The sequence below is a fragment of the Peromyscus eremicus genome, chromosome X (genome assembly GCF_949786415.1).
Source record: "Peromyscus eremicus chromosome X, PerEre_H2_v1, whole genome shotgun sequence".
Classification (NCBI taxonomy): domain Eukaryota; kingdom Metazoa; phylum Chordata; class Mammalia; order Rodentia; family Cricetidae; genus Peromyscus; species Peromyscus eremicus.
In genome coordinates, this window is record NC_081439.1 from 11,377,593 (window position 1) to 11,516,716 (window position 139,124).

At 47.9% G+C, this 139,124-nt stretch overlaps 7 protein-coding genes and 1 non-coding gene across 15 annotated transcripts in view; 2 read left to right on the forward strand and 6 right to left on the reverse strand.

Annotated features, from left to right (window-relative positions):
- Positions 1-1,053: 1,053 nt before the first annotated feature.
- Kcnd1 (potassium voltage-gated channel subfamily D member 1) lies at positions 1,054-14,412 on the reverse strand. The gene is made up of 6 exons (XM_059250510.1): positions 12,044-14,412; positions 6,745-6,907; positions 6,565-6,648; positions 6,382-6,480; positions 5,378-5,628; positions 1,054-2,611 (listed from the first exon to the last, which is right to left on the reverse strand). The coding sequence occupies exons 1-6, from the start codon at positions 13,162-13,164 to the stop codon at positions 2,356-2,358; spliced, it is 1,974 nt and encodes a 657-aa protein (XP_059106493.1). The 5' UTR covers positions 13,165-14,412; the 3' UTR covers positions 1,054-2,355.
- Positions 14,413-16,428: 2,016 nt separating this feature from the next.
- On the reverse strand, positions 16,429-44,743 carry Gripap1 (GRIP1 associated protein 1). Of its 4 annotated transcripts, XM_059250639.1 has the most exons (26): positions 44,683-44,743; positions 42,453-42,519; positions 42,253-42,314; positions 40,254-40,280; positions 39,406-39,513; positions 35,642-35,792; positions 34,550-34,734; positions 34,308-34,355; positions 33,662-33,693; positions 33,522-33,569; positions 33,289-33,388; positions 31,242-31,319; positions 30,940-31,032; positions 30,116-30,250; positions 26,196-26,291; positions 25,730-25,942; positions 25,486-25,599; positions 24,577-24,654; positions 24,379-24,474; positions 24,212-24,268; positions 24,026-24,125; positions 22,009-22,139; positions 19,172-19,294; positions 18,937-19,030; positions 17,848-18,002; positions 16,429-16,995 (listed from the first exon to the last, which is right to left on the reverse strand). In XM_059250639.1, exons 1-26 carry the CDS (start codon positions 44,722-44,724, stop codon positions 16,903-16,905), a joined length of 2,526 nt encoding a protein of 841 aa, XP_059106622.1. In that variant the 5' UTR covers positions 44,725-44,743; the 3' UTR covers positions 16,429-16,902. The 4 variants fall into 4 exon arrangements, with proteins under 4 accessions (XP_059106622.1, XP_059106623.1, XP_059106625.1 ...); XM_059250640.1 differs by lacking the exon at positions 30,940-31,032; XM_059250642.1 differs by lacking the exons at positions 39,406-39,513; positions 40,254-40,280.
- An 11,925-nt stretch (positions 44,744-56,668) lies between these two features.
- Tfe3 (transcription factor binding to IGHM enhancer 3) lies at positions 56,669-70,374 on the reverse strand. Of its 2 annotated transcripts, XM_059250944.1 has the most exons (10): positions 70,000-70,374; positions 67,465-67,578; positions 66,225-66,528; positions 65,478-65,723; positions 65,142-65,246; positions 63,559-63,676; positions 62,227-62,283; positions 61,980-62,055; positions 60,491-60,638; positions 56,669-58,431 (listed from the first exon to the last, which is right to left on the reverse strand). In XM_059250944.1, the coding sequence occupies exons 1-10, from the start codon at positions 70,113-70,115 to the stop codon at positions 57,991-57,993; spliced, it is 1,725 nt and encodes a 574-aa protein (XP_059106927.1). In that variant the 5' UTR covers positions 70,116-70,374; the 3' UTR covers positions 56,669-57,990. The 2 variants fall into 2 exon arrangements, with proteins under 2 accessions (XP_059106927.1, XP_059106928.1); XM_059250945.1 differs by lacking the exon at positions 70,000-70,374 and having other exon boundaries at positions 66,225-66,463; positions 67,465-67,577.
- A 3,280-nt stretch (positions 70,375-73,654) lies between these two features.
- On the forward strand, positions 73,655-73,794 carry LOC131900283 (small nucleolar RNA SNORA70). Its single transcript, XR_009376190.1, has one exon. It is a non-coding gene; the product is annotated as a small nucleolar RNA SNORA70 (small nucleolar RNA).
- Positions 73,795-94,118: 20,324 nt separating this feature from the next.
- On the forward strand, positions 94,119-101,402 carry Ccdc120 (coiled-coil domain containing 120). Its single transcript, XM_059250124.1, has 8 exons — positions 94,119-94,220; positions 94,358-94,491; positions 95,178-95,318; positions 95,656-95,932; positions 97,188-97,250; positions 97,522-97,696; positions 97,827-97,925; positions 98,956-101,402. The coding sequence occupies exons 1-8, from the start codon at positions 94,172-94,174 to the stop codon at positions 99,896-99,898; spliced, it is 1,881 nt and encodes a 626-aa protein (XP_059106107.1). The 5' UTR covers positions 94,119-94,171; the 3' UTR covers positions 99,899-101,402.
- Positions 101,403-102,029: 627 nt separating this feature from the next.
- Praf2 (PRA1 domain family member 2) lies at positions 102,030-105,011 on the reverse strand. The gene is made up of 3 exons (XM_059251156.1): positions 104,505-105,011; positions 103,182-103,399; positions 102,030-102,843 (listed from the first exon to the last, which is right to left on the reverse strand). The coding sequence occupies exons 1-3, from the start codon at positions 104,759-104,761 to the stop codon at positions 102,704-102,706; spliced, it is 615 nt and encodes a 204-aa protein (XP_059107139.1). The 5' UTR covers positions 104,762-105,011; the 3' UTR covers positions 102,030-102,703.
- Positions 105,012-105,103: 92 nt separating this feature from the next.
- Positions 105,104-111,323, reverse strand: Wdr45 (WD repeat domain 45). Of its 4 annotated transcripts, none has more exons than XM_059251155.1 (11): positions 111,217-111,323; positions 109,287-109,358; positions 109,110-109,184; positions 108,919-109,023; positions 107,228-107,333; positions 107,016-107,110; positions 106,500-106,579; positions 106,178-106,386; positions 105,994-106,095; positions 105,773-105,918; positions 105,104-105,531 (listed from the first exon to the last, which is right to left on the reverse strand). In XM_059251155.1, the coding sequence occupies exons 2-11, from the start codon at positions 109,339-109,341 to the stop codon at positions 105,422-105,424; spliced, it is 1,083 nt and encodes a 360-aa protein (XP_059107138.1). In that variant the 5' UTR covers positions 109,342-109,358; positions 111,217-111,323; the 3' UTR covers positions 105,104-105,421. The 4 variants fall into 4 exon arrangements, with proteins under 4 accessions (XP_059107138.1, XP_059107135.1, XP_059107136.1 ...); XM_059251152.1 differs by lacking the exon at positions 111,217-111,323 and adding an exon at positions 110,872-111,127; XM_059251153.1 differs by lacking the exon at positions 111,217-111,323 and adding an exon at positions 110,721-110,865.
- A 17,779-nt stretch (positions 111,324-129,102) lies between these two features.
- The window catches only part of Gpkow (G-patch domain and KOW motifs), a 12,277-nt gene continuing 2,255 nt past the window's right edge, over positions 129,103-139,124 (reverse strand). Inside the window, exons 4-11 of the mRNA XM_059250103.1 lie at positions 137,488-137,597; positions 136,251-136,464; positions 132,611-132,743; positions 131,846-131,981; positions 131,499-131,622; positions 131,154-131,223; positions 129,814-129,899; positions 129,103-129,730 (exon numbers count right to left, since the gene is read on the reverse strand). Coding sequence (XP_059106086.1) covers positions 129,596-129,730; positions 129,814-129,899; positions 131,154-131,223; positions 131,499-131,622; positions 131,846-131,981; positions 132,611-132,743; positions 136,251-136,464; positions 137,488-137,597 — 1,008 coding nt within the window. The 3' untranslated portion in view covers positions 129,103-129,595. The remainder of the gene's footprint in view (positions 129,731-129,813; positions 129,900-131,153; positions 131,224-131,498; positions 131,623-131,845; positions 131,982-132,610; positions 132,744-136,250; positions 136,465-137,487; positions 137,598-139,124) is intronic.

Consider the following 139,124-nt stretch of genomic DNA (forward strand, 5'->3'; position numbering starts at 1 on the left):
CTTGTCTGTACATTAGATATAATAATGCCACATTGCCCACCATCGTACCGTAATGCTAGTGCATGATGGGCACTTAATAAATATTTGATGAATAAAAATTATTGGCTGGACAGTGATGGTGCACGCCTTTAATCCCAGCACTTGGGAGGCAGAGCCAGGCGGATCTCTGTGAGTTCAAGGCCAGCCTGGTCTGCAGAGTGAGTTCCAGGACAGGCTCCAAAGCTACACAGAGAAACCCTGTCTTGATAAACAAAAACAAAAAACAAAAAAATTGTCCATTTCAAATTAGCAACCTGACACAAAAGAAGGTGATTCTCTCACCCAAGGACTGAAGTGTGTTAGTCTGAATCCAAGATTTGTCTTCTCAGTGCTCTACAGTGCTCAGTTACATACTAGCCTGGTGGAGCCAGTATCCAGAAGTAAACGCAGGGGATATCCATGACCAAAGGGGATATACCAAACTCAGAAATAATTTTATTAGGCTTAAATTTATAGGGTTTTGCTATCGGGAAGCTTAAGTTACCCCTCTAAGTAACTACGTGTTGCTCTTGATCTTGGCTTCTCCATCTGTGAATGAAGGACCTGGAACAGATTAATATCCATGATACACTACTGGGCAGTGGTGGCTCACACCTTTAATCCTAGTAAGCACTTGGGAGGTAGAGGCAGGCAGAGCTCTGTGAGTTCAAGGTGAGCCTGGTCTACAGAGTGAGTTCCAGGACAGCCAGAGCTACACAAAGAAACTCTGTCTTGGAAAAAATTCCCAAGATACATCAGTCTTGGTACCCTCTGGCCTTCTTCACTGCCTACAGAGACCAACTCTTCAAACCGCCGTCTTTATTTCTCCATGATCCTCATCTTCAAGAGTATATCACGCCGGGCGGTGGTGGCACACGCCTTTAATCCCAGCACTCGGGAGGCAGAGGCAGGCGGATCTCTGTGAGTTCGAGGCCAGCCTGGTCTCCAAAGCGAGTTCCAGGAAAGGCGCAAAGCTACACAGAGAAACCCTGTCTCGAAAAAACCAAAAAAAAAAAAAAAAAAAGAGTATATCACTAGCCATCGACCTCCCACATCAGCCCCTTCACTGTTGAAAGAAACTGAGACCAGAGTGTCCTTAACCCCAAGCCCAAGCCCAGCCCTCAAAGTCAATCCAGAGTCAGTAGATGCTCGGTCCACATCTCTCCTCTTAAGTTTTATTGACTGATGAGAACTTCATCTTTGTCGGCTGCCAGCTTCAGAGGGACAGAGCTGGGAGACAGGAAACCTGAGATGATATGAGATTTCAGTCTGAGAGCACAGATCCAGAAGGTGACCCGAGAGAAAAGACTATGTGGAAATTACAGGGGAGAGGGAGGCAATCAAGAAGTCTCTTCTGTCCCTCTCAGGGTTCAGGAACAACCCCCGCCTCTGCCTATAACACTTCTGGACTCCTGCCCAAGACTACAGAATCAGCCCATGACCTCAACACCCAGCCCAGCTCTAGCTGGGTGCCAGTCTCTTATCTCAGCAGGTCCAGACTCCAGACAAACCCACGAAGAAAAAAACACCACAAAAGAGCGTAGTTAGATGTGGCCCATCTGATCAGGGCAGATGTATATGCTGCAGCAAATTGGTCTGAGGCTTTGCATATTGGTACAGCAGCAGCTGCTATTGCTAGAATTCGCTGGAGGCCCAGCAGAGGACAGGTGGCAGGAACTAATTTCCAGCAGCCAGGGAAGAGGGTGGTAGTGTTTGTGCTATCTCTGTTAGGAGAAGCAGCCTGACCCCCTCAGCCAAAGCATGGGGGTAGTGGGTCACTACAGAGGCCACAGCCCATTAAGCCAGCCCACGGTTGCATTCCAAGCTTCCAAATCTGGGAATTGCTGCGTCTGGTGAAGGGCAGAGACCTTGCCCCCTAGAGGCTAAAATTAGAGTTGAGGGTTCTCTTCTCCGAACCCTCAAACTTGCACAGCACAACCGAAGAGCAGAGGAACTCTCAACTCTTCTTGTCAGGCCAGACCTCAAATGTCAGACCACAGAAAGCTTTAACCTGCCTCTGAGGGCCCAAGGGAGAAGCATGCAAGAGGCCAGCTAGGAGAGAGAGGCCAGTCCCAGCATGCTGGGGCAAGGAGGCCAGGGGCCTGGGGAGTCTCAGCACTTCAGCTCCCATTAGGAAAATCGTCTGGACTGAGGGACGTTTCCCATTCCCTAGCTACTTCCCCACCAGATGAGCCATTCCATGAAACTCCATTGCATAGTTCTCGGCAGGGAGCAGAAGGGGTCCCCAGGTCTGCCCCTCTTTGCCTCTCCCAAATATGGCTTTGGAAAGGAGTTCCCAAGAATAAAGGCGGCCCTCTGAATGGGCAGACCCATCCCTCACAGAGAAGAGATCTTCACAGTCTCAGGAAGGAGGCATGGGGTACCCAAGCTGGAGTTCCTGAGGGTGCTGGTGCTCCTACCGCCGCCGCCGCCGCCGCCGCCGCCGCCGCCGCCGCCGCCAGGGGAGGAAGGTTGACTCTCATCTGGCGTGTTGGCAGGAGGGGTGGGGATGCTGATGATGGCAGCCACGAAGTCCCGGCTATCACAGTTCAGGTCAAGGCTGTCATGGGGCTTGGCATTGAGGCTTGAGCGGCTGTGAACAGGGGTGGGGAAGATGGAATACTTTTAAAAAGTCATCTCGATAATTGCCATACCAATTGTCACATTCATTAAGCACCTACTGGGTTCCTTGCATTGTGCTACGAATTCTCCCTGCATCCTCAATTATGGTAAAGGAGGTGCATTGTGGAGTCAACTGGTCTTAGGTTCAAATCGTGATCACATTTTACCACACTGAAAACTTCTTTTATTTGTAGCATGGGAATAAAAATATTCCTTACCTCATCAGGTTCTTATAGAGACCAAATGAAATAATAAATGATATAAAGTGCCTGAACAGAGTGTACACACACACACACACACACACACACACACACACACACACACACACACACTTTTCGTGTGATGCTGGGGAGTAAATCCAGGGCCTTGCCATGTTTTTCTGTGTACCACATCCATGTCTGGTGCCCAAGGAGACCAGAACAGTGCATCAAATCACCTGAAACTGGAGTTATGGGTAGTTATGAGCCACCATGTAAACCCAGATTCTCTGCAAGAGCAGTACGTACTCTTAATCAGAGCCATCTCCCTAGTCCCTCTATTGTTACCCTTAACAATGCCAAAACTATTGCACGAGTCTATAATAGGAATAGGGAATGGTGGCACACACCAGTAGTTCTGGCACTCAAGAGGCTAAGGCAGGCAGACCCTGAGTTTGAGGCTAGCTTAGGCTATATACATAGTGAGCCCCCACTTCAAAACCAAATGAAGCAAACAAAAAGTTTCAAAGTCTACACTAGGATCTCTAAACCTGAGTCCTCATTCCTTTCTGATTCCGTCCTTCTTGTCTGTCCCCCACTTCCTACCCTACCCAGAGCAGTTTCCTTGCCAGACCTCTGATGTACAGAGGTTTCACGGCGTTTGCACATCTGCACACTGCCTGGAAAGCGTTTCCTCTAGTTACATGTATGGTTTTACTCCCTTGCCTCCTTTAGGCCTGGACTCAGACACTATCTCAGAAAAGCTTTTCTTTTCTTTAAAAAAAGATTTTTCTAGATTATTTTCTTTTACTTTATGTGCATAAGTGTTTTGTCTGCATGTATATATATGCACCACATGCGTGCCTGGTGCCCATGGAGGACAGAAGAGGGAGTCAGATCCCCTGGAACTGGAGGTAGAGGTGCTTGTGAACCACCATATGTGGGTTCTGGGAACCAAACTCAGGTCCTCTTCAAGAACAAGTGCTCTTGGGCTGGAGAGATGGCTCAGTGGGTAAGAGTGCTGACTGCCCTTCTAGAGGAACCGGGTTCAACTCCCAGCACCCACATGGCAGCTAGCAACTGTCTCTGACTCCAAAATCTGACATCCTCACACAGACACACATGCAGGCAAAATATCAATGCAAATAAAAAATAAATAAATTAAAAAAGAACAAGTGCTCTTAACCGTTGAGCCATCTTTCCAGCCCCAGAAAAGTATTTTGTGACCACATTACTAAAACTGCACATGGCTCAGTGACAGAGGTTTTTTTTTTTTTCTTTTTTTTTGGGTTTTTTGAGACAGACTTTCCTGGAACTCACTCTGTAGACCAGGCTGGGCTGGAACTCACAGAGATCCGCCTGGCTCTGCCTCCCAGTGCTGGGATTAAAGGTGTGTGCCACCACCGCCCGGTTTTGTTTTGTTTTTGCGAGACAGGGTTTCTCCTTGTAGCTTTGGAGCCTGTTCTGAAACGCGACAGAGTATTTAACTAACATTTGTGAGACCCTAGGTTCCATTCACAGTACTAAAAAAGATAATGTTTTATCTATTTTTTGAGACAGGTCTCACTATGTAGCCCTGGTTAGCCTGGAACTCACTATGTAGACTAGGCTGGCCTTGAACTCACAGAGACTGGGTAAGTTCTCTGGGACTAAAGGCATGTGCCACCATGCCGAATCTGAAAAAAAAAAATTAAAGAAAAAAACGAGGCTAGCGAGATGGCTCAGTGGTTGAGCACTGCTCTTCCAGAGGTCCTGAGTTTGGTTCCTAGCACCCACATCAGGCAGCTCACAACCTTCTGTAAGTCTTGCCCCTGGGGATCTAAAGCCTAGGGCTTCCAAGGGCACCTACAGTCACATGTGCATACCCCCACACAGATACATAATTAAAAATAATCTAAAAATAACCCCTGTATCATTCTCTGCTCTGAAGTCTCTGGCCACTGTTCCTGATTTCTTTTTCATCTTGCTACTTCCAAATGTTGGACCCAATATGAAGTCTTGTACTTGTTAAGTGTCTTTTCCTATTAGAATGTAAGTTTCAGGACATGAGGATCCACCCCTCAAGCCTGTGTGTGTGTGTGTGTGTGTGTGTGTGTGTGTGTGTGTGTGTGTGTGTGTGTGTGTTGGATGGAATGTAAGGCTTCCCTCATACTAGGCAAATGTTTCTCGTTGAGCGACATCCCCAGCTCAAGTGATCCTCCTGCCTTAGCTTCCTGAATGACTAGGGCCACAGGAATATATGCCACTACTGCTACTCAGCAAATATTTGAAAGAATGAATGAAGAGCACAGTGCAGTAATGTAGGAGTTCTAGCACTTGATGGCTGAGGCAGAATTATCGTTGAGTTTCAGGTCAACTTGGTCTATAAACAAAGCAAGACCCTGTCTCAAAATTTTGAAAGAATGAGGAGTTTCCAAAACAAACTAAAGGTCCTTGCACAGAGGACTTTGAGTCTGGGCTTGACAGTCATGAAATCTCAAACCCGTGGCCCAGATTCTGCACTTTCTAACGGTGGTCAAACCGGTGAGCCAGGTACTCACCTCTGAGGGGCAGGGCTCCTCCGAAGCCCTGCTAGCGTGTCTAGCTCCTGCATGCTGCCACGGCTGACAGAGGCAGTGGAGTTGGCAAGGCGGATGGCTCGGCGCTTGGCCCTTCTAGGGCAGCAAGCTGACAGCAGGCTGCCAGATCCCATTGGCTGGGAAGACAAGGAGGTACTACGGCTGGTGCGACCACCCAGTGAGACGGCTCCAAGGGCCTCACTGAAGGTGAGCTCATCTGTGAACTCATGACACTGCGGGCAGAAGGGAAGCAGGATCACAAGGTACCCCACGCCATGGAAACTGATACAACTCCCAGACCTTGGCTTAAACAAAGTCGCTCTCCCTTCTCTTTCCTTGCCCATCCTAGAAGACTCTCTCTCTCTCTCTCTCTCTCTCTCTCTCTCTCTCTCTCTCTCTCTCTCTCTCTCTCTCTCTTTGAGACAAGGTGCAGCCTATGCAGCCTTGGCTGGCCTCAAATTCACTATGTAGATCAGGCTGGCCTGAAACTCATTGAGATCATCTGTCTCTGCCACAGACTCAGCCTCATTAAAGGAAGCACCATGTTGTGGTGATATTTTGAACAAATAAAATCGGCCTGAAGATCAGAGGACAAAACTAGCCACAGAGTGAGCCATAGAGGCCAGGCAGTGGTGGCACACACCTTTAATCCCAGCACAAGGAAGGTTGAGACAGGAAGTGATATGGCTGGGCAGAGAAAGGAATATAAGGCGGGAGGAGATAGGAATTCAAGCTCTTCCAGGCTGAGGAGTCGGTGAGGTAAGAGGTGGTGGCTGTGGCTTGCTCTGCCTCTCTAATCTTTCAGCTTTCACCCTGATATCTGGCTCCGGATTTTTGTTATAAGACCATTTAGGATTCGTGCAACACCACGTGATAATTGTAGAGATCACATGGTAAGTGGTAAGGCTTCCATCTCAGTGAGGGAACCGGCTGGGTGTTCAGAAAGACCTCCTCCCCCTGCCATGTGGCCGCGTGTTTGGCCTCACCGTAGTCTTCTCTAGACAGTGCAGTAAATGGTGGTGCTGCTGTTCGAAAGCAGAACGGCTCCTCACACACAGCGCCTGGCCCTCCCCACTGCCGCTGTCCTGGAACAGATGAGCAGAAAAGGCAGTGAGCACCTTCCCCTCCTAACCCTGTTCCCCCTAACCCCAATAAAGGCACCTCCCCACCTCAAGGCCCCCATTTTGCTTATACTGCAGGAAGGCGTTGGTGGTACCGCTCTTTGCCAATCGGATTCTTGCCAGGCGCACCTTCTACAGAGAGGAGACGAAAGGTTACACGGGTGAGGCCAGGAGCAGACGGGTTTAGGGCGTAAGGAATGCCAGTGCTCAGAAGGGAGACGGAGTTACCTGCTGCGCTCGGCGCTTGTCAGCACGCTGGTTCTGGTGGTAGATGCGGCTGAAGTTGGACACAATGACTGGTACAGGCAAGGCAATGACCAAGACACCACTAAGTGAGCAGATGGAGCCAAAAATTTTGCCAGCAATGGTGCTAGGCACCATGTCTCCATACCTGGGAGAGACAGAAGCAGGCCAAGGTTGAGGGGTGTTCAGTACCCCGCATTCCACCCACCCACTCCTAATGTACTCTGCAAACTTGGCCAAGCACACAGACGCTGAGCTTCCGTTTCTGCCTTCTTTTTAAGTTTGTTGTTGTTGTTGTTGTTTGGTTTTGGTTTTCGAGACAGGGTTTCCCTGTGTAGCCCTGGCTGTCCTGGAACTTGCTTTGTGGACCAGGCTGACCTCGAACTCACAGAGACCTGCCTGCCTCTGCCTCCCGCCCGAGTGCTGGGACTAAAGGGTGTGCCATCACCGCCCGGCTTTTTTAAGTTTTATTTTGTGTGCATGAGTGTTTGCCTACATGGAAGTATGTGTACCCCATACATCTAGAAGAGACTGTCAGAGCCACTGGAACTGCCGTTAAAGACGGTTGTGAGCAGCAAGTGCTCTTAACCACTAAGCCATCTTTCCACCCTAACTTCAGGTTCTTTTTCTTTTAAGATTTATTTGTTTTTATGTGTATGAGTGTTTTCCATGTATCTATTAAGTATACCTTGCCTGGTGCCCATGGAGGCCAGAAGAGGGTGTCAGATCCCCTGGAACTAGAGTTACAGAGAGTTGTGATGCACCGTGTGGGTGCTGGGAATTGAACCCAGGTCCTCTGGAAGAGCAGCCGGTGCTTTTAACCACTGAGCCGTTTCTCTAGCCTCAGCTTCAGTTCCTTACACTGAAACATTTAGAGAGTGGGGGCTCGAGAAATAGCTTACTGGTTAGGAATTCCAGAGGACCAGAGTTCAGCACCCATGTCATTCAGCTCACAGCTATCAGCAACTCTAGCACCAGAAGATCCAACACCTTCTTCTGGAGTCCGGGGAAACCTGCATTCACATGTACATATGTACATACCCACATACGGACACATACCATACACATAATTTAAAAATAGTAAAAATAAATCTTCAAAATGTGAAGAATGGCCAGGCATGGTAGCCCGTGCCTTTAATCCCAGCACTTGTGGAGCAGAGGCAAGTGATCTCTGAGTTTGAGCTACATCTCCGGACCTGTTCATTTGTTCTAAGCATTAAGGACTCTGCTCCAGAGCCTCTGTAACTTGGCCATTTCTAGCTATGTGATAGTCATCTCAGACCACGTCTCACTTATGTATGAGGCATGAGCACCTAACGTCATGGTTGTTCTGAGGACCGTATATGGCAAAAGACATCAAGATACCTACTGCTGACTCACCGTTAGGACTCAGTATTTATTGATTTGATCCAATCATGGACTTCCAAGCAGAATTCATCTCTACTTTTTAGAAACTTCTGTACCTCTACTAAGGCACTGAACAAGTTCAGTCATCCCTTCGACAGACACTGAATAGCAACAGTCTACCTAACCCTGAGGAGGATCACAGAATCTACCCCGCACAGTGTAAGGAGTCAGGGCAGATGGCTCAGTCGGTAAAATACCTGTGGCACATGCAAGCCTGGGGCCCTGAGTTCAGATCTCCAGAGCCCGTGTGAAAAGCTGTATCAGTGGCATGTGCCTAGAATCCAGCCCTGGAGGGCAGAGATAAGCGTAGCCCTGGAGCTCACTGGTCAGCTAATCTAGCTGAATGGATGAGCTGCTGGTTCAATGAGAGAACTGTCTCAAAAAATAAAGGTGGCAGCCAGATGGATCTCTGTGAGTTCAAGGCCAGCCTGGTCTACAGAGTGAGTTCCAGGACACCTAGGGCTACATGGAGAAACCTTGTCTTGAGAAGCAAACAAACAAACAAACAAAAACAAACAAATGCCTGGACTCCAGGTAAAGGTGAGAGGAGAGGACCAACTCTACAAATTTGTCCTCTACTGTCCATATGCATTTTGTTGCATGTACATGCAGACACACATACAATAATAATTTTCAAAATATAAAGTGTGTGCGGCCCCCCCCACACACACTGAAAAACAGACAGAGAGGAAGCTATGAATGGTGGCACAAGCCTATAATCCCAGTATTTGGGAGATCGAGGCAGAAAAAGGATCACTGTAAATTTGAGGGCAGCCTGGGTGTACAAATTGAGATTCTGCCACAAAACAAAACAGTATGAGAGCTGGGGCCGATCTGTGGCTACTGTGGTGAGGCCGTGTGTTCAATCCCCAATAATGCCCCTCCCCAAACAAGGAAAGAACATCATGAGTTTGGCGATTCCATTTGTTGTATCTATCTCAACTGTTTCCTCTCAGGGATTGGCAGTAAGAAAATAACACTCATCCCAGCACTCCGGAGGCAGAGGCAGGCAGATCTCTGAATTTGAGGCCAGCCTGGTCTACAAAGAGAGTTCCGGGACAGCCAAGACTACACAGAGAAACTGTGTCTCGAAAAATAAAATAATACCGACATAGCCAGGTGGGTGCCATAGGCTTGGAGTCCAGACACTCAGGAAGCAAAGGCAAATCCATTGGAAGTTCAAGGCCAGCTCAGCCTACTTCGTAAGACTCTATCTAAATAAAAAAGTAATGCTGAAAATATCTCCTGGAAAACATCAAGGAATCACAACGTCCCAGAGGCTGTGCCCACACAGCAGACAATTCTAGAAGGTTGAGAGACATAACATGAATGCTCAAAATGGAAAAAATGGTGATTGGAAGCCATATCCCTATATATCCTGTGCCAGAAGCATTCAGAGAACTCACATGGTATCCCTGAATCCTCTTAAAGTGTTCATTCCCCACTTTACAAAGGGGGAAACTGAAAGACCTATATCCCAGTAGCTAGGAGGCTGAGGTGGGACGACTGCTTTGAGTCTGAGGCCAACTTGGACGATACAGCGAATCCAGGCAAGCCTGGCCTACATAGCATAACCAATCTCAAAGAAAAGAGAAGGAAACCGGGACCCTGAGAAAGTGTGAAGAGAAAGAGAGCAACATAGACAATTTTTTTAAACCTGACCTGGAAAAATCAAGGTATGTTCAGAGCTGGGAGGGATTAGAAAATTTAAGTAGCCGGGCGGTGGTGGCACACGCCTTTAATCCCAGCACTCGGGAGGCAGAGCCAGGCGGATCTCTGTGAGTTCGAGGCCAGCCTGGGCTACCAAGAGAGTTCCAGGAAAAGGCGCAAAGCTACACAGAGAAACCCTGTCTCGAAAAACCAAAAAAAAAAAAAAAAAAAAAAGAAAATTTAAGTATAACTCTATGATTTTTAAGGTAGGTCCATGCTATGTAGCCTCACCGGCCTGGAACTTACTATGTAATCCAGGCTGGTCTCAGACTCACCAAGATCTGCCTGCCTCTGCCTCCTAAATGCTAGGATTAAAGGCAGGTCTTACCACACCTGGCTTCTCTAAATTTTTTTAGACAGGGTCTCTCTGTGTAGCCTTGGCTGTCCTGGAACTGATATGTAGACCAGGCTGCCCTCGAACTTACAGAGATCCGCCTGGCTCTGCCTCCTGAGTGCTGGTGGGATTAAAGGTGTGATCTACCAACTAAATTTTACTTTTTAAAATATTGATGTATTTTACTTTACATGTGTAAGTGTTTTGCCTGCGTGTATATTTGCGCACTGTTGTGGAACATTTAACTAGGCAAAGTTGTTACATTTGTTCCTGCTGCATTTGTTAACTATGTAAAGATGTGTTTCATTTGCGTTAATTGACAGGAAGTAGCAGGGAGGAACTTGGTGTGGGTTCTTTTTAGTTGGGGCTGTGTGGAAGGGAGTGGCCTCCTGGAAAAGAAAGTTAGCCAGTTGCTCTGGGCTCGCAGGTTTTCACCCTGGCTTTGGAATCTCGAGCTTTATTAGACTGATAGAGATGTAGTTAGAACTACCTTTAGCAGCAGCAACAGAGCCACTGTCTGGGGGAAGAGAATTCCCCCTTAGCGGCTGGGCTGCTAGAAGTGTAAAGCGCAGCCCCTGTAACGAAGGTAAAACAGTAGTGCACCACATGGATTCAGTGCCCAAGGAGGCCGAAAGAGGGCACTGGATCCTCTGGAACTGGAATTGCAGGTGCTTGTGAGCTGCCATGGGGGTGCTAGGAACCAAACTCGGGTCCTCTGCAAGAGCAGCGAGTGCTCTTAACCAGTGAGCCATCTCTGCGGTCCCCTAAACTTTTTTAAGAGATTTATTTTGCCAGGCATAGTGGCACATACCTTTAATCCCAGCACTTGGGAGGCAGAGGTGGGTAGATTTCTGAGTTCAAAGCCAGCCTGGTCTGCATAGCAAGTCCCAGACCAGCCAAAGTTGCATAGGGAAATTCTGTCTCACAAAACTAAAAAACAGATGATTTTTTAAATTATTTTTAATTATGTATATATGTGTATCTGTGTGCATGTATGGGCACAATTGTGCAGATGCCTCGATGGTCAGAGGCATCAGATACCCTGTATCTCGAATAACAGGTAGTTGTGAGCTATCCAACCTGGGTGCTGGGAACTAAACTTGGGCCCTCTGCAAAAGAAGTATGTACTCTTTTTAAAAAAAAAAAATTATTTATTATGCATACAGTGTTCTGCCTGCATGTCAGAAGAGGGCACCAGATCTCATTTTAGATGGTTGTGAGCCACCATGTGGTTGCTGGGAATTGAACTCAGGACCTTTTGAAGAGCAGCCAGTGCTTTTAACCTCTGAGCCATCTCTCCAGCCCAAAGTATGTACTCTTAACTGGTCAGCCATTTCTCCAGTCCCAGCTTTCTGAAATTTTTTGTTTTGTTTTGTTTTTGAGACAGGGTTTCTCTGTGTAGCTTTGGAGCCTTTCCTGGAACTTGCTCTGTAGACCAGGCTGGCCTCGAACTCACAGAGATCCATCTACCTCTGCCTTCCAAGTGCTGGGATTAAAGGCGTGCGCCACCACCGCCCGGCAGCTTTCTGAATTTTTATAGATTAGGAAACTGGAGCTCAAAAGGAGATAAAGGGGCCAAGCATGCTGGTAATACCTGTATATACCAGCACTGGGGAAGTGGAGGCAGGAAGATAATGTATTTGAACCTAGCCTGGGCTATACATAGCACAACAGCCTTGTCTCAAAAGTGGGGTGGCAGGCAGAGGCAAGCACGTATTCCGCATGTGTGAAGTCCCCATGTGAGGCTCTGGTTTCGATATCCATTACCATAGAGGTATGTTCTAACCTTCCTAATGTTACAGAAAGAGCGCCCAGCTCAAGGTCTATACTTACCCAAGTGTGGTCATGGTGACAATGGTATACCAGAAGGCAGCAGGGATGCTTGTAAAGTTGGTCTTGCTGGTGCCCTTCTCGGCATAGAACATGACAGTGGCAAAGATGATGATGGCCATGGTGAGGGAAAAGAGGAGAAAACCCAGCTCAGAGGCACAGCTCTTGAGCGTGTAGCCCAGAATCCGCAAGCCCTGGGAGTGTCTGGAGAACTTGAAGATTCTGAAGACCCGGAACACACGTAGGGTGACAAAGGCACCAGAGACATCATCATTCTTGGGCACAAAAAGCCCAATGTAGTAGGGCAGGATGGCCACCACATCGATGAGGCTCATCACGCTGCGCAGGAAGCGGCAACGGCTGGGAGCGGCGAAGAGCCGCAGAAGGTATTCCCCGGTGAATATAAGTACACAGGCTGTGTCCATACAGAAAAAGGCCATTGGGAAGCGGTCACCACAGGGCTGCTCTCTCGTGGGTCGCCGTGCAGGGCCACGGCATGGGATGGTCTCCACTACATTGGCGATGACCGAGACAGCTATGAAAAAGCCAGTCACATAGTAGAACACCAGTGCTGCAGTGCTCGTGTGTGGGTTTTCGAAGGCCCTCCAGAGTCGCTGTCGCAGGGAGCTGCCTGCTGGAAGGGCTGGCCCTTCCCCGGCCTGCTCAGCCTCCTCGTCTTCTGCTAGGCGCTCCGCGTTCTCCTTCTTGCGGTCCCTGTACTCTTCCAGACAGCAGTCGCCCACAAGCTCTGGTACTAAGCCATAGAAGGCCAGCTCCTCATCAAAGGCCTGGATGCACTCCTGTCTGGGGCAGTGCAGCCGGCCTGTGCGGTAGAAGTTCAGCACGTGCCGGAACATGTCTGGGTCACGATCAAAGAAGTACTCGCCTGATTCAGCATCATAGAAGAATTCCTTCTCCGAGCTGCCCAGCAATGTGTCTGGGTAGCGATCCAGCGTGTTTTTCCAGGTCTCAAAGCGCCGACCACTCACATTCACCACCAGAACCTCATCCCCTCGGGATGCCTTCACCTCCGGTGCAGGGGGCAGAGGCTGCTGGGCTAAGGGCAGCCAGCCCACTGCTGCAGCCCTTGCAAATGGTAGCCATGTGGCCACACCTGCCGCCATCCTGCAGCTCCCCAGGCCCACGGAGACTTGGGGGTGTGATGTTTAGGAGGATGTGGCTATCTCCAGGATGATGGAGGCTTAGAGAGACCCTGGGCTACCCAGACAAGGAAACCGGGGTGTGTGTGTGTGTGTGTGTGTGTGTGTGTGTGTGTGTGTGTGTGTGTAGAAAGAGAGAGAGAGACCTAGAGGAATCAGGAGGAGGAGGAACTAGAGAGACAGACAGGAGCTTGGGGGGGGGGTGTTCTAAAGGACTAAGAAGGGGTTAAAGCGCTAAAGGTACCAAGAAGGATCCTCAGGTCTAGACTGACATGATTCTAGAGTCAACACGTTCCTGAGGGTGTCCAAAGGGACCAAGAAATAGGTGGGGAGTTGTTCACACTCCCAAGAGTTCCCACTAAAGAAGAGCCTGTAATCCCTCAGTTGAGGTGAAGAGGAGACAGATAGGGGCATTCAGAGAGTTGGAGAATGGGACCAGAGGTGTTTGAAAGACACTGAAGGGCTGTCCACACCCAGAAGACTTATGGGCAAAGATACCTGGGTTGGAGCCCCCTTGCAGATCAGGAAAGGGGACTGGAGCATCTCAAGGGTGGCGAGAGAGCCTGGAGGTTGTAAAGATGCTAAAAAGTGTCTCGGGAGTGAGCAGCACTGCCAAGAATAGCCTGGAGGATGTTGTCTACAAGCTACAGGAGTTCTGGGGAAGGTAGGAGAGGTGAGGGTCCTCCAGTGAGGACTGAAAAAAAGGGGATAGTGAAAGTGGTATATGGGACTGGCTTATTTTTTAAGAGGCTGGGAGATATCCGGCAGAGGTTACCTGGAGGGGCTTAGGAAGCCTGGTCCATAGCTGAAGAGCTCTGGGTGAGGGAAAAAAAAGGGGGGTCTGGGGAATCCCAAAGGGTCGATACTCAACTGGACTGAAGTTGGGTATAGATCCGTGAGCACACCAGAAACTCTCGCAAAAGACTATTCAAAGAGGAAGGGGATTCCCTCAAAATAGGTTGGATAGGGGGCGGGGTATTGGAAGAAAGTTGGGTGTGTCTTCCAGGAGAAGGGGCTGCTGAACCTCGCAGGAAGATAGTAGGGGAGACCAGGAGAAGGCTGGGTCCCACCGTGGAGGGCAGGTCTGAGGAAACCACACTCCGGAGGGGCTGGCGGTGTGTGCCCAGCAACAGCAGGAGCAGCGGCGGGAGGAGCAGCAGCAGCAGCAGCAGCAGCAGCAGCAGCAGCAGCAGAGGAGGAGAACATCCACAGCCAGGCCTAGGAGGGAAAGGTGGCACGGGCGGGGGCGGGGTGGGAGACAGGGGGAGGAGGCTGCTGGGTCCTTGGAAGGAGGCTCTGGAAGGACAAGGTCCAGTGGGACCCCTGGAGACTGTTCCAGGATGGACTAGGGCATGGGGACCGGACCAGGAAAAGACAAGGACAGAGCTATTGATGGTCCCCTCCCTCTCCCCACGGGGCTGTCCTCACCTGTGTCCCTGCTGCAGCAGCAGCAACAGCGTTGGGGCTGGGGGTACCAAACACCGGAGCTCCTGGCCCCCTCTGCAGAGCTGCCGGAGTTCCCTCCTCCTCCAGCGCTCTCTCCCCGCCCCTCTGGAGCTTGTCGGGAGATGAAGCTAGAGGCAGGGAGGGGCTACGTGGCTCCCAGAGCCCCCTCCCCTAGGACAGCTTGAGAGAGACCCTGGGGAGACTCCGCCTCCTTACAAAGCTGGTTGGGCCTCAGTCGCGTCATCTGGAAAATGGGGGTGGCAGGGAACTTTGCCAGTTCTCCCCACCTCCTACTTCCTGGACTCCCCCTTCTTTGTGCCCAGCTCCTACCCCCACTGCCCCCAGGGGCCCTCACCCCCACCCGTCTGAATCAGCAGCACTTAGCAGAACCAATCGATGGGGAGGCGTCTGTTAATGGCCCCAGAGCGGAGTGCCACAGGGAATGATGCAGTGCTGTGTCCCCTCCCTGCCCCCCCTCTGTGGAAGGGCGGGGAGAGGTGGGGGAGGGGGATTGGTGGGGATGTTTTCTCTAGATGACCAGGCTCCAGATCCACTCTGGGGGGCGGAGGGCATAGGTCAGAGCCCAACTTCTAAACCAGACTTGGATTGTGGGGCTCCAGTACAGCTTCCAGTTTGGGGATGCAAGCTGCAGAGCAAAGGTAATGCAGATGGGGATAATCCAGGTACCACCCCCTACCCGTAGGCCCCTTGCCAAAGGAGCAGGCTTCCCATCTGTCTGTATCCAATGCCCTCAAATCACCTTTCTCTCCATGGTGGGCTCTGCTTCAGAACGCAGAGTACTGAATGCCCCTGGGTTAAGTCTGTGAGTTCTAACCCCAGCTTTGCCAGACTTGATCAGGGGACTTGTTTCCTCAGTTGTCAGAATTATTCCAACTTGAAAGTGTCCTTTTAGGCGTTAACTGAAGTAAAGTGAATGGGGTTGGCACAGGTAAGGCCTGGCTGGCTGCCTAGTCTTAAGTAACTAAAGCTGTGTGACGAGGGTGCAGTCAGGTGAACTGCCTAACCTTTCAATCCATTTACCCATCCACGCTCTTCCCTTGCTTGCTTTGCACACTCCGGATTTGTCCATTCTTACACCCATCCATCCACTGACCCATATAACCAATGATTCTACCTATTCTTCTCCACACCCATCTATCCATTTACTCCCCTACCCACTCATCTTCTAGGTAACCTTTTACCAACCTATTCCATTCATCTCTCCACTCTATAGCTTCACCTAGCATGGATGCATCCAACTTACCCTTCCCCTTCATTCACTTAGCCATCCATAATTCCACTCTAGCCATGTCAGTTTACTCCCAACCTATCCATAAATCCACCAATCTACCCATAGAGTTAATTCTTCCACTTAGCCATTTGTCCACCCCTCTAGACATCCATCTGTCCATTTGTATCTCCATTTACCCATACCCCAGCCACTTACTGATTCATCTACTCATTTATTCATCCAGCCATGCATCCATCTACCTATGCATTTATTCCAGCCATACAAGCACTTATGTATCCCTCAGCCCATCTAACCACTTATCCATCCTCCCATCTGTTCATTCATCTACACCCTCAATTTTATACATATCCACCCACACACATATCTGCAGATATTTCTGCTCTACTCCCTTGGAGAGGTCTGTCAGAAAGCAGGTGAGGGGAGAGTAGAAGAAGAAAAGCTGTAGCTAGAGGTCACCTTCCCCATTCCAGTGCAATGATCACCCCACTCCCAGCACATCCCTCTTGATTGAAAAGAATGAGACCAGACAGTCAGTGGGTGGGCCCGTCTGGCCAGATGGTATTTTGGCTGCATAGCCTTTACACACACACACACTCACACACATACACACATTGCTAGAACATTGAGCATGGACTGCACCCCCACCCAAAATCCCCAGTCCCAAATGCAGAGTAGCCAGGCTTCCAGACATAAATTAAAAAATAAAATAAAACGAAGAGTTGGTCTCTGGGAGGGAGAGCTCATGCAGAGTTGAAGGCAGATATCCCTAGGAGCTAGGGTCAAGAAGAACAAAATCCCTGTCCTTCCCTCAGGATCCTTCCTCCCCAAGGGCCTCTGCCATATGACTGGGGTCATCGACACCAGTCATCGACAGGCCTCCAGCCCCTTTAATGTCCGTCTCCCAAACGATTAGATTTGGTGCCAGCCTCCTTATTTTCCCACCACAGCCCAGGGGAGTGAGTGGCATTCCGGAGGGGGTGGAAGTAGGTGCAGCCTGCGGGTCTTTAGTTGGCTTCTCCAGGTTCTAGGTCTGGGTCAGGGGACCCCACACATTCCTTGCTGAGCCGTACAATTTCCTGGGATAGCACTTCCATGTCCTAAAAAACAAATGAGCCATCAGGAACCAGAAGGGGAGGGAAGGGGTAGCTCTGTTAGCAAACATGAGGTGTTATCTGTAGTAAGATGGACTGATGGGTTAACCAGTGCCCAGTGCTCTCTGGCCTTGGATGGGAAGATCCACCACCTTCTCTTCCAACAAATGTGAGCTGGCTTCTCCAAGGCAGGACCTGCATATGACTCTCTTAGTGATGAAGGAGTATTTGGGTCGGGGTGGGGGAATTGATGTGTGGGTGGACCCATCAGAGATCTATGGCAGACAAATAGGTTCACAAATGAACTTTGTAGAGGACAAAAAGAGGTAGGTAGGCAGGCAAGTGACAAGTAGGTGGGTAAAAGGGTGACTGATGAGTAGATAAAAGAATAATAAAAGATAATGCATCATCAGGCACAGGCCTTTAATCCCAGCGCTTGGGAGGCAGAGGCAGGCAGATCTCTGTGAGTTCAAGGCCAGCCTGGTCTACAGAGCGAGTTCCAGGACAGCCAGACTGTTACACAGAGAAACCCTGTCTCGAAAAACAAAACAACAAGTACAAAAAAGAATGATGCATTAAGAAACGGATGGGAGACTTGGAGATGATGGTTTAACAGCGAACCAATAAGGTAGGTAGACGGTAAATGGTGAGTACATACATGAGTGGATGAGGGGGTAGAAGGACAGATGGACAAGTGGTAGGCTAAACTGGTAAGTTGATTGGAGGGCACAAGAGGGAACCACCAAAGGGTGGTAGATGACTGGAAGGTGGTAGTTGGGAGGACACAGTCAGGGACTGGGTGGGTAGGGAGGCAGGTGGTTGGAGGGACAGGTGGGCAGGCTGGTAGTCCACACTCGCCTTGTGCAAGTGCATATTCTTGGTGAGTTGCTCCTCCAACATGTTCTGCAGCTTCTTGTTCATTTCCCGAAGGTTCTCATCGCCTGGCTTCACTAGGTCTCTGAGGACACTGCCCAGCCCACTTCGGTCTGTGTGGCCTGCTGCCACAGATACATCTGCAAGGGTGCAGGCTGAGCACCACCCCTCGGCAGAGCCGGGGGTAGGGAACAGGGGAGAGTAGGCAGAGCCAGCGGGGGGGGGGGGGCAACAAAGCAGGCAGGCAGGGAGGGAGAAAAGCAGTGTGACGTTGGGGGCAGAGGCTTTGACATGTGAAAGCCTGCTGTCGTTAGTAATGGGACTCTGAAAAACGGAGACAATTCCTAACTCATGGTGTTGGGAACATGTATACGCCTGCATGTGACACACAGAGCACATAGTAAACCCTCAAAGCATGTCAATGGATAGTGCTAACTTGGAAAAATCAGGAAGTGGGGGAAGAGTTGAAAGCAAGGGATAAAATAGAGGGGAGAGAAGGTAGCAGACAGATTGGAGAGGAAAGGATAGCCATGGAGGTCAGAGAAGAGAACAGGGATGAAGCCACAACAAATGAAAATGTATGGCTAGGTGCAGGCATGCACACCTGTAATCCCAGCACCCGGAAAGCTCAGGCAGGATTGGTGAGAGTTTGAGGCCAGCCTATGTTACAAATCAAGTTCCAGGCTAGCCAAGGCAACAGGGCAAAATCCAGTTTCAAAGAACCAGCGAACCAATAAAAATGGAACTAGAATAATAGTGCTACTAAGAGAAGATGAAGGAGGGGACAGAACAAAAGCCACATAAAGAAATAGAAAGCAGGGGAGGAAAAGGGGTATAGAAGAGACGAGACGAGAAGTCCAGGGCAAACACTAGCGAATGGAGGGTTAGAACTGAGCAGCACAAAAGGGAGGCCAGATAGGAAGCAAAGCTTCCCCGCGTTCCCCTCCATGGGTCATGATCTTGTCAGTAGCTTCTCTGAGTTTCAGGCAGAAAGAAGTAGCAGCAGAGGACAATGGAAAAGGGGGGACAGGTGAAGGCTGCACTGGAGGTGAGGGCTGGGGAAGGAGCACTGACCAATCCGGCTGTCCATGACATAGGTCTCAATGATGGCGCTTTTCCGGCAGAGGTCCTCTGCCATAGAGGCGCTGCTCACCTCCAGGTGTTTTACCTGCAAGACGGTCCACTCCATCTCAGGCCCCTGAACTTCACGTTTTCTCCCATGGGGAGGACCCAGCCAGACACTCTTCCCACCCCACCCCCCATCCCAGGGCACGTCATGCGGGGGACTAGCAGGCAGACGGACGGGCACCTTCTCCTCCAACATCCACTTCTCCTGCTGTGTCTCGGCCAGCCTCTGAAACAGCTCAGCCACTTCCTCATCTGACAGCTCTGCTGGCCGAGGGGGCTGGGCCTGAGGACTGCTGGATAAAGACTACAAGAAGAAGAGAGAAGAGTGAGAAAATGCGGCAATTCTCAGCATCACCCATCCGCCTGAGTTAGGGGCCGGAAGCGCACAGGCGAGCACAGGCTGAGGCTGGAGCTAATAGAGGCCAGACTTGGCACTCTCAGAAACTTTACATTTCCCTTGGCCTAGAGGGAGGCAGACAGGGTTAGCACCACCACAAGAGCGTCACTTGAGAGGACTAAAGGAAATCCAGCAGCAAATGACATCGAATTCCCAGATGACAGGAAATGGAGGCAAGACTAGAACAAGCCAAATAGGACCATTAAGAAGCAAGCAGAAAACTCTAAAGGTGGGATGTTTCCTGCAGGTCGAATGGTTTGGTTTCTTCCACCAGCTGATGTCAGGAAAACAGGACCAGAACAGACACAGCGTCATAAAACAAACAAGTAGCAACAATAAAAACCAGTACTCTGAAATGGAAGGCTAGCTTTTACCCAAAAAAAAAAAAACCACTTTAAAAATCCACTAGAGGGCCGGGCAGTGGTGGCACTCGCCTTTAATCCCAGCACTCAGGAGGTGGAGGCAGGCGGATCTCTCTGAGTTCAAGGCCAGCCTGGTCTACAGAGTGAGTTCCAGGACAGCCAGGGATACAGAGAGAAACTCTGTGTTGAAAAAAAAAAAAAAGTCCAACAAAGGGCTGGAGAGATGGTTCAGTTATTAAGGGCACTTTCTGCTCAGGCAGAGTATCAGAATTAGTTCCCAGAACCCATATAGTGGCTCACAACCATATACATATATATCCAGCTCTAGGAATATGTATGATGCTCCTTTTGACCTCTGGCACCAGGCACACACATGGTGAGCACATATACATGCACAAAACCACACATATAAGCAGATATAAACAATTTTTGTTCACTTTTTGTTTTTTTGAGACAGGGTTTCTCTGTGTATCCTTGGCTGTCCTGGAACTTGCTCTGTACACCAGGCTGGCCTTGAACTCACAGAGATCCGCCTGCCTTTGCCTCCCTAGTGTAAAAAATTTTTAATTAAAAATATTTTTTCAGCCAGGCAGTGGTGGCGCACGCCTTTAATTCCTGCACTTGGGAGGCAGAAGCAGGAGGATCTCTGTGAGTTCCAGGCCAGCCTGGGCTACAGAGTGAGTTCCAGGAAAGGCGCAAAGCTACACAAAGAAACCCTGTCTCGAAAAACAAAAAACAACAACAACGAAAAAAATTTTTAAAAAAATATTTTTTTCAAAAGTCCTACCAGGGATGGAGAGATTACTTAGCTATTAAAGCTAAGTTTATAACCCAAAAGACAAAAATTCCATCAAAAAATGTTTCACAATGTATACATTATTACCTGTATAATGATTTAAATTTCCAAATAAAGTGTTTGTCAGGAAACATGGTGTGATGGATGGCAATAACAATGATTGAGAAGTCTAAGTTGCTGAAGGGAATTAGCCATAGTGGGTGGCTCATGCTTACAATCCTAGGACTTGGGAGGCTGATGCAGGAGGATTATGAATTCAAAACCAGCCTGGGATACATAACAAGAATTCAATCTCAAAAAAAAAGAAAAAAAACAATAAATAAGGATGGAGAGATGCCCAAGAGTTAAGAGCATGGGCTGCTCTGCCAGAGGACCCAGGGTTCAATTCCCAGCACCCACATGGCAGCTCACAACTGTCTGTTGTACCTCCAGTTCCAGAGGATCTGATACTCTTCTGTCCTCTAAGAGTACTGCATGCAGGTAGTGTCCCAACATACAATACATGCTGATAGAACACTCACACACATAAAATAATAAAATAAAAGTAAAAAAAAACTATTTAAGGCTAGTCTTGGTGGCACATGTCTTTAATCCCAACACTTGGGAGGCAAATCAGGCAGATCTCTGTGAGTTTGAGGCCAGTTTGGTGTACCTAGTGAGTTCCAGGACAACCAGGGCTATGTAGAGAGACTCTGTCTCAAAAACCTATTTTAAAAAAAGCAATAAATAGCCAGACATGGTGGCACACACCTTTAATCCCATCACCCAGGAGGCAGGCCAAGCAGATCTCTTCTATAAGGTTGAGGTCTACATGGTCTACATAGCAAGTTCCAGGTCAACCAGGGCTACAGAGCAAGACATTGTCTCCAAAAAATAATAATAAAGAAGTTGGAAAATGGGACTTCCTACATAAGTGGTGTACTTCCCACAATGCTTGTACTTTAAAGCACTAGGAAGGTGGATTCACCTATAGATGATGAAGGAAGAAGGGCAGGGAGAATGATTGGCCTGTCTCCCATATAGCAGCCTTAATTTAAGTTGATGAATTTGGGGAGAAGTTGGCAAAATGTTTGTGTCCGGGGCTGGGGCTGCATCTTAGTAGAACAGCAAATGTTGACATGTGTTCTGCATGTATGTGTATGTGTGAGGCCGCAGGTTCAGTCCTTAGCCTGAGAGAGACCAGAGATAGACACACACATACAGAGAGAGAGAGAGAGAGAGAGAGAGAGAGAGAGAGAGAGAGAGAGAGAGAGAGAGAGAGAAAGGGAGAGAGAGAGAAAGGGAGAGAGAGAGAAAGGGAGAGAGAGAGAGAGAGAGAGAGAGAGAGAGAGAGAGAGAGAGAGAGAGAGAGAGAGAGAGATAGAAAGTCAGAGAAGAAATGCTTGTCTGAAGGTCAGAGTAGATAACTTCAAGTGGGGGAAATGGGGATACTCCAGTCTTAGTAGGTGAAACTTGCCCCTTACCCTGGCTGGGATGGCTGAGCTCTCCTTCTCCTTCAAGATCTCCCGGTAGCTGAAGGAGGAGATGCTACTACTGTCCCCTGTCTGAGTCCGGCTTGGTGAGTTCATCTCAGAGAGAACCAGCTCCTCAATGCCTGGGGAGTGGAGGAAAAAGAAACCTGAGTCCGGATCCCTTGGAATCTCAGGAAGAACTAGCAGGAAGAGGCACAGATTTGCCAGAGATGGAAAGAGAAAGAGAGCCATGTTCAGGCAAGCAAACTCCAGGACTGGAGTAGGACGAGACGAGGAGCCAGCCCTGTTGGTAAACACATCCAGTGACAGAAAGGGAAGTGGATGAGGCTGGGAGAAAGGGCAAAGAGCAGACACAGACTCCAGTGGCATAGGCACTCACACTTAGATGCAGAAAAAGGAAGACTGAGAGTGGAGAGTGGGTGGCAGCACACACATGCAGGGGAAAGCCCGGAGACAGGAAGCCAGCACATGATGGAGACTGACAGACCACAGAGAAAGACACATTCAGATCAAGGTCAGAACGAAGATCGGGACAGACTTGTAGCCATTCACCTAGACCTTCGTCCTATCTAGTGGATAAGAAAGATGTACAACATTAAATTCTAATCTACTCCCTAATCTACTTCGTAATCTATTAACAAAACACCTCTATTATAATGAGAGGTTACTTCAGGAGGCTGAGTGTCTGAGTGAGAAATTGGTTTGGTGAGAGCTGTATGTTTCGCCATGTCACTTGAACACTTGCTGAGCATGGTGGTACATGCCTGCAAGTGGATGACTTGATGAGTTTGTGACACTGCCCTTAGAGCTGCTTCGGGTATCGGGAAAGGGTTAGTACCATACTCCAAAGGAGTCTCCAAAAGGGTGCAACGCTGAGTGGGGTTCCCCCAGCACCTTGGTTGACAGCAAATTTTCCCTAAGCCTGTCTGTGTTTTAACAGATGCATTAGAGCCGGGCAGTGGTGGCGCACGCCTTTAATCTCAGCACTCAGAAGGCAGAGCCAGGCAGATCTCTGTGAGTTCGAGGCCAGCCTGGGCTACAGAGCGAGATCCAGGATAGGCTCCAAAGCTACACAGAGAAACCTGTTTTGAAAAAAAACCAAACAAACAAAAAAGAGATGCATTAAAACTGAGATGCATTACTGAATCTGAGTTATTTCAATGTATTTACAGCTACTCCCAACCAAGAAAAGGTAGAAACAACTCCAGTTTTGTGTGGGCATGTCTTCTGCTTTCAGTGGCAGAAGTATCGTGGGTTGAGTTAGCAGTATATTGAAAACAGTACAAGTCAGACATGGTGGCTTATGCCTGTAACCAAGCTCTTAGGAGGCTAAGGCAGAGCACCATGAGTTTGAAATCAGCCTGGGATACAAGGTGATGCTGTCTAAAAAACCCAATACTAATAACAGTGATGATAGTAATGAAGCTGACAAGGTTAGCCGGGCAGTCGTGGCGCACACCTTAAATCCCAGCACTTGGGAGGCAGAGGTGGGTGGATCTCTGTGAGTTCGAGGCCAGCCAGGACTGTTACACAGAGAAGTCCTGTCTCAAAAAAATAAAGAAGAAAAGGAGGAGGAGGAGGAGGAGGAGCAGGAGGAGGAGGAGGAGGAGGAGGAGGAGGAGGAGGAGGAGGAGGAGGAGATAGTGTAGTGCTGTTGCCTATGGAATTCAGTCTCCCGTGACTCACAGTGAGTTCCTGGAGGGGAATGACTTGGGGGGTAGGGCTTGTGTCACGGATCCTAAACTTATATGAGGATTTCTAAAGTACAAGAATAGAAACAGTAGAGAAAGCAGAGAAGTCACGGTGGATACAGAGCAAGCAGAAAGAACATAGGCAGAGAGAGGAACAGAGAAGGCTGTGAGAAGACACAAACGGAACCCAAGGAGACGGTGCAGAGAGAGAAAAGAGAGACAGCACTCAGGCAGGACGCAGGGCTGGAGCAAAGGCTGAGGGAGGTCCAGCAAGCAGCCTAAAGGCTGACTTCCACCCATCCCGCCCTCTCTCTCACCTGAGCGGCTCTTGCTGTTGGTGAGGATGTCCTGCAGCCGCTCCTGCAGCTTGTCAGCCCGTTTCCGCTCCAGGTGCAGCTGCCTCTTAAGGTCTTTGAGCTGAAAGTGTGTGTGTGGAGGGGTAAGAGCTGTGGCCCAGGGGCTCCGTAAAGGAGGGGAGGAGGTCACAGGCCTCACTAGCTTACCACAGCACTGCCCTTCTTCTCCAGGATCCGTTGCCCATCCACTGTGTCCTTTACCTCCTGTGGTTAGAGAAGGCACAGCTGGGCACAGCTGGCAGGTGGACCCCTCCTCACCCCATTCTGCAAGCTTAGGCCACGGCTATGTCTGGGACCACAGAGATACCACAGACCTGCTTCAGGCTGCTGATGGTCTTCACATGACCATCTCGTTCCTCCTGGGCCTGCTGCAGCTGATCCCGCACATCCTGTAGCTCTTCCTCTTTGCCCTGCAGAGCAAACAGCAGCTCAGACCATTGCCTGAGAAGTCCCTGCTCTCCTGCAGTGCTACCTGGTACCCCGACACAGGAACATCATCATGTGACAATCACCTTCAGCTCAGCAGCATGCTCCTCCCGGCACTGCTTGAGAGCTTCTTCCTGTTCCTGTTGCTGCTGCTGCAAGGATTCCTGTAAAAAGAGTCCCAGGTCTGCTCATGGCCCCCAAAAGATGGTGTGTCCAGTCAAGGGCATGTGAATTTCACCAGAGTTCTTGGGGCATGACAAAAATACCTTTTTACTTTGAGACAAGGTCTCAGTATATAGACTGCACTGGCTTTGGACTCTGAATCCTGCTTCAGCCTATTGAGTGCTAGAATGTATAGGTAACTCACTACCATGCCAGGCAGAAAGCATATTGTAGGAAACAACACATGCCCGACGGCAGAAGTATGAAGTGGGAGCCTACGCCATTCACACAGTAGATCAAGTGATATACATTTATATTTCTTTATTTAACAAAATGACACTGCATGCCAGGAACGTTCAAATGGTTGTACATATATTAAGTAATTTTCTAGACTCTTCCTAAAATATCTCTACAGTAAGGCATTTTTCTCATCATTAATATTTTTGCTGCCGGGAATTGAACCTGAGGCCTCATGCTGCTCTCTGCCAAAGGTGAAACGGGCCATAGAGAGATGAAATGCTTTGCATAAGGTCACACAGCTAGGGAGCGGGCCAGCCAGCACGCAACTTAGGGCCACACCTGGTTCCAGTGTGTCCTCTTCTCCGCTACAGGCCACTGCCCCTTATTACTGTCATGACTTGTCCAGAAAAAGGCAATAGATGTTCTTGTTAAAGTAAAAATGAGTGTATTGCCAAACGTGGAAAGATAATATTTTATAACTTTTTGGCAGAGGAACAATCCGGGAAGAAGACATGCCTGTTCAAATCTGCACAAAGGCAGAGCATGGGTGCCCCTAACCAGCTTTGCACCTTTACTAGGTACCACTAACTCACCTCAGCCTCCTTCAAGCGCCGTTCAAACCAGCCCTTGGCTCCATCCATGGAATGTACCTGAGCCTGAAGTTCTTCTACAGTGTGCTGAAGATTCTCCAAATCTCTTGTTCGAGCCTGGAAGGGGAAGACAGTCAGGAGTTGGGCAGCAGAGGACTGGGCACCCTTCATATCACGAACCTGGCCACTAGCAACACCATGGTCTTCAGCTCTCAGAGGAGAAAGGGGGCATCGTTACCCCACCCACCTTCTCCTCCCGAATCTGCCCCCGGAGCTCCTCCTCCTGCCGTTTCTTGTCCTCGTGCAGCTCTCGAAGCTCACGCTCGTACCGAGCTCGCACCCCCAGCACCTCCTTCTCATGCCGTAATCTGACAGCTCCCAGCTCTTCTTTGTGCTGGGACTTCTCCTGCATTGTCTCCATTGCCAGCTCATCCAGCATGGCCTTCCGTTTCTCAGCGGTCTGGGGACCAGGAGGGTGGGCCAAGAGAATGGCAATGAACTTCATCTCTCAACCCCACAAAATGACCACCATTCTGGTCCATGCCCAAGGAACTAGCCAGGACTCTTCCCTGGCCCTCCACACTGGCTGAGTCATTCACCCATCCTTTAGGAAAAGGTCGTTTTCTTTCTCTTTCCACTCCCAAGATTTGGCCTTATCACTTCCTACCCTCCTGGACTGAGCCATGTCTTTCCTTCTTCCCATGGAGCCCCACCTTCCGGGCTTCCTGGAGGTCCTGGGTCAACTGCTCCTTCTCCTGACCCATTTCTTGAAGCTGTTCCAGCAGCCGGCTGTTGGCCCTTAGCGACTCCTAATTCAGAAAAGAAGGGGAAGAGTTGGAGAGCAGTCCCTAGTCATCTAGAACACTTCGAGACCTTTCCCTAATAAAGTGGGCGTTATAATCGCAATCATAAAGGGAAAAGGACAGGCCCTAGAGCTTGCTCCCCAGTACTATTGGATCGCACTCCCTCAGCAACAGAATTCACGTTGGGAACATGACAGTCTAAAGTATTTCTCTCTCCTCCTTCACAGCCAGGTAGGGCCACATGATTTGTTTCTTGTTTCTTTGTGTTCTTTTCTCTTTTTTTGAGACAGGGTCTCACTGTGTATTCCTGGCCTGCCTGGAACTCTCTATGTAGATGAGGCTGGCCTGGAATCATCTGCTTCTGCCTCTGCCTCTCGAGTGCTGGGATTAAAGGTGCAATCAGTCATGCCAGGCTACACTCCTTTTTTTCTTTTTCAGACAAGGGCTTATGTCAAAAGTCTTTTCTTGAGATAGGACCTCGTCTCAAACTTGCTATGTAGCCAATGACCCTAAACTCCTAATCCTGCCTCTACCTACCAAATGCTAAAGTTACAGGCATTGGACACCATGCCTGGGTTTATTTATTTATTTTTTTTATGAACAAGCTCTGGTAAGTTGTTTTTTTTTTTTTTTTTTTTTTTTTTTTGGTTTTTTGAGACAGGGTTTCTCTGTGTAGCTTTGTGCCTTTTCCTGGAACTCACTTGGTAGCCCAGGCTGGCCTCGAACTCACAGAGATCCGCCTGGCTCTGCCTCCCGAGTGCTGAGATTAAAGGCGTGCGCCACCACCGCCCGGCTCTGGTAAGTTTTTTTAAAGAAAAAACTTTCCTGCTTTACTTTTCACCAGTCTGTTCTGGCATGCCTCTAATACCAGAATCACCTGGGTCGATGAAGCCAGTGCACATACTCCGTAATATTTTCCATATGCTGCGCCCAGCTCAATATTATTGCCACAGTAGTGATGGACAACAGTTTTAGCCCACGTGGAATAATGGTATCCTATCTCCGAGTGCCTCCAAGCTGGGCAGTTGATGCTAAGGCTGACCAATTTCATCTTTCCCTGTTTGATCATCTTCAGAGGCTGCTGGTGTTGCAGCATGCACCTTCCACTTTTCATGACAGAGTGGAACCTGGAGCTGATGGACTCCAGAGACTGCCATCTTCTTTGCAGCTACCATCATCTGCCTTAGGTGCAGGAGAGGCCCTGCCCAAGAGCAGCCTCCAAGCTGGCCAAGAACGAGAACGCTTATCTTCCTTCCTTTCTTCCTCTCTCTCAATTTATTATTATGATTTTTTTGTTTGTTTGTTTTTGAGACAGGATCCCACTATGTATCCCTGGCTGGCCTCAAGCTCATAGAGATCCATCTGCTGCTGCCTCCCAAGAGCTTGGAATAAAGGTGCGTGTCACTTGTTATGATTTTTTTTTCAGACACTGTCTTGCTGTGTTGCCCAGGCTGGCCTCAAATTCACAATCCTCCTGTCTTAGCTTTCTTTTTATTTTTTAATTTTTTATTTATTTTAGATTTATTCTGTTTTATGTGTATTGACGTTTTCCCTGCATGTGTGTCTGTGCACCACATGTGTGCCTGGTGCCCAGGGAGGCCAGAAGGAGGCATCAGTTCCCCTGGAACTTGAGTTATGACAGTTGTGAGCTGTCATGTGGGCACTGAGAATTGAACCCTGGAAGAGCAGCCAGTGTTCTTAACTGCTGAGCCATCTCTCCAGCCCTGTGTGAGCTTTCTGAGTGCTAGGATTATAGGCATGAACCACCGTACTCAGCAGAGTGTATTCTTAAAAGAAAGGAAGGTACTCTTTACTATTCACTGCTCCCTTTCCTCTTTCCTTCCATCTACACTGTAAACATGAAGGTGAACCAGTTCAACAGCTATCCTGGAAGCAAAGGCTAGAAGTCTGTGTCAAAGGCTGTAAAATAAAAGGAGAAAGAACCTAGGTCACTGGTGATTGACTACTCATAAATCAAGACAGGTGTGGTGGCTCATGACTGAAATAGTAGTTCTTAGGAGGCTGAGACAGGATGACTGCCATGAGTTTGAGGCTAGCCTTGGCTACACAATGAGTACCAGGCCAGCCAGGAATACATAACAAATAACTGTCTCAAACAAATTAACAAAAAAGAAAAAAACCATCATTACCATCACTCATCCCTGAACAACCTACTTAGTATTTTGTTGTTTTTCTTTTTGAGACAAGGTCTCACTCTGTAGCCTAGGCGGCCTTAAAGTCATAGCAATCCTCCTGCCTCAGACTACTGAGTGCCACCATGCCACGCTCCCTACTTAAGCATTTTACGTAAGAGAAAACTAAACTTGTATGCGGGCATGTGTGTGTATGAATCCTTTGTGTGCCTAACATACATATATGCAGAGACCAGAGGAGGAAACTGAGTATCTTCCTCTCACTTTTGACCTCATTTCTTTGAGCCAAGGTCTCTCACTGAATCTGTTGCTCACAGTTTTTGGCCAGGCTGTGAGCCGCCAAGCCCTAGCAAGTCTCCTGTCATCACCTCCCCACCCTCCCAGCATGGGATCTGAACTCACATCCTCATGCTTGGAAAGCAAGCACTCTGACCCACTCAACCATCTCCCCAGCACCCCGCTTTGATACAAGGTCTGCTCATGAAGCCCAGGCTGGCCTTGATCTTGCTATGTAGTTAGGATGACCTTAAACTTCTGATCCTTCTATCTCTACCTCCTAAGTGCTGAGATCATAGGTGTACATCACAGAGCCTGGTTTATGCGGTGCTGTGGATTGAACCCAGGGCTTTGTGCATGCACGTGTTAACTAAGCTCTATCACCAGCCCTACACTTTTTTTTCTTGAGACAGGGTTTCACTATATATCCCTGCCTAGCCTGGAGCTCACTATGTAGACCAGGCTGGTTTCAAATTCAAACAGATCTGCCTGCTTCTGCCTCTTAAGTGCTGGAATTAAAGGCATGTGCCACCACCACCCAGCCCCCAAATTTCTTTCTTATTTACTCCAGTATTAGTCTAGTTTCTCCAGGCTAAGCATCCTTCATCCTAAAACCCCAAATCTGAAACTTTTTATGTTTCTTTCAGACAAAGCCTTACTATATAGCCTTGGATGGCCTAGTATTCACTCTGTAACCAAGACTGGCCTAAAGCTTATGGCAATCCTCCTGCCTCAGCTACCTGAGTGCTAGGATTATAAGCACACACCAGTATACCTGGCTTAAAATCTGAAAATTTTCAAGTATGCACATAATGCCACATATGGGAATTCCACACCTGGTCACCAACGATAGGTCACTCTCAAAATGTGTAAGTGCTAAGTGAGGTGGCACATAGCTTTAATCTCAGCAGTTGTGTGGCAGAGACAGGTGGAATTCTGTGAGTTCAAGGCCAGCCTGGTCTAAATAGCAAGTACTAGGACAGCCAGGGTTACATAGGGAGCTCTACCTTGTCTCAAAACAAAAATCAGGAGCACTAAAAATATTTTATAAAATTACCTTTAGGATGTATGTATAAGGTATGTTTAGATTTAGGTTTCATCCCCCAAATATCTCAGTAATTAGATGCAAATATTCCCAAATGGGACAAAATCTGAAGCAAACACAAACATCACATATGAGAACATTCAATGTGTACATTATGATACCAGAACAGAAACTTTAACTGAGGAAGCTCAGTTTTGCAGAAGTAAAATTCCCCGTATCAGAACATATAGACACCAGGATGTTAAGGAGCCAGCCAGGAATCCAGGTCTCCCTGGCTCCAAAGTCTTCTCACCATGCCTCAAGGACAATTCACTGCACCAGGACTAAGAAACTACAAGTCAGGTCAGAAGCATCACCTGGAGCTGGGAGTTGAGGTCATCTTTCTGTCCCATAAGGTCTTCATATTCAGCCTGCCGATGCTGTAACTCAGCTGCCAATTCAGTGGTCTGTTCCCGAAGCGTATTCAGTTCTTGTGTCTTTGATGTCTGGATCTGGAGAAAGTAGTAATAGTGGGAAATGGGATGCAGGGAACCCTAACGCCCAGGAACCCCTGGGCATCCCAGTTCCAGGGAGATAGGGAGAGGAGTATGATGAGAGGTAGAAAGACAGAAAATTTAAAATAGAAAAGCAGGGAGGTTAGTGGAATATTCATGCAATAAAATACTAAGCAGTGATAAAAGAACCCATGTCACATACTGATAAAGCTCACAGACAGAGGTACCAGCAAGCAGGCAAGGACAGAATAGCATCAATTTCATGTATATGAAAAAAACAAGCAACATGAATCTATGTTACTAAAGGTCAGAATACTGGTTACTTCCAAGAATATGCTGACTAGAAGGGTAAAAGGATCTTCTAGCATACTGAAAAATGGTCTGTATCTTGTTCTAGAAGGTGGCTACATAGAGTTATAAAGGAACATGAATAGACAGAGATATTGGATTCACTGAGTGCACACTTAAGATTATTACGTTTCATGCACTTTATCACAGAGAAACGAGAATGTCAGAAAAGCAGGAAGAGATGGAGAAGAAGGCTGGAAGCCAACAGAAAGGAAGAACAGAAACAGAAACCACAGAAGAGTAAAGGGTCCAGACCACCCTGGCCAGATGTGGACCAAAAGCAGAGAGAGATCAAGGAAACAGGGAGAGATCAGCAAGGGCTCCCCGGTGTCCTGTACCTGCTCCAGAGCAGCCAAGCTAGTCCTCAAGGCATTGTTCTCAGCCAAAAGCCCTTCCACTTGTTCCTGCGCATCTGCACTCTGGATGGACACCTGGCCCCACCCCCACGACAGGTGAGAGCAGGTCCAGAACACAGGGACAGGACCTACCCGCAGCCAAGAAAGAAAGGAGACAGACACAGAGACACACAGACCAGGACTAGGAAAAGCAAGACCCCTTGGGCCATGCTTGCCTGTAAAATACCAACTCAGCCTGCTGCCACCCTCAAGCCCAGCTCCCAAGCCCACCAAGTACAACACACCTGATCTTGTAGGGCCCGCAATGCTGCCGCATGCTCCAGGCGCTCCCCCTGCCGCTGATCTCTTAGCTCTGCCAAGCTCTGTGGGAAGTCAGGTAACCCCATTCCAGACCTCATCCTTCCCTGGGTGCACACAGATATACAGACTCCCTCTGTGACCACCTAACAGCATGTTCTCAGCACCTGTGAGGTTTGAACTAGCTATCAGAGATCTCAGGTTCGTCCAGATTCCAAGCTAGTATGCACAGGGCTCTCAAACACTCCCTCTCCTCTCTCCCAGCCTCTGAGCATTTCTGACGCACCTAAGTTCCTGAAGCTAGCTTCTGAGGGGCTCATAGTCACCCAAATTCGAGCTTGGGAGCCCCAGGATTTTCAGCCCCCAGGGACTGTACCTCTTACCCATCTCCAGACCCTAACCACCAGGAGTTGTTGACATACTTAACCCCCATGTCCCAAGCTTAGGAGCCGGCTCCTAGTTCACACAAACTCCTAGTCCCAGACCATAAAGATCACAAACTCACAATCTCCTAGTTTCCAGCTCTTGAAGAAGCCTCAGACTGACCCATCTCCATTGCCACTCTGGCTTCCTGTCTCTGGGAATCTTTAGACCTAGATCACCAACAGCTCCTGAGGATTTTATCCAGAATCTATCCCAGCCTTCATACTGCAATCTTTTAGGGGCCCTGCTCCCACAAGATACCATATCCTCCATTCCAAGAAACTTCAGACTTGCTTCCTCTCAGGGGAAACTTAGAGGCCTTAAAGTCAGACAGCCCTGATCCCCAGGAACTTCATACCCATGCAAACTTTTGTTCTAGCCTTTGGAGGTCTTAGCTTTTCACTGCCACCAAGGACCTCAGAACCTCAAGACCACCCACCCCACATGAACACACTTCTTTCTTTCTTTCTTTATTTGAGACAAGGTTTCTCTGTGTAGTTTTGGTACCTGTCCTGGATCTCGCTGTGTAGATCAAGCTGGCCTCGAACTCATAGAGATCCACCTGGCTCTGCCTCCCAAGTGCCGGGATTAAAGGCATGCGCCACTGCCGCCCGGCCCTTTTTTAAAATTTTTCCAAGACAGAGTTTCTCTGTTGCTTTGGAGCCAGTTCTGGAACTTACTCTGTAGACCAGGCTGGCCTCGAACTCATAGAGATCCACCTGTCTTTGCCTCCAGAGTGCTGGGATTAAAGGCGTGCGCCACCACCGCCCAGCATGAACCCACTTTTTTTTTTTTTTTTTGGTTTTTCGAGACAGACTTTCTCTGTGTAGCTTTGGTGCCTGTCCTGGATCTCACTCTGTAGACCAGGCTGGCCTTGAACTCACAGAGATCTGCCTGGCTCTGCCTCCCGAGTGCTGGGATTAAAGGCGTGCGCCATCACTGCCCAGTTGAACCCACTTCTTAACATCACAGAACCAAAACAGCTTTCCAGACCCTAAAGATCTCAACTATACTCTGCCTCCAGCTCCAACCCCATATTTGAAAGTCCAGTATCTACTCAACCCCCCTGTCTTTGAGTTCTAGGAGTCTTCAATGTATTGATACCACAGCTTTTAAATTCTTATTCTTATACTTATTTTGAAACAGGGACTCATTATGTATCTCTGGCTGGCCTTGAACTCACAGAGATTCACCTGGCTCTGCCTACCAAGTGCTGGGACTAAAGGAGTGTGCCCCTACACCTAGCTGATATCATGGCTTTTAAAAGTCTCAGCATCACCCGGTTTGGTTTCTACTGGGAGAGTTCCACAGCTCACATTCACCCTAATTCCTGGTCCCAGACTCCAGTGAAAGTTCTGACTCATACAAAATTGTGGTACACAATCAGAGTCCTTAGACTCCCACCTCAGGATCTCTGATTCATGTAAACTCCTAACCCAACTTCTAGGGCTCTTGGGTTTCTGAGTTCCCATTTTTCTAGCTCTTGGAGGGCTTATACATATCTATCAGGTTGCTATATTTCCAAATCTCAGACATCCTAATCAGTCTCTAAAGACCTCATATCTCCCCAGACTGTCCACTCCAAGAATCTTGAGACCCAGCCCCCATTACCTGATTGGCAGCCTCAAGTTCCTGCTGCAGCTTTTGGGTGCGAGCCAACTGGGCTTTGAGATCGGCTTCCTTCCGCTGTTGTAATTCTTCAATTTTGTTTCTAGGGGTGACAAGGGTAGAGTACATTAGGCCTGGCCAGAGGCCCAGTCTCCCATCACTGCACCCGCGGGCTTTGGTTAATTTGACTGGGCGTGGTCTCTGTTTTTCCACCTACTGACAACCCCAATCGTTACCTGGTATCATTAAATAACGTCTCCTTCTCTGTCTGCAGACGGCAAAAACTGGGCAGAGAAAGACGGGCAGAGATACGTTACTTCCACAAGTCCATCCCTCTCTCTCTAGGCCCCAAAACCCCCGGCAAAGAAAAGTATACCTTTCCTGTTTCTTTTTCAGTTTCTCAGAGAGCTGAGGGAGAAAGAGGAAGCAGTATAGACAAATAATAATGAGAATATTGACAAAATAAAATAAACGATAACAACATTTACAGATACTTCATAGTGAGTCCTTCCTACAAGTTGAGTTTTACCTAGGATATTCTTGCGGAACTCTCAGGACATCCTTGAGAACTGAGAGCTACTCATTCTATAAGTCTGATTTACTGAGTCTCAGAAGGGCTAAGCAATTTGATGGCCCAGCTGTCAGCAGCGGCAACACCATCTCCAGCTAGCCCCCTTGGACTCCCAAGGCCATTATTTACGCTCCCAAAGCAGTGGCCAATGGCCATGTCACAGAATAGCTAGGCGGGGAGGCCTGGAAAGGAGGATCCTGATTGGTTGTCTCACCACTGGGCCTCCAGGTTCTAAGGGCATTCTTATATGGATGAATTGGCAAAGCTGTGAGGAAACAGAAGGGATGGGACCTGCCATGCACAAGGTAGAATGAGAGCACATTAGCTTATTCCACAATAAAAGCAACTCTGAGATTTGTGAGCTCTATTTCACACGTGATCAAACTGAAGCTCGGAGGATGCACAATGCTCCTCTGCTGTCAGGAGAAAGCCAGGCAGCGGCAAACCCCACCTTAGCAAGTTCCTCCTGTAGTCTGGAGGTTTCAGCTTGCTTTGAGCTCTGCGGGTGGTAGGGGGGGAAGATAAGGGATGGAGTTGTTATCAGCAGGGATGGAGGAAGGCCTCTCCTTCTGCCTGTCCCGCCTCCCTTTAGCCCATGAGATGGTGACGTCACAGACATCTCCATGGGCCCACGGGCAGGAGTAGGGCATCTGCTGTCTCCCAGCATCCCAGTCCCAAGAGACCCAAATTCACCTCTAATCCTTGCAGCTGCTCCCAGAGCAATTTCTTTTCTTCTTTCTCCATTTCCCATTTCAGCTCCACTTCTGCTAGTGGCATGGGGGCCAGGGTAGGGGGCAGTGCATCTCCTGGGGGATCCCCTTGGCCCTCACTTGCAACTGAAGATCTCACAGTCTCTTTCCCATAGCGCTCCTGCAGTGCTGTTGAATAGAACAAGAATGTATGATTGGAGGGGGGGGGGCTGGAGAGATGGCTCAGTGGTTAAGAGCACTGGCTGCTCTTCCAGAGGTCCTGAGTTCAATTCCCAGCAACCACAGAGTGGCTCACAACCATCTATAATAGGATCTGACGCCCTCTTCTGGCCTGCAGGTATACATGCAGAGCACTCATACATAAAAAAATATAAGTAAGAAAAACAGAATGTATAGTGAATGAAATTGTCTCTAAATCCCCTTGTTATGTCTCAAACACAGGGAGAACTATCTATCCTCCAGCCTCTCAGGCTGCACATAACCCTGCCACAGATGAAGCCTCCTTCAGGCCTGTCATAAACAATTTTTAAGCCTCACCAACCTCTAAAATCCTATCTACCATGTTCCATACCATATTTACATATATGGCCTAATTCCTACCCATATTGTACCTGGTCTCATTCCTGACCGTGGAAGCAGTACCCACCACCATATAAGCCCCAGCTACTCACCAAAGGTCCTGTGTCAGAGCCTTCTCACACTCTATCAAGCTGTTTTTCTGCCTTCGTCTCAGACCCTATTTACAATCTGGGCTCAGAATCTTTCCAATATTCTATTTCTGCTTAGTCATTTATCTCCTTTTCAACATTCATTCTGCTGTTCTCTAACATTTGCTAAGAACCAGACACTGAACTAATGCAGAGTGAAACCTCTTAAATTGCTCCACCTTTCTGGTACAAATATTCTCATGTACTGTGTAGATGAGCAAGTTTAGACCAAAATGCAAACTCTCACACTAGTTCAGGCAAGATCGAGTCTCACTCTGAAATGTCTTCTCTTTCCCATAAGAGGACTATATCCATGCTGGCTCTGCTCAAGACGTGAGGTCCTATATCCCAGGAAGGCCTCCATGCACCTGCCATGTTCTTCTGCAAGGCTGTGTTCTCTGCCTGCAGCCGCAGCAGCTCCCCATCCACATGTGCCCCAGCTTGAAGAGCTCCTGCTCCAGCAGCCCCTTCCTTCAGTTGTTGGTTCTCCAGCTCCAGCTGCTCCAGCTGACTGCAGAGCTGAGCAGGGGGAGAAAGATGACAGGGAAACAGCAAATCAGAACAGTACCCACCAAAACACAAATAGCACTCGGCCACTCAGTGTAGAATTCATCAAAGTCCCACAAGAACCCTATAATGCAGTTCCTCTTATACTTTGCGGATACAGACACTGAGACACAGAGATATTAAACAATTTCCAATTTACACATCTGTTAAGTAGCAAAGTCAAAAAGGGTGAGAATACTGAGAACAACCTTCCCTTTGCCAACTCCCAACCTCTCAGATGCAAAGACCTCAGGCTGCCATGGAAGCTGCTAAGCACCATGGACAGCCCCACTGACACTCGTCCCTTACCCCCACCACATGTGGAAAAATGTCCTAGATTCCTGGGTCCAAGGACAGCTCCCTCTCAACCCAGGCATCACAGACAGCTTGCAAGACATTTCCAGAGTAAACACAGCTTACAGTTTTTATAATTCCAGTCTTTAGCTTTGGAGAGGTACGCCATGAAAATAAAATTCAGCACGCCCCACTGTTCTTTCACATCCTGGTTAAAACAATAGTTTCACAAGACAATAATACCCTGTCTTCACTTTCAGATCAGACTACTGAGGCCCCCAAAAAATTTTCTTATTTTATTGCCTAGGATATAACACCATTTCTTTTAACCATTTCTTCACCTGACTGACTGGCTTCTATGTATCTTACTGCTCTACTCAGATATCATCTCTAAAGTAAGATTAGCCAACACAAAAACTTCTAGTATTTTACCACAGCATTCTCTGTTCACTTATTTCTGACCTAGTATCAATCACAATTAAATTTATTTGTTGGTGGTGTTTTTTAAATTTTATTTTGTGGGTTGTTTTTGTTTTTGTTTTGTTTGTTTGGGTTTTTTGGTTGTTGTTCTTTAAGATATAATCTCACCATGTAGCCCAGGCTGGTCTTGAACTCAAAATCTTACCTCAGTCTTCTAAATGCTGGGATTACAGGCATGTACCACCATCATGCCTGGCTAAATTTGATTTTGTTACATGGAATCACAAAACAGAGTCTGAAACTAGACTGCTTGGACATGAATTCTTACTCTACCATTTCCCAGCTAGGTGATCTTGGGACAAATTACTTCACTTCCCTGGGGCTCGGTTTTCCTCGTCCATTAAAAAGGGATACTAAAACTATCTCACAATTGTATTGTAAGAATTGAATGAATAATGTAGAGCAATTCAAATGGGAATGGGTATAGAAGAAACAGCATTAGTAATCGATCACTATTATTATTTCCCCCACCTCATCCCACCTACAAAATATCAGTGTTCTGGACAGGTTTTTGTCAACTTCACACAATCTAGGGTCATCTGGGAAGAGAGCACCTCAACTGAGAAAATGCCTCCATCATCTTGGTATGTAGGTGAGTCTGTTGGACACTTTTTTGATTAGTGATTGATATGGGAGGATCCAGCCCACTGTGAGTGGTGCCACCCTGAGATGGGGGACAAGCAGGCTGAGTGATCCATGGAGAGCCAGCTAATCAGAGGTGTCCCCTCCATGGCCTCTGCTTCAGTTCTTGCCTCCAGGTCCTGACTTGGTTTCCTTCAATGATGGATTGTGAACTGTAAGCCAAATAAACTCTTTCCTCTCCAGATTGGTTTTGGTCAGTGTTTTATCCCAGCCATTGAAAGCAAACTATAGCAGCAAGTTCCCCAAGAGTTAGGACCATTCTGTGCAGCTCACGACTTGATTTCCAGAACACAGAATCCACAGCAGTCCCTCTAACTACTTATCAAAGGAACAACTGAACTGATGAAATCTCTTGGCAGGCTCTAGCATCAGGTCTTTCTGTAAGTACCATAAGGGCCCGAGAGGAGGAGGAAGGGGATTATGAAGGAGCCCAGGGTGGTGCAGAAAAACACTACCAATAGTTATGAGAGCACCAGAAAGCTCCAGGGGCTGGGGAGAGGGGCTCATACCAGAAGGTATTAATTAAAGTGTGATAAGATCTAGAGGTCGGAATAACTTCTGTGGAATAGTGGAGTGGACCAATAGAGAAAATTCGAAGTAAGATCCGAAGGCTGTGGAAGCAGAGGATGAAACACAAAATGAATGCAAATACGTTTCATACTAAGCAAGCACTCTTCCACTGAGCCATATTCCAAGATCCTGCTTATAAAATACTTTCTTCTCATTTACCTTCATTTGTTCTCCGCCATCTGCTGGTTAATAATTTTCTTAAGTATGAAAAGGAATGGGAATGTGGCACAGTGGTAGAACACATGCTTAGCATGCAGGATCCCTGGGTTGGATCTTCGTCACCACAAACAAGTCAAGACATAGTTTAGAGGGAAAATGAACTAATGAGATAATGTCACTAGTGAACACTTCCATAGCTCAGACTATCTATGTAGGAGGCTTTAAGAGACTTACATAGATTCGCCCACTGAATCCTTCTCATAAAAGCCCTATGAGGCAGGTACCTCTATCATCACCATTTCCATTTTAAACATTTGAGAATCAAGAAACAGGAGGCCAAGGGACTTGCTTAATATCATAGTTAGTAAAAGGTACAGCCAAGATCTTAATCTAGACCTTCTGGTTCCAGAGTCTTTACTCAGAATTACTGACTGACTGCTAAACTGTCTGTCCTGGCACCATAACTGCTTAAAGACTGACTTCTGTTGGATTTTGTCTTGAGTTATTGACTTTTTAAGTATTTTTCTTTATTCTTTGATTTGTAATGTAGCCCAGTCTGGCCAAGGATGATCTTAGGCTTCTGATTGTCCTGCCTCTACTGCCCAAGTGCTAAGATAACAGGCATGTGCCACCACACACAGTTTATACAGTGCCGGGGATCAAACCCAGGAAGAAGTTCATGGGAGTCAGGCACTCCACCGCTTAAGTCACATCCCAAGGCTTTGTGTGTTTTTTCTTGTCATTTCTGACAATTTCTTATTGTATACATGTATTGTGACTGCATTCCTCTTCTGCTTTTTAAAGCAGTAGAGTCCCATCAGATGGAGCCTTGGAAATAACATTATTTTTTCTACAGCATATTTTTCCTTAAAATACACTGAAACTCACAAAATGATCAACCATGGATACAGAAGACTAGTAGGAGAATAAATCATGGGCTCTCTAACTGCCCAGTAGGGTTAGAAACAGCCAGGAAATTAAAACCAGTAAGGAGATAGAATTAGTCAATCCAGGGTGAATTACGTGGAAGAAGTGGAACCCCAGACTCATGTCAGATGAAGGAAAGAGGAAGAAAAGGGAGCAGTTCAAACACTTTTCCATCCATATTAAGCAATAAGAATTTTAAAGCCCCAGAACGTACTGGGGCTCCATAGCACCAGCCCAAAATTATACAAATGGAGACTTGAATTAAATAAAAGGAGTGGCTTAGGAACCAAGTGACCTCAGGGCTCAAAGGATCTAATTCCATGAGTGTTTGGCCCCACCTGTCAAATTGCTGCCCCCAGCAACAGACGATGGCCTGTTTCAGCACCATGGACAGTGCTCAGCACCAGCCCCTGTCCACCCTCTACTGCTGAGCTTTCAGCCTAGGTGGTCTTGCCCATGCACACACAGGTGCACCATTCCCATTTCCCCCCTCAGCTATCCCGGGCACCAGCACCTTGCTGAACTCGGCCATAAGTGTACTGTTCTGCAAACGGAAGTCCTCCTCCTGGCTGTGCAGCTTTGCCTGCAGCATCTCATTTTCACTCAGCAGTACCTCCACTTCCTGCAGTGGCAGACATGGGCCAGGACTCCAACAGGGGCAGAAAGGATGGGGAGGTAGGTAAAGAAGGAGAGAGAAGGGAAAAAATGGCATTGGGTAGGAAGCATATAGGGTAGAAAGAATGAGGCAATACATAGGAAGAGAGACATACAGGTAAGAAGACAGAGACAGAGGTAAAGAGAGACGTGGAAAAGTAGAGAGAAGAAATGGGAAGGGGGATATAGACGAGGGGTTGAGGAGAAAGAGAAATAATGATAGGGAGATGAGAAAAAGGGAGAAGACAGGGAATGAGAGGGGGATCAGGAAAAAGAAAAGGCAGGAAGACAGGAACAAAGCAGTATCAACAGGAAAAGAATACAGCAAAGAGAAAAGAGAGAAATCCAATGAGTAAGGAAGATAGAAGAATGCGAGAAAGAGAAACAAGAAGTCAGAAATAGAAAGGAAAAGCAGAAAAGAGAAATGAAAGAGACAGACCAGGTGGAAGGGAGACAAAGGGAAAGTTGAAGAGAAGAAACAGAGGGGGAGACAGGAAGGTAGAGACAGATTCATGAGGATAAAGAGAAAATATACAGAGGCCAAGAGTGCGAAACAAACACAGGAACACAAAGACAGAGATGAACAGCGGTGAGGAAGTTGCAGATACACGGGTGTACACAGATAAAGGCCAGTACAGTGCCACCAAACAGAAATATCCCCACTAAGACAGTCTTGCACACATATTCACCCACCAAAGGCCCCCTTACCTGAGCTTTCTTGCTCTTGCTTAGTGCCTAAAAGGAAGGGTGGAAGAGAGCGGAGGTAAACAGCAATGGACCCCTGTGGGCTATGGAGACTCATGTGGCAGCTGTTAAGCGAGGGCAGTGATGTGTTGGGGGATGGAAACATGTTTAAACACAGAACTTTCATAACAACTGGAAGCCCACAGGAACAGCAGAAGAAATGAAGAATGCCTGGGAATTCTGGTGCCTTGGTGCCACAGCACTCAAAAAAAACAAAAAACAAACAAACAAACAAAAAAAAACCCTTCCTTTCTTCTATGCTCTGGAGGACTTGAGGGAGAGGGGGAAACAGTGTCTTAGAATTGAACCCTTTATATACCGGATCTCCAAGCAAGTAAATTGTGGCTTCATCACTACATCTGCTCAAACACGTCAACGTGCTTCCCTGTCACTGGGAACGTCTGTCCCTCTGCTCGGCAGCCAAGGAGATTGTCAGGCTTTGGAAATCAACAGCCTACTGAGAACGCCAGTTTCCTGACTGCTGGATTATCTGAATTCTGTATCATTCACCCAACGAGAATTTTTAAATTTATTAAAATTTATTTATTTATTTATTATTACTGTGGGTGTGGGTGTGTATACACACCCACACACACACACACACACACGAGTGGCACAGCTTAAACATGGAGGTCAGAGCATAACTTCATGGAATCAGTTCCCCTTCCACATTTTTAAAAAATTGTTAATTTGTGTGTATGGATGCATGCAGTGCTCATAAAAACCAGAAGGGGGCATCACATCTCCTGGAACTGGAGTTAGAGCCTGTTTGTTTGGGAGATGCCATCTGAGTGCTGAGGATGGAACTCAGGTTCTCTGCAACAGCAGCCAGTGCTCTTAACCTGCTAAGCTCCAGCCCCTCATCCAACAAGTATTTATTCAGCATGTACTATGTGCAACGTTGTATTATACATGAGGACAGAGCAATGGAGAAGAATAAAAATAAGGACCTAGAATATCTTACGGGGCCATGATAGGCTCTATTCTACCTTACCTTTAAAGGATCTGAAAGGTGGGTTTGGTCTCATGTCACCAAAAGGACCAGGACAGGTAGGAGCATAAGGAAGCAGTATGAGTAGAAGACAGGAGGCAGGCTCAAGGCAGATTTACTAACAGACTAATTAAAGGTTAATGAATGAAGCCACATGTGGTGTACATGCCTACTTAAGAGGTTGAGGAAGGAGGCCAATGTGAGGCCAAGAATTTGGGACCAGCCTGGGAAACAGCTAGATTCCCCTTTCAAGCCAAAGTTAGTGAGTGACGGCTGGCGATGTAGCACAGGAGTAGAGACAGCTTAGAGCCAGGTGTGGTGGCCTAGCCCTGGGATCCCAGTACTTGGGAGCTGGAGACAGGAGAATGAGGAATGGAGGATCAGGAACTCAAGGCCGTCTACGGCTACACGGCAAACACAAGGGCAGTCTAGGCTTCAAGAGACCCTATCTCATAAACAACAAAAGCTAAGATCAAACATGGAGAGCTTGCCTAGCATGCATGAGATCCCAGGTTTGATCTGTAGCACCACCCAAAAAAATTTAGTGAATGAAAATGAATAAGCAATTGATCTCAGAATGAATTAAGAATAAATTAAAACCAATCAATAGATTAAGCAAAGCCAGGCATGTCAGCACACACCTATAATCCCAGCACTCGGGAGGCTGAGGCAGGATGACCAAGAGTTCAAGGCCAGTCTGGGCTACACAGCAAGATCCTGTCTCAAAAGAAACACACACACACACACACACACACACACACACACACACACACACACATTAAAGAAGCAAGATTAGGTTAAAATTAGCAAACTGAAGAGACTTCTGTGAAAAAAATTTCAAATGACTGTAAGAAAGCAGCATGTAACATTAGGTCTGGTTCAGTGTAGGTGTTCACTGGGAGAGAAATGAGTCAGATGAATAGAGGGAAGCAAGAAGTGGGTGGATGGGGAGGAGGAGGAGGAGGGCGGTACCTTCTGAGCTTTGCTGAACTCCTTATCCAGGTAGGCGACCTTCTGCCGAAGACTGGCAAGTTCTGGTGCAGGGAAAGCAGGGAAGCTCAGCCTCAGGTGGTAACAAGGAACTGAAGGGTCATCTTATCAGGCCTCTAAAGGAAAACCTTTGCCTCTAATACCCCCAAACCACCCAATCTAATGAGACTCTCTTGGCTCACCAACACCATTCTTTCGAAGTTCATCTGAAAGCTGGTAGTTATTTGTCCGGAGTTCCAGGAGCTGAGTCTTTGGGAGAAGCCAAGAAACAAAAAGACTTATCAGAAAGGCATTCCTCCCCCCACTTGAGGTAGCCAAGCCCCTAAGCTCTAAAGACTGGACTGGTACCCCCTAGGTGTTTCCTTAGTTGCTCCACCTTGTCCAGCTCCATCCCAACCGCAGCCAGCCTCCCCACTCCATTGCCCCACTAATCCATCCCACACCTGGGCCTCTAAAGGGTATTAGCATACTGAAGGGTATTGGAATAGTCGGGCTCCTGTTCATATATGTTCCTGTGACTCAATACATGCAGGATAAAATCATCTTGGATGACCTTTTTTTTTTTTTTTTTTTTTTTTTTTTTTTTAAAGATTTATTTATTTATTATGTATACAACATGTATGACTGCAGGCCGGAAGAGGGCGCCAGATCTCATTACAGATGGTTGTGAGCCACCATGTGGTTGCTGGGAATTGAACTCGGGACCTCTGGAAGAGCAGTCAGTGCTCTTAACCCCTGAGCCATCTCTCCAGCCCCTTGGATGACCTTTTTAACACCCTGAATACTGGGAAGCCCCTTTGGCAGAAGGCCTTGCAAATTTTTTCTCACGGAAAGAGAATTTGGTCTTTCTCCTTCCCAACTTTCACGAGTCAGGGGAGGTTCCCCCAAGGTCCTGCAGAACTCCTAAGCTTTTCAAAACATGTTAGAGTCCCCTTAAGTCAAGAAGTAAGGGAAAATGCAGCATGGGCCACTTCAAACAGTACATGTTTATCTACCAGCCTTGCAGAGCCCTGAAGCTGATTCTTCTCAGAGCCATGCACACTGTCCCCTATGCCTACTTTTATGTCCCTCTCAAAGCACCAGCCTCCACCCCTCTTCACCACAATGGTCGGTCCAGATCAGAAGGCTGGCTTGGCTATTAGGGGATTTTTCTTGCCCTGTTCTCCCCAGGACTCAGATATCATCTCTCCGAATCCTAGGCCAACTGGAATACCTTTCCCCCACCTTGAAGTCCCTCTCCAAAAGAGCCCAATGTTTTTTCCTCACACATGGCCCAATGGGATAAATCTTTCTTGCTCAAGTATCTACCCACTCTTCACAAGATGCCTTCAGTCATGATCCAATAGGGGTGACACTATGTCCCTCCAGAATCTCTCAAATACCCTTGGGTGGGCCAGTTGAATTAATGTTATTCAGAATGTTCTGCAATTTACAGTGGTCCTTCCTGTTTATGGTCCATTGATCTCACTCTTACATCTTCAGTGTCCCTCAGCAAGCCATCTAGCTCCTGAGCAACTAGAATTACTTCTACTCTCTCAAGAGTTCTGCCTCCAACCAACAGGACTCTAGGGTTTCCCCATTTCAGTCTTTCCCACTAAGGCTCTCCCATGAAGTGTCCCTTCATTGTGCAATGCTATCATTCCCTCTCAGAGTGCCCCTGAAAAGAATCAACAGGTCTGAGGACCAGGTCAGACTACTCCCCCAAACCCAGTGATGTTCCCCTCCTGAAATCCCAAAGTAGTATTCTTTTATAGCCTCTGGTTGTTCCCCTAACATGGGTTAACTGTATTACTCACTCAGAATGTTCTTCACCCCAGATCTAAAGGAATCACCCCAGTCCATGCAACTACACCCCTCTCTCTTAGGATCCACTAACCACTAATGGCACAGCAACTTTAGGGAATAGATCCATGGACTTTCCCTACTCCCCTGGCCTAGTGGTATCTCCCATAAACTTTCCACCTCCCACCAGTTCATGGTCTTGGCCTGTCAAATCACACCCCCCCCCCCACATACACATACACACATGACGCAAAAGGCCAGATGCCCGCTGCCTTTCTCTCCAGACAAAATAATTTCTCCTTCTCAGGATCCTCCATCCTTCAAAGTCTGACATCATCACCAGTTAATCATGGACCCAAAGGTTTCGCCCCCACCCCGGACTGAGAAAGGTATCGCCTACTTAAAGACGTTCTGTGTTCCCTACAAGAATAACAGAATCCAACCTTCAGAACCCACATAGAAGCTTCGAAGTCAATAGGGTCGCCGCTAAGAGCCTCAGTTTCCCTTCTCCATACCGCCCCCTTATACTCAAGGCCCATTGCAATCCAATCCTCAGCGCCTATAGCACGACCTCTCTCTACCCCGCCCCCATTCTCCTAGCCGGGTGGTCTTGCCCACGTCGAGCGGCACCTGCATTCGTTGAAACTCCTCTTCAGACAGAGCTTGCGCCATGTTCCTTTGCCCCCCCCACCCCCCCCTGCAAGCTTTGTGCGCAGGCGCAGCTCGTGCGGCCTGTCAGTGCTAAGGTCGGAGCGAACCACTGACTGGGAACGAAGGGAGAGAAACGCAATCAAATGTTCAGCGTTTTAGAGACGGAGAGAAGAGAATGATGCTTGAAGATCAGGAGAATTTTGCTTTGATGTTTCACCAAATTGTAAATCGTCTTTTATGGCCTTTGAGCATTTAGAGACTACTCATTGTTCTGCGGCGTTATGGTATCCCTGTATCATGGGTGGACTCGTCCGTAGGGAAGTAGTCCTCCGACAGAAAAAAAAAAAAAAAAAACACCCTTCCGCGATGCTCCTTTAAGGAGAAAGTGACTTAATAACTGTGGAAATGAAAGCGGAAGCTTCCTCCGGTCCTGTTCAGGCCCTCCTCCCGGTGACCCCAAAGGGGAATCCCGTCTCACGTAAAGTCCTTGACCATCTATCTACCTCTCATTTTTTTAAAAGATCTGATAATGATTTTATTAACACAGTGCTGTATATCGTATTAGGGAAAAGATCTAGTCATTGATAAGCTAAACGTTTTCGAGAAGAGAGAACAGCAGTTAATAAAAAGCACCCAGAAAACTCCATTAAAAATAAAAACAAAAACTAGCTCCACGGACGAGAGCTTGGTAGCATGCACAAGGTTCTGGTTTTGATCCCCAACACCGAAACCAAAACAGAAGCAAGTATTTAAATGCACCCTAACCCTCTCGGATCTGAAAGAAAAGGTCGCTCAGTTTAGTTGCATTGTTTTCTCATAGAAATGAAATGATTTTCCTGCTGCGGGAAATACATTCAAGCAGGACTCATGGAATTGGAAGGATTTTATTGATATATGCTGACTCTCTATATAAATGCAGCCGTTTAAAGGGTATCATCCTATGACTTTTGAGACACCTATGTCATCACAGCACTGAGAGAACAAACACTTCCATCACACCTTAAAGGTTCTTTTGTGTTAAGTTCCACCCCCCACCTCCAACCCCCATCCCCCCCATCTCCCCATCTCCACCCCCCACCCCCCACCCCCAGCCAGAGAAATATTGTTTAGCTTTCTGTCTTATAGAGTATGTTTGTCTGTTGTAGAATTTCATACAAATAGAATGAGATACTATGCAGTCCTTTTGTATCTCCTTTTGTGTTTTGTTTTGGTTTTGGTTTTGGTTTTTCAAGACAGGTTTCTCTAGTCTTGTCCTTGCTGCCCTGGAACTCACTTTGTAGACCAGGCTGGCCTCAAACTCAGAGAGCCACCTGGCTCTGCCTCTCAAGTGCTGGGATTAAAGGTGTGTGCCACCACGCCAGCCTCCTTGTGTTTTTCACTCATTTAGCTTTTGTGATTCATCCAAGTTGTGGTATCAGGTTGGTTTCTTTTGTTAGCGGGTAGAATTTGCTAGTATACATATATGTGCCACAACTTGCTTATCTATTCTTTTAGTGTGGCTTACTTCATGTTTTTGTTATGAGAGTGATTATCTTTTTCTTATATCTAAGGGCCATTTTACTAGTGTGTGTGTGTGTGTGTGTGTGTGTGTGTGTGTGTGTGTGTGTGTGTTGCTGGGGACAACCCAAGGACTCTTGCATACTAGGCAAGTGGTCTATTGAGCTATATCTCCAGACATTAATGTCCTGTTTTGAAGCAAAGTTGGAGTTTATTAAGAAACAGATTTAAACCGGGTGGTGGTGGCACACACCTTTAATCCCAGCACTCGGGAGGCAGAGGCAGGCGGATCTCTGAGTTTGAGGCCAGCCTGGTCTACAGAGTGAGTTCCAGGAAAGGTGCAAAGCTACACAGAGAAACCCTGTCTCGAAAAACCAAAAAAAAAAAAAAAGAAAAGAAAAAAAAGAAAAAGAAAAAGAAAAGAAAAGAAACAGATTTAACATAGATTTAAGCACACACACACATACAGAGAGAGAGAGAGAGAGAGAGAGAGAGAGAGAGAGAGAGAGAGAGAGAGAGAGGGGGAGAGAAGATGGCTAGAAAAGGGACAGTACACATCCAAGAGTATGGACTTCTCAAGAAAAATTAAAAATTAATGGAGGTCGTCAGTGTTTGCTTGGTTTTGGACAGTGCTGAAAGTCAAACCCTTGGATGTGTGCATGCTAAATAACCACTCTGCCAACTGCACACACACACACACACACACACACACACACACACACACACACCATCCCATGCTATAGAGTGTGACCATGTTTCAAAACAAACAAACAGAAATAAATAATATATGGCTTTCCTCACATTGTCTGTCCATTCTCTGTATTGGCTTTTGGTCTCCCACTTCAAGTTTCAAGAGTTCCTTGTACATTAAAGGTATTGAAGCTTTACTGTAATATAGTTTATATTTCTCTCAGCTTGTGTATTAGAGTTCTCCAGAGTAACAAAACACATAGAATGAATATATATATGTTCATACATATATACATGATTTATTAGAATGTCTTACAGGCTGTTTTCCAGCAAATCTAACAATGGCTGTTTATGAACAGAAGGTCCAAGAATCCATAGTTGTTCAGTCCACCAGGCTGGATCTCTCAGCGGGTCTTCAGTATATGCTGGACTCCTGAAGAAGCAGGCTGTAACGCCAGTGAAGGAATGGACTTGCCAGGGAGGTGAGAACAAGCAGGCAAACAGGAAAAGCTTCCTTCTTCCATGTCTTTTATATAGGCTGCCAGCAGAAGGCATGGCCCAGGTCATCCCACCTCAAAAATCTGGATGAAAAGTGAGTCTTCCCACTGTAAATGATGTAATTAAAAAAACATCCCCCACAGGTATGCCCATTCATTTGGGTTTTAGTTAATTCCAGTAGTCAAGGTGACAACCAAGAATAGCCATCACAGCTGGTCATTTATCTTTCATCCACATTTATCATAGTAGCTACACACATCTAATATCATATATATGTACATAGGACACAACATATATATCAACACATGTATATACATATCTATAATTATTTCCATATGTGTCCATATGTACTTCAAAACAAACATGAATTAATACTGATATTCCAGGGCTGGAGAGATGGCTCAGAGGTTAAGAGCACTGACTGTCCTTCCAGAGGACCTGAGTTCAATTCCCAGCAACCACATGGCGGCTCACAGCCATCTGTAATGAGATCTGGTGCCCTCTTCTGGTGTGCATACATACATGCACGCAAAACACTGTATACATAATAAAATAAATTTAAAAAATACTGATATTCCACATACATGATTTATATAGACTTCCCTTCCTGCTTATCTGGGGCTTCTTACTCCAACAGTGAGAACCTACCTCCAACTTCCAACATCCATTTATTTAATTGTTCGCTCCTAGTTTACATATATAGCAACATTAAAACCGTTAGGGCTGAGAGATGGCTCAGTGGGCAAGAGCACTGACTGCTCTTCCAGAGGTCCTGAGTTCAATTCCCAGCACCTACATGAGTGCTCATAGCTGTCTATAAATCCAGCTCCAGGGGATCCAGTGCCATCTTCTGGCCTCTCTGGACATCTGCACATACATTCCACCTATACATAGAATTAAAAACAGACTGTTGAAGCACCTATGTGCCTTTGGGAAATCGTGGCACTTGACAGCGAAATGCTTTTGTACAGTTACTTTTGGCTTTGGCCTTGAATTTTCCACATCGGTTTGTTTGTTTGTTTGTTTCCAAGACAGTGTCTCACAATGTAGCTCTGGTTGTTCTGGAGCTCAGTCTGTAGATCAGGATGGACTCAAACTCAGAGATCCGCCCGCCTCTGCCTCCCGAGTGCGGGGATTAAAGGTGTGCACCACCACGGCCCAGCAAGCATGTCAGTTTCTAAATGACTTGAATCAGCACATCCTTCCTCTTCACTCTCTGCCTTTAGTGAGGTTTATCATACATTTTATAATAGTTGTATTTGACTCACTTCTAACTCAGATCTTTAAGGTCAGAGGATAAACCTTTAATTCAGATCCTTTTAGGTGGGACAGTTCACCTTTAATCTGGGCCACACCTTCTCCTGGAAGCCTATATAGGGACATGGAAGAAGGAGGCTGGCTCTCTCTGCCTGCTTGCTCTCCCCCTTGCTAGCAAGTCCATTCCTTCACTGGTGTTAGAGTCCACTTTGGGATTCTGACATATACTGAAGATTCTAGATCAACAGAACTATAAAGATGAATATTTTAAGTATCTGGAATAGGCTTTCCAATTTGCCAACCCTACCGTTATAGAATCCTCTCTGGTTACTGAAACCTCTCCTGGGAGCTCGGAGAGTGCTAAAAGCCTATGGTGTGAACTATTTTACAAACTTATGGAGACAAATGCATTTGATTATTCCGACTCACCAATTGTGAGAGGCAATGGATTTGGTGACTCTATAAAACTTTTGACAATTTTCAGAAAAATAAGGAAAACGATGATGCTGGTCAGTTGCTCTTAGCATCCCTGGACAAATTGACAAAGGAAAAGAATGAGCTCCAGGGGTTGGGGATTTAGCTCAGTGGTAGAGTGCTTGCGTAGCAAGCACAAGGCCCTGGGTTCGGTCCTCAGCTCCGGAAAATTAAAAAAAAAAAAAAAAAAGAATGAGCTCCTGATAAATTAACCAACTTCTAGCATCTCAGAATACGAAAGGACAACAATGAATTCCGTGATAAAATTAACTGGTTCCAGATGCACATAAACAGTCTAAAGGTTTCTAAGTGTGCCCTGGAAGAGAATCTTCTCTTCAGCAGCCAGAAAGAACTCAAGTTGCAGAAAATCAAACTGAAGCCCTCAGTATAAGGTTGTCTGAATTACAGCGAAAATTCAAGCCCCAGCCTCAGGAAGATGTGAGCAGTTAGAGTAAGGGCATTAATTGCTAAAGAATGGTGTCCTGGCTAGTTTTATGTTAACTTGACACAAGCTGAAGTCTTCTGAATGAAGGGAACCTCAATTAAGAGAATGTTTCGAGGTGCTGGAGAGATGGCTCAGTGGTTAAGGACACTACAGCTCTTCCAGAGGAGCTGGGTTCAATTCTCAGTACCCACATGACAACCCACATCTCTCTGTAACTCCAGTTCCAGAGGATCCCACACCCTCACACAGGCATGCATGCAGGCAAAAATACCAATGCAAATAAAAAAAAATAAATTGAAAAAAAAATGCTTCCATAAGATCAGGTTGTAGGTAAACCTGTAAGGCATTTTCTCAACTAGTAATCAATGGGGGAAGGTCCAGCCTATTGTGCGTGGTGCCATCCCTGGGCTGGTGGCCCTGGGTTCTATAAGAAAGCAGGTTGAGCAAGCCATGGGGAGGAAGCAAGTAAGCAGCACCCCTCCATGGCCTCTGCATCAGCTCCTGCCTCCAGGTTCCTGCCCCGTTTGAGTTCCTGTCCTGATTTCTTTCGATGATGGACAAGTGATATGGAAGTGTAAGCCTAATAAACTTTCCTCCTCAAATTGCTTTTGTGTTTCATCACAGCAATAGTAACCCTAAGACAAATGGGCTCCTCCAGTAACTTGGGATGGGGATGTGTGGAAGGACCGTACTGAAGCTGAAAACTTGGAACCCTCAGATTCTCAGGGTTTATCTCACCCGAGGAAGTAGTCTCTCCACCCTCAGAAGATGATGTACCCACACCCCCTGAAATAGTGCCTTTTCTGAATTTGACTGAGGAAATTAATCCTTCATTGTCTGCTTAACCAGCAGTGACCTTCTCTGAAGGAGACGCCGGTCAAGACAATACTGATGTCCCTCAGGGCCACTAATAATTGTCTCTAGACCTAAAAACCAGACTCAAGGCAAAGCGGGTCCTAGAGGAGATGGAAAGTGTAGACCTTGAGGAGGTGCACTACACTACTAAAGAGCTTAATGAGTTTGCTCATTCATTCAAGCAGAAGTCTGGGAATATGTGTGGGAATGGATTGGTGTGGGATAATGGTGGCAGGAACATAAAACTGGATCAGGCTGAGTTTATTGATATAGGCCCACTGAGTGGAGAATCTAGATCTAACATGGAGACTCACTCAGTTAAAAGGTGTCAAAAGTTTGTTTGAATGACTGAAGCATTTGTTATAAGATAGCCTGCTGTGGCGGTGGTGGCACACGTCTTTAATCCCAGCACTCGGGAGGCAGAGCCAGGCGGATCTCTGTGAGTTCGAGGCCAGCCTGGTCTCCAAAGCGAGTTCCAGGAAAGGCACAAAGCTACACAGAGAAACCCTGTCTCAAAAAAACAAAAACAAAAACAAAAAGCAGGCCTACTGAAAAGGAGTTGGAGATGCCTGACATCCCTTGGCTTAGTGTTGATGAAGGGATTTGAAGACTCAGGGAAATTGGAAAGTTAGAGTGGACACACTGTGTGAAACCTAATCTCCCACATTGGGAAGGCCCAGAAGACACGCCCTTCACTAACCCTACGTGACGCAAAACGGTGAGAGGACACCCGCACATCTGAAGAGCTTTATTGTCAGCCTTTTCCTTGTCCCAGACCTTAGGGTTGGAGATGCTGCTGCTCAATTGGATGGATTAAATGCAATGGGTTTAACTGGACCCCAAAGTAGCAGGGGCCAGGTGGCAGCACTGAATCACCAAAGACAAGGTGATCATAGCTATCCTAATGGGCAGCATAGACAAAGCAATGTCCATAATGGCTTAATCGGTAATGGTCAGCACAGGCAAAGCGAATTCTATGGTGGCATTGACTCATATGGACCTTTGGTACTGGCTAATCAATCATGGTGTTTCCAGGCATGAAATAGATAAGAAGCCTGCTGCATTTTTGTTTGATGTGTATAAGTGGGAAAATTCGCAAACAAATGAAAGAAAGGCTCCATTGGATCATGGCAAAAGGGAATCTCAGCAGGCGACACAATTTCCAGGCTTGAGCCAGCGTGCACACCCAGTACCCCTTGAGTGAAGGGATGGCCAGGTTCCCCTGAGGAAGGACCTTGATAAAATACTTAAGAGTTCTACTGTTAGCCTTCTCCAGTTCTTCCCCACTGGAACCTATAGCCTTTTACAAGGGTAACTGCACACTGGGGGAAAGGAAACAACCAGACGTTCCAGGGTCTGTTGGATACTGCTTCTGAATTGATGCTGATTCCAGAGATCCCAAGAAGCACTGTAGCCCTCCAGTTAAAGTGTGGGCTTATGGAGGTCAGGGGATTAATGGAAATGGAGTTTTGTCTGAAGTCTGAATCACAGTAGGTCCAGGGGGTCCTGAACTTGTCCTGTTGTTATTTGCTCAGTCCCGGAATGTGTAATTGGGAGAGATACATTTGTAAGTTGACAGAATTCCCACATTGAATCCCTGACCTGTGGAGTGAGGGCTATTATGGTTGGAAAGACTAAATGGCAGCCATTAGAGTTGCCTCTCTGGTGAAAATAGTGATTCAGAGACAATATCGTATCCCCGGAGGAACTGTCGAAATTCGTGCCACCATCGAAGAGTTGAAAGATTCAGGGATGGTGGCTCCCACCACATTGCCCTTTAACTCCCCTATCTGGCCAGTGCAGAAGACTCATCGCTGTAGGAGTCGAGTCTTGTGGGACTCCCCCGGGAAGAGATACTTGGAAGCATGTGCCTGCTTCACCTGGACTGGGAGGCACTCAGCTTTTCCCTGTTCTTAAGGTGGGTACAGAGTATAAGAGAGCCCGTGAAGGGAATCAAACAAGTAGTGTCTTTTTTCTTTTTCTGATGCTGTCATATCTATATTCTCTCACTGCAAAGACCCATAGTTACCATGAAAACTGAGGGTGCACAGATACAAAGAAAGCCGCAGAGAAAATCGAAGGAAAGATGATCAAATATTAACATTGGAACAGCTGGCTGAAGGTATATAGGGATTGTTGTTTTGTGACTTTTCTTCAAGTCTGAAATTATTATTATTATTTTTGAGACAGGGTTTCTCTGTGTAGTTTTGCTGCCTGTCCGGGATCTCGCTCTGTAGACCAGGTTGGCCTTGAACTCTCAGAGATCCGCCTGGCTCTGTCTCCCGAGTGCTGGGATTAAAGGTGTGCACCACCACCGCCTGGCATCTGAAATTATTTTAAAATAAAATCTTAAAATTGAGTGCAATCTAGTGGTATCATGTTTGCCTAGTATGTGCTAGGTCCCTGGGTACCATCCCTAGGGTGCATACACATACAGACACACAGACACACAAGAATTTTGTGTCTGTGGCTCATGAAGAATAATTAGCTTTCTTGTGATGGCTTTCTCTAGGTTTTGGAACAGAATAATACTAGTCTCTTAGAATGAGTCAGGAAGTATCCTCATCTCTTCAATTTTCTGGAAGAGTTTGTGCAGAATTGGTATTATGTTTCTCCTAAGTACATGGAAGAATGCTCCCAATCTCTCTCTCCCTCCCCCTCCTACACTGGCATTTTGTGTCTGTTAAAGAATTTGCTATCAGGACTATTGGCACGAAGTTATTCAAAGTAGTTGTTTTCTCTTTTATTAACTAGCATATATTAATCGTACACAATAATGGGCTTTGTTAAGATACTCCCATAATGTATACATTTTGATCCTATTCACCGCCATTATCCTCTCCTGTCTCGCTCCTCCCCCACCCTCCTTCCTCTCTACAAGCAGTCCCTTTTTACCTTCAAGTACATTTGTTTGTGATCCAGTGAATTTAATTAGCATGGCTGAGGGGTTATTTACAGGAACACGAGCCCCTTATCCGTGGCCACCACTGAGGAAACTGTCTCTCCCCCCTCCTTCCAGCAATCATTAACTGCCGATAGCTCCTGGGGGAGGGGTAGAGGCCCTATGCTCATGAGCAAGAGTTAACTGCCTATAAATCCTTAGGGATTGGGAAAAGTTGTGATGCAGAATCTTCCTCTGAAGCCCTGGTTGACCTCAGCGCTCCAGAAAGCCTTCTTTCTAGCCTCCTGGTTGTCTACAAATGGGAGCCAGCATACCTAGCTTCTTTTGTCATTTTCAAAACTCCGTGTATCAGAGCTGGAGTCTTGGCTCGGCTGTTAAGACCAGTTGCTGTTCTTGCAGACAACTCAGGTTTGATTCCCAGCACCCACATGGCCCCTCACAACTATAGATAACTCCAGTCCCAGGGGATCCTTTGTCTTGTTCTGACCTCAGAGGGCACCTGGCATGCATATGACACATATACATACATGCAGACAAAACTGTCATACACGTAAAATAATAGCATGTGTATAGCTGGGCGGTGGTGGCACACGCCTTTAATCCCAGCACTCAGGAAGCAGAGGCAGGTAGATCTCTGTGAGTTTGAGGCCAGCCTGGGCTACAGAGTGAGTTCCAGGACAGCCAAGACTACACAGAGAAACCCTATCTTGATATAAAAAAAAAAAAACTGTATCCTTAAAGCAACAATCTCCTATTATCCTGGACTTCCCAGCCTCTGGTAACCACTATTGTACTTTCTATCTCTGTAAATTGCATATTGTAGATACCTCACATAAATGAATTATACAATATATGTCCTGTGTCTAGATCATATCACTTGGCTTAACTTTGTCTCCTGGCAGGGAGCAGGGTAATTATCACAGGGTAATGCTCACTTTGTCTGTCAGAGATCACTTTCTTCCTGTTGTCTATTTTGGTTGTGAACCCTAGCCTTCAATGGCTGAGCTCCCTCTCCAGCGTGAATTCTTATATGTTGAAATTTATTTCTCAACATGTTTATTGATTGGTTGTTGTAGGGTTTTGGAGACAAGGTCTTGCTATGCAGTACAGTAGGAATGGGGCACTGGAACTGGCTTTTCCTCTCTGCACCCCAGGCTCCACCTGCCTGTGCTTCCCAAGCATTGAGGTCAAAGGTGTATGGTAGCATGCCTCTGTTCTTATTTTTATAATCATCTCTAGTATTTTTCCTTTGTTTTTTAAGTGTATGTATGGGCTTTGTCTGTCAGGGCACTCTGCATGCAGTGCCTGACAAGGCCAGAAGAGGGCACCAGATCCCCTGGGATTGGAGTTAACAGATTGTGAGCCATGTGAGCCTGGGAATTGAACGTGGGTTCGTTCTTGGAAGGGTAAGGCGCTCTTCACTGCTCAGCCATCTCTCCAGCACCCTTTTTGTTTTTTTACATCATTGGGTTTTTTTGTTTTGTTTTTTGGTTTTTTGAGACAAGGTTTCTCTGTGTAGCTTTGCGCCTTTCCTGGAACTCACTCTGTAGTTGAACTCACAGAGATCCGCCTGCCTCTGCCTCCCCGAGTGCTGGGATTAAAGGCGTGCGCCACCACCGCCCGGCTACATCATTGTTTTTAAGACAAGGGCTCCAATAGCCCAGACTGGCTTCCAGCTTGCTCTGTACTAGAGGCTGACCTTGAGCTTCTGATCCTCTTTCCTCCACCTTCCAAGGGCTGAGATTTTAGGTGTTTCTTTTTTTTTCACCTAGCCGGCAACTGTTTGTTGTTTTATTATTGTGTGGCTTATATGACAACCTGTGCCACGGCCCACATGTGGAGGGACACACACACATACACACACACACACACACACACACACACACACACACACATGCACGCACGCCATGGCAGTGAAAAGGCAACTGGGTGGAGTTGGCTCTCTCCTTCCACCTTTGTGTGAGTTCAAAGGCTAGAACACGGATGTCAGCTTTGGTGGCAAGTGCTTTTACCACAACGCTGAGCCATTATCACCTGCCCCCTGTTGTTTTAGGCCAAAATCTCTCACTAGAACATAGTCTAGCCTTAAACTCAAAGCCATCCTCCTGCCTCAACCTCAGCATGCCTAATTTGGTGTGGGACCCTTTACATCCTCGCTTCAACCTCCTAAGCACTGGTTTACTCTCATGGAGGAGATGCAGTTACCAGGACTGGCTATTTATAGGGGCCAGTCTGGTGGGGTTAAGGACTAAGTCTGATGCTTGTCTTGGGTATCAATCTGCTTGAAGAATTGTCAAAAAATATTTCTCCCAGCTTTGAAGTAGTGGCAGGGCATAATTCCTGTCCTCGGGAGGGAGAGGATCCAGAGTTCTAAGCCAGCTTGGACTATATGAGACCTTGTCTTTTTTTGTGGTTGTTATGTATAATAGCCAGAAGAGGGCACCAGATCTCATTACAGATGGTTGGGAGCCACCATGTGGTTGCTGGGAATTGAACTCAGGACCTCTGGAAGAGCAGCCAGTGCTCTTAACCTCTGAGCCATCTCTCCAGCACCCCCAGACCTTGTCTTAAAAAATTTAAGAGGTTACATATGTGTACTTCCCTCCATCAAGGTACCTCCAAATGTCAAATGTGCGTCCCTGTTTTCCCTTATTTTCTGTTGTTGAGAGAGGGTCTGTGTAGCCTAGGCTGCCCTTAAACTTGCAAACTCTCCTATCCCAACCTCCCATGTTGGAACCCCAGGCACGGTGGTAATGCCTGCTCCCTGCACCCTTGGTCTTTGTACTTTCCACCATCTTGAATTCCTTTGTCGAATACCTCCCACACCTTATCAGTTTCAAAAGTGAGTCTGCACAGCTGGGGATGTGGCTGGCTGATGGAGGACTAGCTGGCTTTCCTCTCCAGCCCTGCAAGGAAAAGAATACCTCCTTTCTCCTTCCGCACCGCTCACAGCAGTCAGGTTTGGCACACTTACAGGCTGCCTGTCTGCAGAAGTTACTGATTCTCCTCCTGGCTTCTCTGAACAGCAAATGGGAAGTATCAGCACACACACACACACACACACACACACACACACACACACACACACACACACACAGCCATAGCCCCCAGGGAAATAAATCCGGGGAAAGAAAAGCGCAGGAGCTCAGCTGATCCGTGGCAGGCCCTTAGGAAGGCCCATTACTTTTGCTTATAGGTGGTTTTTTTCCCCCCAGGCTCTCATTCTACCCAAAAATTCCGTTTGGCCCTCTGAAATCGGTTCTGTTTCTTCTAGAACTGTCATCCCTCCTAGCCTGCAGGGGCCATGTTCACTGCCCAGTCAAAAACAAGAACCAGAGACTCAGTGCCAAAGTGAAAAGCGCGTCAAACACGCCTAGCATTTATTGTTTTAGTCACAAACCTACAGACCCCTCAGTAAACCCTCCTTGGGGCCTGGCCCCAGCAATTTAAAGCTGAAGACCTCGGGTGTAGGTGGCAGAGATTGGGCTGTGGAGACTGGCTCTGAAACAGGGGTGGTCCCCTAAATGGAAAACTGTGTGGAGGTGGCTGGCAGAGGTCAGGGCTGACCGAGTTTCTGAGGAGGGTTCAATAAAAAAATCTCATTAACAAATAAGGGGTACAATATACTCCTGCTACCCTTCCTCCAGGCCCCTGATTTTTAGGAGAGACTTCATTTTTTCCCCTGGGCTAGGAAACAGCCCGGACACGCCCTTTCTTTACCATTTTCTACAAGTTGAAGGGAAGTATTGGGGTAGTATTTTAGGGTACCTAGACTGGGTTCACACTAATCTCTATCATCTCCCCAAACGGCCCCCAAGGGTGAGGATCTAAATCTCACTCTTAATCTAGGTCTAGAAAGTCAATCCACAAGATTTCCACCTGTTCCCCTCCCCAAGAACAAGGTCAGCACAGAGCCTCCCTGGGTCGGGTCCCAGGTTGGTCCCAGGTTAAGGCAGGGTGCTTAGGAACCGTCCCTCCCTGCTGAGTGGAACGCTTGCAAGGCATTTGCTAAGGGTCAGGGCTGGGGCTGGGGCCTCTACATGGGAGATCCTCCATACCTGAAATACCTGTGCTGGGCTTTACCTACAGAGAAGGGATGACTGTCAGGAGAGCTGGCTGGACCACACCCTCACTTAGGTTCCTTGCCAGAGCAAGGCAGGGGTCATAAGGAAGGGTTAGGGTTTAAGCCTCCAGGGCTGGGACACCATCATTTTTATTTCCCTTCTTCCAGTACCAGGAAAAGCTGGACTGGCAATTCCCAGAGATGGAATGGAGTAGCATCCTGGCATCTCTTTTCCTTGGGAGACCTGTTTATAAGAGTCCCTAGTAGCCAGGGGCACAACCTTACCCCGCCTCCTTCCCTCACCTAGGTAGGAATAGGGCCAGGGGAACGGCTGTGATTCTCAGGAGATGAACTGAGCTTTCCCAGCTCCCTTCTGCCTTCTCTCTCAGAAATACCTGCTCAGGGTGGTTCCTTTGGAAAAGGGGCAGGGCCTCACCTGATTCCTCCTCCTTGCCTTTTATAGGGGCGGGGCCTAATTGTAACTCCTCTTCCCCCAGATTTCCTTGCCAGGGCAGTCTCACAGGAGGGTAGGGAAAAAAGGTGTCTCATCCAGGCTTGTCCTCCTTCCCTGGGTGGGGGCAGTCCAAGGGGAGGAGTGAGACCCGATCAGGACTCCTCCTCCATGCTGAAGCTGCTGCGGCGACTGCTGGCCTTGGACACAGCCGGGGATACTGAAGAAAGTAGGGGGTCAGAGGCAGCCCGCAGCGGGGACAGGGCACCCCCTGACAGCCCTCCCACCACCCCCTCCTCCTCCATCAGAATGTCCTCTAGGCCCAGGTGAAAGGGATCCCCCAGGTCCCCCAAGTGGTCGCTGGGAAAATGCAGGTCCAGAAGAGCATCCGAGGGTGGCGCTGGAGGCTGCTGCTGAGGCGCATTCTGGACAGGTCCCCCTGCTACATGAAATGCTGTCGCGCTCGGCCTGCCTTCCTCCTCAATGTCCAGCTGTTCTGGCTTGAGGCTGTCAGAGGCGGAACTAGTGGCTAGGGAGAGCAGTCCTGGGGTAGGAGGTACTGGCAGACCATGGATCTGGGCCTGCAGTTCTAGCTCCTGCAGAAAGGAAGGGGTGGGTACAAAATAAGACGGAGTCCCAAGTCCCTCAGAGGAGAGGAGTGTACCCATTAAAAGGGCAGCCTATTGGGTTCCAATGCAGCCTCCTCGGGCCCTCACTACGTGCAAAGCTTCATGTTTTAAAGGCTCTGAGCTCCAGAGTCCCAGTTTGTAAAATGGTACAATGGTGGGTTATCTCACATGGCTGTTTCTGTGATTTTAATGAGTTAATGGGCATTCAGCTCTTGTTATCATACATGAGATGAGATAAATGCCATGCATATTAACAAATATTCATTACTACTGTTGTTTTTTTAATTATTTAGAAAATCTCTTTCTCTTTCCTTTTTTTTTTTTTTTTCCCAGATAGGGAATGTAGCTCTGGTTGTCCTGGAACTCACAATGTAGACCAGGATGGCCCTGAACTCACAGAGATTTGCCTTCCTCTGCCTCCCTGAGATTAAAGATGTGTGCCACCATGCCCAGCTGAGAATCTTTTAAAAGATTTTTGTATGTATGGGTGGCTTGCCTGCATGTATGTGCATCATGTGTACAGTGCTGGCAGAGGCCAGAAGAGGGCGTCAGATCCTCTGGAACTGGAGTTACAGGTTGTTGTGAGCCACCCTATGGGTGCTGAAAATGGCCAGTCCTCTGAAGAGCAGCTGGTGAGCCACTAAACAACCTGTTTCTCATTACTAATTTTTTTCTTTTTTCTTTTCTTTTCTTTTTTTTTTTTTCGTTTTTCGAGACAAGGTTTCTCCATGTGGCTTTGGTGCCTGTCCTGGATCTCGTTCTGTAGACCAGGCTGGCCTCGAACTCAAAGATCTGCCGGGCTCTGCCTCCCGAGTGCTGGGATTAAAGGGGTGCGCCGCCACCTCCCAGCACTAATTTTTCTTTTTTTAAGATTTATTTATTTATTATGTATACAGTGTTCTGCATGCACGTATGCCTGCAGGCCAGAAGAGGGCGCCAGATCTCAGTACAGATGACTGTGAGTCACCATGTCATTGCTGGGAATTGAACTCAGGACCTCTGGAAGAGCAGCCAGTGCTCTTAACCTCTGAGCCTTCTCTCCAGCCTTCATTACTATTTTTTTTATTTTCATTTATTTTATTATTTTTTTTTTTTTTCTTTTCGAGACAGGGTTTCTCTGTAGCTTTGGAGCCTGTCCTGGAACTCACTCTGTAGCCCAGGCTGACCTTGAAGTTACAGAGATCCGCCTTCCTCTGCCTCCCAAGTGCTGGGATTAAAGGTGTGCACCACCACCGCCCGGCTCCTCATTACTAATTTTGTATTTTGTATTTTTATTTTTTAATTTTTTTTTTTGAGACAGGGTTTCTCAGTGTAGTTTTGGTGCCTGTCCTGGATCTCACTCTGTACACCAGGCTGGCCTCGAACTCAGAGATCCACCTGCCTCTGCCTCCCAAGTGCTGAGATTAAAGATGTGTGCCACCACTGCCCGGCTCCTCACCACTAATTTTTATTTATTTACTTATTTAATTTTTTGGTTTTCAAGACAGGGTTTCTCAGTGTGGTTTTGGTGGCTATCCTGGATCTCGCTCTGTAGACCAGGCTGGCCTCAAACTCAGAGAGATCCACCTGGCTCTGCCTCATGAGTGCTGGGATTAAAGGCATGCGCCACCACTGCCCGGCTACTAATTTTTTTTTTAAAGACTTTTATTTATTTATTATGTATACAGTGTTCTGCCTGCATGCCGGAAGAGGGTGCCAGATCTCGTTACAGATGAGCCACCATGTGGGTGCTGGACCTTCTGCAAGAACAGCCAGTGCTCTTAACAGTTGAACCATCTCTCCAGCCCCTGGCTACTAATTTTTTAAAGACAGGATCTCACTATTTAGCCCTGGCCCTTGAACTCACAGATCCACCTCTGTCTGTCTATTGACTGGTAGCATTAAAGGTGTGGCCCACCATGCCAGCTGCCCTTACTATTCTTGTTAATGCTGTTCTAAGTACTGGTCCTCTCCATCATCATGGAAAACTGGCCAGTTCTTTGTCTCTGCCTGCTGTAAGTTGCAGTTCCATTTTCTCCCTCCAAACCTGAATTCGGAGCTGCAGACTTCGGTTGGCTTGCTCCAGGGATCGCTGCCGGCTCTCCAGGTCTTTGGAGCGTTGCTGCTCCTTCTGCAGCTTGCGGATGTAATCCACAGATGCCTTCAGGATGGTGCCCTTGTTCCAGCGCATCTCCCTGTGGGGCCCAAGAGGGAGGAAAGACCCAGTGCTGCATATGAAGTCTCTCAGGGGGACTGTATCAGGTAGATGGAATACCTGATCATATATCAGAACGGTAAATCAGAGGTAAATCAAATGCTTACAAAAACCCCTATGCTTGCAATCTTCCACTGGTGGTCATTACACCCCTGACACCTGTAATCCTTCTTGTAACTTGACCCCTTCTGGCTCCTTTTCCTCCCACTAGAGCCGAGGTTGGCCTCAGTGTTAACATGGGAAAGTATTCTCACCTCAGACCCTGTACTTGAATACAAGCCTTTCCCCAGAGCATTTTCCCTCCACCATGTGGCCTCTTAAAGCTTGCCCATTCCTGCTCTCGGTGCTGGGGAAGAACGCAGGGCTCCATGGTAGACAAGAACTGTGCTTAGCTATGTTAACACAGCTCCATGGTTAGGCTTTCCATTCCTGTTTCCTTGTCAGCTGAGTCCTGCTCAGTCCTGTACTCCTCCCAGCCAGCTTCACCTTTCCAACATTCGCGCATCTTCCTCCTCGTTTTGGAGCTGGCCTCAGACTGATGAGTGCTGGGATGACAGGCCCTGTTCCCTTCGGTTCATTATGTTCTACAACCCTCATCAGAACATATGCCATCGATTCTACTTGTCTTTTAGTTTTAGTTTTTCCAGACAGGGTCTCTCTGTGTAACAGCCCTGGCTGTCCTGGAACTCACTCTGTAGACCTGGCCTTGACCTCACAGACATCCACCTGCCTCTGCCTCCTGAGTGCTGGGATTAAAGGCGCGCGCCTGGCAGGATTTTACTCGTCTTAACTGTCTACTTGCCCCAACTAAAGCATCAGATCCAAGAGGACAAGGGTCTTTTTCTCTTTTGTTCCCTCTGGTATTCTCAGAGCCTAGCAGAGTACCTGGTACAAAGCAAAGGCCCAGTAGCTAAACCCTGAGTAAGGAAGTACTAAATGAATAGAACACTTGTGTTCTACAGGGTGCAGATAGGAACAGACTAACATCGTGTACTTACAGTCTGAGGGTCTCCAGTCCCCCAGCTAAGCAAAAACAGAGAGCTCTTTTCGGGGGGAGGTATTGTTTTTTTGATGCAGAGTCTCACTCTGTAGCCCAGGATAGTCTAGAACTTACTATGTAGCCCAGGCTGGCCTTGAACTCGTGGCAATCCTCCTGCCCCAGCCTCCCCGGTGCTGGGATTGCAGGTATGAGCCTCAGCATCTAGCTCGGAGACCTTTTGTCTGGGCAAGACTACTCGGCAGACACACCAAGGAACACCTTTCCTGGTGCAGAGTGCTTATTCCACCTCCCATTGGCCTGGGGTCCCCAGCCCAGACTCACGGATCATTGGACTTGGGGATGAGGGTGCCCAGCTCTTTGATCCTATCGTTAATGTTGAATCGCCTGCGTCGTTCAACTTTCAAGAGAGGGGGAAAAAGAAAGAGTAGGAAAGAGTCATCAATGGGTGAAGGAAGAGAGAAGAAGAGGGGTGCTGGGAGGCTCCCCGTGGGAGGCAGCCCTCAAAGCAAGGAGCACGGCAGGGCTGAGTGGCAGGTGAGCAAGTACGCCTGCTTGCTCTCGGGCTTACTTAGGTTGTGATTGTCTTTCTTCTGTCGTTCCTTCAAAAGGGCCTTTGCCTCGGTTTCTGGAAGAGAGTGAGGGCGGATATCAGGGCTTCTGGGTAGAGGAAGCAGAGTCCCTGCAGATGCAGAGGTAGGGGCTAGTGGGAGAGGGACAGAAGGTGCGACTCTTTTAGAGATGGGGGTCTTGCTTTGTTGTCCAGGCTGGCCTTGAACACCTGACTTAAGCCATCTTCCTTCTCAGTCTCCAAATTAGCTGCAACTACAGAGTTTGGCCACAGAGCCAGACTTGGAGTGATTTTTTTTTTTTAAAGTAAGGTTCATTTATTTTTATTTTCTGTGTATGGGCGCTTTGTCTTCATGTATGAATGCATACCCCATGCATGCCTGGCATCCAAGGAAGTCAGAAGAGGGCACTACATCCCCAAGAACTTGAGTTACAGATAGTTGTGAGCTGCCACGTGGATGCCGGGAAACCCAGGTCCTCTGGAAAAGCAGACAGTGCTCTTAACTGCTGACCCTGACGACGACTGTAACAAAAAAAAAACAGCTGCTGCTGCTTCTTCTTCTTCTCCTCCTCCTCCTTCTTCCTTCTTTTTCTTCTTTCTTCTTCTTCTTCTTCTTCTTCTTCTTCTTCTTCTTCTTCTTCTTTTTCTTCTTTTTTTTTTAAAGACAAGGTCTCAATATATAGCTCATACTGGCCTTAAACCTTCCAAGTGCTGGGACCACAATCATGCACCACCATACCTGTTGACTGCTTTAAAAGATGTCTTGAGCCAGGCTTGGTAGTCCATGCCTATAATCTCAGCATTGTGAAGGAGAGGCAGGAAGATCGCTCCAAGTTCAATGCCAGCCTGGGCTATATAGGGAGTACCAGAGCTGGGCATTTGGGCAGAGCTCTGTAATTTCAGCACTTAGGAGGCTGAGGCAAAAGGGCTACTGAGAATCTGAGGTCAGCCTAGGCTACAGAGTGAAACTATGTCTCAAAAAAAAAAAAAAAAGGTCTTTGCTATTTTTTTTTTTGGAAACCATGGCGGCTCAGGCCTTCTGTTACACCCAAGACAAGAGGAAGTCAGAGAAAATGAGGTGAAAGTAAGACTAAGAACCACAAGAGAAAAAAACAAACAGAGGAAAGCAGTTGGCTTTGTTTCTCTTCTCTGTAGTGCTTGGGATGGAACCTAGGGTCTTGCAGATGCTAAGCTACCCTCCCAGCCCCGGCCTCAACCTGTTTCTCAAAAGCTCAAACCCTCTCCCTAGAATCAGGTCTAGCTCCAGACCCAGCAGACAGGGCTTGGCTCAAGGGACAGGGTGGGGTACAGGGCCAAGACCCTAGCACTTACCAGAGATCTCCCGTTTGATGTTCGGCAGCTCGGCCGGACAGGAATTGCTGACAGTGATGGCCGGGGTGGTCACTCCTTGGTTGCTGTACACATCCAGCAGATTCCCTGACACAGGCAGCTGTGGACAACAAAGGTATAGAACAGTCTCCTCCAACTCAGGCTCCTGACCCTCACATACTAAAAACCAGGGCCCTCTAATGCAAGGACCGGGGATTCCAGGAGAGTCCTCCTCCTTCAGGGAAGTTTCACACGGTACTTAACAGCAGGAACAGAACCAAGTGAACTTTTTCTGGTTTGTGGGAATCTGGGTCCACCCACCCAGCCCCTCAAATGCCTCCGTGGCCTCTGAAGCCCTTCTCCAAAACAACTCTAGGGCTGACTCTGAGAAGAAAAATGCTGGAAAATCAGTTCGCAGGTCTCTGTCAGTTTGGATCTGACATTCCAGGCCATTAGCTGCTTCCAGCACAGCATTCCAATCCAGCATTCTTGGAACACTGCAACTCAATCTTTTCAGACCTTGGTAAATTATCATGGCAACATGCCACTCAAAATGTGGCTTTCTGGAGAGTTCCAGCCAAGTCCCCAGCCTTAAGTGCGATCGCTACTTTCAAAATCATGAAGTGCCACTGGTCATTTACCAAGGTCCTGACTCTGTCCACCCACACATAGCTCAGGTGGTCTGGTCTATTCCACAGCGGGGGCTGCTTTTATACCAGCCTTACTTTTTGTCTTTCTCTCTTACTACGTTAGATACAGTCTGGGGCAACACTCGGATAGAAGTGGACCCAGTCCTAGCCCTCGGTGAGCTGTTGTACACGGAAATCCCTCTGAGGCTTTCTGGCTTGTAACCTCTAGTTATGTCCACGGCAGTGAAAAGTTGGGATAAAGCGGAACTTTCTGTGTGTGGTACTGAAGACAGAACCTAGGACCTCAACACAGGCTAGCCACGCACTCTACTCAGCTACATTCCCCAGCTCGAACCATTTTTATACAAGGTTCTATCCTTTTGGTATGTTGGGAAAAGATATGAGATAACTTGCCAAGGCAAGTTATGAGATTCTTTGAATGTTCCAGAATCAGACTGTTATAATGGCAGCTCTCTTGCTCTGGAAAGTTTTATTATCCATTTTATAAGGATCCAGCCTCTTAGCCCAATTCATCGCAAGGGACTTGGTACATTCCAAATGGTACAAGGTCCAACCACTTGTTACAACCCAAGCCTTTTGGTTCCAATTACTACACGGTAGTATCTGAATCCCTTGGGATACTCCAACTGCTACCTTATTCCCACTTCTTGGTACTTATAAGTGCAAAGCCCAAGCGCCCAGGTAATAGTGTGTCTAGAAACTCCCCATACTGTATATATATATGTAAGTCTGCCAGGGCTACCTCTCCATGAAGTCCAACAAGGGCCCAAGGACAGTGGTGGGCCTAAGCCCCATCCTCAATATAAGGCCTTTCTCTCAATCTTAGTATAATGCATGGCAAAGGTCGCTCATATACACACACAGCCAGTGCAGGTGTGGTCTTAGTGACAGAAGAATGCCATAATTTTCAGACCACCTCCCTTCTTAGGACCTCACCGTGCTGGGGAGCTGCAGCCCTGCTGTGCCTCCGGGAAGATAGCTGAGCATCTCATCGTTGTAACTGGACTCTAGGCTGATGATCTCATCAATGACATCATCAATCTGGGGGAAGAAGTAAATACTGTACAGGGTTAGAAGAACTGGGAAGGAAGGCTGGGGGTGGGAGTAGCGTAATGGTAGAGTGCTGGCCTAGGATGTGCAAGGCTCTGGGTTCTGTTCCCAGCACCCAGCGTTCACACACACACACACACACACACACACACACACACACACAAGTAATAATCAAACCACTGGACGAAGGGCCTAAGGGAAGGTTATCCTACAGCCTCTTACCTCCTTCTCTGAGCTGGAGCCAATGGTGAGCAGTGCCATGGGGCTGTTAGGAGCACTGCCTGTTGGGCCAGTGGCATGGGCAGTCTCAGGGCCAGGAAGTGGCTGGGCACTGGCAGGCCCTGGTGGTGGGGTGAGGGCCTGGGAAGCCAGCTTGGGCCCAAGTGTGGTAGACAAGTATTGTTTCACCTGCTGCCGGCGGGCTTGCTGGAGATGGTAGCGTGTGGGGTTCTCCAGGTGGGTCTGAACCTGTGAAATCAAAGATGGGGGGCGGGGGAGGAATAACTGAGCCCCAGCCTGACCCTGTAACTCAACTATTTTTAGGCTCATGTGGACAAACTGGGCCTGGGATTTGAGAACATCTCAAAAATATTAGTAAATCTGCCAAGACCCTAAACTTTTTTCAGAAATCCTTTAGAACCTCCAAAATCTACCTGGACTAGTAAGTTCTCTCAGTCTCTAGATCATCCTGTCAAGAGTCCTCAGAACTCCCTGATGAGTCTCTGATACCACCCAACAGAACCAGGAACTATATCACATATACCTTCCCTACATGGCCTCACAAGTCCAGAAGAAAACCTAAGAAACCATCAACACATGGGCACAAGCACAGACCATTTCAACACTATGCTAACCTGTCCTTAGAATCACATGGACCCTACTGAAAAGCCACTGGGAGCCCGGGCCACCCCTTAGCTCCTAGGCCCATTTCTAGTCATTGACTCCCAGAGCTTCTGGATCTGTCCTTACCTTGAGAACCTCCCTGGGCACCTGAGCTGGGGGTGGACGACCCAATGTGTGGCCACCAGCAGACACACCAATCACAGAGATGGCTGGCGAGGCAGGTGCAGGACTGGGGAAGGGAGCGGCTGCTGCCTGCTCCCGCCGCTCACGCCTCTCCTGCTCCTGGGCCTGGGCCCGCATCAGCTGCTGCCGCAGCAAGACTCGTGATGAAGATGATGACGCCATGGCAGGGGTCCTGGAGCCCCCTGCAGAAGATGATGCAGAGAGTGTAGCTGGGGTGCTTGGTGTGGCCTGCAGTGATGTTGGGAGGCTGTGGAATGGGAAATATGGGGCCATAGGTAAGCTAGAAGTCTCCTTCCGAGCCTAAGGGTTGGTCTGTGCTGGAGTAGATAGATCTAGAAACGGACTTGTCATCTGTGTTCCCAGAGCGCAATGGCAACATAGGTACCAGGCCTGGATGTGGGCTCTAGGAGACACTGGGACCAGACGCAGTTCCATCACTCAGAGGTCACAGTCTGGCCCATTCCTCCAGAGGAAGTAAAGTGTAGCCTTCAGCCTTAATGGTGAAGCCTCAGTTGGAGCAGGTTCACAGAGCGGGTGTAGGGCTCTAATATAAGGAAGTTTTTCTTACTAACAAGATGAGCTCAAGTAGAACTGAAGTTGGAGTGAAACGTGAACACAGAGGGATGCTAAGCCTAGTTTGGAACTCCTGAAAGTGGGCATCAGGCTCCAGGGGAGCCCCAGACTCCGTTTCCTCCCTGCCCAGGGTTCTGCTGCCAGGAGCTAGTTAGTTTTGAAAATCTGAGGTTTCACAATCCTCTCTTCCTGCCCCTCTTCCAGGTCCCCTCCCCTCTCTTAGAGCCCAGGCCGATGACTCAGCACATTTAGACTTCCACCCACCAGCCTGGCCGCTCTGGAGCGGAGGGAGGGTGGGCTTGCCAGGTGTGCGGAGGGCAGACCAGGGACTGCAGGGCCCGACCCACGGGAGGGCGGGAGTTGAGGAAGGCCACGCCCATCCAAGCAGCCAGGCCTGCAGGAAGATCTGTGTGGGAACTGAGTAGGGAACCAAGGGACGGGTAGGGGAGCACTGGCTTGTCCGCATGTTCCTCTCCTTCGCACCTCTAGCCTCTGCACTGGGAAAATACAGGCCACTGAAGAGGGGGAAATGGGTGGGGTGGGCTCAGAGGGCCCTTGGCCTTCAAGTGGGTTGGAGAACTGAGAGAAGGGTCCGTTAGGCCAGGCCTACCTGGAGCGGAGGGGTAGGGGTTGGCTTTTGAGCTCGTAGAAGCTGTCAGGATCAAGGATGTTTTCTAATTCGATGTCAGCAACAATCCCGGATTCCGGAAGCAAAGAATTCAGGCTGAGGGTGGGAGGGAGGAAGGAGTGGTGATCAGTGACTGCCAGGAGCTCTAATACCCTCCCTTCCCCAGACACCACGGCAGGCTCTCTCACACACACAGAAGGGCACTGCCACGAAGAAGTCCCATAACCTCTCCCTCTTCCTACTCCTTACTGCTACCCACAGGCCCTTAAGGGTCAGAACAATAAAAATGCCTGGACAACTCCTTCACTCGAACAATCACAACCTGGGTTTAAGGGGGGAAAACAAGAAGACTTTGGGAATAACAATTCACTTTGTAAAAGGACTCCAGGCTTTGCATTCAGAGTCCTCCCAGCCCCCACACCCCCTACTGTTTTGCCGACAGCTGAATGTGAACCCATGTCTGTATACATGCACACAGAGCAAGTAAGGGCACCCCTCAGCCTAAGAGTCCATTGTAACACAACCTGAATGCATCACAAAGAGAACTGGGCTCCCTCATTTACTTTGCATCAGGAGTTACCACTTTGCAAAGGAGTTCTTCCAGTCCCAGCCAGAGTTCATGGGCCGCTGATACCCATCCAAATATAAGAATGGGAATAGGAAAGGCTCCCCTCCTCCACCAGTGAGCATCTTCAAAGAGAGAATATGAGTGCACGATCTGCCTTGCAGGAGGAGCATCATTCTTAGCTACAAGAAACTGCCCAGCCTCCTCCTACTTTTTAGATAGATCAAAACACACACCCGTTTTCAGTATCAACATTCACTGGCCCAAAAAACAAGCCATATCTCCGATGAAGGAAGGCTGATGTCCACCTAGACTATATAGGGAGGCTTCGTCTCAAATTTAAAAAAAAAACAAAACAAAAAACCCATAGGAGCTGGGTGGCGGGGCTTGCCTAGCATGTAAGAGCCCTGGGTTCTACCCACAGCACGGCAACAAAGCAATATCCATTTCTCCCATTGAACTGTGCCCACTACTGTGATGACCGAGGCTGTTATAAAGACTCTAAGATGGTTCTGCTCAGTTCTCCCTGCCGGGTATAAAGGACCTAGTGTCCAGGCCAAAAACACACACGAGGGTGAATGTGTATCGTTGCTGGAAGTGTATAGCTCAGTGGTGCAGCACCTGCCTACCAAGTGGGAAGCCCTGGGTTCCAGCCACCGCATCCCCAAATAATATGCACCCTTGAGTTTAGTCAAGTTTAGAATCCACGAAGATTGTGACTTCAATTGGTAAGAAGTCTCTCCCCTCCCCAACAATGGTCTTCCTTCCCCTCCTTGCCCACAGATGGGGCTCTAAAACCACCCAGGAAGTTGGGAAGAGGAAGCTCCCAGAGTAGCTGAGTTCAGCACAATCCCGGGCAGAAAGGAGGCAGCCCCCTCCCATACTCATACACCACTGCGCATAGTTGGGAAAAAAATGGGTGCTGGGAAGGGCAAGGCTGTGGACAAGGAAAAGCTGGAGTTTCCAAGCAAGGCTGATGGAAGAGGATGAGAAGAGGAGAGACCCACCCAGACAGGGATGGTGTAATCGTACTCACTCCAGCTCTAGAGACTGATTCAAGATTACACCCGGGAACTGAGAGACGGGCTGGGAGGGCGAAATAAAAGGAAGAGGGGGTGTGTGGGTAGGGAGTGGGCAGGGCTGGCAGAGAGGCTACGGTGAGTGGCAGCAGAAACAAGACCCTCCTCTGGGTTCCCAAATAAGGTTTGAGGCCTCCCCCTCCTCTGGCTAAGAGTTAACTATCTATCCAGTCTGCCCTGCCGCCTCGCATTTAAGCTCCTACTCGAAGAGGCTGGAGGGGTTTCTACTATCCCGGCATTTCTATCCAGACTGGGCGGGGGCTGGGGGGCGCAGCAGGGAAACGATTGGGCCGATCGATCAAGTTGCTTCGCTCGATTATTCACACACACACTCACGGCATATCTGAGACTTCCTCCTAACCCCTCCAGATTCATGTTATCCCCAAACACAGCACCGGCTACTGGGAGTCACTAAGTGCCCCAAATAGCACCTCTGCCTCCCAGGATCCTTTCTCCCACACTGAAGGAAAAAAAGATTCCAGGATTTCCTTAAAATCAGTGCCTCGCCTAACAGTGTGCCCTCAAATTCATCCCTCTGCGACCGACTCAACAATCCCAAATTCAGCTTCTAATCAGTTTCCCAAGTTCGCTACCTCAGACCAGTTTCTGTACACTCCACAATCTGCCCCGCTAGACCCAGGAAAGAGCCCCCCAAATATGACCCTGCCCTCCTTAACGTGCTCCCACTACTCCTTTAAGGTTCAGTCTAAGCGGGTCAGTACCAGATTTCTGAGGTGCCCACCCAAGATGGGCACCCCGACGTCCTTCAAGTCTAGGCAAAGAGTCTCCGATCCCAGTCGGGAGCCCCCAATGTCCTGAGATGAGTCCCCAGGGAACCTCAGTTGTCACTCCCGGCCCCAGGTGGCTCCGCACCTGAGCAGCTGGGCTGAGTCGGCTGGTCTGCGCTCTTCCAACAGCACGAACACGGCTCGAGGGCCCTCCGCGCTGGCCTCTACGCCGTCCCGAGATGGCTCGGCTGCATGAGACATGACGCCCGGCCCCGGGCGAGCCCTGCCAGGCCGGTCGGGCCTTAGCCCGGTCCCCCTAACAAAATAAGAGTCCCCCTCCCCCCGCTCGCCACTGCCTCCTCCGTTAAGCCATGGAGCTAGCTCTGCGCGGGCGGGCGGCGTCGGGAAGATGGGATGGGCCGTGAGTCATCACCCGCCCTGAACGGACCGACACCCTGAACGGGTCTAACCCCGGACGACCGCTTGCCTCCCCCTCGTCCTCTTCCCCCTCCTCCCTGGACTGGGGAAACTCCACAGGAAGTGACCACACTGGGGATGGAAGTCTGGTTGGGCCATACCTCCTGAGCAAGGCAGCCAATTGCTACCGGGAGATTCGAGGGCCCGCCCTAAGCCACGACTTCGAGGCGTAGGGAACACCGGGTTTGCACCGCCCTTCGGAAAAGGGAGCCCTTAGGCCACGCCCTCGGCGGCGGAAGCAAATAGGCGAGGAGTGATTTGGCTGAGCCCCGCCTTCATTTTTGCGTTGCTTCCTCAGCCACACCCCCTCTTCTCAACTTATCCACACCATCCCTACACCGCCCCCCGCCCCAACCTCCTGCCTCAGCAAGATATTAAACTGAGTCTTGGGTTTTCAGCGCCTGCCTGTAAAGTCTGCACGCCAAGCTTTTAGCAGAACAGCGCCGGCTCTTAGCCTAGGGTCATCCCAGAGCGCTCTTCAACTTCTTTGTACCGGTCCCTTCTCAAGCCACTATGTAACCGAGGCCGAAGCAACATCCCTTGAAGATGGTGCTGAAACCATACCCTTTCGGTGCCCGCAGTCCCGCCACGGAGGTGGTCTTCCTGAGAGAGCTCAGCCTGTTTTGTTATCTAAAGTGTTTATTGTACTATGATCATTGTACTACGCAATAGATGGTTAATGAATCTTTTGACAGATGGATGAATGAGTGGACGGATGGTAATTAGATCTGGTTTTCCAGTGAATGACTTCTGTAATCATAACCAACTATTTGAATAATGCAGGGAACATGCTTCACTCTGCGCCTCCACTTTCCTGCCCTGTCAAATGGGGGCCATAATGTGTGTCAGCAGAGTTATGAGGATTAGAGAGAAATAATGAAAAAGGCTGGCCCGCTGTTTCGCATACAATAAATTCCCCAAAATTAATTGATTCGCTCACTTGTTCACTTCTCCGGCACTCAGGAGGTGCCTGTGTGGGGCAAATAAATGCAAGGTGGCATGGTCCCATCCATAACCTTCAGTTACACAAAACACCTGAGCCCACCACTTCCCCTTACTGCTTCCCAACATCCCAGGACTGTCAGGTGGAGTATGAGAACACGAAAGTGGGTATGGGAGTATGGTGGGACTAGTCTTTAATTACAGTACCAGGGAGATGAAAGCCAGAATAAGATGTTCAAGGTCATCTTTAGCTACACAGTGAGTTACAGAATGATTGCAAAAAAAAAAAAAACAAAAAAAAAACATCAGAATGTTCACTGGACTTGCAATTTGTGATATTGGTAAAGTTATTTCCCAAGTGCCTCACTTGGTTTTATAAACTTACACATTTCTGCACACAAATAACCATCTCACAATAGGGAACCTCTACAGAAGAAAGATTATAGTCTTAAGTTATTTTTGAAGATTTTGTTTTGTTTTGTTTGAGACAGGATCCACTTTTGTAGCCTTAGCCAGCCTAGAACTCACTAAGTACAAACACATTGGCCTTGAATTCCCAGAAATCTGCCTGCCTCTTCCTCTCCAGAGCTGAGATTGAAGGACAAACACTACCACCACTACTCCGAGACAGTCTTTTTTTTTTTTAGAATATTGATTTATTTATTTAGGGTATGTGAGTGTGCCTACATGTACGTATGAACCGTTACATGTAAAAGCCCGTGGAGATCAGAAAAGGACACTGGATGCCCTGAAACTGGAGTTGCAGGTGGCTGTAAGCCTTCATGTGGGTACCGGGAATCAGAACCTGGGTCCTCTATCTGAGCAGCAAATGCTCCTGACTACTGATTGATTTCTTCATCCTTTATTATTCCTATTATTATGTTAGATATATTTTTTGTGTATAAAATCTGAGCAGCAGGAGCTGGAGAGATGGCTCAGAGGTTAAGAGCACTGACTGCTCTTCCAGAGGACCGAGGTTCAATTCTCAGCAACCACATGATGATTTATAACCATCTGTAATGAAATCTGGTGCCCTCTTCTGGCCTGCAGGGATGCAGGCAGAACACTGTATGCATAATCAATAAATAAATATTTTAAAAAAATCTGTCCCAGCACTTGGGAGGCAGAGCCAGGAGGATCTCTGTAAGTTCGAGGCCAGCCTGGTCTATAGAGGGAGCTCCAGGACAGGCACCAAAACTACAAGAGAAACCCTGTCTCGGAAAAAAAATCTGAGCAGCAAATGCTCCTAACCACTGATTGATTTCTTCATCCTTTATTATGATGATGATGATGATGATGATGATGATGATAGATATATTTTATGTGTATGAGTGTTTTCCCTACATTTCTGGTGCTAGAATTCAGGTCCGCTGGAAGAGCAACCATGTTCTTAACCGCTGAGTCATCTTCTCCAGCCCCAAGAAGAAACATTGTAATATTGTTTGTTTTGCCTTTTTTTTAAAAAAAACTGGAGCTGAGGATCGAACCCAGGGCCTTGCACTTGCTAGGCAAGCGCTCTACCACTGAGCTAAATCCCCAACCCCCATATTGTAATATTGTTATTTTCAGTTTTTTTTCCGACATAGGGATTCTCTGTGTAGCCCTGGCTGTCCTGAACTCACTCTGTAGACCAGGCTGGCCTCGAACTCACAGAGATCCCCTGCCTCTGCCTCCCGAGTGCTGGTATTAAAGGTGTGTGCCACCATCACCTGACCCATTTTTTTATTCTTGAGAATTGTATATAGTTAGATAATTTTGCTTTCTGTATATATGTCTTGAACCAATCTATATCTGAATGGTCTAAGTGCACAATCCTGAAGGCAGGTATAATGGTGTGATTCTGTAATCTCAGCACTCAGGAGGATAAGGCAGGAGGAACACAAGTTTGAGGTCAGCCTAAGCTACACAACAGTATCCTGTTTCAAAAGTAAAAAATATAATGAGCTGGAGAGTTGGCTCGGCGGGAAAGAACACTTGCTGCACTTGCAAAGGTCCTGGGTTCAGTTCTCAACAAGCACAGGGTAGCTCACTACCATTTGTAACTCTGGTTCCAAGAGTGCCCTCTTGTGGCCTCAGTGAGCGTCAGACACAGATGGTGCACAGACATTCCTGCAGGCAAAACGCCTGTACGATACACATAAAATAAAATTAATAATAAAAACCGAAAGAGACTATCTCTTTCTATCCTTCAAAATATTAGAACACAATGTTTCGGGGGGGGGGGGTAAAGAGTTGAGACAAGGTCTTACTATATAGCCCTAGCTGTCCTGGAACTTGTATTTAAACCAGACTGTCCTTGAACTCACAGAGATCCACCTGCCCTCTGCCTCCCCAGTGCTGAGATTAAAGGTGTGCGCCACCATGCCTCTCTAGAACACTTTTTGAAGAATATGTTAAAAGCTTCTAGTAGGAAAAAGAAACCTGGGGGCCATGTGTGCAGTGGCTGCGAACAGCAGCCTCCTTGGGAGTGCATGTAGCCTGTTGCCTATATGGGTTACCCTAAGGGACCTTGGAGACAATTTTCTTGTGGATATTCATGTTTCTGATTTCAATGGCTGTCTCCAATCTAGGCTCCAGGCACGTGTATGTGGGTGCCTTTGGGAAGCCCCAAGACACAGAGGCCGGAAGATCCACACCTCAACTAAGTGGGTCGTCTAAGTTTAATGCAGATGAATTTGAAGATATGCTAGCTGAGAAGTGACTCATTCCCGATGGCTATGAAGTCAATTATACCCTCCAGGCATGGTTCCCTGGACAAGTGGAGAGCCCTGAACTCCTGAGGGCTTTCACTGTGCTATCCTACAACTCTCAGGATCAGGTTCAGTGATAAATATCACATCCAGTCTGGAAAAAGAATAGAAAAAATGGCCAGGTAGCAGTGGCACACGCCTCAGGCGGATCTCTGTGAATTCGAGGCCAGCCTGGTCCACAGAGCTAGTTCCAGGACAGACAGGTCTACCCAAAGAAACCCTGTCTTGAAAACCCAAAAGATATAAACAAAAGCAGCAAGAGTCGATACTGATTGGTCCTCCTCTTGGCATTTCCCTGTATTAATTAATTTTTATCCTTACACTAAATTCTGAGGAGGGTTCTAAACATTATCTTAGTTTATAGATAAAGAAGCCAAGGTACAGCAAGGTGAGGTCACTTGCCCTGAGGTTACCTGTCTGAGACCAGCTCAGACCTGTCGAAGGGCTCTTAGGGGGAGGAGAGAGGAATGAGGAAGTATTAGATAGAAATTAGACAGAGACAATGAGAAAGAGAGACAAAGCATAGCTTCGGAAGGGCCCTGGGTCAATCAATACCCAGCTGCCTCAAGGTTTATTCTAATGGTTTTTATACACTACCAAGGGGAGAGGCAAAAGACCTCACACTTTCAAGATCAAAGCACAGCATACAGCCAAGTATAGACCCTTCAAAATACCTGGTAACCACATCTTTGGTCAAATCATCCCATTATGCAGCCCCGCTGGGCAAAGCAAGCTCAGATTCTCTGACCTTGAGTAAGGTTTTACTAGGGAGCCTCTGTGGGCTCCCACAGTTACCCAGTTCATCAAACCTGAACATTCTCCCCCTGCCCTGTCTTGTCTTCTAGTCTTTCCATAGATCTCTCTATACCATGCCCAGATAGAAAACTACAAACTGGCTGGGCAGTGGCGGTGCACATCTTTTTTTTTTTAAACAAATACTTTTCTGTTTTTTTTTTTTTAAAGATTTATGTATTTATTATGTATACACTCTTCTTCCTGCAGGCCAGAAGAGGGCGCAAGATCTCATTACAGATGGTTGCGAGCCACCATGTGGTTGCTCGGAACTGAACTCAGGACCTCTGGAAGAGCAGCCAGTGCTCTTAACCTCTGAGCCATCCATCTCTCCAGCCCCGGCGGTGCACACCTTTAATCCCTGCACTCGGGAGGCAGAGGCAGGCAGATCTTTGTGAGTTCGAGGCCAGCTTGGACTACGGAGTGAGTCCCAGGACAACCAAGGCTAGTTACACAGAGAAAGCAATCTCAAAGGAGAAGGGAGGGAGGGAGGGAGGGGGAGAGAGAGGGGGGGGGAGGGAGAAGGAGAGGGAGAGAGAGAGCGCAAGCTACAGTCTGAACCAGAAGAGGTGATGCATTTCCGTGGCCCCAGCTGTTCAGGAGGCTGAGGCAGAAGAATTGCTTGAGGTCTAGCCTGGGCAACATAGTCAAGACTTCATCTCAAAAATAAATAAGCAATCTGAATGTGGTGGTGCACATTAAACCTAACACTCAGGAGGCAGAGGCAGGAGGATCTCTGTGAGTTCTAGGCCAGTCTGGTCTACAGAGTGAGTTCCAGGACAGCCAAGCCAATGCAGAGAGACCCTGTCTCAAAAAAACAAAAGAGCAAACAGAGCCAAACATGGTCTGATGAAAAGATGCACCAGTGTGCAAAAACTTGCAACGAACTGAAATCAACTGTTTACAGACGAATTTTTCTGGCACCTCCCCCCCCTCCCCCGCCAGTGTTACAAGCATCAGCTTCATATACCTGTCTCAAACGTCTCCAGGACACACCTACTACCCTCTTCCTCAGTTCCTAATCCCTCACCCTCACCCTCCTCCACAGTCCTGGTCCCCTTTCGCCTTTGATGTGACAAACCTCACAGCGGTTTCACTGTGACACAACTTGGGCCCAGTGAAAGGGAGATGTGGAGGGCAGTTGGAGGGTAAGACTGAAGGTGTTTAGGGGTTCATACACCTCGTGATCAAGGGTGGCTGAGGTCTCTGATGGCCCACCATGTAACTGAATGATCCTGTAAGGGATAGGAAAGGAAAGGGACTGACTGCCAAGGGAGTTTCAGAATGAGTTGGGGACCCATGGGGGAAGATTGGGAATCTAGATGGGAGACCAGGGCACCCCAAGATGACAGTGTTATGCCCAGATTGGGACCCCAAAGACATCACCACAGACCTTAGGTACAGAATGCAATAGCATGGTTTATTTCTGTTTGTTTACAAGCCGCGGGCAGGGAAGCTCGATCCAAAGCACTCACTCGTAGTCGTGAGGCCAGGAGGAACTTGCTTTTTCTTTGTGTGGCTAGCTTTTTAAAGGCAAAATCCACAAGCCCTTCAGGGGCGTTGGGGGAGTTTTGCACGGGTGCAACTCGGATTGGTTTATTTCTATCTCTGTTCTCTTTTAATTGGGTGAGGGTATGTAACCTTTGAATTTACTGGTTGGTGGTTACAATTTATTACTTTGGGGGCAGTCCAGCACAAGTCCCAGGCTTTGTCCTTGAGCCACCATGGGGGCTGGCTGGCCAAGCACGTACTGCACATAACTCTAAGTTGGTGAGGGGCCCCAGAAAGTAAACATCTGGCTGAACTTTGAGCAGTCAGAGTACGTGCAGAAAGGGAGCTACTGCAAGGACTATGTCTTTTGTTCATGGCCCTCCCAGAAACTGCTTGCTCAAGTCTCAGGAAACTGAAATTGAGGCCTGATCTCTGAGAGAAGACTGAGCAGCCTGTTATGGCATCTGCTTGGTCCTTTCAACAGTAGGTATTTAAGGTAGAGTTATAAGATAATTGAAGAGTATAGCAACTGCCCTCCCAAAGTTACCCTTGTTCTAACCCATGAATGTTCTCCCTTTTCTTTACTAAGTAGACTACCAGGCTGGCCTTGAACTCTTAAGAGATCCACCTGCCTCTGCCTCTCCAGTGGCCAGGATTAGAGGTGTGTGCCATCACACTCTGCACTTTTTGAAAAAAAACATTTATTTGTGTGTGTGTGTGTGTGTGTGTGTGTGTGTGTGCTGGATATGTCTGTGTGTGCATTATATAGAGGTCAGAGGACGACTTGAAGGAGTCAGTTCTCTCCAACCTTTATGTGGGTTTAGGGCATTGAAAGCAGGTCTTCGGACTTGGTGGCAATGGCTGTTACCCACTGAGCCACCCCATTAGCCCTCATGAATGTGATATAACAAATGAGGGGGGAAAGTGGGAGCAAGCAGGAAAGCTAGACCAAGGAGTGGGTGTGAGAGCTCCAGAAGGACTTTGCAGATGTGACTAAATCAGAGGGTTATTTATTTATCGATTTGAGGCAGGGTCTCATAGCTCTGGTTGGAACTCATCTGTAGACCAGGCTGGCCTCAAACTCATGGAGGTTCACCCACCTCTGCCTCTCCAGTGCTGGGATTGAAGGTGTGCACTCCTACAGCTAGTTTAGAAAAATCAGGGTCTTGCTGTGTTAGCAGGGCTGGCTTCAAACTCCTGGGCTTAAGTGATCTATAACATCAATCTCCTGAGTAGCTGGGATTACAGGCACACATCAGCACTGTTACTTTCTAAATTAAGGATTCTGCAATGGGAAGATCATTCTGGATTATCCAAATAGAACCTAATTGTAAGCATAAGTGTTTGTTTGTTTGTTTTTGAGACAGGGTTTCTCTGTGTAGCCCTTGGCTGTCCTGGAACTCACTCTGTAGACCAGGCTGGCCTCGAACTCACAGAGATCCACCTGCCTCTGCCTTCCGAGTGCTGGGATTAAAGGCGTGCGCCACTGCTGCTTGACTACAAATGTTCTTATGAAAGGTAGGTGAAGCACGTCTGACCAACAGACAGGGAGGAAGTGAGAGTGGGAACAGAGATTGTGGTAAGAGGGCTGTAAGCCAAGGAATGCCAGCAGCCACTAGAAGCTGGAAGAGACAAAGGCTACATTTTCTCATAGAGACACCAGGGGAACAGCTTTGGTGACACCTTGATTTTGGCTCAGGGAAACTGATTTTAAACTTCTAGCTCCCAGAACTGTGAAAGAACAGATTTCCAAATATCTGTTATCTTAAGCCACCAAGTTAAGATGATGAGTTATAACAGCCACAAAAAGCTAACACTGAAGTCTTTGGGGCGGAGCCGGAGGTTATTGTGGAGCACTTAGATATGCTTGGGAATTACTGGTGGCAATTTAAGGGCATAATTGGGGACTACTAGAAAGTACTTGGGTGTTGTTGGAGCCATCAAAGGGCCATGGGGTCAATGGAGAATGGTTTGAGTATAGTTGGGAGATTGGGACTGTAAATGGGGAATGTTTGCAAGTAGCACTAGAGGGCACTGAGTGGCAATTTTAGGTGTGTAGTTGGAGCATAATGTAGATGGTACAGTTGAGAAAAACTGGTTTTAGGGTTTTAAAGTGTGTGTGACTCTTGTACAGAAGTTAGAGAACAACTTTCAGGAGTCAGTGCTTCTTTTCCAGTTATTGAGACAGGGTCTCTCTTCTTCCTGTGGCTATGCCCAGCTGAGAGACCCCGTCTTAAAAAAAAAAAAAAAAAAAAAAAAGAAAAGAAAAGAAAAAAAAAAAGCCTGGCAGTGGTAGCGCATGCCTTTAATCCCAGCACTCGGGAGGCAGAACCAGATGGATCTCTGTGAGTTCGAGGCCAGCCTGGTCTACAGAGTGAGTTCTAGGACAGCCAGGGCTGTTACACAGAGAAACCCTGTCTCAATACCACCCCCCCCACACAAAAGAAGAAGAAAAAAAAGAGAAAGAAAAATAGAAAAGGAAGGCAGGAAGGAATGTCAGAAGTAAAGCACAGAGACAGAGGATAGACAGACAGACAGACACACACACACACACACACACACACACACACACACACACAGAGAAGTTAGGCATGAACGTCCTTAAATAGTAGTGTAGTTTGGGGTTACAGTTTGGGGATGTAATTGTGATATAAGGAAAGGGAGTTAGGGAGTATTTATAGGCAGAGTTGGGGCTCCGGGTGAATTTTAGAGGTGAGGTTTACAATTATTGAAAAGTAGTTTGGAATCAATGACGTTAAGCATTGTTAAAGGGCATCTGGGGGATATTTTTGGAAGTTTTTCTTTTTGTTTTTGTATTTATTTTTAGGTTTGTTTGTAACAGTAAAAACAACTGTGTGTGTGAGAGAGAGACGAGTGTGGAGTTGAGACGACAACTTGGGGAATGTAGTTGGCTTTCTTTCCACCATATGGGTTCCAGGGATAGAACACAAGTCAGGATTGGTGGCAAGTGCCTGTCCTCTCTGAGCCATCTCACTGAGCTTCCTTCCTTTGTCCTTTTAGGTCAGCGGTCCTCAACCTTCCTAGTGCTGCGACCCTTTAGTAGTTACTTCCTCATGCGGTGCTGACCCTCAACCATAAAAGCATTTCATTGCTACTTCATAACCGTCATTTTGCTACTGTTATGAATCATAATATAAATGTCTGATATGCAGGAGATCTGAGATGCGACCCCCAAAGGGGTCAAGGCCCACAGGTTGAGAACCACTGTTTGAGGACAAGGTCTCATTTGCCTAGGCTGTCTCAAACTTGCTATGTAGCCAAGGATAACTTTGAACTCCTGATCCCTCTGCCTCTGCCTCCCAAATGTTGGAATTACAGACATGTACTACTATGACCCACTCCTTCAAAAAAGGAGATTAGAGTCTCATTGCCTTCCTCCGGCTGGCCTCAAACTCCTGGGCTTAAGGATTTGTCCTAAGTAGTGGTATCATATACTGTGCATGGCTTTCATGTAAGTTGATAAAGGGAAGGTTAAGGGTGCAGTGGGCCATTGGAGGTAGTTTGGGAGTAAAGATGAGGCTGTGGGAGGGTAGTTAAATAATGGTTGAGGATTAACGGAATTGGTTGGAGTATAACTGAGGGTTGATGAGCATGGTTTGGGGTGCTTTTCAGGAACCTGTTTTGAAGTTTGGATTTCAGGGAGCTATTCTGATTTGTAGTTGGAAGCTAACAGTGAGTGATTTGGGGAACAATTAATAGGTCATTGACTAGACCAATATTCCACAATGAAAAGCACAGAATACTTGCTACATGCTACAATATGTATAAACCTTCAAAACCTATGCTATGGTGAAGTACTCTTGGGAGGCTGAGGCAGAAGCGTCACCAAGAGTTCAGGCTAGCCTGGGATACAGTGTGAGACCATGTCTCAAAAAATGATCATCACCATCACCACCAAAGCCTTATGCTGAGCCAGACATAAAAACATCTGCAGATTGGAGCTGGAGAGATGACTCCATGGTTAAGAACACTTGCTGCCCTTGTAGAGGACCCACATGATGGCCAATAGCCATCTGTATCTCCAATTCTAGGGAAGCTGATGCCCTCTTCTGGCCCCCACAGGCACTGAACGTGTCAGGGACAAGGATAGAATCTCTAGTTAGTGGAAAAATACAGACCCCCCATAAGACAGGGAACTAGATCATCTTACAGTCAGGTTGCCTAGCAACAGGACATTGAGGCAGAGCCCTTGACCCTTTCACCCTGTAAACATCCTATGCAAACATCCTTAGCTTGCCCCACCTTATGCAGATGACAGCTTCTTGCTCCCCCCACCCTGCAGAAACTATATAAACCCTCTTGGAGAAAAATAAAGTTGCACCTTGATCAGAATCTAGACTTGGTGTGTTTCCTTGTATCTCCTGTCCCTATCATTCCGTCCTTAGGGTGGTTGAGAACCCGTTGAAGCCCTGCAGGCGGGGCAAACTGGCGCCCAACGTGGGGACCCACATGATGGCCAATAGCCATCTGTATCTCCAATTCTAGGAAAGCTGATGCCCTCTTCTGGCCCCCACAGGCACTGAATGGATAGTACACATACATATGTACACTCAGGGAAAACACATACACATACAGTAAAAATAAATATTTTAAAGATCTACATATTACATTTATATAAAATGTCTAGATAAAGAAAATCTATGGACAGTTCATTTGTGGTTGTCTAGCACTGGGAATGGGACCTTATTGGGATGTTGGAGGCAAGAGGATTAGGACTTGATTTTAACTTATTTTTTTTTCTTTTGTTTTTACATGTGTGACTGTTTTGCCTGCATGTATGTGCAAGCCCACTGGAATGAACAGCCTTATGGGTCCTGGGACCCAAACTCAGGTCTTCTGGAATAGCAACCAGGGCTCTTAATCATCTGAGCCATCCCTCCAGCCCCATGGATCAGGAGTTGAATATCATCCTCAGCCACACAGCAAGGTCCAGGCCAGCCTGAGCCACATGAAATTGTCTCAAAAAATGGGAAAAAGGCCGGGCAGCGGTGGCGCACACCTTTAATCCCAGCACTCGGGAGGCAGAGCCAGACAGATCTTTGTTGAGTTAGAGGCCAGCCTGGTCTACAGAACGAGATCCAGGCAAGAGAAACCCTGTCTCAAAAAACTAGAAAAAAAAGGGGAAAAAGGCTAGGAATATAGCTCAGGAGGTGAGGCAGGAGGATCAAAAGTGCAAGATTATCTTTGACTACATAGAGTTGAGGATCAGTTTGTGCCTCATGGGACCTCACCCCACCCCCAAAGAAACAAACAAAAAACAACAAAGGAAGTTTTGTAGAGATAGAATGGTCTTTTAGTGGAAGGTGGCTTCTGTCTGTTAGTGGAAGGTGGCTTGTTTTGGTGGGGTGTCCATGGATCATGGTTTGCAGTTATACAGGTGACAGTTGGAAGTGATTTGAGGAGCAGATGGAGCCTATATTGTACATAATTGGTAATGTTTAGGGTGGCGTTGCAGATTCTTGGACAGCCCACTGGGAACCAGCAGAGGGTGGTGTGGAGATTACATGGAGTGTTTAGGGTCAACAGAAGGTGTTTTCCATGCACAGTGAATTTAGGATTTAGGAATGATATTTGGAGTTCAGCATTTATTTCATTGATAAAGCACTTAGCTATTACGTGTGAGGCCCTGGGTTCCAGAAATTCCTGGTACTGCAAATGAATGAATAAATAATACAAATGCTGTTTAGAAGTTATAGACTTCAAGGATCAATTGAGGATGGTGAAGGAGGAATAAGTTGGAAGTTATGGAAGGCAGTTTATTGGTGTAGATTGAGTATTGATGAAGGGTGGACTGGAGGTACTGCTTGAGATTAACAGTTGGGGGAACTATGGGAAGTGAGTTGGGGGTGCAACTCAGATGTAAAGACTGATTTGGAGGCTGCTGGAGTGTAGCTTGAAGTGCACACTCCAAGGATATCCTTATGAAAAAAAATCGGTGCATATAATTTTGACATCCATGGAGCGTAACTTGCGGGTCTAGCCTTGGGCCAACAAATGTCTTCTGCATACTCGATCAATAGAGTTGTGTGTTGGTGCAGGTCAATGACAGCAGAGAATGGCCTGGAGGTACTGCTTGGGATCAAAGACAATACTTTGGGGATATAATTTGGAGGATGATGGAAGGTCGTTTGGGGGAGCATCTGGGAGATGGTTAAAGGAGTCGTTGGGGGTACTTTAGAGGCGTGATAAAGGTTTATAGATAGCATTTGGGATACTGTCTTGGGGCAAGAGTGACTTGGAGTCAGGGGCTCCGGTCGGCTCACCTAGGGGGCGTGGCTTAGGGCTCCACCGCCCCAAAAGGCGCGTGCGCACACGCTCCCCGCTTCTTCATTCCTGGCGCTCCCAAAGCAGGAAAAATCGAAGACCCAAGCTGGCGCCTGCGCACTTTGTGTCTGCCGCTGCTGTGGTCCCGCGCCCCGCCCCCCTCGTTCTCCAGCCCCCTAGGTTCGCGCTCAGCGGCGGAGGTGGCTGTGCAGCCAGCAACGGACGTCCTGAGTTAAAGGTGAGGTGCGCGGGGCCGCCGCCCACGGCGGGGCCAGCGCACCTCTCCCACCATCTGGGGGTCCCCCATCTGCCCCCCGAAGGCTAACGGTGGTGCGTGCGGTCGAACGCGGCCCAGAGGTAGGAAGCAGAAGCGAGGAGGCGCGCTCCCAGGGACGAGCGGGGCGCTGCGAGGGAAGGCGCGCCCACTAGCTGCCTGTCGGCCTCTACCGACCCCACCTGCAGGGCAGTGCGAGGACCCTCGGTGAGTAACCGTTCCTGCCAGGAGAAGAAGGGTGGGGACAGGGCGGGACAAGGCCCCGAAACATCCACAAGGCTGGACCTGCGCGCGCACTTACAGTCTCTGACCCTATGCTCCCACCTCTGACCCCTGTCTGATCTGTCCACATCCTTTTTAAACCCCGAAGTCCGTGGCCCAGAGCCTTTAGTCCTACCCCTGACCTAACTATATTTTGACGTGATGTGATCTTGAACCCCTTCTTTGTCCGCCAAGCCCAGTTTTGTTCCCCAGCCCTGTCCAGGTTTGTCTTTGGTCCAGGTCCCTGTTTGACCCTATCCTAACTCTGAAGCCCCAACTCTGGATTCTGATCTGATGCTTGTCCACACTGTTCTCTAAATGCTTGTCCAGTCTCTGAATGCCTTCCAGTCAAATGTTCTGACCCTCTAACCCTAATTTGTTCCAGTTCTATCCTGATTGCTGACCTCTGACTTCTGTACCGTCCTGTACTGTGCCCCGACTCCCACTCCGGAGCTCCATCCGTTTTCCCTTTTTCTCCCCCACCACCACCTCATCCCTCTCTTCATTCTGCCCTGGTCTTTTCTTGTTCCTGACCTCCACCAGAACCTGCCCCTATCCCTCCCTTCATCACTGGCTTGGCTTATCTCAGTCATGCCTTCTGGCTATTGTTCTATACTGTTGTTCGTCTCCTTGGACTTTTTCTCGTCTTCTGAACCTCAGTCTTCTGTCCAGCATCTTGTCTCGGCTCTGTTCTTCTTTTTAGACAGGATTTGTCTATGTAGCCTTGACTATCCTGGAACTTGCTGTGTAGTCCAGGATGGCCTCAAACATGTGATGTGCTCCTCTTGCCTCTGTCTCTGGGGTGCTGGGATTATAGGCATATACCACCCCCATGCCCAGCCTTTATCTTTTTAAGACAGGGCCTTACTATGTAGCCTAGGCTGGTGTGGAACTTGTAATAATCATTCTGTCTGCACTTCCAGAGTGCTGGGATTATAGATGTGCCCCACCATACCTGGCCTCTGCTCTGCCTCTTGATCTCCATCCATCCTATAGTGACTTTCTGTTTTATACCATGCACTCATTCTTGTCCTAACCTCCCATACCATCCCCCAAACCAGGCCTCCTGTCTTACCTGTTATTGTAACCTTCCAACTTATTCAGTCCTTCCTCCTTCCTAACACTCGTTTCCCATCCCTTTTGTGCTCTGGGTCTCATTATACCTTGGCTCAGAACTTGAGAGCTCTGTTGTTCCCAGGGCTTCTAAAGTATGTTCTTTACACTGCTGTTAACAGAAACCAGTAGCCACGTAAGCGCCTTGTGGCAGGTGGGGTTTTTGTATGGGCTTTCCCCAGCCCCATCTCCATGCTAGTGATCTCCACCTAGAGCTGGCATTTCTCTCACTGCCCTAGGAGTGCATGGAAATGTTCCTCCACCGCCTGCTCTCCCGAAATGTGAAAGAACACCCTAAATTATTCATTGATGCTCTGGGAGTCTGAGAGGTCTGGATCATGTTGCCAGTCTTTCTATATTGGGGGCCGTCCCATGTTGGGTGAGGGAGGTATGGAGGTTGAAAAGATACTAGGTTAAGTGACACGGGGTGTGTGTGAATTTTTGAAGTCATGTTATCTCCTTCACCTGATTTTTGATCCTAGTGGGTATGATCCCTGCTTTTTGGGACCAACAAAACAAAACAAAACAAGAAAACTATTCTAGGTCAGAGGCTTTAGGACTTGGTAGGGGTGGGATGAGGGAAGGGATTTCTTTTTTCCTCTCATGAAGTTAACAACAGACATTTTGGTGCTAACCCATCCCATCTATAAGGGTCTCTGTGTGAGTGTGTTGTGTGTAGGGGCAGAGGCAGTGACTGTGGCTGGATGTTAGAATCAGGCTCATTTAGCTTGGTAGTGCCATAACCCTGTCTCTCCAGCTATTCAAGAAGCAAATGTGAGAGGTTCACTTGAGCCCAGGAGTCTCTGGTCAGCCCAGAGAACACCCATCAGTTATTTATTTATTTATTTATTATTTAATTTTCAGGCAGGGTCTTGATATGTACTCCTAGCTGGCCTGGAACTCACTCTGTAGACCAGGCTGGCCTCGAACTCACAGAGATCCACCTGCTTCTACCTCCAGAGTGCTGGGATTAAAGGTGTGCGTCACCATGCCTGGCAAGCCACATCTCTTTTTTTTTTTTTTTCAGGATACTTTTATATTTTCTAACAAAATAAAATAATAAAATATAATAAGATAAAACAAGAATCATCACATTGAAGTTGGACAAGGCAAACCACAGAAGGAAAAGAACCCTAAGAGAAGGCACAAGAACCAGAGACCCACTCATTCACACACTCAGGAGTCCCATAAAAATACTAAATTGGGGGCTGGAGAGAAGGCTCAGAGGTTAAGAGCACCGACTGCTCTTCCAGACGTCCTGAGTTCAGTTCCCAGTAACCATATGGTGGCTCACAACCATCCATAATGAGATCTGGTGCCCTCTTCTGTGTACATAATAAATAAATAAATCTTTAAAAAAAAAACAAAACTAAATTGAAACCTGGCAGTGGTGGCGCACGCCTTTAATCCCAGCACTTGGAAGGCAGAAGCAGGTGGATTTCTGAGTTTGAGGCCAGCCTGGTCTACACAGTGAATTCCAGGACTACACAGAGAAACCCTGTCTCAAAAACAAAACAAGACAAAATTCTAAACTGAAAGCTGTACTATATATGCAGAGGACCTGGGGCAGACCTGTGTAGGCCCTGGCAAGACATCTTTTTAAAAATTGGAAGACAAGCCAGGTGATGGTAGTGCACACCTTTAATCCCAGCACTCAGGAGGCAGAGGCAGACGGATCTCTGTGAGTTCGAGGCCAGCCTCGTCTACAGAGTGAGTTCTAGGAAAGGCGCAAAGCTACACAGAGAAACCCTGTCCCAAGAATACAAACAACAACAACAACAAACAAACAAAGTGCGCTAGGGATATAGCTGGATAACGCCCTGAGTTTTATCCCTGGAGTTGTGAAGAAAATAAATAAAAATTCAGGCTCCTCTAGTAGTAACAATAAAATGAGATTTCCCTGCTGGGCAAAACTTGATTCTGAGTATGAACAGGGAGAAATAGCAAGAGGCTAAAATGTTAGTCCCAGAATTGTGAGTTTGAATAAGGAATGTCAGACCCATTTTATTTCTCAAAAACGTTTATATAGACCTACTACCAACTCAGAGGTTACTCATGAGAGAGGAAGACTTCCGGGACTTCAGACAGTGGAAAATACTAAGTTATCTGAAGGTATTTGTTTTTGCGTTAATGACTGACTGAAAAATATCTTCAGAGACTAGGAATATTGTTCAGAAGCAGATACCCAAGACTCTGTGTTTCATCACAGGCAGATTCTTTGGATCAGATATAGTTGTGACAGTTTATCAATGTATCTGAAATGTACTTGGTTCCTGCATTTTTTTTTTTTCTGAGACAGGGTTTCTCTGTGAAGCAGTCCTGGCTGTCCTGGAACTCACAGATATCCATCTGCCTCTGTCCCCCTCCTCCCCTGAGTGCTGGGATCAAAGGTCTGTACCACCATTGTTTGGCCTTGCTTTTTTTTTTTTTTTTTTTGACAGTATTTCACTGTGTAACCCAACCTGGCTTGGAACTCCTGATTCTCCAGTCTCATCCTCCCTGGTGCTGGTATTATGGGCATACATCACATCTATCTCAGTTCCTGCATTTTTTAATGATGAGGTAGAGAATGGGGGAGGGGACACACAGAGGAGCCTGTTTCAAAAATGGCTGCTTTTAGCAAGAAGGGAGAATTTAGAGGCTGAGATACCAGCTCTCTGTATCTCAAGTGCGTCTGAATATGTTTAATTCTTTGTAGACAATTTTAAATATTTGTTTACATTTATTTCATGTGTGGAAGTCAGGGATGCTTTTGTGGGGGGGGGGGGGTTGGGCGCAACCTTTAGGAGTCTGCACCATGTTGAGTCCTAGACACTGAACTCAGTCCTCAAGCTTGATGGCAAGCACCTTTGTACCCACTGGGGTATCCTGCTGGTATCCTTTATTTTGTGTGTGTGTGTGTGTGTGTGTGTGTGTGTGTGTGTGTGTGTGTCCTCGTGTGTGCGGGCTGATACATGGATGTCGAAGGGCTTCTCCAGGTGTTGTTCCCACCTCATTTGTTTGACATAGGGTGGCTCCTTTGCCACGGTGCTGTGGATCACAAGCTATCTGGCCCACGTGCTTCAGGGGAGCTGTGGATCACAAGCTAGCTGGCCCACGTGCTTCAGGGGAGTTGTGGATCACAGGCTAACTCCCACTTCAGGGGCGTTCTTGTCTTCGCCTCCCATCTTGCCGCAGCGGGAGTGCTGCGCGATTACAGACCTGAGCCATTGTATCTGGCTCTTGCAGGAGTTCTGGGAATCCAGACTCTCATTGTGAGACTTGCTTTGCAAGCTGTTTTCTCTGCATCCCCTTGGCCTTGTGAGTACTTTCAGTTCTTGATTTTGGATAGTGAGAATTCAGACAAGGTTACCCAAGAGGAGAAAAAACAAACATCTGTTTCGGATTTATTGGGTGAGGCTGAATGATACCAGCTCTGTGTCAAAAAAAAAAAAAAGCATCCGGGCTGGAGAGATGGCTCAGAGGTTAAGAGCACTGACTGCTCTTCCAGAGGTCCTGAGTTCAATTCCCAGCAACCACATGGTGGCTCACAACCATCTGTAATAAGATCTGGCACCCTCTTCTGTATACATAATAAATAAATAAATCTTTAAAAAAAAAAAAAAAGCATCCAAATATATCCGTTTGATTCATTGGGGAGGAATACTCATAATTATAACAGCAATGCACTTTGGGTACTGATACCCAGCCAGTTGCTGTGTCCTAGCAAGCTGTAAATGGATTAAATCAGTTGCTTGCAATAATTCCGTGAGCATCTGTTTCTAGTTTTTGGTTTTTTTTTTTTGAGACAGGGTTTGTCTGTGTAGTTTTGGTGCCTGTCCTGGATCTCACTCTGTAGACCAGGATGACCTCGAACTCACAGAAATCCACTTGCCTTTGGATTGTTAGTGCTGGGATTAAAGGCCACCGTGCCTAGCAGCTGTTCTATAATTTGACATTGAGGAGGTCTCCGAGTCCCTATAATGTTCCCTCCACAACCCCAGTTTCCAATTTAACAGGTGAGGACATTGAGGCACAGAAAAGTGAGTTTTCTAAGCAGCCACATATCCAGGAAGTAGAGTTAAATCCCCGACTCACCATTTACTATCTGGGCAGGGTCCATGTGTGTTTAGAGGTTAGTCCGTCTTCTGGTCTGTTAAAATTGTGGGGCTAGAGCTTTGTCAGTGCTTTGTAGAGTGCGTGTTTAGCATGCACAAAGCCCTAGGTTCAGTTGCCAGTACTGAAAAGCATCATGAATGGATAGTAATGTGTGTGGGTGACTCAGCCCCACTCGTCTTCTTGGCCCAGGAATTACTGTCGATTTCCCACCTCTAAACTAGTCTACCTCTGTGGATCTATTATTATTATTATTATTTCAGATTCATTTTTATTTATGTGCATGTATCTGTGTCCATGTATGTCACATGTGTACTGGTACCCACAGAGGCCAGAAGAGGGCATTGGTTCCCCCCTAGAACTAGAGTTGAAGGTGGTTGTGAGCTACCTGATATGGGTACTGTGGGAATCAAACCCCAGTCCTCTAGGAGAGCAGCAAGTGCTCTTAACCACTAAGCCATCTCTCAAGCCTCAGATTTATTCTTCTTTAAAAACAAACAAACAAACAAAATTGTTGGGACTGGAGAGATGGCTCAGCAATTAAAAACACTGGTCGCTCTTCCAGAGGAGCCGAATTGAATTCTCAACACCCACATGGTGGTTTCCAACCATCTGTTGCTCCAGTCTTGGGGGTCTGTTGCCCTCTTCTGGTCTCCACAGGTACTACAGGCACATGATATTAAAAATAATAAGCAGGGCATGGTGGCACACGCCTTTAATCCCCGGACTTGGGAGGCAGAGATAGGTGGGTTTCTATGAGTTTGAGGCCAGCATGGTCTACACAGCGAGTTCCAGGACACTCGAGACTGCATAGTAAGACCCTGTTTCCAAAACAAAATAAAAGTAAGTAAGTAAATAAATAAATAAATAACTTAATTTTTTTTTTCGAGGCAGGGTTTTTCTGTGTAGCCCTGGCTGTCCTAGAAATCACTCTGTAGACCAGGCTGGCCTTGAACTCAGAGATCCACCTGCCTCTCCCTCCTGAGTGCTGAGATTAAAGGTATGTGCCACCACTGCCTGGCCAAATCTTAAGATTTCTTAAAAAATTCATTTTTAACCATATGTGTGTGTGTGTTTGTATGCAGTGTGTGTCTGAGTACATGTGTACAAGCACCCTTAGAAGCTAGAGGTATTGGACCCCCTGGAACTGGAGTTATAGGAGGTTATGAGCCACCTGACGTGGATGCTCGGAATTGAACTCAGGTCCTCTGGAAGATCCAGGATAGGCTCCAAAGCTACACGGAGAAACCCTGTCTTGAAAAACCAAAATAAATAAGTAAATATATAAAGAAAAGAAAAGAAAAAAGAAAAAAAATAGGGTAGTCCCCAGCAGTATTCAGCTACTTGTCTGCTTTCTGCTTGCCTCCAGCAGCACACCAAAGGAGGGAAAGAGGGAAGGAGATGAAAGGGTCCTTTGTGTGTCACACCATAAATTTCACAAGCAGGAAGCCTCAATAGCATGTGACGGAGGGAACTCCTCTAGGCCCTCCTTCCCAGTATGGGAGGGAACAGCCTAACCGAGCTCCCTGTTCATACATGGCAGGGGCATCTGTAAGGGATCCAGATTAGGTTTGTGTTCTGAGGTCACCAAGCAGATCATCTTACCTGGAGTAGAGAATGTTTGGTATGTGCCCAGGACAGGCTTAGAGCCCAGGTAGGGTTGTGTTGAGGGGCGTTATAGGGACTCGGAGTTCTCAATTTCCTTGCCTGCCATAAAGCTTTGCTCCAGGCCAGAAATGTTATTGTAGTCTGTTTACCAGGATTATTTCTTCCTGGACTATGGAAGGTAGTGTCTTGAGATCTGGTCTCTCCTTAGAAAGGTTAGCTTTCTGTGGGGCGGTGATGGCACATGTCTTCTTTAATCCCAACACTCGGGAGGCAGAGGCAGGCGGATCTCTGTGAGTTCGAGGCCACCTGGTCTACAGAGTGAGTTCCAGGACAGCTAGGGCCACACAGAGAAACCCTGTTAACTTCTCTCTGCAACTTAGAAAACCATTATCCTAATTATGGGAGAAATTACCCCTAAGACCTTCTCTTATCCCTGCCTTGCTCTGTGAAGGAAGGCTAAGAGCCTGGAGAAGGTGATGCACTGTGCTCAGAGTAAAAAACCCAGGGGTGTGTGTATGTGTGTGTACCTCACAGCTTCCTAGACCCCATGCCACGAGGTGCTACCTTTTATAGGTAGGGGTGTGTGTGTGTGTGTGTGTGTGTGTGTGTGTGTGTGTACTTCACAGCTCCCTAGCCCCCATTCCCTGGAGGTGCTACCCTTGTATAGGCAGGGGCGTGTGAGTGTGTGTGTGTGTGTGTGTGTGTGTGTGTGTGTGTCTGTGTGTACTTCACAGCTCCCTAGCCCCCATTCACTGAGGTGCTCCCTTGTATAGGCAGACTCCAGTGGCCTGGGGGAGTCTCGGCAGCAGGAGAGACAGGAGAGGCAGGGGCTCCTCCCATAGCTCCTTGCGCTTCTTCCCCAGTCCTCTCCTAGGTGTCTGCAGTGAGAAGAGAGTTCGATGCCTTCTTCTTGCCTCTGTGGGCACTGAGTGAGGCCCCTGGCCCCTGAGGCTGCCTCCCAGGGGTGTCCCTAGCTGTGGAAGCAGGCAGGTAAGGGTTACAAGGTATGGGCCAGCCCAGTTCCTGTCCAGGTAGGCTGGGCCTTTACCTCGTGGGAGGCAGCCAAGACAGCAGTCACTGCTTTTCACGTCTACTGCCAGGAAAGCTAGGGCCTGGACGAGACAACTACTCTTTTTCAGCCAGCACTCTGGCATTGGTGAGTACCTCGGAGCAATGGGCCAGGGGTGTGAGACAGTGAGGGCACAGGAATTGAGGGCTGGGCTGGGGTACAGCGTCCTGAGGTCCTCATCCAGAGAGCGTGCTCTGTGGCAGGAGTACATGGGCGACACGAGGTAGCGATAGGAGGGTAGTGTTCAGTACAGGCGGGCCTGGGGAGCAGGGCAAATCCCTGCCTGGCCATTTTCCTTTCTTGACAAGAGCAGTTCTTGGTTGGAAATGGAGGAAGAGGGATGGGGCAAAGAGACTCATCCTCGTCTTTTCTTCCCCATCTCTCACTTCCTCTCCTCTTTTCAGGGTGGCCTTTTTTTTTTACCAGGGCTATCGGCTCAGGAAAGACCAGCTGAACTATTTAAAAACCACTGTTGTTTGGGCATCTGTTCCTCCCTCTATTTGTTCACCAGAGTGATGGAAGGGGATGTGCTGTATGTTTGGGGAGCACTGGGGAGCAGTCCAGACTTTGCGTATGTCTTTGCTCAAGTGGTGGCAGGATGTGGAAATGGGGACTCTCATTGACAGCATTGGAGTGCCACCCAGGTGAAGTATCTTGGTTGTAAACAGTCATTACAGCCAGGAATTTTTCTCGGCTATGGTGTCAGAAGGGCAGACCTGAAAAACCTGCTGGGCCTGCCTCTGGGTGTGTGTGTGTGTGTGTGTGTGTGTGTGTGTGTGTGTGTGTGTGCCCGCATGTGCCCTCTGTGGCTCTCTTGCTGCGATCTATCCCAGCAACAGGAGAACAGAATGAGAAGACAGGGCCCTAGAGCTGACAGGAGGGTCTCAGAGGCTTGTGTGAGGGTGCGTTCGTGATGCAGGGGTGGTGGTGGCTTGCTTTCTTACTCTCTCATCTTGGTGTGAGGCAGCCCTAAGACCCAAGGCGAGTGTGCAGATCATAGGAGAGCAGAAAAAAGGTTCCTGAGTCAGGTATGGAGGTGTGGGGCGTTGACCTGTGTCTAGCCTGCCCAGTGACCCAGTGACTCATGCCCTAGCTATGTCCCTGAGGTCAGACTGACAGGGTGGAGTCGGGGTTCCTGTCTGGACCCTGTGTTGACTTCCAGGATGCTCAGATTTGCTAAAGAAGGAGGGATTGAGGCACTCTGGTGTGGAGCAGGAGACTGATGTTGGTGAAGGGGGTGATTGGCCCCAGAGGTCGGGGGAGTTGGGTTTCTGTTGGGGTGGGGAAGAGTTCAGACAAGGCTTGTGGGTCGGGAGAGCAGGTGTTCTAGGAGCTGAGGGACAGAGGAAGCTGAGGTGGGGTATCAAAGAAACCCTGCCGTGCTGGAGTGCTGAACCTCAGATGGGTGGGCTTGGGAGACCGTCTGCAGGGCACATACTGGCTGGATTTGTAGAAAAGGCTTTGGGGACTGTCTCCCCATTGGTGTTGAGGTAGTACATGAGTCCTTTGAGGAAGGGATACAGACCCTGTGGGACAGTCAGAAGACTACAGAGAAACTAGGGGTACCTTCTAGGCCGTTTGATTATACCCCACGGTGGGAAAATGGGGAAGGAGCGTATCGCCAGGCTTCCTTGGTTGTCTTCTCTAGCACATCATGACAAGCTGGGAATTTCAAGGTAGGTTAAAATGGGAACTCGGTGGTCTCCATTAGATCTTCCCAGTCACCTGCCTTGGAGGTTAGGACAGGTGGTGGGAGGTGATGTCACCTGGTTGCCCAGCTGGGTACTGAGCAGGATGTGGGAGGGAGGGAGCAACTCCAGAGAAGCAGAAGGAGGGCGGGCAGCTAGCCAAAGCAGGCTCCATGGTCATCCAGGGCTTCTAGGGACAGAAAAAAGAGGCAGAGAATGTGTTATCTATGGCTGTTGAATGGCGCGTCTCACCCATCCCAGCAGGGTAACTTCTGTGCTAGCCTCAGAACAGAGTGGGAGTGAAGAGGGGCTGGAGGGACCCTGTGGTCAAGGGGCACTCCTTGCTACATCAGGGCGGCAGGATGGAATTAGGACAAGTAGAGAACCAGCTCTGCTCAGTCACACTTGTCCAGCCAGCTGGTGTACGTTTGTGGATTACTTGCTGTGTGTGCAGCAGTGTTTGGGGCTGCTGGAGCTACCAATACACTGGGGCAGCATGCCTCCTGTCCACATGGCAGTACAGGGAGGTACTCTCTCTTGTTCAGCAGGAGCTGTGAGACGACATCGCTCAGGGACCCCCTCTGAAAAGGGGCATTTAAGCCCCAGAATGAGCTGGGCATGGTAGTGCCGGCCTTTAACCCCAGCATGTGAGAGGCTAAGGCAGGAGGGTTGCCATGAGTTCAAGACCAGCTTAAACACAGTGACTTTCAGGCTAGCCCAGGCTACAGAGTGAGACCATGTGCCAAAACCAAAACAGCTCCAAAATGTTAAGTGAGAAACAAGGTTCCAGAAGCGAGAGGTTGAGAATAGCTCCCTAGACTGTGGCCACACCCTGGGAAAGGTCCTAAAGCCTGATAGATGGACCGAGGTGCTCAAGAGGCAATTGGTGGGGTTGGAGCTCTGTCTTGAGGGATTGCATAGGACCAGAAGAGTTGTCCTATGCTATGCCCTTTACTGGGCACTCATTTTACCTCTCTGCTTTCCACCCCTCGTCTCGAAAGGTAATAATGATGGAGCTCCTGCCGGAGGGCTTTCAAAGATTCATTGTGACATAGCAAGTAACTGTTCCAGGCACCCAAGGCTGAATAAGTGCTCACCCTTGTTATACTCAGTTGAATCTGTACCGTTAATTCTCTCCCTAGGTGAGACTCCTGGCTGTGGCCTATGGGCCTCTGTGGAGGCGTTGTAAGTCTTCCCAGCTTCCCACTTGCTGTGTTAGCACTCAATGGGAAGGGAACCAAGGTACCAGGCCAAGTGGGTCCAGACATTGACACAGAATCTGAGCGGGTGGGCCGGGTAGGCCGGTGGGACCCAGGGTACTTATATTCCTAGCTGGAGCATGGGAAGTGGGACTGGGCGGGGATGGGGGTGGTGGTGGTGGTGGCATGGGACATGCCTCCTTAATGCCTCCTGTGATGTGCCGCTGCCAGGCCTTGTCTAGCTGTCAGCCATAGCCTCCAGACAGTACAAGGATGGAAGTCAAAGGTCAGCTCATCAGCTCGCCTACCTTCAATGCCCCAGGTCAGTGGCTGTTTCCACTTCGTGCTGCCCCTTCCCTGCCCCGCGTCTCCGGGTGCCTGCTTGGGGAGGGTGGGTCCCTGGCCCCACCGTTGCTCCAGGATGTTCTAGCTGTCCTGACCTTTGCTCCCCCTGTGCAGCTGCCCTGTTTGGAGAGGCAGCCCCCCAGGTGAAGTCAGAGCGTCTTCGAGGACTGCTTGACCGCCGGCAGGCCCTGCAGGAGACCCTGAGGCTGAAACTTCAGGAGCTCAGGAAAGTCTGTCTGCAGGAGGCGGTGAGGGCCTGGCCCCAGGGCAGGAGTGGGTGAGAGCCAGGCTCTAGGCAGGCAGCCTGCTGTGATGCGAGCCTAACTACTTGGCTGGGAGTTAGGAGTTTTCTTGTCACCCTCTCTGCCCTCAAGTTTGACTTAGAGGGCACAGAATCAATGAAATATGATGCAGACCCATAGTCACTTGTGAATAATTTAAAACCTCCCAAACCCCCAAAGGAGAAAGCTGTTTCCAAAACTGGGCAACGGAGTCCATCCTAAACTGACTCAGGATGAGTTATTTTTCCCTCCCTTCCACTAGTCCATCTATCTAGCCATTCATCTGTTTTCTGAGACAGAGTCTCACTCTGTAGCCCAGGCTGGCCTAGAACTCGCGCACACACACACACACACACACACACACACACACACACACACACACACTAATGGGATTCAGAAGATGCAGCCCATGTTATATATGCAGCATATGGAGTGGGCTTTTATACTTACGAAAACTAAGAACTCTGGCCTCCAGATTTCAAAAATTCCTTTGCCTAGTGGGGGGTAGAGCTCTTGAGAGGGGGAGACCTAATACGTGTGGAGTATGGAGCAGGGCTGGCCCCCCTGGGAGGTAGAGTTTCTTGCACCCTCACTACTTTATGCCATGTCTCCAGCTGACCCTTGTAGTCTCTGTCCCCGTTCCCTCCCTCCAGGAGCTAACTGGCCAGCTGCCCCCCGAGTGCCCACTGGAGCCTGGTGAACGTCCTCAGTTGGTACGCCGGAGGCCCCCTGCTGCTCGTGTCTACCCTCCACCACACCCAAATCCAACTCACCACTCCTTGTGTCCTGCTGAGGTAAGCAGTTGGCTGTGGGAGCAAGATGGTGCGGGCCAGAATGAGGGTTCTATCCAGGAGTGGGTGGAGTTAAGGAGGGAGAGCGTTTGAACAGGTGGGTTCCCCATGCAGTACTGGACCCCAACTGTGTCAAGACAAGCTTCCTATCTTGAGAAGATACACAGGCCTACTTCCTCATCCTGTCCCCCGAGGATGAAGAAGCTCCTTCCCTGGGCAAACAGACTCCCCCAGGGAGACCAGGCCCCACTTCCGGTGTACAGGGGCTCTGCCGACTTCGCGCTCTCCTGGGTAGTCATTTCTACTGTTTAGTCCTATGCCCCCCTCTTGGCTCGTGCAGGAACTGGCTCTTGAGGCCCTGGAGCGGGAGGTGTCCGTGCAGCAGCAGATCGCAGCTGCTGCCCGACGCCTGGCCCTGGCCCCTGACCTGAGTGGGGAGCAGAGACGGCGGCGGCGCCAGGTACAGGTTGATGCACTTCGGAGGCTGCATGAGCTCGAGGAGCAGCTCAGGGACTTCCAAGCCCGCCTTGGCCTCCCGGTGCTCCAGCTATCTGCCGGGGCACTAGTCAATGCCCAGGGTGTCTGCCTGGGCACACGCCTTGCTCAGCTCAGCCAAGGTAAGCCGGGTCCCACATCTCTCCAGTGAGTGAAAAATGGTCGTGAGAATGGACTGTGGCTAATGCGTATGGGAATGGTGGAGAGGCTGAGCAGCCAGTGAAGGCAGAGAGGTGAGCAGGACTTAAGGGACTCACCCCGCAAGGAGAGTTGTGATAACCTGACTTGAGGTTAAGAGAGGTCTTGAACGGTAGGCCACAGGAAGATGGATACTGAGTTCATGGTGGGCTTGAATTCAGGTAAAGGCAGATGTTTTTATGCATGGTAGGGTTGAACCTAGGCCCTCCAGCATTCTAGATAAGCATTCTACCATGGAACTACATAACCAGTCCTCTTTTATTTTTATTTATTATTATTTGTTTACTTATTTTGGTTTTTGAGACAGAGTTTCTCTGTGTAACAGTTCTGGCTGTCCTGGAACTTGCTCTGTAGCCCAGGCTGGCCTCAAACTCACAGAGATCTGCCTGCCTCTGCCTCCAGAGTGCTGGGATTAAAGGCATGCACCAGTACCACTTGGCTTTTTCTTTTTGTTTTTAAAAAGATTTACTTTTTTTTTTTACATTTACCACATGTACACAGGTGCTTGTGGAGGCTTTGGAACCTTTGGAACTGGAGTTATAGACTGTTGTGTGGGGACTGAACCCACGTCTTCTGCAAGGGTAGCCAGTGTTCTTAACCACTGAGCCATCTCTCCAGCTTCTTGTTTGTTTGTTTGTTTGTTTGTTTTGGGTTTTTTTGTATTTTTTGTTTTTGAGACAGGGTTTCACTGTGTAGCCCTGGCTGTCCTGGAACTCACTCTGTAGACCAGCCTGGCCTCGAACTCACAGAGATCTGATTGCCTCTTCTGGGATTAAAGGCATGCGCCACCACTGCTTGGCTCCTTTGTTTTGTTTTCACTTTATTTTGAGACAGGATTTTGGTAAGTTGCCCAGGCTGGTCTTGAACACATTCCATAGTCCAGATATGCCTTGAACTTCTCTCTCTCTCTCTCTCTCTCTCTCTCTCTCTCTCTCTCTCTCTCTCTCACACACACACACACACACACACACACACACACACACACACACACCCCACTTCCTAGAGCCTCTTGGGTAGCTGGGATTATAGGTCTGTGTCTGGCAAAGATGGACTCTTGGGGAGGCGTCAGAGTCAGGAGGCAGAAGGCAGTCTCCACGGAGGTGCCTATCCAGTGGTGGCAGGAAGGGATGGAGCCCAGACCTTGGAGTGATAGGCTGCTTTCCCCTTTCTCACCTGTAGAGGATGGCGTTCTGCACTCGGAGAGCAGCTCCCTCTCAGAGTCAGGGGCCAGTCATGATAATGGTGAGAACCTCCCCACAACCTGAGCTCACCCACCCCCTCCGTGTCCTCTCAGAATATCCTGTTGTGTTCAGCCCCTCCTCCTTTCGTTCCCAGGCATCCTTAGCTTCACCTCACTGCCTCCTCTGCCCTAGACCTGCAGGGCAGCCTCTACATTTGCCATGCTTCACCTCTTAGCTTGCACACGCCCCTTCCCTTTAAACCTGCCCTGCCCTGCCCTGCCCCTTCCGGGCCCTCTGTCACTGAATTCTACCCTGTTCTCTCTCCTACCCAGAGGATCCTCATAGCTGCTTCTCTCTAACCGAGCGGCCCTCACCACCAAAGGCCTGGGACCAGTTTCGGGCAGTATCTGGGGGGAGCCCTGAGCGGCGAGCCCCATGGAAACCTCCCCCATCAGATATTTACGGGGACCTGAAGAGCCGGCGCAACTCTGTGGCCAGCCCCACCAGGTAAAGAGGAACCTTCCCCCCCTTTCCCGGGTCTAGGAGTGGGATCCCCAGCCTGGGTTGGCAGGAGGGCCTACTGGTGGGTGCGGTTTCTAACCTGGGTCCCGATGTGGGCCCTGCCATCTCTGTCTAGCCCCACACGCTCGCTGCCCAGGAGTGCCTCCAGTTTTGAGGGGCGAAGTGTGCCTGCCACCCCTGTCCTCACCCGGGGCACTGGCCCCCGGCTCTGCAAGTAAGGGGACTCTTGAGGGTGGGTCTGAGTATCAGAGGAGGAAACCTTTAGTTCTGACTGTAGATGTTGAATCGAAATTACCAAAAGATGTGGGACATGGGCACCTGGGCTTTGGAAGGTGGAGAGAAATTGGAGTGGGAATTGGAGACAGAGGCAGGAAAGATTGAGGATGGGTTTTGCTGCGGTTTTTTTGGCTAAGTCATTTTCTTTCTCTGAATCTTTCCTTCCTCATTTGTGAAGTGAGTGTAATATCTGCCTTTGAAAGACACAGGTACAGTGCATGTTGGGTAGCATGTATCAGATGCCTACTGCCTGCTACTAACTGGTAGCATTTGTGGGGGAAAGCAACTCCTTTATCATCCTAAGGTCCCTCTGAGGAGGTGCTATTATTTGCATTTTATAGGTGTGGAAACTGAGGCATGGAAAGGTTAACTAAGTAACTTGTGAGTAAACCGCAGCTCTGACATTTGAACCCATGCAAATTTTTTGAACTGGAGTCAGCCTCGAAGCACTTTAATGTTTCTGAAATACTTAAATGCCTACTTTTCCCATGCTGTGAACAGAATCCCTGTCTTTTGGGGGCATACATTCTGTGCATGGTGGGACGATTGTTTGGGGATGGTTCATAAACATGGTGTGTTAGAGTTCAGAAAGCCTTTAGTTCCGGACATAAGGCCCAGGGCTTCCTTCAGGAGGTAGAAGGGAGCCATGAGGGTAGCCTTAGCAGGAGAATAGGAGCTCCCGGTAACAAGAGTGCCTGTGTGTGTCCTTCCTTAGCTAGTGCTTCCTTCGCATTCCCAGAAACATTTACATCACCCCAAGAGCTTGCAGCCCTGTCCCGGTGTACATTTCCCTGTCTGGGACCAAATCTCAGTGGCCTTTTCCATGCACTACTTAGCGACTCCATGCACACACAGCTTCTAATCCTGGTCCTATTTTAGAGATAGTGGAGGTTCAGAAAGAGCTGGGACAGTCAGGGTTTTACTCAACATTTTCCGTCTTTTTCTGACCCTGCACCTCTGCTCCGCAGACCCGAAGGCCTCCATTCTCGCCAGTGGTCCGGTAGTCAGGACTCCCAGATGGGCTTTCCTCGGCCTGACCCTGCTTCGGATCGGGCCTCCCTCTTCGCAGCTCGTACCCGCCGCAGCAACAGCTCTGAGGCCCTGCTGGTGGACCGGGCAGCTGCTGGGGGAGCTGTATCTCCACCTGCCCCCCTGGCTCCCCCTGCTGCTGGTCCCCCAGTCTGCAAAAGCAGTGAGGTGCTGTATGAGCGCCCCCAACCAGTCCCTGCCTTCTCCTCCCGCACCGCTGGCCCCCCAGACCCTCCTCGGGCTGCCCGGCCTAGCTCAGCTGCCCCTGCATCCCGTGGGCCCCCTCGGCTCCCACCTGTATGTGGAGACTTCCTCTTGGACTATTCATTGGACAGGGGCTTGCCCCGTGGTGCTGGTGGGGCAGGTTGGGGGGATCTGCTGCCTGCTCCTGAAGTCCCAGGACCCCTTTCCCGCAGAGATGGGCTCTTTGCCATGCTCCCCGGTCCTCCACCCATATATGCAGCTGACGGCAGCAGCCCCCTTCTCCGCAGCAAAGACCCCAACACCCGTGCCATCCGTTCCAAGCCCTGTGGCCTGCCCCCAGAAGCTATGGAGGGTCTGGAAGTGCACCCCAACCCGTTACTCTGGGTGCCACCACCCGCCCGGCTCCCTCCAGCTGGTGAGCGAGGTGGCCATAAGAACCTTGCCCTGGAGGGGCTCCGGGACTGGTACATCCGGAATTCAGGACTGGCCATGGGGCCCCAGCGCCGGCCTGTGCTCCCACATGTGGGCCCAACACACGTACCCTTCCTCCATGCCCGCTGCTATGAGGTGGGCCAGGCACTATACGGTCCTCCCAGCCAGGCACCGCTCCCGCACTCGAGGAGTTTCACAGCACCCCCTGTCTCCGGCAGGTATGGGGGTGCTTTTACTGATGGGTAGGGGTGTTGAATCAGATGCTGAAGGTATCCTGACCAGGGAGCACTTTGTCAAAATAGCTGATGAGTGGGACCACAAGGAGACTAGCTGTAGTCTTGGCATGGGGTCACTGTCAGACATAGCCTGCATTAGCCTTTGGGGTCCTGGTGAGGGGGATCTTGGATGTTGGTAGCAGGAGTTCTTTCCCAAGCTTTAGAAGGATTTTTTTCAATTCTCCCTAGTACTTGACAGCTGGCGGTGAGCCTTGAAGTCAGGGTGCTGGGAGGAAGGGACATGTGCACTCCCTGGCCTTCTACTCCAAGCTCCATACCCCATGCTTAAGAGCCTGAAGGTGCTGTCCTGTGCCTGTCTCCACCTCTTTAACAAGCCTCTTTTCCTCTCTCTGTGTGTGTCCTGTCTGTCTGTTCCTCTCTTCTTCCCTGTCTTCCGGATTCCTGCTGTCCTTTCTAAAGATACTACACGGACTTCCTGTATCCCCCGGAGCTGAGTGCTCGTTTAAGTGACCTGACGCTAGAGGGGGAGCAGTCTTCCAGTTCTGATCCCCAGACCCCAGGGACATTGGTCTGACCCTTCCTCATAAGCCCCTTGTTGCTCTGGAAATACTCCAGTCTGGGGAACACACGGTCGACCTCGCTGAGCCCTGGGATGTGGTTGCTCTTGGTCCCGAGGGACAACTGCTTGGTCTCACAGGACCCCTGACTTCTTTTGGGCCCAGGAGGATGTCCGATACCCCTGCTTCTCTTCTCATCCTGTGCTGGGGGACTGGAGGGCCCCAGCTAGCTTCAAAGAGGGGATAATGATTTGGGGACTCTGCCCCTTCCTCCATTTCTGTTTACAGTTGTGATTTAGTATTTACTGTCTTTGCCCAACACTAGGGATTTTCTAAAAGGGAAACTGTGAGCTCATTCCTGGTTGGGTTCATTCCTGTTCCTATGCCCAGACTGTTCCATTCATGAGCCACTACCCCGCCTCAACAAGATGGACCATATAGAGTCTCGGGGGCTAAGATACTGCTGTGAACAGAACTCCCTGCCTCCTCCCGCTAGAGTTCTTGGGCAGATGGGCTCCTGTCCACATTTGAAGGATGGAAGTCTAGGTGGGGTACGTGAAGGAGCTGTTGTCTCTGTCTCCGCCCATGGCCTCTTTGCTGACCTTCTCCAGGCAGGAGGCTGTAGAGGCTGTCAAGAAGCAGAGCCATTTGAGTGTGTCACATCCTGGGATGCTGCAGTGGTTAAACCTGGCAACTAGTAGATGCCAGCAAAACCCTCAGGTGACATCTGGCTATGGGCCACAAGGCCACATCGTGTCCTCCTTGGCATTCCTTCTATTTACCACTTTTTAAACAAATCCACATAAGCTGTGTTTTCTATATTGTCTGTGACTTTCTGGAGCTGGGGGTTCCCCTACCCCCTTACCTGGTGTTACATTTTCTTTTTGTACCGATGGATCTGGGCCCAAGACACTACCCACACTGGAAGGGGATTTCTATAATAAATATATAAACTGACCCCCGGATTGCTTCTTTGTCTGCTTCGGCACAGGAACCCACACTGCTAGTTAAGACCAGATTATGTGTATATACTTAGGAGACAGGACAGGGACTGACTACATAGCCCTGGCTGGCCTGGAACTCACTATATAGACCACATTGGCCTTGTACTCAGAGATCTATCTGGACTGGAATAAAGGGCATGTACAACCATGCCCAGCCAGAAACAAGTATTTTTATGGGAAGAAAAAAACCACTGGAAATAGCTTCCAATAGTGTCATGTGTTTTGTTTTCTTGAGCTAGATTATATGTAGCCAGGGCTGGCCACAACTCCTAGTCCTCTTGCCTCAGCCTCCCCAGGGCTGGAATCACTGGGGTCACTACGTCCAGCTGTCACGTGTTGACTTCACCTGCTTTGCCTCCCTGCACTTACATTCCTAGCCCGCTTATAACAAGAGAATATCCAAAATGATAGCACCCACTTCTGCATCCCTGTGTTTTAATGCTGATTGAGAGGCCGCAGGTGTGAGGACCATAGGAGTCACCCTTTCAGCACCGAACCAGTCAGGTATGGTCCCGTAGAACTGAAGACAGCCACTGGGTTGTTCATTGAAAGGTCCAAGAACTTCACACAGGAGACCCAATTAGCTTGAGATTCAACGGCTTTATTGTCGCAGGAACACTAATGTATGTGCTCCATTCCCAGGTGGGGCTATCGCTAGCCAGCCCCACACCTTGGTCCTCAATACCAGGAACATGTGGGGAAGGGAGGAAACCTCTAAACAGTTGGGGGGAGGCTATTGGGTCTGCTGAGGGTTAGGGTCATCTGGGTTCAAGGGTTCATTGGGGTCAGGGCTGAGGACACTTGGGATTTAAGCTCAATATTTGGCCATGTCTTAACCTGGGTTCCAAGCTGGATGGGGTCTGAAAAATCCTTAGTTTAGAGCTCAAGGTTTGAGAATGTCCTGCTCCAGGCCCTAGATTTGAAGTATGGAAGACCAGTGAGTCCCAGATTTGGGGAGTAGCTCTTGGTCCTGTTTTGAGATTGGCCATGTTAAAATGGCCAATGTTTAAAAGCATTAAGCCCAGTTTCAAGGCGGCTGTAGGTGACTGAGTGTCAAATTCAGCACTGAGGAAGAGTTTGGTCCCTAGGTAATAGGGGCTGGAGAGTAAGAGATGACTAGTTTGGGGTTGGAGTAAGCAGTCACAGGTGTCTTTTTTTTTTTCGACAGGCCAGAGGGCTCTAGGATCGTATTTTAATGGCTGAGAAAAGGCTCCATCTTGGGTATGGGGTGGGGGTTGTCTAGATGCCAGGGTCCTAGGATCCAGCTTCCTGCTCTTGTCCCAGTGCCTCTAGGAGCAGCCCCATTGGTGTCCGCTTTAGACCAATGCTCTCGATCTTGTTCTCAATCTTGTTTTTAAGGTTTCTCAGGCGCAGTGAAGCATGCAGCAGGATCACTGTGGGCGATACCAAGAGTGGGTCAGGGAGGGGCCTTAGCTCGCAGCCCACAATTGGGGGGATTGACCCAGAGGCAGGCTAGCCTGCTCTGGGGGATGTGGCCAGGTCCAGTAAATCAGGACTTGGACAGTTTAAGGCACTTCACACTGAAGACCCACAAAGGTAATAAAGAGGGAGCAAAGCTCTCTCCCAGGAGAGGGAAGACAGTTAATGGAGGCACGTGTGTCCTCCAGGCTTTCCAGTCCCCTCTTAGCCCAGGAACCAGTGCAGGGCAGGCCTGGTGTCCAAGCACGAGCTGTCCATTTCCCCAGCTAGAACAAGGAGAGTAGAGACTCACACAGCACCGGAGCCGTGATGCAGAGCAGGAAGGTGAAAGCGCCGCCCACGGCCCAGAGAATGAGGAGGCTAATGGCAAGCACTGCAGCCAGGCAGGCAGCCGGGTGGCTGCGACGACAGCGGCGCACAGCCGCGCGGGTTTCAGCAGCCCACACCAGCACCCCGAGAACCACCACCACTACCAGTGCACTCAGGAGGGTGTGCAGTGGACGAATGTACCTGCAGGAACAAGGGCACTCAGCGAGCCTCACCATCCACCCAATCCTGGACCCCGAGAGTTTTATTTTCTGGCTCCAGAATCAGCATCCTAGCAGATAGTCTCACCAGGCCTGTCTCACCCAGTCCATCCTGCAGGGATTCCTGTGAACTCTCAATTCCTCGGTACTACCGTCCTATCAGATCCTCATATCCTGCCAGAGGTCCTAGGCTCCCAAAACTTCTCTGGTTTCTGGCTTTAGACCTGCAGGGTTTCTTTCTAGTATTCCCAGGTCTGCTCCCACATTCCTTTCCTTGACCTTAAGCCTTGGAGATCCCTCACCAAGGCCTTCAGTCAATACATATTTCTCTTTGCAGACTGGGCACTTCCCAGGTGTCCTTTCCTTCCAAAGGCCCTCCACTACCCCATTTTCTTTCTTTCTTTCTTTCTTTTTTTTTTTTCTGGAGCTGAGGATCGAACCCAGGGTCTTGCGCTTGCTAGGCAAGCGCTCTACCACTGAGCTAAATCCCCAACCCCCCATTTTCATATAGAACCACCCTCCTGCAGTTGCTTGAACGAACCCGTCCTTGGTTTCAGTCCCAGGCTTAACCCTGCCCAAGTCCCTCTTCTAGAGTGTCTGTCTTTGGCTTCCAGCTTCTCAACACTGGGTCCTCCCTCTGGGCCCAATATGAGCAGGCTCTCCTCTACAAACTCACCTTGCAAACCCTGTCTTTACTACACCCCCACTTCTGTCTTAAACCCTCCAGGGCTCCCTTAATCTGCCCCATCACTCACATCACTGAACCTCTTAAAAGTACTCTCACATCCCCATATCAGGCCTTCCTTAAATCCAGGTCCACCTCCTAGCCCACATTCCTCTTCAGTCCCCCTTCCCCCCTTTCCTACCCAGGTCTTCTCTCACCTCCCCCCCCGCAATCCTCCTTATAACAAAAATCTGCCTCCTTCAAATCCTTCCATCCATGCCCCTCAGACCTTCCTTTTCTACCGGATTCGCCCTTCCCAGCCTAGCATTTCCCCTTAGGTTCCCCTCTCCTCATCCTCAAAGACCCGCAAGTCCACCCTACTTCCCGCTAGTATCTTCAGCCAATCACTACCTCCCTCCCTCACCCGGCCAGAGCGAGACTGGTGCCGAAGCAGAGAAGGTAATTGGTTTGGTAGTAGAGGAGATTATTGATGACGCGGTGACACCATCGCTGTGGATCGCCTAGATCAGGAGCCGCCAGACGCGCAGACCCCAAGACAAAGTCGTCTAGGGCGCGCAGCGGTGGCAGCCGCACCTCCGACATCCTGCGGGTTGCTGGACCAGCCCGAAGGGCGACGAGACTACAACACCCGCAACCCCTCACGGCACCCGCGAGGCACATTGGGAAATAGAGTCTAGGGGGCGACGTCTATCAACGTAGGCGTACTGCGCAGCTGCAAACCTGAACGTCACCAGAAACCACCAACTATGGTAGCAGAGACTGCCGGGAAACCAAGCTTCGCCACGCGGTAAGAAGCTCAAAACTGGAACTTCTCTTCACCCCTGGGCAGGGCACCACGCCAGACTGTGACGCCGGGACTGTGCAAGCTGTGCGTTGACTCAACGCTGAACAGACTAATAAGAATAGGAAGTCAAATCCCAAGCTATATTCCACTTCCTGTGAGGAGCCTAGGTCACCCTGCTCCAGGAAAAGTATGCCCCACCCTTGAGGTCAAGTCATAAATGCCATTTAAAGGCCCTTTATTCGTATACATCACAGAGGCTATCTCCTGGTATTCTTTTTTAAATCCCCAGGTTGGATCACGACAATCCTTTTGGGTCCCTGTGAATGTTTTCCAGACTAGGTGGCCCAGGGAATCTGTCCTTGGCCTTCAGCACTGTCACAAAAAAGTGCTTGGGGGAGGTGAGCTGTTTATTTAGACACAGCTGTGCTTGAGTGGAGAGTGGGAGGCCTCATTAATGCTTGCTGGTTGGTTCAGCACCCTCAAGACTCAGTTTGGCCATCTGCTACTGCAGGTTCCTAGTACAGCTGCCAGGGCTCTTAAAAGTCATCGTCATCACAGATGTCAAGGTACACGTCAAAGGCCTCTCTGTTGCAGTTTCCATCAGGAGTGAAGACATATTTGTGGAAGGTCCCATCTACGCAGATGGCTAGGGAGGGTTGAGGTGTTATGAAAGGTTAGGAGATGCCCCTGCCACATACTCCAGTCCTCTCTGGTGTCCCACCACGGCTCATGGCTTTTGCCCAAGTGCCACACCCCTTACTAATTATGAGGTTGAGCCACACATTCCAGTTTCTTCCAGCTTCTGAAAACCCTTAAATTCTTTTAGGTCCAACCCGCAGTCCTTTACCCATGTAGTACCCCAAACCAAGGGGGCTATTGTCACTCACCAATGACAGAGTTGACATTCTTGGAAGTATTTCGACCAAAGGCGCAGATGCATGCTGATTCGGCAGGCACAGTAAAGCTGGCCAGGCTCCACTGAGAATCCACGTACTGCCCAATCATAGGCCCGACCTTGCCCACACGAGCCAGCCTGTAGGCAGCGTTTGGTAAGTCCAGGTATGGCACATGGCCAGGGGGATGACAGGGATAGGGTGAGGATACTCACGCAGAGCGCCGGTTGAGACGGGTGTCTTTAAGAGCAAAGATATGGACAGTGCCCTTGTCGCTGGAAGCACAGAGGAAGGAGGAGTCATGGCTGAAGTTAATGCTGCAAGACAGACCAGTAATGATGTCCACCATGGTGACCGGTGCTGTAAGGCGCCAGCCCACCACACATACACTCTGCTCACCAGTACAGGGTGGCAGGGTCAGTGCCTCTTCGAAGCTCCACCAGCTTTTCCTTGGACTGGGTGTCAAAAAGACGAATGAGGGTACCCTTCTGGGAGGCTGAGGCCACCACAGTGCCTGGCTGGTTCAGGGACACACAGGCCACATCACTCTGATGTGCATTAATAGTGAATGGAGCTGATGAAGTGCCAGGCTTTGTGCTTGCCAGATCCTGGAGCAGGAGGGAAGCGTTTGGGCTTGGGGTAATATGGAGGAGAGGGACCACGAGTTCACAAAGACAGGCAGTCCACCCACCTCGCCACCTTTGCCCACTGGATGGCTCACCACAAGCTGCAGACTTCCACACTTGTGTCCAGGAAACACAAGCAGTTGCTTCTCCAGGCTTGGGCAGAGGTCACACAGCCCTAAGTTGTGAGGATGAAGTGGGGATGGGCAGATGAAAAGGAGGCCAGGGAAGGCCGAGTCTCAGAATGGACAGAGCCGGAAAAGTGACGGCCAGACTTTAACCCTCTGCGGTCCCAATACCCATAGCAACCTGACAGGGGGAGGCTTTGCATTAAGCTCCACTCTCCATGGTCTGAACAGATTCTAAGAAGTTGCCAAGAAATCCTTGGAGGCCCAGGGCTCACTGATTCACTTACCCATGTCCTCAGTGAGTGCTTTCTGTTGTCATGTGGGGCAGGAGTAGGGCTAGGGATAAGGTCGGGACTGGAAGGGCTGTATCTCATGCATAGAGCCTCTCCCCCAAGATCTCTGAGTATGTGTCCCTTCTTTCATCTCCTCCTCTTTGCCTCTTCCCGAGCCTCATGTCCTTACACCTGGACATCTGGGTCCTCTCACCCTTGGGGTTGTCCCGAGTGTCAAACTCAAACAGCTTTCGAGGATTGTCAGGGAAGGAGTAGACATAGATGCGGTTCCTCAGCACAATCACAATCCTGCAGACATCACACAGAAGGCTATGAGGAAAGGGAGACTGCCAGAGTGGGGGAGGGGTGGGCTTATAACTTGCCGTGGGAACCTCCTGCCCCCATCCCAGTCTTCATCAAGCTCACTTGTCGTGGCGCATGCGCACAGCCAGCACTGGCTTGGTAAACGTGAACTCCAGCACCAGTTTGTCCTTGGAGTCCTTGCCTTCTCGGGCATCGTCCCAGATCAGCACTAATAGGCAGATGGGTGGGTTGACAAGGTTTAGGGTAAGAGGCAGACTGGGTGACACAGGGCCCATCCCTATTCCTCATGGGCCCTCAACCATTTGCTTCACCATTCACTAAATATTCACTGCAGCCTCACACAGCATGAACACTTGGGGACAAGATCTCTAAGAAAATGCATTCTAGACCAGTTATGCTCATTTGGAGATAAGAAAAACAAGGCTTGCGGGGTGGTGGAGGCACACGCCTTTAATCCCAGCACTCGGGAGGCAGAGCCAGGTGGATCTCTGTGAGTTCAAGGCCAGCCTGGACTACCAAGTGAGTCCCAGGAAAGGCACAAAGCTACACAGAGAAACCGTGTTTTGAAAAACAAACAAACAAGAAAATCAAGGCTCAAATGAGCAGAGTGTGGTCAAGGACCTGTAGCACAAGAACAAACAGTTAAGGGTCCACAACTTCCCTCTGTAACTACTTTGACCTTCAGGATCCAGTCCATACCCAGGAGATTTTGTGATGAGTTCTAGGGTTCTGTGACTCACTTACGATATGCTTGCTATGTCGTGTGGGATCAACAAGAAAAAAAACTTAAAACAAGGTGGCACTTGAGGCACAAGCCAAGAAGGTGTAGGAGAGATGGCTCCTAGATTTGAAAACCTACTACTTATGTGATCTTAAATAGTCACTTAAGTAGGTCTGTTGTTTCATCAGTAAAAGTGAGGATAAGGAGGCTGTGGGTATGGTTTTAGTGAGAGAACATGCGTAGAGCCCTGAGTTCCATCCACAGCACAACAGAAATGGGGAGAAGGGCTACTGGTGTTTCCTACCACACAGAATTAGTTGGGAGTGGTAGGGCACACCTTTAATCCCATCAAGCAGAGGTAGGAGGGTCTCTGTGAGTTTGAATCCATCCTGGTCTACATAGTGAGTTCCAGGACAGTCAGGCCTATGTAGAAGACCTGTCTCTAAAAACCAAAAGAAAGAAACCCCCACAAAACTAAATGAGCTATTATGTAAAGCCAGGTGTGAAGGCACGAACCTGTAATCCTGGCACTGGGGAGGTAGGTGATCAATTCAAGGTCATACTTGGCTACAGAAGAGCTTGTCTCAAATTAATGTGTTTATGTGTAAAGTGCTTAAAATTACTATTATGCTCCCAGTAAGAGCTCCATTGTTAAGAACACGGCAAGCAGGAGATGGACAAGATGTGGTTTTTCTCTTTTTATAGTGCTGGGGATGGAACCGAGGGCCTTGAGCATACCAGGCAAGTGTTCTCCCACTGAGCTACATACACCCCCAGCTCCAGTGATGTTTCCTAAATAAAAACAAAAGTCCTCGGTGTGATAACGCACACCTTTAATCCCAGCGCTCTGTGAGTTTGAGACCAACCTTATCAACAAAGAACTACACAGTGAGACCCTCTCTCAGTAAGTACCAGATCAAACGTTTCAAGCTCTAAGATTCATGACTTACAAAGTATGCCTCACTGTGGGACTCTGAGGTGCTGAGGACTTCATCTGCCCATGCCTCAGGGTTGTATGTGGGAAGTGAGGAACTTGGGGAATCTAGGTCAAGTGCAGGATGAAAGCACTTACCTGAGATCTCTGAGAACTTGGGGCTGCCACCACCGCCCACCAGGGCCAGCAGGTTGGATCGGTGCAGCATCTCTACTAGTCCCACGCTGCCTACCTGCTCGTGGTCTGCACAAGGACCAGAGTGTCAGAGGTAGATGCCAAATGCCCACATCAGCCCTTCGGCCCACTGCCCCACCACTACAGCCACTTACCCAGGTGCCCCTTCTCCATCAGTGGCTCCACATTATAGATGCGTACGCCCGTCTCCATGGCACAGCAAAAGCAGCCTGGGGATGGAAGGAATCTGTCTGACTCAAAATTCTAGGGCTCATAGCCATCTCTGACCCTCCTTTCCTAGCTTCCCCACCAAGATACAATCACAAGCTTACTTTGGTCTTGGTTGAAATGTAGGCTGGTCACACCTCGAAGTGGCTGCTGAGTCATGGTCCAGGACTGCCTCCCTAGGCACAAAAATGACAGCATTTCGAAGAGTTCTGGAGTGTCCTCTCTTAAGTCCTACAACTTCTGTCCCCCAAACGATTTCTTCTTCCTCACCACTTTGTCTATTTTGTTTTGAGATAGGGTCTTGCTATGTATCCCTGGCTGTCCTGGTACTCCCTATGTAGCACAGGCTGGCCTTGAATTCCCAGCAGTCCTCCAGCCTCCACTTCCTGAGTGATGGGATTATAGGTGTGTGCCATCACTCCCGGCTTCCTCCCCATTTTGATACTTTTCTTTGCCAGACTGCAAAAAACAAAAACAAGTGGAGTATACCTCAGAGTATCTGTTCAAACCAAGATCACACGCAGAATGTATCTTGGCCTACAATGACATAGACTCACAACTGCCATAAACACCAACCCTTACTGAACCTATCAGGAAGTAATGGAGTAGAGCATATCCCATGATACCTCCTCATTCCCAGCCATTCTTGGCTCTAATTCCTGACATGACCTCAAATCTCTTTCCTCCTGCACCCGGCTCCACCTGTCAGTAAATAAGAGAACAAGGGCTAAGGTATCTTGCATCTCCCTGCAACTGCTAGGAATGGCCCCCCCCCCCACAGACCTCCCTCCTTGTGCCTTTCTAACTCATTTATCTGCCCCCAGGACCTCTCATTTACACCCTCCCATGCAACACTTTCCCAAAAACCCCTTTCTCATATTGCTAATTCTGATCACTAAGGCAAGCCTGGGAACTCCCTCCACTCCCTCTGCTTCAGTCCTGAGAACCCCACCTGTCATTCCCTTGACGTTCTAAATTCTTCGCATTTGACACATTCCATTCCTTGTCCTCTCTAGTCATGACTCCTGAGCTGACCCAATGCCACTCTCATGAACCTCCTTCCCCCTAAAATTTGTCCCTTTTACTCCCACATTATCTCTAGTAGACCCTGCCCCTAGGACACAAATACCCTCTAAAGATCTCCCAGTACACACCACCCAAAAAACTTGCCTAGGAAAACTTCAGCCTGCTTCTCTGTCTCCCTGTCCTAGAAGTTTCATGCTCTTGTCCGAACCCCATCACTCCAAGACCTCTGTCCAGACACACCCCCTACCATCCTCTAAGACTTCAAACCTACTTTTTCTGGTGTAACGTCTGGGTCTTGCTTCTACATGAGCTATATTCTGCTCTAGCACTAGCTTCCAAGACCCTCTTTTAGATCTCTGGTCCAAATGCCCACACTATCTAAGAACCCTAATTGATATGTCCCACCCTCTCCCAAAAGTCATGTTCCTTTCCATGACAGCACCGACCCAAGCCGCCTGTCCCCACCTGTCAAGACCTCTAGTACAGACACCCACCCCATGACCCTGACCAACCCTTGGATCGTGCTCCAGCTGCACGTCGCTTTTGCTGACTTGCTCTTCACCCCTCCCCGACCCCTGCCCTAGCTGTCGGTGCCGCCTGCGGCACGAATTTCTGACCTCCCGGGCTTTGGTGCCCGGCTCTGCTGTTTACATCAGGTCTTACTTCCGGAGGAGGGAGTCTGTGACCGGAAGTGACTCATCCTGGCCTGAAAATCCGGCCACAGTTCTCTCCCAGTTCGCGGACTTGTGGAGCATTCCGAGCAGTGGTAGAGTCCTCCGAGGGGAGTATCGGGAGGAGAATGAGGGCCGATTGGGGGACTGGAAGCACAAGAGACTTCCGAAGGCAGGACTATCTGAGGGAACCCGGAGAGAAAGAGGGCCTTCCCCTCCCTAAACGGAAGCGGGCCAAGCATTGAACTCGTTAACCCACCGAGAGCTAGAGGGGTGAACCTCCCAGGCTAACGAGTTAGTCCGCTGGATTGGGCTAGAGTGGCTGTCGGATGTTTACCTTGTGGCTTTGGAAGCTCCAGGTTGGGAGGAAGATAAAAGATCTTGAAAGTTGAGATCGCCTTGGGCGGGAGAAGATGCGATGGGATTTTACTTTCGTTTCCCACCCTATCCTTAGCCCTGTTTATTTACAAAACGATAAATACTGTTTTATGCTAAAACATCTGTGTGCTCCAGGCGTGTTTGTGCACTCTCGTAGTCATACATAATACTTGGCTAGGAAGAAGCAAGAGGAACAGGAGTTAAAAGGTTATCCTGGGCTACATGAGATCCTTTCTTTAAAAAAAAAGAAAAAGAGAATGCTTACCATGGAAACACAAAAGGCCCCAAATTACACACTGGGAACATTAGAGTTTTGAGGTCATTGTGTGTGTGTGTGTGTGTGTGTGTGTGTGTGTGTGTGTGTGTGTGTATACAGTGTGTATACATATATATATATATATATATATATATATATTCAGTTGTGAGAAATAATAAACGAGTTGAGATTGAGACTGGGGGCTGAGACAGGATTACAGCAGAGAGTTTTCACCACCCGGGGTTACTAAAAAAATCAACAAAAGGAAAAGAAGAATGGAGAACTACATTGCATTTACCACAATCACAGCTATATAGTTGAGATTCTGTTCTTGTTTGCTTTTTAAATGTTTTATTTATTTGTAATTTTTTGTTCAATGGTGTTTTGCCTCTATGTATGTCTCTGTGAGATGTCAGGTCCCCTGGAACTGAGGTTACAGACAGCTGTTAGCTGCCATGTGGGTGCTAGGAATTGAATCCAGGTCCTCTAGAAGAGCAGCCAGTGCTCTTAACCGCTGAGCCATTTCTCCAGCCCTGGGATTCTTAAAAACAAACAAACAAACAAACAAACAGATACACTGTTTGTTTTGTTTCTTTTTGGCATAGACTGGATACAAACTATATAGTAGAGAATTGGAATTTACAGGTGGGTACTAACCAAGTCTGACCTGTTTAGCTTCCAAGATCAAACCAGATTGGGCAGTTCAGAGTGGCATGGCCATAGATTATCACTACTTCCTACTTTTGTTTGTTTTTTGAGCTAGGGTTTCTCTGTGTATCTTTGGCTGTCGTGGGACTCACTGTATTGCAGGCTGGCCTCAAACTCAACTTTGTAGACCAGGCTGACCTGGAAATTACAGAGACCCACCTGTCTCTGCCTTCCCAAAAGTTAGAGCTGGTAGCAACAAAGTGTCGTAGTGATGGTAGAGCTAGTGATAGGTTCCTGCTGGGTAATTGCTGTACCACCACTCTAGTTCTGTTGAATCCCTATGATCCCTGGGTTTATAGTCTATCAAATGTTGTTAAACAGCACTCCGTTTTTTCTTCCTTTTACAGTTGTCACTGTGTGTGTGCGCATGTGGTGCACTTGTGTGTATGCATTGTTTTGCATGTGTAGGCATACATGTATGAGTATGCGTGGTGGACAGAGGTTGACACTGGAACCATCCTCAGTCCCTCTTGCACCTTGTTCATTGAGGCAAAAGTCACCAAACAGGGCTTCATGCTTTATTAACATATAAGGTCACGTGTTTACCTCATCCTTTTTAACCTACTCATGATACTTCATAGTCTAAATATAGTATTATTCAGCCATTCCATTACTGATGGCTATCTAAGTTCTTTCTGGTTCTATCTCTTTGCTCCCTTTGAGGTGAGAGATGGGCTTGGGGGCAACACTTCCTTATAATGAATGGCATTTTGAAATGATCAGTCTTCCTTTTATGTTTTTTTTCTAAAATTCTTTTGAATTTTGACATTTTTGACAGTTTCATTTATATAATGAATTTTAGTTGCTTAATCCCCTCTATTCCCCTCTGTCATGCCCCCACCCCCCGCTGGAACCTGGAACCCTTTCCCCCAAGTCCCCATTCTACTTTCACGTTTTGTTTTAGTGTGTGGCCTAGTGAGTCTAGAGTTTCTTCCCCGAGCATGGGTGGATAATATTTGCTAAAGCGAGGGCAACTTATCAGTGTGGATACCACTAAAGAAAAGGAGACCTTCTTCCACCCCAAACAGTAAATTCCCTAAAAGAAAGCATGGGGCCTCATGGGCCCTTCCCCGCTTCATGATAAACTGTTGACGAGCTCAGTCTCGAGCCAGTCCTGTGCACAGCTTCATAACCACCCCTTCAGTTCTAATGCAAAGGCAGTGTCATTCATGTTCGGGAGGGGTCCTTCTGCTATACATCTCCCCATCCTCTGGCTCTCACATTCTTTCTGCGCCTTCTTTGCTCTTCCCTGAGTCTTGGAGGGGGTGATAGAGCTGTGTCCCATTTAGGGCCAAGCCCTCCAGCATCCTTCATTCTTAACCAGTTTGGGGTTTCTGCATCAACCACTGCCCTCTGCAGTAAGAAGCTGCTCTAACTTCAGATGGCTGAACTATGGGCAGACATAGTTTTTCTTTGAGACCGTGAACTCCTGATCCTCATGCCACTGAGGCAGGAGGAAAAGTTTGGAGACTTGGGTAAGAAAAGGAGTCCTGGGGCTGGGGAGATGGCTCACCAGTTAAGAGCACTGGCTGCTGCTCTTCCAGACAATTCCCAGCACCCACATGGCAGCTCACAACTGTCTATAACTCCTGTTATGTATATATATATAGTTCCAGGGCTTCTGACACCCTCACACAGACACACATACAGGCAAAACACCAATACACACAAAATACAAATAATTAAAAAGGAAAAGAGTCCTTTTAGGGGTTGGAGAGATGGCTTGCTGCTTTTCCAGGGCTTGAGTTTGGCTCCCAGCACTCACATCAGGTGGCTCACAATCATTTGTAACTCAGCTCCAGCGTATGTGATACCCTTTGCTGGCCTCTGAGGGCATCTACACTCACAAGGCATATACCTACACATACACGTAAATAAGAATAAAATCAATCTGAAAAATAAAGTATCCCTCTAGAGTATGGTTGAAGCTGCTTGCCAGCTGAAAATCAAGGACTCTAGCACAGACTCAAGTGTTTGGTAAAGGTTTTCAACATAGAGTGTTTCTTTTAAATAGAAATATTTTCAAGCCAGGTTTGGTAGTGGCCTACACCTTTAAACCCAACACTTGGAAGGCAGAGGCAAGCAGATCTCTGAGTTTAAGATCAGTTTGGTCTACACGGCAAGTTCCAGGCCAGACACAGCTACATAGTGAGACCCTGTCGCCCCCACCCCCCAAAACTTTTTTGTTTTCTTGAAATAGGGTCCCCTCCTCCATTCTCTATCTTGCTGACCTCCCTGAGAATTTTCTAGCATATATAGACTCTCCAGACAAATAGGCATTAAGTGGTTTGTATAATTTACATTTGTCTGATCATCTAATTGGAGCAACCTGCCATGCATGTGATTAGTGCTGGGGTTTTGTCTTTTGTGAAAACTGCCTGTAACTATTGGCATTGTCAACTTGACACCATCTGGAATCACATGGGAAGGGATCAATGAGGGATTGTTTAGATCAGGTTGGCCTGTGGGCATGTCTGGGGGGATTGTCTTGATTGCATTAATTAATGTGGGAATACCCAATCTACTCTGGGTGACACTATTCCCTGGGTTTACATACCAAATTGTATTAAAAAAAGAAAGAGAAAGAAACCGCAAGCCGAGCACCAGCATTAATACATTATATCAATAGTGAGTGCTCCTTCTCTTTCTGCTTTTGACTGCTTCTAAGGTCCAGCTACCTTGACTTCACTGCTATGATGGCTGTAACCTGTAAATGTAATAAGGCACATCAACCCTTTTTCCTTAACAGTTCCCTTTGTGCGGTGTTTTATCACAGTTACTGGAAAGGAAACGGGGACACTGCCTGATCATATCCTCTGACGATTTCTATCATGGGATTGCTGTCCTTTGAAAATTGTTTTGCAGGAATGCCTTAAATGTACAAGATTGGATATCATTATGTTTTTTTAAAAAGATGTATGTATGTTATATGTGTATGTCAGCCTATTAAACAGTCTCTTCTCCTTTCTGTGTGTCTTTGTTTTTTCTCTTTTCTTTCTTTCTTTTTTTTTTTTTAAGATGTGGTCTCTTTATGTAGTTCTGGCTGTCTTAGAACTCACTATGTAGGCCCCATGCCTTCTGAGTGCTAGGATTAAAAGCGTGCACCACCACTCCTGGCTTTATTTTTGATTTTTGAAAATATTTTAGAGGGCTGGAGGGATGACTCAATAGTTAAGAACACTGGCTGTTCTTCCAGAGGACCCAGGTTCGATCCACAGAACCCACATGGCTCTCACAACTGTCTGTAATTTCAGTCCTAGGGGATCTGACACCCTCTTCCGGCCTCCAATAGCACTCACTGGATGCATGTGGTGTACAGATATACATGCAAGCAAAACATTCATACAAAATAATAAAATAAATATACATTTTTTGTAGGTAGGAGTGTACTTGTTATGGTGCATGTGTGAAAGTCAGAAAACAACTTGTTGGAGTCCTCTCCTTTTATGTGGGTCCTTGGTTTTTATCTTGTTGCTTTGCTTTTTGTTTTTGGAGGCAGAATCTCACATGGTTTGAGATTTGATATGTAGCTAAAAATGACCTTGAACTCTTGATCCTCTTGGTTCTAACTTCTAAGTGCTAAGATTATAAATGTACAGGTGTGAGCCTGTAAGACACTACACACTGCATCTATCGAGTATATATGTATGTGTGTCTGTCTATTCACACACACACACACACAATATAAACATGTCTCCATCCAGCTGGTTCAGAAATCTTTAGCCAGGAAGAACCTTGAACTTGTGTTCTTCCTGCTTCTACCTCTCAGTTGCATCGATTACAGGCCTGTGCCACCAAAGCCAGCAAAACAAGGCCAGCAAGAATGTAAACAGGCCGGGCGGTGGTGGCGCACGCCTTTAATCCCAGCACTCGGGAGGCAGAGCCAGGCGGATCTCTGTGAGTTCGAGGCCAGCCTGGACTACCAAGTGAGTTCCAGGAAAAGGCGCAAAGCTACACAGAGAAACTCTGTCTCGAAGACAAAAAAAAAAAAAAAAAAAAAAAAAGAATGTAAACAGATGTTTCTTGTCCAGATTGCCTGCTCCCTTGCCCAGTGGCTGCTTCCAAATTACCACACAGAGACTTAACATTATTTATAAATGCTTGGCCGATAGCTCAAGCTTATTACTAACTGGCTTTTACATTTAAATGAACCCATTTCTATTAATCTATGTTTTGCCACGCAGCTCGTGGCTTTACCTGTCGTCTAGCATGTCTTGCTTCCTGGGCGGCCCGCTGGCTTCTCTTCTGACTCTGCCCTTCTTCTTCCCATCATTCTCAATTTGGCTTTCCTACGCAGCTAGCCTATCATCTTTTTATTAACCAATGAGAGTAATACATATTCATAGTGTAGAAAAGGATTTTTCCGCAGCACAAGACCCTTTATCTTCTTTGTTCGTTTCTCTTTTTTCGAGACAATGTTTCTCTGTGTAACAACTCCAGCTGTCCTGGAACTTCTTTTATAGACCAGGCTGGCCTGACCTCACAGACGTCTCCCTGCCTCTACCTCTGCTGGAACTAATGGCCGTGCACCACCACGCCCAGCCTCGAGACCCCTTGTCAAAATCAAGGAAACAGAAGCTGGAGAAATGATTCTGTGGTTAAGATGATTTTCCAGAGGAGAAATGATTCAGAGGTTAAGATGAATGAGTTCATTCAGTTCCCGGCATCATATCAGGTAGCTCACAACCATCTGATGTCCCCTCCTTTCCTCAACATGCAACCCACACCTGTGCACATACAAATAAAAACAAGCATTACACACAATTTGGGGCTGAGAGATGGTTCAGCAGTTAAGAGTACTTCTTGTTCTTGTGGAGGACCTGGGTTCTCTTCCCAGCACCCACATGGTGGCCCACAACCATCCATAACTGCAGTTCCAGGGGATCTGATCCCCTCTGCTTACCTCTGAAGGCATCAGGCATGCATATGGTACATATGTGTACATGCAGACAAAAATTCACACATACACACAAATTAAACCTGAAAAAAAAAAGTCAATTAAAACAACCTGGAATTTGTTTTGTTGTCAATTGTTTTATAGTACTAGATATTGAAACTAGTGCCACTACCATCCTAACACAAATTCTCTACCACTCTTCTATATCACCAGCCCTTTGAAAAATGATTTATTGGCCATGTGGTGGTGGCACAAGCCTTTAATCCCAGCACCAGGGAGGCAGAGCCTGGTGGATCTCTGTGAGTTCGAGGCCAGCCTGGTCTACAGAGCAAGATCCAGGACAGGCACCAAAACTACACAGAGAAACCTGTCTGGAAAAACAAAAAACAAACAAACAAAAAAGATTTATTTAGGGCCAGTGAGATAGTTCAGCAAGTGTGGGCACTTGCCACCAAGCCTGACAAGCAATTTACTCATATACTCCAGGCTGGGCTTGAACTCCTAACAATCCTCCTGCCTCAGCCTCTGAGTGCTAGGATTACAGGTGTGAGCCATCATGTCCTGTTTCCTTCTGTCCGTTCATCTTTAAGCCTGTAATCTATCCGGAGTAGGCCTGTGCACAGGGTGTTATGTAGGAAGCTAGTTTTTATTTTTATGCCCTCCCCTGCACTTGCACGGGTCTTGCCTGTGGGTGCACCTCGGTGCCAGTACCTTCCTGCTTTTATAACCATGTGGGGTGTGGATCTTCAGAGGGTGCTTTGAGATGTGTTTATCTCTGTGAGTGTGTTGTTTGCATGTATGTCTGTACCACATGCTTGCAGCACTTTCGGAGTTAAGAGGAGGGGTGTTGGAACTCTGGGGGCTCAAGACCATTTTTTGTCTGCATCGGGAGTTCCAGGCCAGCCAGGGATACATAATGAGACCTTGTTTCAAACAAACAAAAACAATAACGAAACTATAATTAAGGATTGAAATGAATTAAATAATTAAGCTGATAGGAAGGGGCCCAAGCTGGTGGAGCCCCTTCCGTGTTAATTCATGCCTTACTGTACAGAAAGAAAGAAGTCGGACATTAGAAACTGTTTGCTTAAGTTGAAGTGTGCCGTCTTCTCCTTTAAAGACTGCTTGAAGGCAAACAAACAAACAAACAAACAAATAAATAAAATTAAACTGGACATGATGACCCATGCCTTTAATTACAGCGCTCCAGAGACAGGAAAGTGGATCTCTGTGAGTTCCAGGCTAGCCTGGTCTAACCAGCGAGATACAGAATGAGACCTTGACTTAAAAAATATTTCAAAAGTTAAAGACAATCCAAGGGCCTCCTTCCTATACCTTCTGGCTCCTATTTTAGTGATCATCTATTTACTTATCTAGCTACAATTTATACAGTTGTTAATATTGAGAAATTAAGATTGTGCTGTTGTTGGTTTTTGTTTGTTTGTTTGTTTGTTTGTTTTTGTTTTTTGTTTTTTTTTGGCCTGGAACTCATGGCAATCTCCTGCCTCAGCCTCCTAAGTGTTAGAATCACAGGTTTGAGCGCCAGGCCCAATAAACGTTCTTGACAATCCTCTATCACAGAAACCCTAAAGCAGCTGTCCCGAACCTGTGGGTCACGACTCCTTTGGCAAACCTCTGTCTCCAAAAACACTTAGATTACGATTCATAATTGTAGCAAAATTACAGTTAGGAAGTAGCAAGGAAAATAACTTTATGGTTGGGGGTCATCACAACATGAGGAACTGTGTAAAAGGTCGCCGCGCTAGGAAGTTTGAGAAGCACTGCACGGAATATGTGGAATACTCGAGGATAACCTAAGGTCTCGCCTCCTCCTAAGCCTTTTGTCCTGAATATACCCATTTGGCCCCACCTAGGAACCTAACTAGCAATCTCAATCTCGGGCCCTCATCTCCCAAAACTCTGCCCTTTGCCTCCCCAGACCCACGGGGGAGGCTACGGCCGCAGTAAATGGGCGGGGTGTTTTTTGTTGTTATTTTGCCGCGCAGGCGCAATGTGGTGCAACAGTATACCAAAACCAACACCTTGGCCTCCAGTACCGCCGGCAGAGGGCGTGCATTCAGTAGCGCCTGGAGCAACTGGAGTTTAACCCCATGCAGAAGGGGATAATTTAGCCTTGGTCCCAAACCTGGGAGAACATTAACGATTCCTCAGTCAGAAGACCTCAAGATAACAGGAGCGGCTGGGCATGATGTCTCATGCTTATAATTCCAGCACAGGAGGCAGAGAGGCGATAAGACTGTCACAAGTTCCAGGCCATCCTGATCCACATTTATCTAACCAGCCAGGGCTACACAGACCTTAGCTCAAAAGAAAAATATATCAGGGAAGCTGGGCATGGTGGCTTAAGCTGTAATCCCAGCATTTTGGAGGTAGAGTCAGAGGATGGAGAGTTCAAGGCCAGCCTCAGTTATATAGCAAGGCTGAAGCAAGCCTGGATTTCATGAGATCCTGTTTAAAAAATCAAAAACAAAAAACAGTGTTGTTGGGCTGGAGAAATGGCTCAGCAGTTAAGAGCACTGGCCGCTCTTCCAGAGGGCTCGACTTTCAGTCCCAGTATCAAGGAATCTCCCAACTGTCTGTAACTCCAGTTCCAGGGGATCCAGTGATCTTTTCTGGCACCAGGCATTAAAGCTGTACACAGACATCCAAGCAAAGCACCCATACACATTAAAAAAATAAAATTCAGTTTAAAATGGGTTGTGGAGATGCATCAGTGGGTAAAGTGCCTGATGGGCAGGCCTGAGGATCTGAGTTCAGATCCCCAGCACACATGTAAAATCTGGGCAGAGCGGGACATCCCAGCCGTGGGAGGTGGCAGGGGTGACAGGAGGATCCCAGGGGCTCAGTAGCCCACCATTTAGCCAAAGTGGCAAACTTCAGTCAAGTGAGAGAGCCTGTGTCAAACAAACAAAGTAGAGGGCCAGGCATGCCAGGCCTTAGACTCTGGAAACAGGTAAACAGACCTCCGAGTTTTGAGGCCATCCACGGCTGCATAGTAGGCTCCTGCCTCAAACAAACAAACAAACAAACAAACAAACAAACAAACAAAACTATGTATGGGGGCTGGAGAGATGGTTTAATGGTTAAGAGCATTGGCTACTCTTCAAGAGGACTCATCCCCAGTACCTACATGGTGGTGACTCACAACTGTAATTCCAGTCTCAGGGTATCTGATGCCCTCTTCTGGGCTCTGCATGCATGTGGTTGGTATACAGAAAAACATTCAGGCAAAACACCCATATACACAAAATAATAATATGCAATTTTAAATATATGTATGTTTTGTGGTTTGAGAGATGGCTCAGTCTTTAGAGCATTGGCTGCTCTTCCAACAGACATGGGTTGGATTTCCAGAACCCACAGATCCTGGGTATACCACTGTTGAGTCCCACCTTGGTAAAAAAAAATGAGGAGCCCAGTAGAGGATGTTCTTGTGAGCCTATCAAGAAATTCTTTTCAGCCGGGTGGTGATGGCGCACGCCTTTAATCCCAGCACTCAGGAGGCAGAGGCAGGTGGATATCTGTGAGTTTAAGGCCAGCCTGGTCTACAGAGTGAGTTCCAGGACAGGCACCAAAACTACACAGAGAAACTCTGTCTCAAAAAGCAAAAGAAAAAAAAAACCCAAGGGAAATTAGAAATTATAGTTTTCTTTCTTATCTTTCTTTCTTTCTTTCTTTCTTTCTTCCTTCCTTTCTCTCTCTCTCTCTCTCTCTCTCTCTCTCTCTCTCTCTCTCTCTCTCTCCCTCTTGGCTAAAACCCAAAATTTCTCTCTATCTCTCTTTTTTTGGCTAAAAACCAAAAATGTCTGGGCCTCTTGGCAGCTTCTTCTTTGCCCAAGACCAGATATGCCAAAGTGTTTTGGGAAATCGATCTCTAATCTGGCTCCTAAACAATTCTAGAGTGACCCTTCTGGGGGGAGAATAGTAAAATAGCAATAAAGGCTTGTAAACACAAAACTCTTTGTAGCCAAGAAAATAGAATTTTTGGACAGGGTGAAAACCTCATATTCCAATAGCTTGATCAAGGGACTGACTACCCTTTGGGAGGTATACTGATTTTAAGCCAGTGGTTTTCAATCTGTGGGCTGTGACCCCCAGGGGTGAGGAATGACCCTCTCACAGGGGTCGCCTAAGACTATTGGAAAACACAGATATTTACATTATGATTCATAACAGCAAAATTATAGTTAGGAAGTAGCAACGCAGATAATTTTATACTTGGGGTCTCCACAACATGAGGAACTGTATTAAAGGGTCGCAGCACTAGGAAAGTTGAGAACCACTGCGTTAAGCCAGGTTTAAGCCATCACTTGTAACAGTAATGTACTGCTACTAGAATGGTCAATGTATGCTTGCTAAGTTTGAAATAAAAAACCATAATAAAAGGGGAGGAGGGTGTTGTGCCCTGGGTACAAGACCCACAAAGAGAGCACCAGAGACACGAACTCACTGAAATGCAAAAGCAAGGCTTATTGAAGCAGTTCAAGCTGCCGCAGGGCCCTCGGTCGAGCACCCCAACACAGCGGAGGCTAGAGGAGGTAGGTTACATCATTTAGGGGCGCTAGTACGGGTACAATTCTGATTGGCTCAAGTTTTAGGGGCTTTCTAGAATTTCTGTGTTATCTTACTTTGTAGTTTTAACCGGTTGTTTGTCAAACTTTATAGACTACCTCCGGCATTGGGGTTTTCTGTGGTTAATCAATTGTTACCAGATAGTCTTTCAAACATCCTGACTTTGTACTTTGACTACCTCCGGCATTAGGACATTCTATGGTTAATCAGTTGCTACCAGATAGCTCTTCAAGCATTCTGACTTTGTTGACCATCTCCGGCATTGGGGCATTCTATGGTTAATCAGTTGTTACCAGATAGCTCTTCAAACATCCTGACTTTGTTGACCATCTCCGGCATTGGGGCATTCTATGGTTAATCAGTTGTTACCAGATAGCTCTTGAAACATCCTGACTTTGTCCTGAGACCTATGTCAGCAGCTCTGAGAATTTAGAAACTCAGGCCTGTTTCAAGCTGGGCTGAGGGGCTTGCTTGAAAAGGGGGTGCTTTGGTTCTTCGGGGGCACATTGAGAAATGTTCTAACACTTCTTTTGTCTCCCTCTCCCCCAAGAATTACCTAACTACTTTTTTTTTTTTTTTTTTTTGGTTTTTCGAGACAGGGCTTCTCTGTGTAGCTTTGCGCCTTTCCTGGAACTCACTCTGTAGCCCAGGCTGGCCTCGAACTCACAGTGATCCACCTGGCTTTGCCTCCCGAGTGCTGGGATTAAAGGCGTGTGCCACCAACGCCCGGCAAGAATTACCTAGCTACTTTACATTCCCTTTGAGTGTTCTTTTGTGAAAGGCCAAGATATTTATTGCCTGTTTCTAACACCATGCGCCCGTTTGGCTTGGAACTATGTAGACCAGGATGGCCCGGAACTCAAAAATCAGCCTGTCTCTGCCTCCCTAGTCCTGGAATTAAAGGCATGCATAAGCACACACAACAGCATTAATAACTTTTAATCTGTCACCTCAAAAATGGCTCCGATGGAAGGACCATGGCATGGTGTGGGATCTCACTAACCTCTGACAGTAAACGAGTACCCTGTGCTAACCTTTTACGTGCGAGCAATTTTACACACCGAGGTGGTATTTGAACCCATGACTCAAGGTCCTTAAAACTCGGCTTCAGCATGAGGCCTAGGCGGAGGTGGGGGTGGGGTGGGGATGGGGCCTACAACCACTGCGCATGCCTAGAAGCAGTTCCGGGAACCTGGTGCAGGGTTGGGGGCGGAGCTACGTTATTTCCCAGAGCCCCGCAGGCTCGGAAAGCAGCAGACCGGATGCGGCCGGGGACCAATCAGCGCCCACCAGGGCGGCCCCTCAGCCAATGGCCTGCGCGAGTGCCCTGGGGGCAGGTTCCAAATGGAAGGACTGGGGGGGTCAGAGGGAAGCGGGAGGACGTGGCGGGTGGGATAGAGGCGTCCCGCCGACTCGGGACGGCCATCCGCCAGCGGCGAGGGGCAGGAAGCAGGCCAGGACGGGGTCTCGGGGCGAGCGGACCGGGGGCCGTTTGCGGGCCGGACGCCGCTTCGCTCTCTCCCCACCATCGACAAGTGGGGCGTCCCAAGATGGCCGCCGTGCGCAGAGGCGCGGGCCCGGGGCGGCGGCTCCGCTCCCGACTTCCCCCCACGCCCGACACCATGTGGTTCCGGCCGGGCTGCCGCGGTTCCGGCGCCGAGCGGAGGCGTGGGCGCCCCTCGGTTCACACGCAGTGGTTTGGCCCGTGCTGGCGTCACAGGCTTGGGCGTGGACCCTCCCTGAGCACAAATTCTTAGGGTGGATGCAGTCCTGAGACTACGGAGACTTGCGAGGGAAAACTTAGTGGGGCGACCTGGTTTTTATTTTTGAGACAGGGTCGCACACCACACATTGTCCATGCTGGCTTCAAACATACTGTGTTGGCCCGATTGAGCTAAAACTCAAGGAGATCTTCCTGCTGACCTGCTGACTGACGAGGGTGGGGAGGGGCTTGGGAGAATACTGAACGTTGCTCAGATATTTCATAAAAATCACAATCATGAGCCTGGCATAGTGGCATACGCCTTTTTTTTTTAAAAAAAGATTTATTATGTATAGTGTCCTGTCTGCATGTATGCCTGCAGACCAGAAGGGGGCGCCAGATCTCACTACAGATGATTGTGAGCCATCATGTGGTTGCTGGGTATTGAACTCGGGACCTCTGGAAGAAGAGCACCCAGATGCTCTTAAGCGCTGAGCCATCTCTCCAGCCCCAGGGGCACATGCTTTTAATCCCAGCACTGGATGGCGGCGGGGAGTGGGGGGGGTGTAAGGCAGATCTCTGAGTTTGAGGACAGCCTGGTCTATATACTGAGTTCTGGAACAGCTAGGGTTACATAGTGAAACCCTGTATTGACCCCCTGCCAAAAAAACCCAAAAAAACAAAATAGTAACAATAGGGTCTAGAGAGATGATTCAGCAGTTAAGAGCACTGGCTTCTCTTCCAAAGGACTTGGGTTCATCCCTAGCATCCACATGGTGGCTCACAATTGTCTGTAACTCCAATTCCCGGGGATTGAAAGCACTCTTCTAGCCTCTACAGGCACCAGGCACTCACATGGTGCACAGACATAAACGCAGCCAAAACATCGATAGATGTAAAATAAATAAAAACCACCACCAATTAGCTTCGTATCTTCTTTCATAACTCATGTCCATTCCCTTATACTTAACTTTTCTTGTTCTTTTGTTATACTGTACCCCATGTGTACATTTGCTTACACATATACATATATTATTGGCTAATTCCAAATATAACATGCATTTTTCTCTGAGATTAAAATACATTCTAAGTCCATCCATTTTTCTGTCAATTTTTAACTTGTTTCGTTAGCACTAAATAACATTCCATTTTTTAATACATGGCTAATGAAAATTTGGTGTGTGTATGTATTAATGGACAACTAGGTCAATTCCATTCTTTGCTAGTGATTAAAGTAGCAATAAACATGGAGGTGCCAATATCTCTACGGTAGCGTAGAGTTCTCTGGGTATGTGCCTAGGAGTGAAATAGCTGGGTCATATGGCAGTTCCAGTTTTAGTTCTTTAACACGTCTCCAAACCGATTTCCACAATGACTTTACATTAACTTGCACCAGCACCAACAGTGAATAAGAGTTCCTTTCTCTCCACATCCTTTCCAACATTAGTGGTCAGATTTATTGACAACCATTTTGACTGTGGTGAGGTGGTATCTCAAAGTAGTTTTAATTTGCATTTCCCTAATGGCTAGGGACACTGAACACTTTTTTCTTTCTTTCTTTCTTTTTTTTTTAAGATTTATTTATTTATTATGTATGCAGAAGAGGGTGCCAGATCTCATTACAGATGGTTGTGAGCCACCATGTGGGTGCTGGGAATTGAACTCAGGACCTCTGGAAGAGCAGTCAGTGCTCTTAACCTCTGAGGCATCTCTCCAGTGCCCAATACTGAACACTTTTTAAAAATTGTTATTGGCCATTTTTTGTTGGGTTTTCTCTGTGTAGACCTTGAACTCAGAGATCCACTTGTCTCTGCCTCCTGAGTACTAGGATTAAAGGCATGTTCCTCTGCTGGCCACCACTGCCACCACCACTACCACCCCTGTCTCCCCTTTTTAAGACAGGGTTTCTCTGTGTAGCCCTGGCTGTCCTGGAACTCACTTTGTAGACCAGGCTGGCCTCGAACTCAGAGATCCACCTGCCAGAGTGCTGGGATTAAAGGCGTGTGCTACCATGCCTGGCTCATTTGTATTTTTTGATGACTGCAGTTTTGTTTCCTTGGTATTCAATTTCTGCAATTCTTTGTATATTCTGGCTATCAGCCCCTTGTCTGAGGTGTAGCTAATGAAGATTTTCTTCTGCTGTGTAGGCTGTTGGCCCTGCCCACTGTTCCCTTTGCTGTACAGAAAGTATTCATTTTCATGCAGTCCCACTTGTTGATAGTGTGGGTTAGTTCCTGTGCTCTGTTCAAAAAAGTTCTTTGGGTCAGGCATGGTGACACATGCCTTTAGTCCCAGCACTTGGGAGGCAGAGGCCTGGTCTACACAGTGAGTTCCAGGACAGCCAGGACTACATATTGAGACCCCAGAAAGAAAAATGAAAGGAAAAGGAAAGGAAAGGAACCCCCAATACCTTGAAAGGTATTTCCTATGTTTTCGTCTAAAAGTTTGAGTGTTTCAGGGTTTTTTTTTTAATTCTTTTTTTTAAGGTTTTATTATTTATTTATGTATGAGTGCTTTATCTGCATGTACAACTTTTTACCAGAAGAGGGCATCAGATCCCACTAGAGATGGCTGTGAGCCACCATGGGGTTGCTGGGAGTTGAACTCAGGACCTCCTGAAGAGTAGGCAGTGCTCTTAACCACTAAGCCATCTCTCCAGCCGTGTTTCAGGTTTAAATTAAGGTCTTTGGTAGAGGTTCTAAGCCACCCTGGTCCTCTGCAACAGCAGACAGTGCTCTTAACCACTGAGGCACCTCTCCAGATCCTAGGTTCTTTTTACAAAGTATGTTCTTGTTTCTTTTGTTTAAAATGAAGTGGGGATAGCTTAGCCATTTTATTTCTGGGTCCTCTATTCTATTATTGGTCTGTCTATTTGTTCAAGTACCAGGCTGTCTTTATCACTACAGCTCCATAGTATAATTTGAGGTTTGGTAGGTTCAGTAGGTTCTGAATAATTGCTTTGACATGGTCTTTTGTAGTTCCATATGAATTGTTTTTTCTAAACCTGTGAACTATGACATGGTAACTCTGATAGGTACTTCATTAATTCTATAAATTATTTTGGTTGTATAGATATTTTCACAATATTAATTCTGTCTATCCAGAAATATGGAATAATTTGCCACTGAGTAGTATTGTCTGTGATTTCTTTGTTCAGTATCTTGAACTTTTCTTTGTGGAGATTTTTCACTTCTTTGGTTAGACATATTCCTAAATACTTATTTTTGGAGGAATTACTTTGAATGAAATATATTCCCCATTTTCTTTCTTGGAGAAGAGCCTGTTAGTATAAATGAAGGCTACTTACTGTTTTTTTGAGACAGAGTCTCACTATGCAGCCCTGACTAGCCTGGAATTTTCTATGTAGACCAGGCTGGCCTTGAACTCACAGGGATCTGCCTGCTTCTGCCTCCTGGGCGCCGAAAGGCTGTTTTTAATAATGATTTTGTATCCTATTACTTACTCTTGAGTGTTTATTAGGTCCATGAGTTTTCTACTAGGCTCAAAAAGGTATTTTAGGTAAAGAATCATGTCATCAAGAAGCCACATCCATCTTGATACCAAAACCAGGAGGAGGAAAGAGAGAGAAGAGAGAGAGAGAGAGAGAGAGAGAGAGAGAGAGAGAGAGAGAGAGAGAGAGAGAGAGAGAACGAATGAACAGAAAACTACAGACCAATTTTTTTTTTGATGAACATAGATGCAAAAATTCTTAACAAAATGCTTACAAACTGAATACATTCAGGAATACATTGAGAAGATTACACATTATGACCAAGTGGGCTTCATCCCAGAAAGGCAAAATTGTTTCAACATACATACATCAGTAAATGGAATACATCATATAAACAAACTCAAGGACAGAAATCACATTATTTCAATTGATGCTGAAAACACATTTGACAAAGTTCAACATTTTTTATGATAAAAGCTCTGGAGACTGTAGGAATGGATGGAAAATACCTCAAAATAATAAAGGTTATATTCAATAAACCAACATTATATTATAGCCAACACTGTATTAAATGGAGACATATTGAGCATTTCCTCTAAAATCAGGAATGAGATAAGAGAAGATGACCACTCTTCCCTATCTTATTTGATACAGTGTCAAAGTCTTAGCTATAGCAATTAGACAAGACATAAAAGGGATAATAAGGAAGGGGAAAAGCCACACTCTCCTTATTTCTTTTTGGAGACAAGTTCCTGACTGACCTGGAACTTGCTATGTAGACCAGGCTGGCCTCACACTCATGGAAATCTGCCTGCCTATGTCTACTGAATGCTAGGAACAAAGATGTGTGCTAACACACCCAGCACATTTCCGCACATTTCCTGTGTTTAGTTTTTGAAGAAAGGGTATTTGATGAAGCTCAGACTGTCCTAGAACTCATGGAAATCTTCCTGTCTCAGCCTCTCAAGTGACAGATTACAGATACGGGCTACCACACTTGGAGATTCATGTCTTTTAATGTCTGTTCTTTGGCTGGAGAGTTGTTTGCCTTTGTAGAATAGACAGCAATCTGCCTCTTTTCCTGGTGGTCCTGAGGATGGAACCCAAGGCTTTACTAGGCACACACACCACACTGAGCCCATCCCTAGCCCCAATTACCTTTATCATCCTATTCTGGGGTGTTTTCATTCTGTTCAGTGTGTACCATAGGCTGACAAATTAGTTTTTTTTTGGGGGGGGGGTGTTTGAGACAGGGTTTCTCTGTGTAGTTTTTGGTGCCTGTCCTGGATCTTGCTCTGTGGACCAGGCTGGCCTCAAACGCACAGAGATCTGCCTGCCTCTGCCTCCCGAGTGCTGGGATTATAGGCGTGTGCCACCACCATCCAGCAAATTAGGTATTTTTACCTGTGGCTCAGATCTAAGTCAAATATCATTTACTGCATGAATGACTTAAGCTTCAAGGATAATTTAGAAGCAGTTGTGTCTAAGGTTCTGACTTCTTAACCACTGAGCCATCTCTCCAGCCCCTAAGGCTCTGACTTCTCTTGTTGACTTTTTTTTTCTCTCTTGTTGACTTTTATCTTGGGCCATTAAGCAGGAAAGAGGTTCAGGACTCTCGACAATAACCTTTTTTAAAATATAGTCACCTAGGGCAAGCAGAGAAACTGCATGAGTCAGAAATACCTATTAAGCTTGTCCCAAGCTAATGTTTTGGGACTAAAAGTGACTGGCTCCTTTGGAAATTAGAAGTAAGCCATCCCATCTGTGGGCATAAGTCTCCATTTCTCTTCAGTGCATCATCAGCTCAGTAACATTTCTGGAGATCTGCCCTGGATTAAGGATGACAGATGCCCCTACTAGAGTTCCCAGTGGGAGCAGCAGTCAATTTCCCCTTACTCTGACAAACTACCAGACATGATTAAAGTATAAGGAGGAGAGGTCTGTTTCCGTTCACAGTTTTGGAGGTTCTAAGTCATGACCTAAGTAATCTCTACCAGGCCTTTATCTTTCAAAGGTCAGAAATAAGTGCTACTGGCATCATCCTGGGCAAGAATTCTTTAAGATATGGACATATGGGCTGGAGAGATGGATCAGTGGTTAAGAGTGTTGCTGTTCTTTCCAAGGGCCCAAGTTTGGTTCCCAGTGCCCATGTCCAACAGCTTGCAATTGCCTGTAACTTCAGCTCCAGGGGGACTCAACACTCACGGACTCATAATCACACACTCACCCAGGCACATACATACATACATACATATAACTAAAAATCCAATAAATCTTAAAAAAAGAAAGGCATGGGCCTTTGAAAGCCATTCCAGACCCAAACTCAGGAAGTTGTTCTGAGATGTATCACTGGAGATCCTATGGTGTTTGTCTGGGGACAGAGTTCATAGTTTCTATGTTCCAAGAGTGAGTTCTGTATTGGATGGGTAATTTAACTTGTCCTGCACCCTGAGCAGGGACACGAGGCTAAGAAATGAAGTAGTTCTACCTCAGTCATCTCAGTTCCCACCTGAATTGCCAGCTCACACACTGGTTTGGATTTTATCTTCCCACTTTTTAAAATGAACTCTATTACACTCTAAATTTTGGTAAATAGTCTGGTCTGTGTACTCACGTTCCTGTCCTTGTACCTCAAAGGAGGATAGAACAATTATCCCCATCTTCTCCACGGCATCCGGTGTAGACTGCTACACAACTCGTGACAGTCTAGGTGCTGGCAGTGCTCCACATGTCAGTCTTCATCTGAGACACTGGGGCCCACGTACTGGCAGATAGTGTCATAGTGGAGCTCCACCACCCGATTCTCTCTCCCAAGTTGTACCAAAGCCTGACTCTGCACGCTGTCCCGACTCAGAAGAAGTCCCACCTGAGGAGGGATGGGGTAGAGTCAGCAAGGTCAGGCCAGATCCTCAGTGATCTTCAGACTCATTTCCAGGCATGGGGACTCACCTTTCCAGCATGTGGTCCCAGCACCACCATCACACGGTAGCCCTCTCCCTTGGGAATCAGGGTTTCCAGCATGCCTTCTCTCACGCCTGCAGATGAGGGAGAGGGGAATGAGGTCCAGAGCAAGGGCCAGCCTGGTCAGATCCTGTCAGGAGGGCCCTTGCTAAGATTTATTAGAGCTACTCTTTCTCCCCTCTCCAGACAGGGTTTCTCTGTGTAGCCTTGGATGTCTGAGAACTTGCTCTGTAGACCAGGCTGGCCTCGAACTCTCAGAGATCCATTGTCTCTGCCTCCCAAATGCTGGGATTAAAGGGGTGAGCCACCACCACCTGGCAAAGCTACTCTTACACCCTGTTGATAGATGGAGTCCCACACTACCAATTTCACAGGTGAGAAGATCAAGGAGTAATTCACAGAAATAACTGCCATACAGGAATGTCTTCCTACAGAAACTATTTACTGGGAACATTCTCAGCCTGCCCTGCAGTGTGAACTCAGTATACTTCTTCTTGTAAAGGCAATAGTTTTGACAGGGATGAATAGTTATTTTAATGCTAATTGACATGGGAAATACACAAGGTTTAGGTAATCCCTCTTGAAGAAGTATCTGCTCTGGAAGAGGATGCTGGGCTTTGCAAAGAACCTGAGCCTTGCCCAACTGCCCAGCTCGTGGGCTCAGATACCATTCTTTTTTTCTTTTCCTTCCTTCCTCTTCTTTTTTTTTCTCTTTTTCTCTCTCTCTCTCTCTCTTTTTTTTTTTTTTTTAGTTTTTTAAGACAGGGTTTCTCTGTGTAGCTCTGGCTTTCCTGAACTTGCTCTGTAGACCAGGCTGGCCTCAAACTCACAGAGATCCGCCTGCCTCTGCCTCCCCAAGTGCTGGGATTAAAGGTATGTGCCACCACTGCTTGGCCCTCAATTTCTTTTTAAAACAGGATCTTATACCATAGCCCAGGTTGGCCTAGAACTCACTATAGTCCAGGTTGAACTTGGACTTGTAGGAATCCTACTTCAGCCTCCTAAGTACTGGAATGGATTCTTTCTTTTTTCTTAAATTTCTTTTAGATTTATTTATTTTATGTGCATGAGTGTTTTGCTTGCACATGTCTGTGGCACCATGTGTATGTCTGTTGCTCACTGATGTCAGAAGAGGGCATCAGATCATCTGAAACTGGAGTTATAGACAGTTGTGAGCTGCCACGTAGGTGCTTGGAATTGAACCTGGGTCCTCTGGAAAAGTAGCCAGTGCTCTTAACTACTGAGCCACCTCTCCAGCCCCTGGAATAGACCCTTTCTTTATCACTCTCTAGGATGGGAATATCACAGGTATAGTGGCTCAGAGGTACCTTCTAGAACTCGGCCTTCATCTGTCCGGCACACACAAGTATCTGGGCTGAGGACATCTTCAATCGTCATCTAGAGATGAATGGGGAGGAAGTAAGATGTTAGAGGGGCCGGGCGGTGGTGGCGCACGCCTTTAATCCCAGCACTCGGGAGGCAGAGCCAGGCGGATCTCTGTGAGTTCGAGGCTAGCCTGGTCTCCAAAGCGAGTTCCAGGAAAGGCGCAAAGCTACACAGAGAAACCCTGTCTCGAAAAACCAAAAAAAAAAAAAAAAAAAAAAAAAAAAGATGTTAGAGGGATAAGGGCCCAGTCCCTGGGTAAGGAAGGGACTCCGGTTGTGGGGTCCTACCTTGGTGTTGTAATACCGGCCCCCCTTGTGCAGTTTGTCAATGAAGCGCACACGTAAGTCCCTGTGCAGCCAGTGCTTGTTCTTAGCGAATGCCTTCTCACTCTTTGCCACCGCTTCATCCTGTCTGTGGAGAAAGCCAGTGCCTGGCTTAGGGGTTTGTCCCAGCCATGTTAAAGCCAACCTACCTTTAAGGGCCACCCCTACTGCTGTCCCCAGTTCCTTCTATGCCCTGCCTTGCCCTGCACCCTGCCTTGCCCTGCACGTTTTCCCTGACTGCCTGAGCCACCCCATACCTTGCCTTCTTCTGCAAGCCCAGAGGCCCGGGCTCCTGCCCAGGCTCCTCCCACCTGTCTGGGGAGTGTTTCCGCTTCCTCTCTGAATCCTTCTGCCGCCTCCTTGAGTCCTCCTGATTCTGGAGGGCTTTCAATGACAGGGCTGTTCCAGTTGTTCTGTGCTGCTCTGTGGAAGTTTTACTCACGTGGCCTGTTCAAGGGGGTATAGGGACATCAAGGAGAAAGTCTCACTGGCATTTCCTCTCAAGGGCCATGGTCCTCTTGCCAAAGGCCCCAATCCCTATCTACCTCCTTCAAGAAGCTGCTCTCGAGCCCCCAGCCCCCAGCAGACACGGCGGAGTCAACTGCCTAGTGTATGTAACAGAGTGGAAGAAGAACTGCAGGGACCTCTAGCTGCCCCCAGTCATTACTGCTCTGTTTGCCTCTCCTTTGCACACACCCTAACCCTAGTCTCCTATGTAGCCCAAGAGAGGACCATCACTCCAAATACACAAGGCCCTCCTGGGGGTAGGAACTGCTTTCCATACTTATTTCTTGCTGCTTGGAGGGGTGCAGACACAGGGTATTAGATCAGCCCCTTCTCAGTCAAACTGAACAGACTAGGCGGGATATGGCCCAATGGTCAAGCCCACTTAGCACTGTCAAGGCTCTGGGTTCTATCCCCAGCACCGCCAGACAAACAAAAGTGAATAAACTATTCTTGTCCCCTCTCATGCCAGACCTCTGACTGCAAGTCCCACACTGCTCCTCCTCCTCCAGATCTGGAGAGAACCTGTCTGTCCCCATGCCTCCCGAAGTGTCCAGCTATAAGGGTCTCACCTGGCTGTGAGGCGTGGCTATCAAACTCCTGCTGAGAAACAGGCCGTAGGCAATACTCACTCACAGTCACAATGCGGTTGCCTGCTGCCAGACGAACCATGGCCCGAACATTGTCAGGATCAAGGCCTTCTACCTAAGGTGGAAGCAGGGATAAGGCAGGGGGTGAATGGACTACAGCTGCTAGGTCTGAAATGTCTAGCCCTTACATCCAGCAGGTTTGAGCTGTGTCTCTCTTACCTTGTTGTGACCTTTTCGTTGGTTTCGTTTTTGGATAGAGGTTCTCAACTATGTAACCTTGGCTGGCCTATAACTCAAATCCACCAGTCTCTGAGTGCTGGGATTAAAGGTGTAGACCACTATGCCCTATGTCACTATGTGACCTTTGATGGCTAGGACCAGGCATGGTTCCTTTATCTCTTCTACTAAACTGTGACTCCTAAGAAGTGGGACCAGGCACATGTTCCCAGGTCTCCCCTAGCAAAATGTAAAACGAAGACTTCTTTGTGCGTATACGTGGTATACACACAGGTACCTACTGTTTGTGTGCTGTGTGCACATGCGTGTGGAGGACAGACATCCACATCAGGTGTCTTCCTTGAATGCTTATCACCTTATGCTTTTTCCTTTTTTTTGAGACTATGTAGCTAGCCTTGGCTGACCTGGAACTTACTATATTACCAGGCTGGCTTCAAAGTTACAGAGATCTGTTTGCCTTTGCCTTTTAAGTGCTGGGATTAAAGGTGTAAATAACCTTACTTTTTGGAAATTTTTAGTTCATATATGTGCATATTTTGCCTGCATGCATGTGTCTGTACATCCTGTCATGCATATGCCTGGTGTATGCTGAGCCCAAAAGAAGGTGCTGGATCTTCTGTGAACTGCTATGCGGTGCTGGGAATAGAATACAGGTCCTTTGAAGAGCAACAAGTGCTCTTAATGGCTGAGCCATCTCTCCAACCCCAAAACCTTTTTTTTTTTTTTTTTGAGACAGTGACCCTGGAGCTCATTGACTCAGCTAGGCTGGCTGGCCAATGAGCCTCAGAGATCTTAGAGTATCTACTCCCCAGCTTTGGGTTATAGATGCATGTGTGCCTAGCTTTTATGTGGGTGCTGGGGATCCAAACTCATGTCCTCATGCTTGCGTGCCTGTCAGTCACTTCACACACTGAGACATCTCACCACCTCTCACTTTTTTCAAGATAGGTTCCAGGCTAAACTAGTACTTGTCATATAGCCCAGGCTGGTCTCAAACTTGCAGCAATTCTCCTGTTTTAGCTTCTGAGGTACTGGGTTTGCATGCATAAGCCACCATGCTTGCTTCAGACATCCTGTGAACACTTAAGTTTCATGGACACTGTGGGATATGGCATTTTCTCCATTCTGGTTGAGAACTGACGCTCAAAAAGGCCCAGCAAATTGTTCTGGAGTACCTACTGAAGCAGTGGACCAGGCAGGCCTGCAAGACCAGGACTTACAGGACCTGAGCTCAGTTCCCAGCATCCACGCTGGGTGGCTCACAACCACTTGTTAATCCAGCTCTAGGGTGAACTCACCTATACATACCTACCTACACACATACACTTTTTTGAGACAAGGTGTCACTATGTAATCTTGACAGGCCTGGAACTCACCATATCGACCAGGCTGGCCTCAAATTCATAGAGATCTGACAGCCTCTGCCTCCTGAGTGTTGGAATTAAAGGCATACACTACCATGCCTGGCTAGACATATACATAATTTAAGAAATAGTACTATGAAGAGCTTTGCATTGTGGGAGTTCCTTCCTTTCTCACTCCCTGGCCATTTTGGTGGCTGCTCTTGCCTGGGGGCTGTCCTGAACATACAATAGGAAGATGGTGGCCACAAAGACACAAAGGTCTCTGGAGTCAATCAACTCTAGTTGTAGTTTGTTATAAAAACTGAAAAGTAGATGCTGGGATACAAGTAGACTCTGAAGATGGTCAGACAGGGTAAAGCAACAGTGGTTATTCTCACCAACAACTGCCAGCTTTGAGGCAATCTGAAATAGAATACTCTGCCACGTTGGCCAAAATTCGTGTCCATATTGCAAGTGGTAATGATATTGAATTGGGCACAGCTGGTGGGAAGTACTACAGAGTATGTGCACTGGCTTGCTAGGTGATTCTGATAGTATTAGAAGCATGTCAGACAGACTGGTGGAAAGTAACCAGAAAACTCTTTTTAAATAACAAAATAACACTAGCAGAGCTCACTTAAAATCTGCTCGCTCCCTCTCCCCCCCCCCTCTCTCTGCATGTAAATCCATGTGTGTGGGGGCTGAGAGGTGTCACCAGGTGTCTTCCTCAGTCGCTCTGCACTTTACTGAAGCAGGGTCTCTTGCTGCATCTGGAGCTGGCCAGTTCAGGCTACTACAGACAGCCAGGTTGCTCTGGGGATTCTAGCTCCTCCTCCTGAAGGCTGGGATTACCTGCAGCTGCCACACTTTCCTGGCTTCTACGTAGGTTCTGGGGGGGTCTGAACTCCAGACAAGCTTGTATAGTGAGCACTTAGTCCACTGAGCCATCTCCCCAGCCCCTTCGCCTATTTTTTTGACACAAGGTTTTGCTACATACCTAAGGCTGGCTTTGAACTCACTACATAGCTCAGGATAGCCCTGAATCTTCAGTAATCCTCCTGCCTCAATCTCCCGAATATGTCACCATGCCCATCCCTTGTCTTTCTTCCCCCTTTCATTTAATTAAAATTTTTTTATTTCTGAGATTGTATTTTAATTACATTTCTTGCCTTCCCTTTCCTCCCTCCAAACCCTCACATATATCCCTCCCCACTCTTTCAAATTAAAAGCCTCCTTTTTTACCAACTGCTACTGCATGCATATATGTATTTGTATATACTATATATCCCTAAATACACCCTGCTCAGTCTGTATAATGCTACCTGTATTTGTTTTCAGGGCTCACTGTTTGGCACCGGACAACCAATGGGTGTGCTGCTCTTCCCTGGGGAGGGCCACCTCTCCCACTCCCAGCATTCCTCAGTTGTCTACAGTTCTTTGTGCAGGATTGAGGCCTCATAGGCTTTTCTCCATCCAGTCTGCCATGTTCACTGATGTCACCCTTGTTCAGCTCACATTGGGCAGTCATGTTGGAGGGACTTTGTACGTGTAGCTTCTGATATTGCTAGGAGACAACAATCTCATAGCAAACTCCTCCCTGATCCTTTCGTCTTACAATCGTTCTGCCTCCTTTTCTGCAATGTTCCCTGAGGTTCAGGTACAGGAACGTTTTATATCTTTTGGGACTTGGTTTCACAACTCTGTATTTTGATTGGTTGTGGCTTTTTATTTATTTATGAAAAGAAGTCTTGTTATGTATCCTAGGCTGGCCTTGAACTCTTGGAAATTCTTCTGCCTCAGTCTCCTAAGTGCTAGTATTACAGGTATGTTCCACTATGGCCTGCTTTTGGACTTCCCATGTAACCCAGGCAGGTCTTGAATTTGTGATCTCCCTGACTGTTTCTAGAGTGTTGGGATTACAGGCATGTACCATGACACCTGGCTTCACTGACAGCCTTTCTATCCACAATTCCTCACTCTGGCCCTCAAATGAATCTTCCCTGCTACCCTCCATGGCCTCAGGGGGTATGTTGGTTTCTTACCTTCCCATAGAGGCCCCGGTAAGGGCCAGAAAGGACCACCACAGCTCCTCCAGGCATCAACCCTTGAGGCTGGCCTTCCTTATCTTTCTTTCGATCCCCATCTGGTCTTGGTGAGTGGTGAGAGCCAGTGGAGGTCAAGGCCTGGGCCTCCATCAGGTTGGCACCCAGCCCTAAGCCTTTGGGCCTGAGAGAGTTGACTCGGGGCTTCACTACTCTGTAGAGAAGAACACAGGCTTGTGGGAGTATAAGTCTTCAACACTTTCCTGCCAGGATCTAAACCCACCTCAGACATACTTAGTTTTATTTATTTTATTTATTTGTGTATGCTTGTGCACCATGACACATACATGAAATCAGAGGACAACTTGTGGGAGTCTATTCTCTTTCTACCATGTGAGTTCTGAGGTCATCAGGTTTACAGCCAAGGGCCTTTATCTGCCCGGCTATCTCACCAGCCCCACATCTATATTTAGATTACCCTTTCTGATATCATATTAGAACTTTCTGAGCTATACAAATGCCAACTTTTCTTTTCTGATGTTAGGGGTCAAACGCAAGGCCTCAATGCATGATAAGGATACTCTACCACTGAGTTATACTTTCAGCCGCCCATTTGATTCAAGTGAACTAACTTGTTGCATATACTATCTATTACATCCTATGTACAAGTGCCAAGTTAGGCTGGCCTAAACAAATAGAGTAATTTCTCTCCAGAAGAAGTCATATGCTATGCATAGTGAGCAAGGGGAACAGTTCAGAATGCTCAACACCAATCAGAGTCACATTTGGCTACCAAATGACTCAGGAATTCTTGGGATTTACAACTGCAAAGGGATCTTGTTTTTCAGTCCCAGGGATTCTAAGTCTACGAAGGAAGAGTAAACATGTTTGGTTTCTGCTTACTAGGGACTAAACCCTACCATGTGTGTACATGAGTATAATTTCATCTAACTCTTGCAGCACTACCACCTGCATTTTTTAGATGAGCAAACTGATCCACAGAGGAAACGTTATGTAAGTGGACCTTCTTACTGTTTTGAAGGCAAATCTGAGGTTGTCTGCTTTTTGTCTATTCTTTGGCTCTGTGGAAACCAGAGTTGGAAACAGAAGCAGGCGACCACTGAACTGGTGGGGGTGACAATGTCCTCCCTCTGCACCTGGATGGCTCTAGATTAACCATAACCACAGGGCTCTTATTTATACCCAGGGTCCACCCTGCATTCCCCACCGAACTCACTGACTGAAAGTGTTGCCGATGCCCTTGCCAGGTTTCCATCCCATGCCTCGCAACATGGCCAGCCCATAGGCCTCCACAGGGACTGCCTCATAGTCAGCTTCCTTCGGCACCTATTGGTCAGGCAGGAGAAGGGAGTCAGGCTTGGCTTGCAATGTGCCCTGTTTGCAGTGTGTTTGTTGCCACTCACAAGGTGACTTCCTACAGCCCTGGCCCTTGAACATCATGTCTGTGTCTGGTTTCAGTGGTGGTCAGAAGAAACACTGGATGCCCTGGAACTGGAGGTATGGATGGATGTGTGCCATGTGGGTAATGGGACTTCAACCCAGGGTCTCTAAAAGAGCAACAAGTGCTCTTAACTTCTGGGCCATTGCTCTAGTACCCTTATGCCCCAATTTTGTTTTTTGTTTGAGACAGGATTTCACTATGTAGCTCTGGCTATCCTGGAACTCTTTATGTTGACCAGACCAGGCTAGCCTCTAACTCACAGAGTTCAGCCTGCCTCTGCCTCCTAAGTGGTGGGATTAAAGGTGTGCACCATCACACCTAGCTCAACAAGTATTTACAAAGAACCTATTATAGAGGCTGGAGAGAAAGCTCAGAGGGTAAGAGCCAGGGTGCACATTTATAAATGTAGGAAAAAGACATACACATGAACTAAAAATAAATACACCTTAAAATTTGTTTAAAGGATCTATTCTGTAGAAAGTGCTATTTTAGGTGCTGAGGATAAGGAGCTAATAAAATGGAAAACCTTTGTTGGGGCTTATGTTCTAGTTGTCAAGGCATACAATGAATCAAATTCTGAAAACATGATACATCAGGTGGTGACACATTTTATAAAGAACAATAAATAAATAAATAAAGCAGTACTATGCACACTGGCACTGCCCAGTATCCTGTGTATGAGATGAGGAAGGAGTGTGGCTTAAAGCCAAGAATTTGAAACCAGCCCGGGCAGCATGGTGAGCCCCATCTCAAAAACAAAAAATTGGCTAAGGGAATGACTGGGAGAGGAGTGCCACTGACGTGTCATTTAATCCAAGATAAATGACAGAAGAAGGTATAAGGATATGAGAAGAGTGCTCCGAACAGACTCAGTTGTAAAAATAAAGACCTCCTGGACCTGGAGGCACATGCCACAGGGGAGGAAGGGAGGAGCATAGCTCTGTGAGCTCAGGGCCAGCCAGAGCTCCACAGTGAGACCCTGCCTCAAAAAACAAAACAAGGGAGCTGGCTCAGGGGTTAAGAGCACTGGCTGTTCTTCCAAAGGTTCAGTTCCCAGCACCCACATGGCAGCTCACAGTTACCATAGATACAGAGTGAGATCCTGTCTAAAAAAAAAAAAAAAAAAAAAAAAAGGGTGAGGGTGGGGAGAACATAGCCTGATAGAGGTGAAAGCACAATGTTCAAGGTCATTCTTGGCAACAGAGTGAATTCAAGGCCAGCTTGAACTACATAAAACTGTCTCAAAAAGAAGAAACCCAAAGCACATCTGAAGACTGATGAGAATAGTTCAGCTGAAAGAAGGATGTATTACCAGCTAAAGAGCTGAGCTCCAAACGTCATTACTATTATTATTTCCACGAACACACCTTCCACCTCTCCTGCTGTCATTTCTTTATTCCTCCACAGCTGTT

Bases quoted from the DNA above. Each gene is read 5' to 3' on its own strand.
- Tfe3 (XM_059250944.1), bottom strand. From the start codon at position 70,115: ATGTCTCATGCAGCCGAGCCATCTCGGGACGGCGTAGAGGCCAGCGCG. The intron at 65,724-66,224 runs GTAAGGACAGAT...TTGATTTCACAG, and splicing joins TGCCCAGGGAGGTTCTCAAG to GTTCAGACCCACCTGGAGAA. The intron at 58,432-60,490 runs GTTTGGAGGGAG...TCCTTTCTGCAG, and splicing joins GTCTGCAGCTCCGAATTCAG to GAGCTAGAACTGCAGGCCCA.
- Ccdc120 (XM_059250124.1), top strand. From the start codon at position 94,172: ATGGAAGTCAAAGGTCAGCTCATCAGCTCGCCTACCTTCAATGCCCCA. The intron at 94,221-94,357 runs GTCAGTGGCTGT...CCCCCTGTGCAG, and splicing joins GCCTACCTTCAATGCCCCAG to CTGCCCTGTTTGGAGAGGCA. The intron at 97,926-98,955 runs GTAAGGGGACTC...TCTGCTCCGCAG, and splicing joins ACTGGCCCCCGGCTCTGCAA to ACCCGAAGGCCTCCATTCTC.
- Gripap1 (XM_059250639.1), bottom strand. From the start codon at position 44,724: ATGGCGCAAGCTCTGTCTGAAGAGGAGTTTCAACGAATGCAG. The intron at 35,793-39,405 runs GTGCTGGTGCCC...CCCCCTGCTCAG, and splicing joins TTATGGCCGAGTTCAGCAAG to CTCTGCAGTCAGCTGGAGCA. The intron at 33,570-33,661 runs GTATACTTTTCT...TTCTCTGCCCAG, and splicing joins CTGAAAAAGAAACAGGAAAG to TTTTTGCCGTCTGCAGACAG.
- Wdr45 (XM_059251152.1), bottom strand. From the start codon at position 111,121: ATGCTTGGCCCGCTTCCGTTTAGGGAGGGGAAGGCCCTCTTTCTCTCC. The intron at 105,919-105,993 runs GTGAGTATCCTC...CGCTGCCTACAG, and splicing joins CGTCTCAACCGGCGCTCTGC to GCTGGCTCGTGTGGGCAAGG. The intron at 105,532-105,772 runs GTGAGTGACAAT...AACCCTCCCTAG, and splicing joins GAATGTCAACTCTGTCATTG to CCATCTGCGTAGATGGGACC.
- Praf2 (XM_059251156.1), bottom strand. From the start codon at position 104,761: ATGTGCCTCGCGGGTGCCGTGAGGGGTTGCGGGTGTTGTAGTCTCGTC. The intron at 103,400-104,504 runs GTGAGGGAGGGA...TTGTTCCTGCAG, and splicing joins ACCAGTCTCGCTCTGGCCGG to GTACATTCGTCCACTGCACA. The intron at 102,844-103,181 runs GTGAGTCTCTAC...TATCGCCCACAG, and splicing joins CATCACGGCTCCGGTGCTGT to TGATCCTGCTGCATGCTTCA.
- Kcnd1 (XM_059250510.1), bottom strand. From the start codon at position 13,164: ATGGCGGCAGGTGTGGCCACATGGCTACCATTTGCAAGGGCTGCAGCA. The intron at 6,908-12,043 runs GTAAGTATAGAC...TGTCTCTCCCAG, and splicing joins GTCACCATGACCACACTTGG to GTATGGAGACATGGTGCCTA. The intron at 5,629-6,381 runs GTGAGGCCAAAC...TTCTGCCCGCAG, and splicing joins ACTGTCTAGAGAAGACTACG to TGTCATGAGTTCACAGATGA.